Raw genomic sequence first — 117310 nt, forward strand, 5'->3', positions numbered from 1 at the left:
GGTCACAGAATCATAGATTCATAGAATGTTAGAGCTGAAAGGGACCTTGCAGGTCATCTAGTCCAACCCCCTGCACTCTGCAGGAGCATAGCCGAAAGACAGCCCTACAACATACCCGAAAGATGGTCATCCAGCCTCTGCTTGAAAACGTCCAGCGAAGGAGCATCCGCCGTCTCCCGAGGCAGTCCCTTCCTATCTCGCCCTGACCTAGCCGCAGTGATCCATGCAATGGTCACCTCCAGACCAGACTACTGTAACTTGCTCTACACAGGGGTACCCTTGAGACTGACCCGGAAACTCCAACCGGTCCAGAATGCAACAGTGCGTATTCTTACGGGACCCCCATTGAGAGCCAATATTCAACTGGAGCTCCGCCAGCTGCACTGGCTCCAGGCCGAATACCAGATCAGGTTCAAGGTCTGCGACCAGCATATCTGTGGGACCGCCTCTCCTGGCATATCCCCCAAAGAGCATTACACTCAATCAGGGGTCATTTTGTAGAAAAAGAGGTGCAGGAGCTCATTAACATAACTCATTAGCATGACTTATTTGCATATGCCATACCCCTGACATTACTGGAAGTGTGTCAGAAGGCAACACCCACCGCTCAGGCTCCACTGGACTGTTTTGGATTGCTAGCTATTGGGGGGGGGACGTGCAGATCCGCCCTCACAGAGGAGGGAGAGCTTGTACCTGAATAAAACTTGGTCTTAAAGGTGCCACTGGACTGTTTTGGACTGGGGGGTCGGGTGGGGGGCTCTGCAGCTTACCTGGCTGCTTCCTGCTATGACTGAGGGCTGCTGAGAGCAGGGGGTGGGGCTTGTTGCATGTGCCCACCCCCTGGGCTCTTTACTGCCGGAGCTCTGCTCCTGTGCGCTCCTGCAGGAAATGACCCCTGCACTCAATGGATAACAACTTACTGGTGATCCCTGCCCTGAAAAGTATCCGGCTGTCCTCAGCCAGAGCCAGGGCCTTTTTTGGCCCTGCCCCCGGCCTGGTGGAACTGTCTGCCAAATGACATCCGGGCCCTGGGGGATCTGATGCAGTTTCTCAGGGCCTGTAAGACAGAGATGTTCCGCCAGGCCTACGGCTGAGGACAGCAACAGTCCCCATCTGGGCTGGCCCCCATCCCTTCCTTTCTTCCATCCCTTCCCGTTCTTTAGTCTCTGTTTACCATTCTGTATGATATTTATTCTCCCCTGGATAAGGGGCACCACGTCGTGCTTCCCTTTTTATGTACTAATGCACCAGTTGCCATTAGTATTGCAAGGTCTGTTTTAATAATATTAAAGTTCTGAGTATTGTTTATTGTTTATTGGCCACACCCAACAGCAGAAACTCATTAGCATATTAGGCCACACCCATGACAGCACAGCTCATTAGCATACTACGCCGTACCCCCATGTTACCAGAAGTGTGGTCATCCAGCCACACCCACCTTTTGCTTCTTATTCTGTTTACCTTGTTTGTTGTCAAAACCCAGGGCCTTTTTTTGTAGCAGGAACTCCTTTGCATGTTAGGCCACACACCCCTAATGTAGCCAATCCTAATGAGTTTCTGCTGTTGGGAGTGGCCTATTATGCTAATGAGTTCCTGCTGGGCGTGGCCAACTCAGGAGCCAGCCGGAACTCCGTTCCTGTGCGTTCCTGCCCCAAAATAGCCCTGCGTTTATTTGAATATTGTTGTCACCCACTCTGAGCCCTGTTGTACCGGGGAGGGAGGGCTAGTTAGTGGCTATCAAGATGCTTTTGGGAAGCAGATGTTCCACCACTGATTCACGGCCCCACCCCACATTGAGCCATGGCCCCTCAGCATTATTTATTTATTTATTTATTTATTCATTCATTCATTCACATTTTTACCCCGCCCTCCCGGCCGAAGCCGGCTCAGGGCGGCTTACATTTACCTGTGGCGATGTTGTTGTCATTGTTCAGTCGCACAGTTGAGTCCGACCAGGGCTCTTTTTGTAGAAAAAGCCCAGCAGGAACTCATTAGCATAATAGGCCACACCCAACCGCAGAAACTTATTACCCTATTAGGCCAAACCCCTGACAGCACAGCTCATTAGCACATTAGGCCACACCCCCATGTTACCAGAAGTGTGCTCATCCAGCCAAACCCACCTTTTGCTTCTTATTCTGTTTACCTTGTTTGTTGTCAAAACCCAGGGCCTTTTTTTGTAGCAGGAACTCCTTTGCATGTTAGGCCACACACCCCTAATGTAGCCAATCCTAATGAGTTCCCGCTGTTGGGTGTGGCCGATTATGCTAATGAGTTCCTGCTGGGCGTGGCCAACTCAGGAGCCAGCTGAAACTCCGTTCCTGTGCGTTCCTGCCCCAAAATAGCCCTGGTTTATTTGAATATTGTTGTCACCCACTCTGAGCCCTGTTGTACCGGGGAGGGAGGGCTAGTTAGTGGCTATCAAGATGCTTTTGGGAAGCAGATGTTCCACCACTGATTCACGGCCCCACCCCACATTGAGCCATGGCCCCTCAGCATTATTTATTTATTTATTTATTTATTTATTCTTATATTTATACCCCGCCCACCCTGTAAACAGGCTCTGGGCAGCTTACAGAAGACGGCAGAGTGTGCCAAATTAGCATAAAACCATAAAACATTAAAATAATATAAAATATTCTTAACATTACAACAATAGCATTAAAGTGCTCTCAGTATTAAAATAGATGGTGTGGATTTCCATTCCGGCAATTTTCTGATCTTACGGACCAGTCCTATGGTCCAGATATTAAATGGTGTAGTCCATAGTGGGCCAGTCCCGTATTCCAGATGTTCAATAGAATAGTTGGTGGTAACTGTGGCGGCGGCAGCTCCTATTTGAAAGCCTGGCAAAAGAGCTCCGTCTAGCAGGCCCTGCGGAACTGTACAAGGTCCTGCAGGGCCCTGATCTCCTCCGGGAGCTCGTTCCACCAGTAAGGAGCCACCACCAAAAACGCCCTGGCCCTGATGACGGCGAGCCTCGCATCCTTGGGGCCTGGAATAGTGAATTAATGAAACTGCCCTATACTGAATCAGACCCTTTGGTCCACCACTGTCAGTACTGTCTACTCAGACTGGCAGCAGCTCTCCATGGTCTCAGGCTGAGGTCTTTCCCATCACCTACTGCCTGGTCTTTTTCACTGGAGATGCCAGGGATTGAACCTGGGACCTTCTGCATGCGAAGCAGATCTTCAGCCACTGAGCTACAGCTGGTTCCCAGAAAATATGTGCATGTAATGCTGCCTTATACTGAATCACATCCCCTTCTTTTTAGCTGGGATCTTCTGCATGCTTGCCGCTCCTAGTCTTTTGGGTTACCGTTTCCAATGCAGAAGATTTTTGATCAGCCCTTGTCGCATGGCGTGGCAGGGGCAACAACCCCATGGGCAAGTTTGCTGGCTGTATTGCTCTTTGACCTGGCGTTCAATGTGAGTAACATGAGAGCTGTTGGAGGCTTAGAAATGGAAGGCACACAGATTCATAGGCGTAATCTTCGTGGGGGCGGCGGGGCGTCAGCCCCCGCCGAAATTTTCAGGAAGGTGCTCAGCCTCCCCCGGGAGCCACCCTTGCTCCTAGCAAAGCAATGCCTCTGGCCCATCCCCAGCCCCCCCCCCCGGGAAATTGGAAAGTCTACACCCTTGGTTAGCATCGCAGACTGCAGTGTGTCAGCCACATCCACATCAAAGCTGGGGGGGGAGGAATACCAGTGGGGTGGCAGGAGTGAAGAGACAAGCTGGTTAGAGAGTGAAGTCCTCCACAGAACAGCTGAGACATCCTTGCAGCCTCCTTGGAAACAACTGAAGTTTGCAGAGCTGGAAGTTTTAAACACTGGGGGTGGGGGGTTTTGCCGTCAAGTTGCAGCCGATTTATAGCAACCCCATAGGGTTTTCAAGGCAAGGGACATTCAGAGGTGGTTTTGCCGTTGCCTGCCTCTGCGTAGCCACCCTGGACTTTCTTGGTGGTCTCCCATCCAAGTACTAACCAGGGCCGACCCTGCTTAGCTTCCAAGCTCTGATGAGGACTAAAGATTGTCATGCTGTGCTGCAAAGCTGAATCCCATCCCTATAATGAGGATGGAGTCTGTGGAGACCTGCCTTCATTGGCCTGGCCAACCCATGCAGGAGAATGACGTAGCCGAAGCCTGGGGTGATAGGGCTGCAAGTGGAGGACACCCTTTCAGAATGTTCCCACCACCCTGCAGCTAGAAACCTAGCACCTCAGGATCAAGGTTCTCCGTCACCTCTCTCCATGATGTGCTAAGGTTCTTCTTGCAGGGAGTACCAGTTGCCCTGCCACGAATCTCAGTCATCAGGATAGCTTCATTGATCACATCGTGACGCTGCCTTAAGTGGATTCAGAGCATGATCCTCCTACACTGACCAGTGGCTGCACATCTTAATACTGGCATGTGATATATCTAGAATGAGAGGAAATTGACTTTTGGTCTCTTTTCATGCCAACAAGCAGTTGGTTTTCTTCCACACTTGGGGGGGGGGGGCTCAGCTCAGATTCACTCATCTGCCATCAATCCGTCTCCCTCGGTCAGACTTTGAGGAAAGTTCATGCGTACACCATCACACGAAAGCACCTTGTGATGAATGAGATCCTTGGTCCATCAAGGTCAGTGTTGTCTACTGTGACTGGCAGCAGCCCTCTGGGGTCTCTTTCACATCCCCTACTGCCTGATCCTTTTTAAATTGGAGGTGCCAGGAATTAAACTTGAGATCTCTGCTACCGGTTGCTCAAACGGAAAGAAAGGGGGCTGCTATTGCCTTCATTCCTCACTTTGCCGGCTTCTCAGAGCTCAGCAAGAGAAAAGCAAAAAAAAATACTGCAAAGCGTGCTAACAAAATTGTAAAAATGACTTAAGAAGTGTGTAGTGATCAGTAAGAACTTCTTCCAACATCAAAACTCATCAAGATGTGTCCTCATTGGTTCACAGATATTCCATACGGATTCATCAGTTTTCCCAAACAGGAGTTGTACTCCTTCCTAATACTCAGAGCATATTCAAAAATGCGGGCTGTTCAACCTTGATGAATCCGTATGGAATATCTGTGAACCAATGAGGACACATCTTGATGAGTTTTGATGTTGGAAGAAGTTCTTACGAAACGGAAGAGTGACTCTGGAGAATTTTGTCACATCATTTGAAACAACACAAAGCAATTTGTTGTATTATTGTAATTGTAATTCTGTATTTTTGTATTTACTGACCCCTTGAAGGAAATCACCTGAATGCATTAACCAATGATTGTGAGTAAATAGACTTCAGTTTCCCAGGCTTTCTCTCCACTGGCTTTCTTCCAGGTTCCCTCCCAGGTCAGGCTAAACAATAGTACACAAGGTAAAGGCATTAACCCTATAATGACTGGATTTAGACCTTGCAACACACACATTTCCAACATTTTTTTCCTTTCAAAGGGACCTGTGGCTACAGCAAATGCAAAGAGAGAAAGGGCAGCCTCACTTTGCATGCAGGCTAAGTGGGAAAGTAGGACAGCAAGATGAGGTCACTCAGCTCCTCCTCCGTGGTGCTGACCTTTGGCTCATCCCTACCAAAGGCACTCAGCTTATGTTTCCTGTCCCCAGCTCTCTTGGTCTGCTGCCCATGATCCCAGCCTTGACACCTGTTCTGTCCAGAAGACTGAGGTTTTCATGGTATTAGCTTACAAGTCAAAGCTGCCTTCATCAGATACAAATAGGAATGGAGGTCCCCGAGTCTCGCTTGTATCTGATGAAGGGAGCGTTGATTCTCCGAAGCTCGTACCCCCCCCAAAAAATCTTGTTGGTCTCTAAGGTGCCGCTGGACTCGAATCTAGCTCCTTTGCTTTTGATAATGCATCGAAATTGCCCAATGAACCAAGCTTGCTAAATGGTCAGCAGTGAAGACTGAAGCTTCCTGGCTGACAGAGTTCACCGTACAGTCTCGCAAATCCTTCACTCGTCACCCTACAGATGATGACATTTTTGGATAGGAAGAGGTCGAACAAAACAATGCCGTTTGGAAGCTTAAGGTGTGGAAGGACAGATGGGAATCCACGAGGGAAATGAAAGATGAAAGAGGGGGTGGTAATAACAGAGGAAAGTCACAGATGGCTTTTGAACAAAATTTGAGTCTGGTACAATCCTCCCTCTAAGCTGTGGAGTCTTGTGAGCAAAAATCCTACTTTGCGAGTGACTGGCATTAAAGTTGTGAGCGAGCAATTGGACTACTGCATCAATTAGTTTGCTCTGCAGCCATCCTTCCTGAGCTAAGACAAAAATGCGTGAGCTGGAGGCTAAAAAACCGTGAGCTAGCTCACACTAACTCAGCTTACAGGGAACACTGGTCTGGTAGCACCTTCAAGATGATATAAGCAGGGGTCATTTCATAGAAAAAGAGGTGCAGGAGCTCATTAGCATTACTCATCAGCGTAACTTATTTGCATATGCCACACCCCCTGACATCACCGGAAGTGTGTCAGAAGGCAACACCCACCGCTCAGGCTCCACTGGACGGTTTTGGATTGCTAGCTATTGGGGGGGGGACGTGCAAATCCATCCTCGCAGGAGGGAGAGCTTGTACCTGAATAAAACTTGGTCTTAAAGGTGCCACTGGACTGTTTTGGACGGGGGGGCAGGGGGGCTCTGCAGCTTACCTGGCTGCTTCTTGCTCTGACTGAGGGCTGCTGGGAGCAGGGGATGGGGCTTGTTGCATGTGCCCGCCCCCTGGGCTCTTTACTGCCGGAGCTCCGCTCCTGTGCGCTCTCGCAGGAAATGACCCCTGGGTATAAGCTTCAAGGATCTGAAGAAGTGTGCGTGCACATGGAAAGCGTATACCTTGAAGAAAACTTTGTCAGTCTTAACGGTGCTCTTGGACTCAGATTTTGTTCTGCTGCTTCAGACCAACACGGCTGCCCACCTGAATCTATCCAAATGGCTTTTGTCCACTTTTAGAAATTCTCCTTTTGAGAAATGGGTGTGGCTGATTTCTCCCCTTGTGTGTGCAACCTTCCTTCAGGAAAATGGCGAGTGGCAACCGGGGACGGGGGCTTTTCTGCAGTGGCACCACAGCTCTCCTCTGAGCCATCTGGTTGGCACCAGGTCTTTTAAGTTTTAGGTGCCCAGTGAAAACCTTTGTATTGGCCCAGGAATTTTGCTGATTATGTCCCCTTCTTCCTTCTGTGTCCCTGGTGTTTAGAACATTTTAATGATTACTTGGCAGAGTGCAGCGGGGAAAACTGTCCCACAAGGCTGAGGACCCCAAACATAATAGTTTATTTTGGGTTACTGGACAAACGGAGGATCCATCTGCCCCAACTTTCACCTGCCAGGAACTGGTTCACAGAGTCAGATAGAAAACTGATTTCCCTAAATAATGATTCAGCCTTTGTGGCTACTAATGAATTACTCATTACTAAATATTACATACTAAACTATATAAATCATTTATTACCATATTGGCCCATGTACTAAACATACACAATGTTTTTTTGGATCGGGGAGGGGGAATGGCCCCAAGACTATACGTTGGCCTGGAGCACCTCTCTGCAGTCCCGTTGACTAGTGCTAACCTGTTTTAATTGCTGTTTGCTTTCTTGATGCTGCTAAATCATCTTTACTTTGATGGACTAGGGTTGCCATCCCCCCCAATGGGGGTGGGGTCTCCCTGATTTTGGGGGGCCCAATTTGCTGCCAGCCAGCTGGCCAGTGGGGGGAGCCCTGCCCCTGAAGAGCCCTGCCATGCCTGTCGTGCCCAGTGCAATGACGTCACTGCACCGGGCACGTCACACGGGGGACGCTCTAGCATTTGGCTAAAAACTCTATGGTGACCATAGAGTCTATGTTCTAAACACCAGGGACACAGAAGGAAGAAGGGAACATATGGTGAGCATAGAGTTTTTAGCCGAATGCTAGAGCGTCCCCTTCATGACGTGCCAAGCGCGATGACGTCACTTCCGGAACGCCAGAACACCCAGGAGAGCAGAACGCTCCCGCCAGCAGAAGGTAATGACCTGGCAACCCTATGACAGACCCACCAATAGCCAAATTGAATCACTTTAACATGCATTTATATGCTATCGTTACTGATAATCTGGAGATCTTCCCAGCTTTCCTATGCCATTTCACTCAATTCCCTTCTGCCTTTTCCCACATGGCTCTTGGGGTGTGTGTCAAGGAACCCTCCTCCTCTCTGTTGCATGCAGAAGTGCAGAAAAACTGGCAGGATCCAACCCAATCTGTCTGCTATTTTTTATCGGTTGTCATGTACTATTGTCTATTTGACTCTCTTGCTTACTCATAAGTCTCTCTTACTTTTGCCCAGCAAGTACGGTTTTACTGGAAGATGAAACGGCGACAGGAGACAGTGACGGCTCAGGACCACCTACTCCAGTAAGTGTCCTTCTGGGATGATTTATGAATGACATTTCTCTGACATGCATCACAGGATGTGTGAGAGGAGTTTATGGGATGACATGGGCTTCTCTGTATGAAACCAGCCTAAACCAGGTGGTAGGAAGAAGAAGCTAGGTTCATCATTGTCCACTTTCTGCCTTTCCCAGTTATTGCATGTCGTACAGTTTTTGCATGCAGTTGATAAAGTTTTTCATTTCTATATCTGGTATGTGTATAATATATAATGCTCGTTTATTGACACACAGTGGAAAGTGTGTACATTTTATGGGAATACCGGGGGGGCGGGGTCAGAAAGCGACAGCAAATATCCAGTTCACTCACAGGGAAAGCAGAATCAAAGGAGGGGTTTTCACATTAAACTGCGTGAACACCCTGTTCTGCAGAGAAGACCCAGCAAACATGAGAAATGTTCAATCATCTCCCACCCAAATGTGGCGCATACTTCAAACCATGCACCACTTTTCTTTGTTATCAGAACTTCTCTGCTACCCATTCTGGTAAGACTTTTGTTTCCATACCCATGGGATTTCTGTGGACGAATGAGGACATGGCTTTGCTTTAGGCGGAGTTCGTTAAAAAGGAAATAGGCCTTACCTTTATTTCTCTGTTTGTTCCTATTTTGTTTCCATATTAATGGGATTTCTGCGAATGAATGAGGACATGGTTTTGCTTTAGGCGGAGTTTGTTAAAAAGGAAATGGGCCTTACCTTTATTTCTCTGTTTGTTCCTCCTATCTGTGCAACCCCTCCACATCTGTAGTTGCCTACAAAACTACAGGACACATCAGACACTGTCGCCTTTGAAGAACTGATGACCACAGAAAGTGCTGTGTCACCTAGTGAAGATAGCGATAACTCAACAAAGCCAGAAGTCCCTGAAAGTTCTGAAGGTACAAGGGGGAGAGTCTGTTTTCCTTTTATTCTACCTGCCATTCTGTTCACCCATCACATTTCTATACTTCCTCCAAGGCGCATGGGGTGAGGTGTGCTTCCATTCCCAGATGGGGTGACCCCGTTCCCTGCCCCACAATAACACCATAAAATAATTGAGACTGAGACAGAAAAACAGGCCAAGTCTCCCCTGTCTTGTACTTAGCCACACTAATCTGTGCTGCAGTAACCTCGAGACTTGACTACTGAAACACACTCCACATGGGGCATTTGTTGTTGTTCAGTCGTACAGTCGAGTCCGACTCTTCGCGACCCCATGGACCAGCTCCCACCAGGCCCTCCTGTCTTCCGCCGTCCTCTGAAGTTGGCTCAATTTCATGTTCGTTGCATCGATGACACTGCGCTCGGCCTTCCTTATAGTCCAACTCTCGCAGCCATACATGACTACTGGGAATACCATTGCTTTGACCATGCGGACTTTTGTTGGCAGGATGATGTCTCTACTTTTTATCATGCTGTTTAGGTATCCCTTGAAGTAAACATGGAAGCATCAACACAGTAGCTAGACTACTGGCCAGGGGTGAAGTGTCCTGAAATATCACACAATGTTTTAAGATCGCAACCTTGGTAGCCAATGTGCTTCCATGATTGAGTCAAGTTATTCACATCTTGGGACCTTCAGATCTGCAGGAACCACTCCCACTCATATGTTCCCACAAGGCAGCTCTGATCATCAGACCCAGGACTATCAGAGCTAGCAGGGTGTAGTGGTTAAGAGCAGCATTCCCTAATCTGGAGAACAGGATTTGATTCTCCACTCCTCCACATGAAGCCTGCTGGGTGACCTTCGGCCAGTCCCAGTTCTCTCAGAACTCTCTAAACCCCAACTACCTCACAATGCGCCTGTTATGGGGAGAGAAAGGGAAGGCAATTGTAAGCCGCTTTGAAACTCCTTAAGCCAGAGAGGAAAGTGGGATATAAAAACCGACTCTTCTTCTTCATCATCAGTAGTTTCACCACTTAGGTCACTAAGAACCCGTCATGAACCCAAGATCATGGTTTCTTGCAGGGGTCATTTTGTAGAAAAAGAGGTGCAGGAGCTCATTAGCATAGCTTATTAGCGTAACTTATTTGCATATGCCACACCCCCTGACATCACCGGAAGTGTGTCAGAAGGCAACACCCACCGCTCAGGCTCTACTGGACTGTTTTGGATTGCTAGCTATGGGGGAGGGACGTGCAGATCTGCCCTCACAGAGGAGGGAGAGCTTGTACCTGAATAAAACTTAGTCTTAAAGGTGCCACTGGACTGTTTTGGACCAGGGGGTTGGGGGGAGCTCTGCAACTTACCTGGCTGCTTCTTGCTCTGACTGAGGGCTGCTGGGAGCAGGGGGTGGGACTTGTTGCATGTGCCCGGCCCCTGGGCTCTTTACTGCCAGAGCTCCGCTCCTATGCGCTCCTGCAGGAAATGACCCCTGGTTTCTTGGACTCTGCCCCTGTTCTGAAGAACAGGCTTCCAAGGACACGAGGAATGCTCCAGTCTTAGAGGCTCTGAGCTTCTCCTAGACGTGGAGGGGCTGTAGTTTGCCTGCCTTTACTCACATTTCCTGGGTTGTATTTGTTTTCCAAATCGACCCAATGAGCCTATGCGTATCTTAAATAAATAAATGTAACTCAGGGTCACCAAGGAGCCACATGGCCCAAACAGAGACTTGAACCCTGGTCTCCCAACTCAAAATTCAACAGCCCTGTGTACCAAACTGGTCCACGATGCTCAGCCTTTCGTTCGGACATATAATCTTGATCTCGGTTACTGGCAGATCGCAAATTGCCACTCGCAGAGCTAATACGATGACGACGTATCGGTTGACATCCCAAATTAGCCTCCCAGCCAAAGAGGCATCCCGTAAAGTCTTCACTGGCCTCATTGGTGCTTCCCTGATTCCGTCCCGACCCAGCCAGTTCAGGCCAAAGGAACCAATGAGAGCGAGGCGCTTGTCTGAAATGACTCCAGAGGGATGGTACCGAGTGATTAAGTGGCTTTCTTAGGTTACCGTAATCCTTATTTGACCCTCTAGGCATGCTAATGAGCTTCTGCTCTCTCGTGTAACCAGAGGAGGGTGGCATCACGTCCTCTTTCCTGATGAAGCAGAGGTCCTCTCCGCAGTCCCTGGGAAACCGCCACGTCGAGGTCGCTTCCTGCCGAGTCACTGCTGACTAATTACCGCCATGAGACAGCACAGCTTGCAAGTGCAATGGCTACCACGGCAGCCATAAGAACACTACCACAACCACGGGGGGGGGGTGTCTCAAAATGTCCCCAGTGATGGTTGCCATCCTCACGGTGGAGCCTGGACATCTCCTGTTATTGTCACTCCAGGAAATAGAGATCAGTTCCGACAGAGGAGTTGGCTGCTTTGGAGGGTGGACTCTATGGCATTGTACCCAGGGCCGGCTCACTCACTAGGTGAACTAGGCGATCGCCTAGAGTGGGCCAGCCCTTAGGGGCGCCAAACTGCACCTGGCCCACTATTGCACCTATTTATATTTTTCATTCTTCCTAAAATGGATTTATTTTTTAAAATTGGTGGGCACACGAGGGGGGGGGGCGCCAGAAAGGATCCTCACCTAGGGTACAAAATAAGCTAGGGCCGGCCCTGATTGTACCCAGCTGAGGTCCCTCGCCTCCCCAAACCTCACCCTCTCCAGGCACCATCCCCAAGATCTCTGGGTATTTCCCAACTTGGAACTGGCAACCCTACCCGCCTCCGGGTCTTGAATAAGGACCTTGGTCTCTTCTTTCACTATAGTTACTAATGCCTCAGCATGACCCAACTTCTACAGATGTACTTTCATGGGGTCTCTGTACTGCCCTACTGAATTTGCTTCACAAGTCTCACACTGCATTTTCCATAATTAGGCTTTCTATCAATCCTGCCTCGCACGTCTATCAGCAGTTGGCAATGATTCTGACCCAGTCTGAATGGGCAGATTATTCCTTACTTGGTCCTGTATGCTGGCCGCTCCTTGTAACTTCTCACTGCTACCCAACCTTTTTCTGTAGCTTGGTAATATATACCTTCGGTGGCTTTCAAAGGATACTATGGTACTATAGCCCCACTGAGGTCTCAGGGAGAGCGTTATGACTCACAAAAACTTATGTCGGAATGAATTTTGTTCACCTTGGAGGTGCAACTGAGCTCCTGTTTAATTTTGCTGCACTACTGAATTGTTACACTGCAGCTTACCTAGATAACGCCCAAGATGATGTTTGGTGTGGTGGTTAAGTGCACGGACTCTAATCTGGGAGAACCGGGTTTGATTCCCCACTCCTCCACTTGCACCTGGCTGGATGACCTTGGGCAAGCCATAGTTCTGCACAGCTGTTCTTGAAAAAGGGCAGTTTCTGTCAAAGCTCTCTCAGCCCCACCTACCTCACAGGGTGTCTGTTGTGGGGAGGGGAAGGGAAAGGAGTTTATAAGCTGCTCTGAGACTCCTTCGGGTAGTGAAGGGCGGGGTATAAATCCAATCTCCTCCTCAGCCCCACCTACCTCCCAGGGTGTCTGTTGTGGGGAGGGGAAGGAGTTTGTAAGCCGCTCTGAGACTCCTTTGGGTAGTGAAGGGTGGGGTATACATCCAATTTCTTCTTCTTCTTTTTCTTCAGTCCATCCTATCTGAGGCCTGAACCGCACCTCACATTTTAGGCATGACCACCTTGGCGGCTTGCAGCCATCTATAATAACCGTGTGCCGTCAAGTTGCAGCCAACTCACAAAGACCCCAGGTGTTTCCAAACCAGAGGTGGTTTGCCATTGCCCGGCTCTGCATAGCAACCCTGGACCAATGCTCATGCTATCTGCCCCGCCTTACACATACAGACATGCACACCCTCTCGTACACAAATTCACCCCTTTTCTGCAGTCGGTGAGTCAAGATTATAGGGAGCCAGAGAACTGCTACTGCAGTGCCTCCGGGGTGGGAGGGGGGCCCCAAGTGGTCCCTGAGGCCTCTGTGACATGGCAGGGGCTTCAGTGGTGACCTCTGATATCTTGGTGGAGAGGTGCCCGCGGAACCAGGACATGACTCTCTAGTTTCAGCATGACTTTCTTGCTTGGCATCCTGTCAGGTCCAACTGACCTTGGGGTTCGCTTCAGTAGGTACGTTTGTAGCTAGCCAGCAGACAGGAAACTCTCAGCACACAGCAAATATCTTTAAAAGGCTTATTTCATTGAATTGAATAAAAACATTCAAACACTCAGGATGTATGCAGTGCAGAAATCATCCAACCTATCAGCAGTTGGCAGTAAAACATTTGAATGCGAAGGTACGTTGGCAATTCTAAAAAGGGAAGCTACAGCTTCTTCTATGACAAGTCCTCATAGACAGTTCAGTAGCGAATCACCATAGAACAGAACCCAGTTCCATCTCCGGAGGCAGCTTATCAACTGATGTCCAAGGATATTCTGGTGCAGTGTTCCCTCTAAGCTGAGTTAGTGCGAGCCAGCGCACAGTTTTTTAGCCTCTGGCTCACACATTTTTGTCTTCGCTCAGGAAGGAGGTCTCCAGAGCAAACTGATGGATGCAGTAGCCAAATCTCTCGCTCACAACTTTCATGCCAGTAGCTCACAAAGTAGAATGTTTGCTCACAAGACTCCACAGCTTAGAGGGAACATTGCTCTGGTGCCTCCTGAAAGGTTAATCAGCATCTAACGACCTGGGCTACTGCCACTCCCTTGAGATAACCAAGCCTTGCAGCTGCCGGCAATTACCCCCACCCAGGGGTCATTTCCTGCAGGAGCGCACATCCCCCCCCTCCAATAGCTAGCAATCCAAAACAGACCAGTGGAGCGGTGGGTGTTGCCTTCTGACACACTTCCGGTGATGTCAGGGGGTATGGCATATGCAAATAGGTTATGCTAATGAGTTATTCTAATGAGCTCCTGCACCTCTTTTTTTACAAAATGACCCCTGCCCCCACCAGGCTACCTTCCTCCTCCAAGGATGGATCCTGTCAAACTCATGGCCCCCTTCCAATCATCGGGGCTCAGCAAATTATAGGCTCGTTCAGCCCTCATCCCTTACACATCCCTCCCATAAAGAAAGCGATTGTCTCTGGAGGCCAGGGACTGGCAGGCAACAAAACAGGTAGCTGGGAGGCAGGGCTGCCAACTTTCGGTTGGGATATGCCTGGAGATTTAGGGACTGGAGCCTGGGGTGGGGAGGTTGGGGGGGGAGAGCTCAGCAGGGCACAATGTCGTAGAGTCCACCCTCCAAAGTAGCCATTTTCTCCAAGGGAACTGAGCTCTATTGTCTGGGAATCAGTTGTTGCAGCAGGAGATTTTCGGGTTGCAAACCTCCAGGTGGCACCTGGAGATCTCCCGCTATTACAGTTGATCGCCAGGTGACCAAGATCAGCTTCCCCTGGAGAAAAATGGCTGCTTTGGAGGGTGGACTCTACGGCATCATACCCTGCTGAAGTCCCTCCCTTCCCCCAAACCTCGTCTTCCCCAGGCTCCACCCTCAAACTCTCCAAGTATTTCCCAACTCAGAGTTGGCAACCCTAGGAGATCTCCAGGCCCCACCTGGAGGCTGGCAACCCTACTGGGAACTGTGTATGTACATAATAAGAACTTCAGAAGAACCCTGCTGTATCAGGCCAATGGTCCATCTAGTCCAGCATCCCATCTCAGTGGCCAACCAGTTCCTCTGGAGAGCCAACAACAGGGCACAGAGGCCGAGGCCAAGGCCTTCCCCTGATGTTTCCTCCTGGCTCTGAGACTCAGAGGTTTAGTGCCTCGGAATGTGGAGGTTCCCCTTAGTCACAATGGCTAGCAGCCATTGATAGACTTATCATAAGAATATAATCTGGATCAGATCATAAAAACATAATCTGGATGAGAACATAATCTGGATCAGTCCAGCATCCTGTCTCACACAATGGCCAACCAGTTCTTCTGGAGGACCAACGACAGGGCACAGAGGCCGAGGTCTTTCCCTGATGTTGCCTCCTGGCTCTGGGATTCAGAGGTTGACTGCCCCTGAATGTGGAGGTTCCCCTCAGTCACCATGGCTAGGAGCCACTGATAGATCAAATGATGTCAAATGATTATCCTATTTTACTACTGTCATATATTCCCGAAGCCAAGTTGGCCACTGTGTAAGGGGCAGCTGACCGTATGGCATTATGGCCGGCTGAGGTCCCGTTCATCCTCAGACCCATCCTGCAGATCTTCAGGAATTTCCCTACCCAGAGTGGGGGAACCTTGCAGAACACAGTATCTTGGGACATAAAGCAGCAGGAAGTTCCGCTTTAAAAATCACCTCTGCCTCCCCTTTCAGAGCAGATCCATCTTTAAAGAAAAGGGTCTATAATTGCCACACCGAGCGTGACCCAGATACCGTAATGGCTGTCTCCGGTGATCCTGCATGTACATGTTCCTGACGCATGCCTGCTATATCCCAAGCTTTCGGGGTCTTTATAGGATATGGGCCAGGGAGATTAATCCCGGCCTGATCCAAACGCAGGTGAAATCCAGTCCAAGTTAAAAGTCAGCATCAGGAACACCAGGCGAGGAGGCCGGCTGGCCTCCAGAAAGTGGTGAGGTCAGGCACTTGTTAAGGCCCACCGAAGCTGCCTGGCAAAGAGGCTGCTGACCAGACCGTTCTCGTTTTGCGTGGGGCACCCGAGAAGGTCAGAGGCAGCCTGAAAGAATTCTCGCCTCTTGCAAGCTCGGAGGACAGGCAAGGTGTCTCGCCGACTTTGCAAGGCAAACGGGAACCCAGTCCCCGAAAGAACAGCAACCAAAGTGCTGGACGCAGTGGAAAGAACTCCCCGTGAAACAGAAAGTTAAGCTTCTACCGTTAAAAAGCAAACAGTAAGAACAACAAAAGGTTCTCTGCAGCAGAACTGGTAGCCTCAGCTTCCTGCTTCTATTTGTTGGGGCAGTCAGATAGAGGAAGCCCAGCTAACCCCCGGCGGTGTCTCATTCCAGTGAAGGTCAGCCCAGAAAGGAAGCTCACCTTTGTTCAGCGAGTCCTTGAATGGGTGATCTCCACAGAGCTGCCAAACTCCAGGTGGTGGAAGTCCAAACAAAACCTCCGTGACAAAAATAACAAAGAGTCAATACATATGTATGCAAAATTTACTAGAATAATTGTAATACAATGAATTAGTTGGTTTCATTGTGAAGACCTTGGGTTCTGATATCAGAGAGTCAGGGCTATTTTTGGGCAGGAACGCACAGGAACGGAGTTCCGGCTGGCTCCCGAGTTGGCCACGCCCAGCAGGAACTCATTAGCATAATAGGCCACACCCAACAGCAGAAACTCATTAGGATTGGCTACATTAGGGGGTGTGGCCTAACATGCAAAGGAGTTCCTGCTACAAAAAAAGCCCTGAGTTTTGACAACAAAGTAAACAGAATAAGAAGCAAAAGGTGGGTGTGGCTGGATGAGCACACTTCTGGTAACATGGGGGTGTGGCCAAATAGGCTAATGAGCGATGTTGTCAGGAGTGTGGCCTAATATGCTAATGAGTTTCTGCTGTTGGGTGTGGCCTATTATGCTAATGAGTTCCTGCTAGGCTTTGTCTACAAAAAAAGCCCTGCAGAGAGTCAACATGGGATGTTTATTTCAAGAGTTGATAAGTGGAAATTGATCAGAACTACAGACTCAGATTAAGGAATCCTGGCGAAACGGATGTTTTTATTGCGCAAAATCCATTGCTTGGGAGCGATAAAAGAAGAGAGTTTCCCACAGCATTATTTTTATAGTAAACAATTGCGCATATATATTTATTGACTCTTCATTATTTTTGTCACGGATGTTTTGTTTGGGCTCCCATCTCCTCCCGTGGTCTCTCACTTTTGGCTTCGACCTTAATCTCCCGGTGGTGGCTGCAGATCTCCTGGGATTACAACTGATCTCCAGGAGACAGAGATCACTTCAACTGGAGAAAATGGATGCTTTGGAAGGTGGACTCTATGGCATTAGACCCCACCCTCCTCAGACTCCACCCTCAAAATCTACAGGTATTTCCCAACCCGGAGCTGGCCACCCTAGTGATCTGAAATGGCAAGTCATCCAGGGAATTATGGTTGCCAACCTCCTGGTGGGACCTGGAGATCTCCTGGAATTACAACCCATCTCCACACGCCAGAGTTCAGTTCCCCTGGAGGAAATCACTGCTTTGGAGAGTTGACTTCATGGCAGTACGTAGCCTCTCCCACTTCCTCCTGGGGAATGGTGCAAGGAGGAAACGGTTCGCCTCCACCCCATCCTGACCCAGCACCATGGCCCCGATTCAAACCGCGTGGCTGCTTCAGGAGACGTTGTAAGATTTTCTCCCAACACCTAGCCGTCGATCTCCTCCGTGTTGCCTAGCTCTGTTGTTCTCAATGTACCACCATAGCAACCACTCAACTTGGCTGCCTTCTGGCTCTCTTTAGATGGTCTGGAAACAGCGACGCTGGTTGGGATCATCGTTGGGATCGTCGTCGCAATCGGTGTGGTCACCGGGATCATCATCACAGTCGCAAAGAAAATGTCGGGCAGGTACTCGTAAGTACGACCCAAGGCAGCTGTCACACCGACCAGGAGACAGGCCTGAGGTGGACCGGCTGCAGGTTTTTATGTGACTTAGGGCACAGGGTTCAGGGGTCCCTCCATCCCTGATCCCTTCTCTCTAGGGTTCCCAACTTACTGGTGGAACCTGAAGATCTCCTGTTGACCGACTTTCAGGTTACAGAGATCAGTTCTCCTGGAGGGAGGATTCTATGGGATTATATCATGCTTCCTTCCTTCCACAATCACCACCGTCCACAGGCTCCACCCCCAAATCTCAGGTTGTTTCCCAAACTGGATTTGGCATCCCCGCTTCTCCCCCATTTATTGGGCAATTGTTCCACCAGTTGTAACTCTGGAGGGGTGGACTTACCAGCAGAAAAGGGCAGAGGCCTCGTTGCCAGCGTCGCACAGGAAATGACGCCATCACGCCACTGACGCTCTGTATTTGGACGAAGACTCTATGCTAAAATCAGCTTCTACTACAGGGTTTTTGCCCAAATGCTGGATTGTCACCCGGAAGTCACTGACGTGATGATGTCATTTCCTGTGCAACACAGGCAATGTGGTCTAGTTTTCTTCTTTCTACTGGTAACTCCCCCTGCCAGCCAGCTGATTGACAGATGGGGGGGCAGGGACCCCCACCTCCACTGGGGGTCTGGCAACCCTAATTCCCCCCCTGCTCTCAATGTATCACTGTTTTCCCCATCTGTAGCTCTATTTGCCCCCACCTCCACAGCAACCCTGTTTTACCAACTGTAGTTCTGTTCTCCCCACTACTTTCCGCATTGCCCCTTTACCACTCGTAACCCCAATGCTGCAGGGAGCTGAGGCTGGTTTTCTCACACTTCTTTAACCTTCTGTAGACAGCCTATTTCAAGTAAAGTGAAGCAGATTTCATCCAACCAACTCCTCCTCCATCTCTTTCCCCAGGCCCTAAAGATCGACAAAGAACAAAATAAAATCAGAAGATCGCTTTCCCCTTTCTGAGCATCTCTCCTCATGTATAGACCATGGAAGATGACCCGTGGAAACAGTGGATGTGGACTTGCTGGCCCACGGAGATCCGACACAATTTCCTGGAGGGATGCTTTGCTTGCCAAAAAATGAAAAGTTGCTCACCTAAAATAGCTATAAAGGGAATGGGAAAGTTTGCAAAGTTAGGAACTTTAAAAAAAAAAAAATGGGAGGAAATTATTTCTACCGTGCCATTGGTAGGTGATCCAAATAGCTTGCCAGGGACAGTTTATGGAATTCCCGGAGTAGAATGACTTCCCATCCTGTATCATTCTGTGTGGGTTTTTTTAAAAAAATATGGTTTGGATCCGGCCAGCTGTTTCCCTCACTCCTTACTGTAGTCCCCATCCCCATGCAAGTCCCATGATAGTATAGCAGTATTCCCGGGGTTTCAAGGGGGTCCCATCTTCCCATAGAAAAGCTGGCTGGATCCAGCCCTATGGATATCTTGTGATATAATACAGATCCTTGCTGCTCATCTGGGAGGGTGCAAGGGGAGTTTAAAACAGCTGTGTATATCCTGAACTTAGGAAACTTTGAATGTCTGAAGCTGAGATTCTACAAGACAAATAAATGATGCAAAAATGCTTGGTGGTTGATGAATACTGGGTTCAAGATGCCTTGCAGTGAACAGCTCTACTTTATTAAGTGATTCCAGGAACAAGACTGAAGACTCCAGGGCAACTGCCCTGTTTAAGTAGCATGTAAAAACCACACTCGAACACACCACACTCCCAACGATAGGCTATTTGCATAACATTGTCTCATCACTGGTTACCTGAGCCAGGGCTCTTTTTGTAGAAAAAGCCCAGCAGGAACTCATTAGCATAATAGGCCACACCCAACACCAGAAACTCATTAGTATATTAGGCCACACCCCTGCTAGCACAGCTCATTAGCACATTAGGCCTCACCCCCACGTTACCAGAAGTGTGGTCATCCAGCCACACCCACTTTTTGCTTCTTATTCTGTTTACCTTGTTTGTTGTCAAAAGCCAGGGCTTTTTTTGTAGCAGGAACTCCTTTGCATGTTAGGTCACACACCCCTAATGTAGCCAATCCTAATGAGTTTCTGCTGTTGGGTGTGGCCTATTATGCTAATGAGTTCCTGCTGGGCGTGGCCAACTCGGGAGCCAGCCAGAACTCCGTTCCTGTGTGTTCCTGCCCCAAAATAGCCCTGGTTACCTCTATTTGCATAACACTGCCTTCTCATTGGTTACCTAGAATCCTGGTGGTCTATTGTTCCAGAGCTTCAAGCTCAGCCCGTCTGTTATGGACAGACCTGGGAGATTCCAGCCCAATACATAACAGCGGTACATAATTTGTTCTGCTTTTAAGATTGTTTTTTTCAAAGAATATCAAGGTGTTTGGAGAAATATTGGGGGTGGGGATGGGAGACAATGGAAATTGGACTTCCTTCAGCATCTTCCAGGGTTTATATATGGAGGAGCGGGTTTCCCCAGCACCACTATTTCCTTATTCCAAGCAAATGTTCTGACTACTCATCACTCCTTTTGGCTCCCAGTTAGAACCAGCAGATTTAGAGTATGCACAGAACGCTGCTGCTTTCTCTGCCTCTGGTTCACTGGTGTCGCTTTCCTCCTCTTCATACAAACTCTGCAGCAGCAGCAACAACAAAAAGCCATTCCGGTGCCACGGTCTTTACTCTTGCATGGAGATTCTTCTCTGTATTTATTTATTTATTTATTTATTTATTGCATTTGCATCCCGCCCTCCCCGCGAACGGGTTCAGGGCGGCTCACATTTATTGGCAGCACATGCCAAATCAGCATAAAACATTTAAAAAGGAGTTAAAACAATCATACCATAAACAATTAACAAAGTGCTCGCAATAGTGGTCATTCCTTCAGTAAATTAAAGGTGGCGTGCTATAAAATGTAATACTGAAAACCCAATTCAGTGGTATTCCAGTGTCCCACATTGCTATGGCTCCATCTCCATGCAGGGCCAACCCACTACCACAGATGTTACTAGTAGTAATGGTTGGTGGTAGTGGTGGGTGGCTCCTAGTTGAAGGCCTGGTGGAAGAGCTCCGTCTTACAGGCCCTGCAGAACTATGAGGTCCTGCAGGGCCCTGATCTCTTCTGGGAGCTCATTCCACCAGTAAGGAGCCGCCACAGAAAAGGCCCTGGCCTTAGTAACAGGGAGCCTGGTATCCTTAGGGCCTGAAATAATCAGTCGATGTTGTGAGCCCGACCGTAGTGCTCTCTGGGGTATATATGGGGAAAGGCGGTCCTTCAGGTATGCCAGACCCTGGCCATATAGGGCTTTAAAGGTGAGTACCAGCACCTTGAAGCTAATTCGGTATGCTATTGGCAGCCAGTGCAGTGCCTTCAGCACCGGCCAGATGTGCTCCCATCTAGGGAGGCCCATCAAGAGCCTGGCTGCGGCATTCTGCACTAGCTGTAGCTTCCGGATTTGCGACAAGGGCAGCCCCATGTAGAGAGCGTTACAGTAGTCTAAGTAGTTTGAAGTGTTTGTAGCTGCGAACAAGCCCCGCCTCGCTAAGCTACCATGCCAGAGAGATCTTGGTCGAATCATACCCATGATGGCATCAAGATTGCTTTGATACTGTGGCCAGGGCCGGCTCACTCACTAGGCGAACTAGGCGAATGCCTAGAGCGGGACGGCCCGTAGGGGCACCAAACTGCACCCGGCCCCGTACTCTGGGAGTTTCTTGATTATTTGTGTTTTTCATTCTTCCTAAAATGCATTTATTTTTGAAAATTGGTGTGCGCACGGGGGGGGGGGCAGAAAGGATCCTCGCTTAGGGTGCAAAATAAGCTGGAGCCGGCCCTGACTGTGGCTGTAGAGTAGCCATTCTCCAGGTGAGGGCTGGAGATCTCCCAGAATTACAACTGGTCTCCAGACTACATAGATTGCTTCTTATTTATTGGTTTACTTAAAACCGTTGTTCCACTTCTCCTTGAGAAAATGGCTGCTTTCGAAAGTGACTGTATGGCGTTCTACCCTACCAAGGCCCCTCGCCTCCCTAAACCCCACCCTCCCAGGCTCCACCCTCAAATCTCCAGATATTTCCAAACCCAGAGTTGGCCATCCCATGTGGGCAGAGGGAAGGCAGAAGCGATGACTACAACAACAAAAAGAATGCCCCAATGGAGGTGCCATAGCGGAAAGGCTCCATTGACCCTCTGGCACTGTCGGGCTCCGCCCTCTTTGGTGTCTGCATGGGGTTGGACCTCCAGATGGAGCCTGGAGATCTCCCAGAATTTCATCTGATCTCCACATGACAGAGCTCAGAGAAGAAGAGGAGGAGGAGGAGGAGGAGATTGGATTTATACCCCACCCTTCACTTGGAGTCTCAGAGCAGCTCACAAACTCCTTTCCCTTCCCCTCCCCACAACAGACACCCTGTGAGGTAGGTGGGGCCGCGAGAGCTCTGACAGAAACTGCTCTTTTTCAAGAACACCTCTGTCAGAACTATGGCTTGCCCAAGATCATCCAGCAGCTGCGAGTGGAGGAGCGTGGAATCAAACCCGGTTCTCCCAGATTAGAGTCCGCACACTTAACCACTACACCAAACTGGAGGAAGTGGCTGCTCTGGTCTGGAAGATGCATTGTGTGGGATTACACCCTGCTGAGGCTCCTCCCCAAAGCCCACCTTTCACAGGCTCCTCCCCGCAAATCTCCAGGAATTTCCCAACGCAGAGCTGGCGACTGTATGTCTGAGCCTTCATTATGTGCTGTCACACAGGCAGCAATGAGGACTAGAACCTGTTCTTTTAAAAACAAGCAAGCAAAAAATATATATGGTTCCCCATAGCCAATTCTTTAAATTCACAGAAATCAAGAGTTCACCCAGCCTTGCTTTCAGAGCCCTAGAGTTAGGACTGGTGAAACAATCATGTGGCTGAACTGGGAAAAGATAATACCACTTCAACAATCCATTATGTATTGATTTATTTTGCCATCAAGTCGCACTCAATTTACGGTGATCCAGTAGGGTTTTCAAGGCAAGAGACGAACATAAATGGTTTGCTATTGCCTGCCTCTGCATAGCAACCCTTGACTCCCATGGTGGTCTCCCATCCAAGTACTAGGGCCAACACTGCTTAGCTTCCAAGATTTGATTTGATTGGTCCGTTGTTGTTCAGTCGCACAGTCAAGTCCGACTCTTCGCAACCCCATGGACCAGATCACGCCAGGCCCTCCTGTCTTCCGCCGTCCTTTGAAGTTTGCTCAATTTCATGTTTGTTGCATCTATGACACTGTCTAACCATCTCATCCTTTGCCGTCCCCGTCTTCTTTGACCTTCAATCTTTCCCAGCATCAGGGTCTTCTCCAGTGAGTGCTCCCTTCTCATTTGGTGACCAAAGTATTTGAGCTTCAGTTTCATTATCTGGCCTTCCAGGGAACAATCAGGGTTGATTTCTTTTAGGATTGACTGTACATCAACATATTTGAACGGCACACAGAATTATGTGTCATGTAGGGCCATGCATTTCCCACCCCACATCCCAAGCAAAGAGTGGAATGGACTAGAACAATTCTACCAGCTAGCAATCAGTGCTCCCTCTAAGATGTGGAGTCTTGTGAGCAAAAATTCTACTTTGTGAGCTATTAGGCATTAAAGTTGTGAGCCAGCGATTTGGCCACTGCATAAATTATGTTGCTCTGGAGGTATCCTCCCTGAGCTAAGACAAAAATGTGTGAGCCGGAGGCTAAAAAACTGTGAGCTAGCTCACACTCACTCAGCTTACACTGCTACCAACCTGTCTCGCCTCCTGCAAAGACTGGCAAGGACTGTGATAGGAATCATCACATAACAGGTCCCTGGAGTGGGCTCATGTCGGAGGAACTGCCTTGATCTGTCATCAGACAAGAGCTGTGCTTTGGAAACAATGTCCTGGATGGAACCGACAATGACAGGCGTTTGCTTCCCTTTTCGATATGACATTAACTGAACTTCCGTTCTCAGGCATTTCCTCTCCTCTGGGCAATGGCCATGTCCTTCAAGCACCTGACTTGACGTTTTTGTCTCTGAGTCTCAGTGCCACGCTGACACTTATGGAGGGTTCATGGTGTGTCGGTAAATTGGCTTAGAAAGACGCTAACTCTCCATATAAGGAGTGTCGAACTCATTTGTTATGAGGGCCAGATCTGACATAAATGAGACCTTGTTGGGCCGGGCTCCGCCAGGTAGCAGAGATATAAACTTTATAAAGGACACAAATACAAAGGGGTTTTTTTTTTAACTTAAAATCATACTTAAAACATTAGCACTCTTGCAATATTTTGTTTGTTTAACAGTGTCTGATAACTGACACCTCTCACTCTGAATGATTGAATCAAAATGTCTGTGCTGTTGCAATCTTGAGTATGCTGTTCAGGTGTGTATCTGTGAGCTGCAAACCTATGATGACGCAGCAGCAGCAGAACTGGAAGAAGCAGCAGAAGACAGCCAGTTCCACTGCGTGCCTGACAGAAGCCCTCGGGGGCCTAATCCGGCCCCCGGGCCACATGTTTGACACCCCTGCTCCATAGGATCTAACCATAATTCTGTCTTGTAAATAGAATTGGGTGAAGAAGCACTGAACTGGAGAGGGGTCAAACAAGTACAAAAAAATCCAATTTTTTTTTAAAAAGCAATGTGGTTGGGTTTTGAATGTGCCCAACGTTTCACTTCAGCCCTCGAGTTTCAGAGGTGTGCAACACAAACCAAAGGGCTGTGGTAACAAGCTCTGATGTTTGAATTACCCCCTTTGTACGTGTGTCCCATGTTCACAAAGCCGTTGATGCCTCAGGAAAGCCGGCCTTGCACTGCTGTCTGTGTGTCCCTTTGTCTGGGCTTTGTGGATTCAGGCACCCAACCAAACCCACAGCCCTCTGAACAGCAATGGCAAACCAGCAGTTGTGCAGGGAGACAAAGGTCCCCATTCAGTGTGTGGATTTCCTCATGCCGAAGGAAGTTGGATTTCTAGCGCCTGGTAACGGTTACATTTGTAGCCGGCCACAAAATTTCTGGAACTTCGTAGACTGCAGACTTCTTCGAGTGTGCGGTGCAAGAGGAACAAGAACTCTTCTCTTGTTTGTAGCCCAAGTAGGGATGAAATACAGGTATCGACTATCAGCATGAAGCATCAAGTGATCAAGTGATAGGCCTGTATATCTGATCCATCTTTAGGGTTGCTGACTCTGCACTGGGAAATTCCTAGAGGTCTGCGGGGTGCCAACTCCAGACTGAGAAATTCCTGGAGGTTTGGGAGTGGATTAAATACCTAAAGGTTTTAAAAAACCCATAAACATACAGGCCAAACCAGGGCTATTTTGGGGCAGGAACGCACAGGAATGGAGTTCCGGCTGGCTCCCGAGTTGGCCACGCCCAGCAGGAACTCATTAGCATAATAGGCCACACCCAACAGCAGAAACTCATTAGGATTGGCTACTTTAGGGGTGTGTGGCCTAACATGCAAAGGAATTCCTGCTACAAAAAAGCCCTGGGTTTTGACAACAAACAAGGTAAACAGAATAAGAAGCAAAAGGTGGGTGTGGCTGGATAACCACACTTCTGGTAACATGTGGGTGTGGCCTAATGTGCTAATGAGCTGTGCTGTCGGGTGTGGCCCAATATGCTAATGAGTTCCTGCTGTTGGTTGTGGCCTATTATGCTAATGAGTTCCTGCTGGGCTCTTTCTACAAAAAGAGCCCTGGGCCAAACAATACTGTTAAGTCTATTTCAGAATTAACAGATAGCAGATGTTCGATATTTTTAAATTGACAAACAGTATTGTATGCTCATATAACCTTTAGGTACCTATTTCAATTTGGTTGGGGTTAAGGGTTTCCCCTCCCCCTTTTCATTTTTAGAACAGTACTAGACAGACAGGCAGGCAGGCAGGCAAATAAACTTGTGCATAGAAGTAGTCCCCCCCCCCTCCCACTTCTGCCTTCTGATTGTGCTTATAAACTGGGCTGATATTCACCAGGAGTTTTCCACTGGTGAAAATCACTTCTCTTATACACAGAGTCCCAACTACACGAAGGAGATTGCATGTTACAAAAAGTGTTCTCCATTTACTAAGCGAGCCATCTATGCAAAAACATATCACATTTATTGTAAAACCAGCAGAGATCCTGAGCAGGTTGGCATAGCAGAATGCCCAGATCTAATTAGACAGGCACCGTCAGTAAATCAATTAAGTGGCCACAGCAGGCATAAGGAGATTTCTCACTAGATCTTATCCTGATTGCAATGTAGAAGCTTTCTAGCTATTGATGCATAAATTTCCTCACCTTGATTTGCAGTTGGGTTCAGCAAACCAAGCCATTTCCCATGATTATAAGAACAACGGATGACCAGAGCAAATAATGGCTGGCTACCACTACCAACATGTATACCTAGAATAAATTGTATTTGTTGGTTTATGATTACTTATATGCCACCTTTCTAGTCTGAGACCTGCCTAGGGTGATTGATACTTGGTATAACTACAATTGTAAAAGTCACTTTAAGAAGAGATTTAAAAACTAATAGCTTTAAATCCCTGCCCTAACCTGGATGGCCCAGGCTAGCACAATCTTGTCAGATCTCGGATACTAAGCAGGGTCAGCTCGGATTAGTACTTGAATGGGAGACCACCAAGGAAGTCCAGGGTTGCTGTGCAGAGGCAGGCAATGGCAAACCACCTCTGTTCGTCTCTTGCCTTGCAAACCCTACGGGGTTGCCATAACCTGGCTCTAACTTGACGGCACTTTCCTCCACCAACAGCATTAAATCTATAATTCAAAACACTTTTCAAAGTAAAACTGGAAGACCTGTAGTGCGGGCGCCCAAATGTTATTCATAGGGTAAAAAGGTAAAGGTTCCTTTGCTCGAAAGCCAGTCGAGTCCGACTCTAGGGTTGCGGTGCTCATCTCCGTTTCAAAGCTGAAGAGCCAGCGCTGTCCGAAGACATTTCCATGGTCATGTGGCCGGCATGACTAAACACCAAGGCGCACGGAACGCTGTTACCTTCCCACCGAAGTGGTCCCTGTTTATCTACTTGCAATTTCTTGCTTTCAACTGCTAGGAACTGGAACTAGAGACGGGAGCTCACTCCATCATGCGGCACCCGGGTCTTGAACTGCTGAACTACTGACCTTCCACAGCCTGCAGTTCAGCGTCTTAACCACTTGAGCCACCGTTCCAAAGATTTGATGTGGCTATTGAGAAAGAGGGTGTATACCAGGCATATCTTGGCCATAGTGGGTTCCCATAGGGCCTCCCTGGATGACCTCAGAGAGTAGGCTAGTATGTATGGGAGGAGATGGTCCCTTAGGACACTGGGCCTAGGGTTACCAGTTGTGGGTTGGGAAATACCTGGAGATCTTGAGGTCAGAGCTTGGAGAGGGCAGAGGAAGGGCCTGAGCAGGATAGAATGCCATAGAGTCCACCCTCCAGAGCAGCCATTTTCTCCAGGGGAACTAATCTTGGTCATCTGGAGATCGATTGTAATTGTGGGAGATCTGCAGGTGCCACCTGGAGGTTGGCAACCCTGTCAGTCTCCCAAGCTGACCAGGATCCCAGATCCATTCGGAATTTCACCTGCATGAGCTCTGTTCAATGAACAGTGATGTACAAAGGAGGAAAGGGCCCTTAACAGTGAAACCCTACATAGAGTTACTCATGTCTAAGCAGATTGATTTTAATGGGTTTAGGCTGGAGTAACTCTGCACAGGATTGTCCTGATTATCAGATAGTTTTGAATTGAAAAAGGCGCCATTACTACGTCAGAGAGGAGTGCCCCGAAGGCACAGCTGTTTCCAACGCAAGGCCGGTTCCTAAGAGGTCATTTTAGGACAAAACTAAGCATCCCTTTCAGTGTATTTGCACACCACTATGAACCAGAATAAATATTTGATTGGGCCCCAAACTCCCAAAATAGCATACATCCAGGTAAGCAGCCTGAATGGTCATTTGTAAGAGATTTTCTGTTTCTTAAAAATAAATAGAATTGGTTGAATATTTAAGGTCTGTTTGCCCAGGAAGAATCTTGAAGGACAGACCTAGTAAGAATTTATACTTTGGCACAGCATTAACTTCATTTTTTGTTAAAGGAACAGTAAACACTGGTATGCTAAAAAAAGAAACGTGGTTAGGAGGGGTTGTGGCTCAGTGGTAGAGTATCTGTTTGGTATGCAGAAAGTCCCAGGTTCAATATCTGGCATCTCCAGTTAACAGTTCAGGTAGCAGGTGATGTAAAAGACCTTTGCCTGAGACCCTGGAGAGTCGCCGCCAGTCTGACTCGGTATAAGGCAGCTTCATGGGTGTATCTGTCACATGGATGTGCACTTCACACATCTGACGAAGTGAGCTCGGACTCATGTATGCTTGTACCCAACTAGATTTTGCTGAGTTGATTCTTTAGGTGGCTTACACATACAGTTTGGTGTAGTGCCAGTTTGGACTCTAATCTGGGAGAACGGGGTTTGATTCCCCACTCCTGCACTTGCACCTGGCTGGATGACCTTGGACATTCCATAGCTCTGATAAGAGCTGTTCTTGAAAAAGAGCAGTTTCTGTCAGAGCTCTCTCAGCCCCGTGAAGGGCTGGGTATAAATCCAATCTCTTCTTCTTCTTCTTCTTACAGTACAAATACAATAAATGCGATAAAACAATTAAAAGAATATAAAACCCATGGTAATCAACTGATAAGAAATAAAACAACACTTTTTTTTAAAAAAGCCTCAGCAGACTCAACAATATCCATTAAATTAAAGCTGGGGCATAACGTAACTGGGAACCAGCAAATTGGTAGCAATGAAAATAAAATACATTAAAACCCAGTGGAATTGGTGTTGTTTGGACTCGTTAGAATCTCTGCAGCTGGGTTTTGGACTGTTTCAAGCTTCTGGTTGCTCTTGCGAGCCACATGTGGTATAGCGGTTAGAGTACTGGACTGGGTTATCAGAGACCCAGGTCTGAATCTTCACTCTGTCATGGAAGCTCATTGAGTGAACTTGGGCCAGTCACATAATCTCAGCTGAACCTACCTCACAGGGCTATTGTGAAGATAAAACGGAGAAGAGGGGAACAATGTAAACTGTTTTGAGTCCCCATGGGGGACAAAGATGTGGTGTAAATGAAGCAAATAAATAAATTGAAGGGCAGCCACAGGTAGAATCTGATATAACAAAATATAACTGATATTGTAGAGAGCCAGCGTGGCGTAGTGGTTAAGAGCGGCGGACTCTAATCTGGAGGATCAGGTTAGATTCCATGAAGCCAGCTAAACTACCTTGGTCAGTCACAGCTCTTTCAGAGCTCTCTCAGCCCAAAAAATAAGCCTAGCTCAACACCTGAAAGAGCTAGAACTTCATGCTGCCAGACTATCTTAGGATCTCCTGGCTATACGACACACAATGCCATACCATAATTATTATTACTGATATTATGCTTTTTCATCTTTAAAAAAAGTTTTTTATCGTTTGTATAATCTTACTGGCTTTTAAAAACTTTTATCCAGAAGCCTCCTTGGGCTGCAATTAGTGGCAAGTTAAAATAGAAGGGCTTCTGTAAATATTCATATTACTTTGGAGTAATTTGGTTTGGAGGGATTGCAGAAACAGGGGTTAGCTAGCTGTAGTGGACATTTGATATGACTAAGGCAGAATGAGTGATGATACTTCGCTAAGGTAGGGTGCAAAGCTTTTTTTTTCTCTGGCTCTGGCAACGGGAAGGATGCAGATGTTACCTTATAAACAGGATGTTTTATCAACAGCATTCTGGCGCCAGCTAGTGGCAAGAACAAGTGGAAACCTCTTAGGAACCAAGAAGGACATAAAATTTAAGGGTATAGGGATGGGCAGAGGTCACCCACTTCCTGATCCGAAGCGCATTTATCATTTACTTTGACTCCATGCTCTGCATGGTATTATAAACTCATGGGATGGGTCCCTCTTTTGTTGTTGTGGTTGTTTTACATAGCACCTTAGGTGCCGTTTCAGGTGAAAAGTTATTTCAGAAAATCAGTGATTATACAGAACTGTTAACAGACTTACACATTCAGCCATGCACCAAACAGTATGAAAGCTGCCAATCAAACTATTCCCTTACTGTGCAAGCTGTAAACATGTCAAACAGCCTCCCATGTTGTACTTGCTTACAAAAGAGGTTGACAAGCAAGCAAGTATTGGAGTGCACAGGGGCAGGAACGCACAGGAACGAAGTTCCGGCTGGCTCCCGAGTTGGCCACGCCCAGCAGGAACTTATTAGCATAGTAGGCCCCACCCAACAGCAGAAACTCATTAGGACTGGCTACATTAGGGGTGTGTGGTCTAACATGCAAAGGGTTCCTGCTACAAAAAAAGCCCTGGGTTTTGACAACAAACAAGGTAAACAGAATAAGAAGCAAAAGGTGGGCGTGGCTGCCCTTGCTATTGAAAGAAGTCGGACATGACTGAATGGCTAACAACAACAAAACTTGACTTTGGTCATTTGCCATTGGCTTGGGATATATGTCCAGGCAGAAATCCCACAAATTCACATTTCCCAATGGCTAACAACAACAAAAACTTGACTTTGGTCATTTGCCATTGGCTTGGGATACATGTCCAGGCAGAAATCCCACAAATTCACATTTCCCAAGTACCTGCTCCCTAAAGAAGTTGTACCATAAAAACAAGAGTGCTCCCCAGAGCTACAGAGAGATTTTCAACTTCAAAACAATAAATGTTACTGTGTCAGTTGAATTGGGCTTGTTTAATCTAAACCATGAGGAGCTGCGGTGGCTCAAGTGGTTAAGACACTGAACTGCAGGCTGTGGAAGGTCGGCAGTTCAGCAGTTCGAGACCCGGTGAAACGGAGATGAGCACCGCAACCCTAGAGTCGGATTCGACTAGCTTTCGAGCAAGGGAACCTTTACCTTTAATCTAAACCATGGGTCCCCACGCCCGCTGACACCTTTCCTGACTCTTGCCATGTGTTTTTAGGAAATGGGCAAGGCCATGTGGGGCTTCTGCTGAGCAGGGCTTCTGATTGGCTGTACAGGTTTCAAAGAGCCGTTTCAGCAGTAGCTGCCACCACAGCCTTGAGGAGTTACTCACTCCCTAACTCTTTGCAGTTGACGCCATCTTCTGTGGCAGCCATTTAGTGGCTGTGCCCATCACCCTGTGTCAGAATTTCAAAGGTGCCCCAAGGTGGTCAGCTCCTGATTCTCCTCAGATTATACCCCATGAACACATGCAGCTGTTTTATACTGAATCAGACCCTTGGTTTGTCAAGGTTAGTATTCTCTTCTCCAGGGGTCCCCACCGCATTGCCTCTGGGCAACATCCAATGCTCCCTCTAAGCTGTGGAGTCCTGTGAGCAAAAATTCTTCTTTGTGAGTTACTGGCATTAAAGTTGTGAGCCAGCCTTGAGGAGTTACTCACTCCCTAACTCTTTGCAGTTGACGCCATCTTCTGTGGCAGCCATTTAGTGGCTGTGCCCATCACCCTGTGTCAGAATTTCAAAGGTGCCCCAAGGTGGTCAGCTCCTGATTCTCCTCAGATTATACCCCGTGAACGCATGCAGCTGTTTTACACTGAATCAGACCCTTCTCTTCTCCAGGGGTCCCCACCGCATTGCCTCTGTCCAATGCTCTCTCGAAGCTGTGGAGTCCTGTGAGCAAAAATTCTGCTTTGTGAGTTACTGGCATTAAAGTTGTGAGCCAGCGATTTGGCTACTGCATAAATCAGTTTGTTCTGGACCCATCCTTCCTGAGCTAAGTCAAACATCTGAGAGTTTGAGGCTAAAAAACCTGTGACGCAAGCTTTAAAAAGGTTGGGACCCCGGGTCTACTCAGATTGGCAGTGGCTCTTCAGGCATGTGATCAGAGAGAGCTTTCACCTCACTTACTGCCTGCTCTTTTCACCTAGAGATGCTGGCACTTGAACATGGGACCTTCCGCATGCCAAGAAGATTGTCTACTACTGGGCCGCTGCCCTTCCTGACTATATTTACATAGCAGGAGTCAACCACTGTAAGGCAAGTTTTAAACAAGAATAGATTTAAGCCCAAAAGCACCCTGGAGATCAACAAGATTTTGGGGGGTATAAGATTTCAAGAGTCAAAGCTCCTCCCTATCTTGTTGGTCCCTAAGGTGCTATTGGACTCCAATCTAGATAGAGGAGGGGGCTTTGACTCTCGAAATCTTATACCCCCTAAAATCTTATTGAGTCCCTAAGGTGCTGTTAGACTCCAAGCTAAATACAGGAGAGAGCTTTGACTCTGGAAATCTTACACACACACCCCAAAAAATCTTATTGGGTCCTGTTGGAGTCCAGCTCTGACTCTCAAAAATTTACATGCCAAAAAATCCTGTCCTATTAGCTGCTGTAGATTTTCCGGGTTGTATGGCCATGGTCTTGGCATTGTAGGACCTGACGTTTCGCCAGTAGCTGTGACTGGCATCCTCAGAGGTATAACACAGAAAGACGGAGTACTCCCTGTGCCAAGGTGTCGATCCTGTCCTATGAAGTAAGGAACTAACTGGTCACCCATCAAATTTCACCGGACTCTGAACGCATGAACCAGGGATCCCAGCTCTGGCTCTCTCTCTTTTTCTTTTGAGCCTTGGTTAGGTCTTTTCTTTTCAAATCTGTTTAGACTTTTCACTTTTCTCTTATGACGACGTAAAATTCAGTTGGGTGGCCATGTTGGTCTGAAGCAGCAGAACAAAGTTGGAGTCCAGTGGCCAACAAAGTTTTTATTCAGTGTTGTAGGACTAGGGTTGCCAGCCTCCAGGTGGGGCCTGGGGACCTCCCGCTTGTACAACTGATCTCCAGCTGACAAGAGATCAACCCCCCTGGAGAAAATGGCTGCTGTGAAGGGTGGAACTTGTGGCGCTGTACCCTCCTGAGGAGGCTCCTCCCCTCCCCAAACCCCGCCCTCTCCCGGATCCCCCCCCAAAGTCTCCAGGTATTTCCCAACCCAGACTTGGCAACCCTTCTGCGCAGGGGTTGGTTGGTTTGACCGTTTCGATTATATTGTCAAACGTTAATATTTTAGACATTGTTAATTTTTTTTTAAAAAAAATGTTAATAAAAACAAATCTTATTTTAAACGGGGACTGCTCGGCTGGCCGCCTCAGCGAGGACTAGAGCCGTCAGCGCGGGCGCGCGCCTCTGGCCGTTGCGGGCGTGGAGAGCAGAACTTTGGCGCGTTTTTTCCCCCAGACGGGGGGAGGGGGGCCGGCGGCGTGGGTCGGAACCTCACCAGATGCTTCGCGCCCCCCCCCCCCCCCCGGAAAAAAAAAACCGAGGGAAAACAAAAACTTCTTCTGAGGAGGCGTGAGTTTCGCAAGGCCGGAGCGGACTGAGAAAAAGAGACTATAAACACCAGCGGCGCCCCGTCAGGCGGAGAGGCTGGGCGCCCCCTCTCCATCCCCCTCCCCTCCTTCTCTCTCTCTCTCTCTCTCCCCCCTCTCCCTTCCTTCGCCCCCTCCCGGCGGCGAAAGCGTCACTTCCGAGGCTGGAGACAAAATGGCGTCGGGAGGGGGCCGGCGGGGCCTGCTTGGCCCGGAGGACTGAGCCGGCTCGGGCGGGAGGGAGTCGCGAAGAGCAGGTAAAGGCAGTCTTGCGGGGACCCCCCCCCCAATAACATTCTCTCATCTCCCCCCACCCGAGTCTATTTATCACCCCCTTGATACGAGGGATGGAAGGGGGGTGGGTGGGAGGCAGTCTCTTTTCTTTCCTCCCTTCTCAATTCGGGGTGGGTGTGGGTGGGATGAATCGGGGGCGGGGGTGCACGCAAAAATGGACGGGCGTATGTGGATAGTTCAGCCCCCCCTTTTTTGAGGGGGGGAAAGCGGGCCTAGAAAGGAAAGGACCCCCACCCGTGTTCAGAGCAGGTGGAGAGGGTGCAGGTGTGCATTGGGGGGAGTGGCACTGAATGGGAGCCCACCACTGCCGTTTGGGCGGCCAGAGGGAGGGGTGCATGGATGGGGACCCCACCCCACCCCAGGATCGGGTGGAGTGACTGTGGTTGGAGTCCCGCTGCAGTCGGAGGGGGAGTGTCAGAGGCGTGCGTGCAACAATGAGTGCGTAGGGAGGTGTTTTATCCCAAGGGATGTGCCATGGGATGGCTTGGATTGGGGTTCGTCTATGGTGGTGGTGGTGGTGGTGGGGTTAGACAGAAGGGTGGATAAATCGAACGGGGGAGTATTTCATCCCAAGGAGAGTAAGAATGGCTTTGATTGGGAACTCGTTCCATTAGGCACATGAGAGGCATGCAGGCAGAAAGGGGGTGGGGAGTTAGAGGTGTCTCATCTGAGGGATGTGTGTGTGTAGAATGGCCTTGACTGGAACCTCATTCTAGTTGTAGGGGGCACGTGCATTAGTGGACAAAAGAAGGGACCCCCGTTCCTGAAAGCTGGATGGTTGATGCTTGAAGGGGGGGGGGAGAGAATGGTTGTATCTGCTGTTGTGGTAACAATGGTGCGGATGCGGGGAAGGGGGATAAAAAGACAATTCTTCAGGCAGATCTTTTGTAGGGGGAGTAGGCAGGGACTTCAAGACTGAGTTGATTTCCAGATTTTCTGCCCCCAGCCCCTTTTTGTTCAGAGATAGGCCTTAACTCCTCGCACATCTTAGCTCCTTAAGAACATGAGGGGGATGCCTCTGAATTGGGATTCGCTTCTGAAATGTAGCTGTAAACTGGAGTCTGGGGAAGTTGACTGTGTATGTTTACATTGTTGACACACATGGGAGAGGGGAAATCTTTTTGGAGCAATGGGGCAATGGTTAGCTGAAATGGGTAGTGCCTTTTATGTATGATACTGGAAGCACCTATAAAAATGTCTTCCCCTGAGTTTTGTGTAAATCTAATGCACGTTTCAGCCAGTGTGAGTATTTCATTCAAATTACATGCAATGGAAATGTGATTTTTTAAAAAGTGGCCAAAAATGCTGCAGATGTACTTTGGGTTCTGTACCTGAGTATTAAAAGCCCATTTTAAAAATCTACAACCGTTCCAGTTGTCTGCGGTGTTCCCTCTAAGCTGAGTTAGTGTGAGCTAGCTCACAGTTCTTTAGCCTCTGACTCACACATTTTTGTCGTAGCTCAGGAAGGAAGGCTCCAGAACAAACTAATTCATGCAGCAGCCAGATCGCTTGCTCACAACTTTAATGCCAGTAGCTCACAAAGTAGAATTTTTGCTCACAAGACTCCCCAGCTTAGAGGGAACATTGGTTGTCTGCTCCCCAATATCCCTAGAAATCTGGATGCAAAGGGCTCTGGAGATATAGCTTCTCTAAAATGGATGGATCCACAATGAAATTAATAATTAAGCCTTGGAACATCCCTCTTTCCCACTGGACATAGTTTGAGAGTGCTTCCAATTTCGTGCTTTCGAAGATTTAAGAGCACTGGAAATTATGATCTGACAAAATCTATTTGTACTAACAGCCCTAAGGTGTTGACTTTCTTGGGTCTGTTTTGGCAGGACAAGGAAGAGAAAAAAGAAATCAGGGCATAATATTTGGCATCTGATGCACTTTGAATGCTGAAGACCTACAGTTTCAAGGTTTTTTAGACAGAGAGGTGCTTCCCCTACCCTCATCCCACACGCAAGGAGATTGCTTGCGCTGTAAAACAGTAACTCTTCTTGTCCACCTTTCCAACCACACTGGGATCTCACTGCAAGTGTATAAATGGGGATGTGTGTGAAATGATGATATCTTGGATATGTCAAAACTGATGCATGTGATTTGGAGCTGGAACTAGAGACAGGAGCTCACCCTGTCTTGCGGCACCCGGGTCTTGAACCGCTGAACTACTGACCTTCCACAGCCTGCAGTTCAGCGTCTTAACCACTTGAGCCACCGCAGCTCCTTACTTGGTTATAAATCAGCATGTTTCAACAATTAGATCTACCAGTTAGTAAGGCTACATCTTTTGTTTGTGAAATAGCTGAAGTACAGATTGGAAATCAAATTTAAATAATTATTGAAACCAAGGTATTTTATTAACAGTTTGCAGTCCAGTATTTATTTACTGAGAAATCTCACTGAACAAAGTGAGATTTGCTTCCAAGTAAAATGCATTGGGTTTGAGCCTTAAATTCAGTCCCCACACATACACTCTCAGAAAGGCAGTTGTCTTAATATCAAGTTTCTCTTTCTTGTATTGCACACTAAGGATCAAATGTGTTCTCACAGCTTTCATTTGTACTACCACTTGCAGTTCTGTGTAATTTGAATGTTTACATATGTTTACACAAACAAAAGCTGATGCAATATTATCACAATCAGAATGTTTGTAACATGTTCTCTCACCCTCCCACCTTTTTTTTTGATGCATGCTTGTAGCAGAAGCTGGGATTCTAATCTGGTTTAGTCATTGAGACTGAATCCTAAAAGCACTTTCTGGGACTAAGCCCCCCTTTTAAAAAAGGAACTTACTTCTGAGTAGAACTGCCTAGGTTTGCACGCACACAACCCCAATTGAGTAAAATACACAAATAATGCTGAAATAATGTTAAAATCCCAAGCACAGTATTATCTGGAGTTTTTTACTTTATTTAAATGAACAGTGCTACTGATATTCTGCATTGAAAAAAGACTTTATGCTTGTTTTATCTAAAGTGGAGTTAAACTGTAAAGAAGCAACTTGCCCATCCTAGAGCTTGCACATACTTAATCTACTCATTTGCCCTGGACAAGAAATTGGTGGTTTAGTCAGTCCATATTATGGTCCATATCAGACCATTGTCTGCTAATGGTTTATTTGATCTAGGATGCTCTTCTTAGTATGAAAGGTGGGCCAGTTCAGAAGGTCTGCCCTCAGAGACTGATGGATCTAGTTGGCTTCCAGAAAGCTCCGGGAGATTGTCCAGAGACTTGGTGGCAGAGTTGCCTCCTGAACGAGACTGTTGTTTGCCTGTTATTGAAGGAGTTATTGCTGGGTAAGGATGATCTGGCTAACTTCAGATCTGTACCAGATCTTCCTTTGACGGGCAGGTAGATTTGAGCATGTGAAGAAAGAACAGCATCAGGCATTTCTGACTTAATGCTTCTTCAGAACTAGATGTGGGACAGAGTCTGCTTGGGTAGGCCTGGTAGATTATTAGATGGATTTCCTCTTTTTTTCTTGTTACATCTTTCTGCTGCATTTGACGTGGTCAGTCACAGTATATATTTGGACCATCTGTAGCATCTTAGTTGGAGACTCTGAAGTGTCCCTTCAGTGATTTAAGTTCTTCATAATGGGTAAAACTGCAGGGCAAAAGGTGGCACGCAAATGCCATAAGTTATTTAAATAATTAAATTTTTGGTCATCCCTCTCTCCATCAAATAAGTTCAGTTGGAGCAAGAAAAAGTGCTCTTCTCTATGGTAGTTCCTTACCTTTGCAACTATCTTCCAGAGGAGATTAGCAAGGCTGCTTTTCTTCTGCAGTTTTGGAGGGGCTGGTTAAGATGTTCTTATTCAGATCAGCCTATGATCAGTTAGTCATTGAATATTAGGGAAACTGTTTTGGGATTTGGGCTAATCATTAAGAAAAGCAGACAGTTTTAAGTCTGGGCTGACTATCATTGTTGGCTTTATCCTTCGGTATAATTCTAAGTTTTAACTTGCAGTAACAATTTTGTTTGTTTGAAAAATTAAACAAGGGGGTCTATTAGTACTTCTAGTAAACTGATAAAAATAAATATACCTTTTCACATCTGTTCCCAGCTGTAAGTTTAGCTCTGTGCTCCATTAAGAAGGAACTGGGCAGAAGCCATAGAGAAGACATGTATGGTTTTGAAGAGAAATGCATCCTGACTAAGGGAGTAATTGCTTTGCTGAATGCATGTTGATGCAGCGTTCCCTGTCTACTAACCATGGCTAGGAGTTTCCCATTGTGAATTTCCAGTAATGTTCTCCCAATGATGGGCTCATCAATAAGAGCACATCATGTCCTCTTATTGTCATTTACCAGAGTTAGAAAGATAACCAGAGTTTGAAACCGGGGTTTGAAAACATTAAATGAGGAAACTTGGATAGTTGGAGTATGGATGGAGATGCAACACTGTACCTTGTTTAAAGGAAACCATAGGACACTGGGAATGTTTCATCTGTACTGTACCACCAGAATATGATGCCTGTCAAGTTCATAATTCGAGAGATAACATTTATTGAACCAAATAGTAGCTTTGCTGGCTGGGAGGGTTTTTTCTCAAATTGCATCTCAATAGATGCTGGTTAATAGTTTTTAACTCCCTTGCCCCACCACCTTTAGACCTTTCTTCTTTGTGTTAATTTTGGTTATGTTCAGGGTGAGAAGCCTAATTTTATTCTCTGGCTCATGCACTACCTCTCATCACAGGCTGGGTTGAGACTGCGATTGAAGACCTTTTTGATGAAGTCTGCAGTCTAGCTGTGTTTTCTGAATTTAAATGTGCAGACATTTCAGCAAATTGGGATTTCGTCCCCCCCCCCCCCCCACACACACACACATAAAGCAGGTTTCTAAATGGAACTTGGGTGAGCGGAAGTACTTCAGAATAAGCCAGGTTTGATCTTGTGCCAAGCAAACCAGAGTGTACTTGGGTGCTCTGAATGCAGCCTTTAAATCATTGGTCCTTGCTTATGTAACTGTCTGCTCTTTTCTTTCAGACCCCGCAGTCTTTTATTCCTCCAAGGAAGTGATATTATCCATCTAGGCAAATACTGTTTTGTTTATCAGAACTCCTGTTACGCTGGAGCCCCATTGATTTGCATTCAGGAATGTTGTATGATTGGGTCAAACAGTTACCTCTACATAGTGAATATTGTAAAAGCAGGTGATACGTATATGGGTTCTATAGTTCTCGGGGGAAAATTATTTGGATGCTTGATCATATGAGGATCATGGTAGCAGGGGGTAGAAAATAAGACCTTCAGTGAAGCTGAAGCTTTGTCTAATGTGATGAGAAATTCTTAGCATAGCCCAGGTTCTGACAATCCCATCTTTATTGATTTCAAAACCCACAGAGCTTATTCAATACTCTTTGTCAATAATGAACCAGCAGAGGAAGGACAGAATGAATCTAGATACCTCTTCACATGCCTGAAGTCAGTTCCCTGTTCATTTTGTATGGAAGAATACTAGAATGTACCGAGATTCATCTATGGGAGTTAGGTTAGATTTTTAAAGTTGCCTCAGTTTTGATAAGGCAAGGCAAAAGAGATAGAAAGAAGACAACGAACCAGTTCTGAAGTCCTCTGCTGGATCAAGCCAGTTAATCTTTCTGTTTATATTTGACAGATGGATTTCTTAAATTCTCTGGGGAATTTCTGAAAGTTGAATTTCGGTTGTAATGAAGAAATCTGTATAACGTTCTGCCTTTTCTGGCTTTCAAAGCAGTGCTTTTGGGCATTATGGCTGAAATCTTGGCTTAATCTGATTCTTGTTTCCTTTTGCACACCAATCTTGACATGGGTGAAGCTTGCATTTTGAGTGCACCTGGTGGATCTAGAATTTTTAGTTTGTGTGAGCTATGCAAAGTAAAACTTGCCCTATGGTTCTGTTGGCATTGGTGATGGTGGGAATTTTATCCCTTCTCATTTGAAGCACTGTATTCTTTTGGTAAAGCCATGTTGAGAATGGAAATTTGTTTAGTATTGTCAGCTGGAGCACATGTTGAACGTTGCTGTACTCTTAACCTTTCAGAGGTGGAGAGAGGGTGGGCACAGATGTAGGAGGTAACCGCTTGGAGAGTCTTTGTTGTCCTGGCAGGTGTTCTGGCCAATCTTGCCATGTTTCTGTGCTTGATCAGAACTACAGATAAATAGCATGGTCTAGTCTACATATTACACAGCCATAGAAACATAACGGGCTAGATTGTCTCCATTTACATCCACAACAACTGCCGTAGTGGGCATCTTATATAGTGCAGATGTTTGTGTTGTAATGAGAAGGAGACCAAAAATAAGGCCAAATTTCATAGAACTCATGAGGTAGATTCCTGAGGTAGAAAGCAAGGGACTTCCCATTCTAGGTGGCCTGTGTTAGAAAAGAATGCGGATACCACATGCATGTTGAAAACTGCATGTGAGAAGTGCATAAAAAGAGCACTGCTGGAGCAGACCAATAGTCTGTCTAATCCAGCATCCTGTCTCACAGCCTGCTGGAGCAGACCTATCTAATCCAGACTATCTAATCCAGCATCCTGTCTCACAGGGTGGCAAACCAGTTGACAACAGGACATAGAGGCCGAGGCCTTCCCCTGATGTTGCCTCCTGGCTCTGGGATTCAGAGGCTTAGTGCCTCTGAATGTGGAAGTCCTCCTCAGTCACCATGGCTAGATAAGAACATAAGAAGTCTAGACCACACCCATGGCAGTCTTCACCATTGGGCAGAGCAGTGGTAGCTGCCTAAGACCATTGGTCTGCTTTTGTCTACTCTGACTGGCAGTGGCCCTCTGGAGTAGGGACCCCCAACCTTTTCTAGCTTGTGAGCACCTTTGTAATGTTGAGAGTGTGTGGAGAGCACCACCCCAAAATGGCTGCCCCAGGAGGTGGAGGTAAACCTCAAATCGTTGTTGCAGGAAGCAGAGTCAAATGCAATAGCTCCCTCCTTTGCAAAAGAATTGCAGAAGTGGAATGAAAAGAAATGTAGGAAATCCCGAGGGGAGAGAGACGAAGGGAGAAAGAGATTGGGAAATTTTTAAAAAAGAAGGAATCCCTAGGCAGGAAGAAGAAGAGAAGGGGGCATAAAAACACAGCCTGAATGGGCAATGGAACCACATACTGACTAAGAAAAGCCCAGTTGCTTACCAGTCCTCCCAATTCTTCAGCCGCTGCAGCTGCCATTGCAGCTGTGGGAAACCCTATCATTTGAATCAGGGCAGCCAGTAACAAATCATGCCTTATAATGTCTCTGTCCACTTTCTGAAAAGCTCAGTGGGTGCCAGGGGAAGTACTGGTGGGCACCGTGGCTCAATGGGCAGCACACTAGGGAATCCTCCTCCAGAGTGAGGTAGAGGTCATTCACTTCACCTATTACCTGATCCTTTTAACTGGAGGTGCCGGGGATTGAACCTGAGACCTCCTGTATGTGAAGCAAACACTCTACCACTGGGTATGATCCTCCCCAAAGTGTCAGAGTAGAGGTTTTTTTCTTCACCTTTTAAAAATTAAGTGGATCAGACCAGTGGTCCATCTAGTCCAGCATCCTGTCTTACACAGTGGCCAACCAGTTCCTCTGGAGGGCCAACAACAGGGCATAGAGGCTGATACCTTCCTTTGATTTAGGCTATGGTAACTCATTGCTTGGTGAATTATTGCCCATATTCATCCCTTCTTAATTTCTCAGGTGGCAGGATCTACTTTCAGCCATGGAATATATTCCAAATGCTAGGATGCACTGGGCAGAACAGAATACTTATGCTCCACATTCAGGGTCAGTAACTGCTGTGACAATTCACAGTGGAATTGAGAGCGTGCATCTCTGAGAGCAGAGGTTGTACTATTTGTGCAGTGCTCAGAGCCATGTTGCCTTTTCCCATGGGAAAATGTCATTTAAACATATTAAGGTGCCACATTACAGCTGGGCAGATATTATCGAACAATCTTATTTTGAGTTTGAAGTTTATTGCCTCCAAGTATGAGAAATTGGAGTCTTGTGGCATGAAAATGTAAAAGCATATAACAAACGTGACTTCTAAAAAATCAACTTGATATTTAAGTGTGTTGTACGATACCTACATTTCAAAAAGGATTTGTTTTATTTATTTTATTGACACATTTGTGGGGTTAGCAAGCCTTACATCTATTTTAAAGATATTTAAATAGGGTTGGCTGTTTGGTTAGTCATTTGCTTGGTCAAATACAATCACTTTTTTTCCTTAAAGCATTCATTTTATTAGAATAAAAATATTTGTTTATTAGAAATACATGTATGCTGTCTTTTCTACAGTCCATGGCAGGTCAAGATGGGATAAAGATATGTTGATGGTTGCCAAGTTTGGCATGTGTGGTAATTACAAATACAGATTAGTTGCTTGTAGTGAAAGAATGACATTACCTTCCATAATTAGAATAAATGGTTATAACAGGTTGCTTGTAGTGAAAGAATTACATTACATTCCATAATTAGAATAAATGGTTATAACAGTTTTAGCTATGTCTTTTCTGAATGAGAACGAGCCACTTAAACGGTCATTCTCTTCTGCATTGACAGTTTCAAAACCAGAAACAAAATAAAACAAAGCAAAGGGCAATTTTTTTTTTAAGACCCCACATTGTTTTTAAAGACAGGTGTGCCTACTGGGTAGCACACCAACTCTTCTGCTTTGTATATAGTTTTGATTACAGGAGGTGGCCAGAAGAAGTCTTGCTGGGTGGCCAGGTTGGTCCCTGATGGCTGCAGGGTGTGGGGGCCAGCGACCCTCAGTCCTGCCCTTGCTAAGAAATGGCTCACAAATGAAATTTGAAAAAGAAAATTAGCTGTCGCCCATACTGTGGCATTAAAAAAAAAATTAGGGACTATTCCACAATATTTGATCATAGTAAAATAAGAGTGGTCACTTGGCCACAGTTGAACAATTAATTGACCAGCCTGCCAACCCTATAAAAATGCTATGTGAAAAGCCTAAATTTGTTCAGCCTGATCCTAGTGTAGCTGGAGTCTGATTTTTTCCATTAGTCAGTAGGTTGTTTTCAGACAGGGAAGGAAAGATCTTCCTCAGCCCTTGAGAACTGTCAATTTGACAATAGCTTCAAACCACTTATAATCCTATAGGGAGGTTCATATTACAATTTTCTGTTTTTCTTTTTAGGGTTCATGTAATCACAGGACTTTCTTTGTTGTATGTATCTTTTCAGAACACAACAGGATTCCAGAATGAATCAGGTGAGTCTAAATGCAAAGACTTTCTCAAAAGTAAATTTTTATGGTATTAGAATGGTTATACACTCATTCTACCCCAGCAGAAATCAAAAGAGTTAGTCCTCTCGATTTGGCATGTTCAACATTTCTCTCTTTCTGGCTGTATCAAAAATGTATAGCTCAGTTTTATTAAGATTATTTTTGTAAGGTGGCTTTTTTGTGTGAATGAATGCTAATCTGATTGTAGGATAATTTCACCACCACCTCCATGAAAAACATTAGTTAGTTTGTTAATAGAACATGAATTAACCGTTACATTTGCATTCCACGTTTTTATTATTTCTTTATGGGAATGAAGTTGTCTTGCCTGGGGTTCCTGAAGAGCACTGATGAGACAGAGATCTGCTTTAGCTCCAGCAAGGTTGCTGCATCCTGCGCCCTCCCACCATGCTTCATGACCGCGCCCCCAGGCCATTCATAAAAAGCGACTTGTAGAAAGGCTTGGTTTTGGTTTTTGCAGGGTCAGCTCCATCATCACAACTTAAGACAAAATGTATGGAAAAATAGATCTCAGCATTTCTCAACCAAAATTGTGACTGGACCATTGGTTGTCTAGTCTTAAATTCTTGTGTGTTTGTGAGAATTTTCTTTTAATCAAAGCCCAATTTTATGTATGTTTACCTGGAAGTAACTACCACTGATTGCAATGGAAGTTTGCTCCCCAAGTCTGGTAGCACCTGAGATACCAACAAGATTGTTCAGGTATGAGCTTTTGAGATTCAGAGCTTCTTTTGTTAGAAAGCTTATACCCTGAAAATCTTGTTGGACTTTAAGGTGCTACTGGTCTTGAACTTAACTACCCTTTGAAGCTATCCCAAAATAATTGTGTGTGAGATTTCAGCTGCGTTTTATTCTGAATTTACTTGCAGTTGAAATTTGGGCAGAGATGTCTGTTTGGGAAGTGGAACATGTTTGCTTTTCTGTATACAACAGCAGGACCCTGAATGAGGGATAGATATGTACTTTCTTCTAGAGGAGTCAAGCCCTTCTAATTTTAAATATTCCTGTTTCTTCAAAAGGAGTAAAGTCCTTGTCGAAAGGGGGCTTGGGTCATGGATCACAGCCAAGCCTTTTTATCTGGTCCACATTTTGTTTCTGGACTGTATCTCTTCTCAGCTGCACCTAAGAATATGGAAAGAGGTTTGCTGGATCAGTGCAGTGGTCCATCTAGTCCATGGCTGCCCTGCAGGGCCAATAAATGGGGCACAGAGGCTAAGGCCTTCCCCTGATACAGTCTGCTAGTATTCAGAAGTTTACTGCCTCTGAATATGGAAGTGCACTTTAGTCATCATGGCTAGAAGCTATTGATACCCTTCATGAACCTGTCCAACCACCTTCTAAAGCCATCCATGCTTGTGGCAATCACTATGTCCACTGATTGTGAATTCCATAATTTAATTACTCATTGAATAAAGAAGTATTTATTTTTGTCTGTCCTGAACCTATTGCCCATCCAGTTGATTGGGAACCCCCGAACTGTAGTATTATGGTATAGAGTTTTGACTATTTTGGTTGTGGTAGTGTTGCATTTTCACAGCATTCCAACTGCCATCTTTATAAATAGAGGTTCTTGCCCCAAATAAAATTTGTTGTTGTTGCTGTATTTGCTGTCTAGAATGTGTTTGTGCAAGTGCTACATGATTGTGTGATGTGGCCTGCAAATGAGTGTTGCTGATCTTTTTGCCCCTGTGCAATTTTGTGCATTTTGATTAAAAAAGAATTCTTTGTGGGCTGTTCACTCCCTTTTTCCTGTGCATGTACCTATCACAGGCTCTCAGTGCAGGGTGGTTATATTCAACTTCAGAATCCTCCTGGCCCTCTTCTGGGAATCTTCCTTACGAGTAGCACCTCCTGCTTTCAGTGGCTCAGTTAGCACAGTTTGGATACTATCAGCTTCCAAAGCCATGAGAACGTGGCTTCTTTTCCTATGTAAGAGGCAAATTGTACCACCAGAGGCTATTAAATGGAGTTGCGTTAATAACATTCTGCCATTTTGTAAATATCTATAAGAACTTTCTTTAGTCAAAAAGCAGCTAATACATCTGTAAAATAAAAATGATAGCCATGCCAGTACCTCATCCTAGTTGTAAATTTGGATGCTTTGCAAATTAACCAACTGGGACAAATGGCAAGGACAGGTAGGGTCATACAGGGTTGGGGGTGGAAATTGCCACAGGAAGTTGTGCCTGTTTCCCCCCCCCCCCCCCAATTCTTGATAGTCACAAAATCTGTCCCAGACTGTTGGATGTTATTTGTTCTTGCAAAGAACATAAATGCCCCCTGAGGGACGGACTCTTATTGTTGTCTTCCAAATCATGACAAGTGGGGAAAGCAAATACAATTCTTTCAAAATAGGGCCCTGATGAACAGGAGCAGTGTAGCGTGTTAATCCTTTGCAGGTTTTGTACCTGCTGTCTTCTCCTGCCAACAGTCATGCAGACTAAGATTGGACAGGCCTCGGATCAACAATGGTTGACTTCTTGGTGGCATTAAAAAAATGTGTTAAATTTACAGAGCAAAAGTGCATAGCATGTTCAGCATTAAGGCCTCTGTGCCAGCTTGAAAGAAGAATTGCTTGTCTGGGTTCCGCTGCAGCTAGTTCAGTGTTCCATTGAAGCCTCTGGATAGCGCACAAATGCTTATGTTAACAATACTTTACCTGTTTTGTTTGTCCTCAGTATCTGGTGGGGGAAAGTGCCATCAAGTCACAACTGGCATGGAAACCCCCATAGGGTTTTCAGGGCAAGAGACATTCAGAGGTGGTTTGCCATCACCTGCCTCTTCATCGCAGCCCTGGACTTACTCATTAGTCTCCCGTCCAAATACTAATTAGGGCCAGCTCTGCTTAGTTTCCACAATCTGATGAGATCGGGACAACCTGGCCCATCCTGGCCCATCACCTGGCTTCTCAGTATCTACTGCCTGTGATTAACAGAGGCTGCACTGGGGTTTATTAGGACTCCTAACTATTGCTAGACTTCCCCCTCCTTGAATTTGTCTACCTCCCACTTTCTTTAAAGTCATGTTAGGGCCAGGGCACATGTTCTCATTTCTCTGCTTCTTGCCTCTAAAATGGAAATGAGGCTAGCAGCAGCAGCAGTCTCTCGTCCCATGAGCCAGTCCACCAGCTAAGTGTGGCATCTCTTAGCCAAATCAAAAATAGTGAACGGTCAGAGATGTCCAAAGCAGTGTTTGTCACTGGTTGCATCAGGTGTTGGATGGGAAGTTGTCTCCGCTTTGGCTTAAGAATCCTAGCAACTAGAAGTGCCAGGCAGTTTGCAAGAAATTGGCCAGTGTTGAACCATGCTCGGCCTTCCCTCCATTCCATGTGTGGGCTGTAGGAGTTTTTTTCTCACAGCTGTGTATATTGATTGTAAGATTACTGCTGAGGTCCTGAGGCATGTGAGTTTTTGTTACTGTAACCCCTCCCCCCCCAAAAAAAAACCCACTGTAGTTTTATGGACAGAGGTTTGGCCGGGTATTTCAAATGCATATATGGTTCCCTACCACAGCAGTTCATCAGCTCTATCTCTCCTTTCCTGTCTGTTTATTCCATCATCATTTTGATTTCAGTCTGCTTTTGGGCCTGGTTCATACGTGCAGGAGAGGGAGAGGTGGCAAGCTGCTGGCACCTCTGACGGCTGGAGGAAGGTCATTTTGGCAGGGAGAAATGCCCCCCCTCCGGTGTTTAAAAGCTCCCTGTAAATAGAAAGCCAGCACAGCAGGCAAAGAGTAGAATTAGCTGTACTAGTTTTCTGCTTGTATGGAGAAAGATGCATGCAAAGGAACAATTTAAGGAGGAAATCCACCATCTGTATTCTGAAGTGGTATGGCCCATTCTACCACCTCCTTCTCCTTTACATGTGAACCAGGCATTGGAGTCCCTCCTCTGGACCATTCCTCCTTCCCTCCCTTTGTCGTGTACTCCTATTACCCTTGCGTCTCTTCCTTTCCTCTGCACTGTCACTCCTGCTGCTGCTTCTCCTCCTCCCCTGAGCCCCTTCTTGTCTGCTTTGCTCTTCTCTAGTATTGGAGGAGCTCAGCGTGTGTCAAGTCAGAACTCTTCTCCCTGCCCTCTCTCTTCTGTGACATTTAGGGCTATACCACCAACTAGATGATGCTGGAAGCATCCTCCTTACTCTTTCTCAAAAATATTTGGGACATTATGTTATACAGAGACGTTATTTTTTTTAAAAAAAACAAACAGACCAGAAACTTCTCCAAACTTCAGAATCAACTCTGTTGTTTTTTGTTTGTTCTTCTTTTTTTTCTTCTTGCAGCGCCTTTGTTGACAAGTGGTATTGCCAGGTCTGTATACAATCTGTCTTTGATGCCTGATGCATCTTTCAAGCGTCCTGCCTCTCTTTGCTTTTTAACTGCCAGCTTAGAACTCAACTATTACCTTCTCCCAAAAGTATGAAAAGGGGGCTTCTGAAATCAGCATCTTATTCCACACCATTCTTGAAGGAGGTCTGGGAATGGCTTATTTAAACATGGTGCAATTTGTCTGCAACATAAAGAAAAACAAGTATTGAATTGGATTTTGTTTTAGATCATTTTAATGTAGTTCTTTTTTTAAAAAGGACAGAAAATATTTTAATGCACATAGTATCACATGCTTAATTTTGGCAGGAAAATTTGAAGGGAGGTAGATGCGGGGGGTGTCTTTTGGAGATTTTTTATGTAGTTACTGAAATGTCAGTGTATTTAATCTGCTACATTTCAGGTGACTTTAAGATTGTGTGGAAGACAAGTTGCATGTTGTCTTGTGACAGATTTTGGGGACAAAGAGGGTGGGGCAGGGAATTCAGTCACCCACAAACTGTCTTAACGTTTACTGTCATCTTAACTTCATCCCTTGCATTCAGCTACTACTAACGTTCCTTAAAAATACTCTTGAGAAACTAATATTGCTGAGGCACATTTCAGTCATATCTTCAGGGACGTGGTCAAGGTGATCATGCTTGGAATGACAAGGAATCTGTATATTCAAAGGTATTCTTTGCCACGTTTTAGCCATCTTGCTCTCAGAGAGGCTATCGGCAACAATATAAAACAAGTCAGAAAAAAAAGGTAAAGTTAAAATATATTTAGGGATAAGGTCATTGGGCTAGGGTTGGGAATATTCAGGTTCAAACTTCCCCCTAGCCATGCTGATGTTGGGCCAGTCACTCAGTTGGATCCAAAATAAAATGGCAGTTTCCCCCCTTACTTTTGCAGACACTGCCCTCCCCACAACATCAGCTTTCAAGAAGAGGCTGGATATTTGTCAAGAGATGCTTTAGGCTGGTCCTGCATTGGACAGGGGATTGGACTAGATGGTCTGTATGGCTCCTTCCAACTCTGTGATTCTATGATCATTCCTCTGGAGAACAATGGGCTGCAGTGCGGGGGGGGGGGAGTGGAGTTAGGAAACCTCCATCCTGCCATTGGAGAACTTAGTCTGGATTCAACCTACCATCTCAGCGTAGCAAAACTGTTGCGAGGGGAGGGGAGACTCATGTATACCGCTTTGAGATCCTTGGAGGAAGGATGGAATAAAAACATAATAAAATAATACCACATGTTCAAACCAAACCGGTATCAACAGATGAAGATAAAAAGATTGGCCCACTGTGGGGGGGGGGGGCACCGCCGGCAGAATCTAATAAAGCAGCTAAGTCAAAAATTTCAAAAATGCAAAATACCAGTTATAATGATCAGGTTCCTGATACAATGTTGAGCAGTGGAAGTTCTGGAAATGAGGAGCCACTACTGAGAAGGCACTGTCTTTGGCAAGTGCCCTTCTCACCTCCAAAGGTTCACAAAAAAGAGGGGTGGTACCCAGAGGTGGACCTCAGCCTACATTTACGGACAGGTTTGTGTTCACGCCTTTAAGTGCCTTGGTTATAGACCATTTAGGGCTTTAAGGCATTTTAAATTATGCATAGAAGTAAATAGTCCAGAGATTAATTTGTTTTCCTTAGGATTTTTGTGCTCATTGAAGTCTGGAGAAACATGTTGCAATGCTGTGTAGTTTTTAGAAGGTTCTTCTTGCATTGGTTCCTTGTTCCTGTCCCTGGGAGGTACTGGGAGGTTGGCCAGTGACCAGCCTGAGTGTCTGAAGTTTTGTTCTTTGGTTGTGTATGCACTGCATTATGCTGTTTGGCTCACTCGCTTAATTCACTGAAACATAGCACAGGGAGCTGATGTGCAACTGATGTGCAACAGCCATACCCTCATCTATCTTATGTGAGTGTGTGCATTTGAAGGTGGCTGGGGGAGGAGAGTATGGAACCTCTTGAGCTAAAGGAGTGGTCTAAATGGCTTTGAGGCTCTCTTCTCGCCCCTGAGTCTATGTTGCTTCAGATGTAACACCAAGCCCTGAATTGACGCTGCCTGATTAAGTGCTGTGCTCCCTTTCTCCTCTCTTCTCCATACATTCAGAATTATTTACTGACTGATTTAGCACAAATTTTAGCTGACTGAAGGATTACCCTGGCAAACTATGATCAGCGCTTCCCCTCCAAAGCAGAGTTGCAGACCATGGATTGAAGCTCGTTTGTGTTCCTAGTTTGTAGGGTTCCCACGCTTGCCAGCTGATAGCCTGTTATTTGATCGAATAGTATCTGAAGCCCAGAATGCCATTCTGCAGGTGGCATCTTTCCTTTTTTATTTCTATACGTCATCATTTGCTAGGCCATGGATGATGGCTATGTGCCCCTCTAGCCATGAACCATCAGAGGCAAACTTCGCAGCACGGCAAAATGGCCCTGTGCCTCCTGTAACTGCAGGCATCTTCAGAGAGGATGAGAATTGGCTTGCTATGTGCTTAGCACAGCTGCCTTTAAAATTAAATTTTTTGATTTTTTTTAAAATGTTGCTGTTATTCCTATTTCAGTGTTAATTTCATTGTTTCTTTAAATTTTGAAACTGTAGTCTGACCTTTGTATGTTCTGGGCTAAAAGGCAAAAAAGGTTTGCTCTTTGAATCATTCACGTTGATCTGATCTATGTTGTTAATAGAATAATTCATTTGGATTTTTATAAAGTTAATGTCAATGTTTCACAAGAACAGTTAGCTGATTTGTCTTTTGCCAGTGCAAACCTGTTGATGATTAAACTATTTTTCTCTCTCGTTAATGCCTAACCAGTATTTAACAGGTCAGAGGAACAAATCATTTGGGTTTTTTTTTTTTCCATTTAAATGGTTAACTTCTGATGGTTTGCAGGGATTGCACAAGCCATAGTTTGATCGGGCTCATTCACATGGTGCCAAACCATGTCTTAACCAGCACTGAATCTCTGGAAACTGGAGGAACCTTGTTTTTCTATACGACAGCTTCTTGATTATGACATGTATTATGTCCTTAAAATCCTTCAAATTGTTCCTGAGCATAGGCAGTGCAGAATGCCTGAGGGCCAGTTCTCGTAGTCTGTTGATGCCTGGGTGTGGATATTGGAGTACAAAACATGTGGCATACCGACTAAGTGATGAAGGATGCACATATGCTTCAAATGCTGGTTTTCCCTTTGAAATGCACAGAAGGAGGCACATGGTTGTTTCCAAGGAATGCATCTGATAGGATTCATCTGCTGAGATATAGAGACTCTGGCCCTGAGTATTTCCTTGATGGGCCATTGCCTGGAAACCATATGTTGACTGCTCTGAGCTGGTGGGAGCAAGAAATATGTATAAAAATAATACTGCACATTTTAAGAGGACAAGCCACAGCAGCAATATTAATTTACCCCAATAATGCCCTTCTTTATTCTTTATAAAGAAGGGCATTGGGCATGTGTTGTGTGCGACACCATTGATCATAGTCTTCATGAGTTTCTTTTAATGAAACAAAAGGCAAGTTCAGTGGTAGCAGGTAGCTTTACCTGTATGGGTTTTCTGACTCTTTAGTAAAATTGGAATCTCTTGTGTACATAGTTTTGTGGTGGACTTTTATAAAGGGTTGTCCTTTGTTTCCCAGAGCAGTTCCAGTAGGGCTCTCTAGTATCCAATGGGCAGATGTTCGCAAGGATTAGCGTATCTGACTGGAGCACCTCTGTGCTCTCCCATCTCCACTGGTGCACACAAGGGGCTAAAAGGGAAAGGTGAGGATTTCTCTGAACTTGCAGTGGGTTTATGGAGAAGGTGAAGAGCAACAGGAGAGACTCTTGCTGTTTCATCTTTTCTAAACTGCCCAAATAAGCCTTCAGGGGAGAGTTTGTGTACATGGCATGGTGGCATTCTTGACAGAAGACTGGGGATGCTTTGCCCCTGGCATGCTGGCACCTGACTCTGCAGACTCCTGCAGAATGGTCAGTCTGTAATTATAACTTCCATTTCTGAACATTCAGATAGGAATGTGTGTAGCTCACCTCTTCTAGCAACATTGGCATACATTTTTTGGTTTTCTTTAAAAAGATGCAGAAAACAGCATTCAAAGATTGGGATGGGATGTGGGAGAGCAGGTATATACTCAACGCGAGACAGACCTAGAAGACGCTCGGCCAAAGCGACAGTTGAGTTGCTGGAATAGGCTTCCCACAATTTGTTCTGATTAGTTGGTTGGCCATTGCTATTATCACAGAAAGGACATCCAAGGAAGCCCCTCAATGAGTATTTACAGGAGGTTGTATTAGGCTATGCCCACAGTTGCCTAATATTGTCTAAACAGTTGGAGTGATTGTGTATTTATTTGGGTGGGTAACATCATTTGTAATACATACAATCAGAGTTTAACATTTAAAATGCAAAGCAATATATGTTGTTCTTTTGTTTGGAAGGGAAAGCTCTGGGACATCAAGCTGTTTTCTTCGCATCCAGGATGATGGCAGGCATTGTACACTACAATCTGACAAAGGGAACTTTGACTCTCAAAAGTTTAGACCCCAGGAATGTTGTTGATCTGTAAGGTGCTACCGGACTTGAATCTAGCTATTGTACTCTGCAAGTGTCTTTCCTCATCGGCTTTTAAAATAATCTCTGTATTTTATCTCACAGCAGAAGTTGTTTACCTTCTTGCTTACTGTATGTATTAGTTCTCCAGAGTATGTCAGTGGGCTTCCCCCCCCCCCCAAGTATTTTTTTTCTGGAGGGTATTCCTAGCATAAGTTAAGTTAGCATGGTTAAGACGCTGAACTGCAGACTGGAAAGGTTGGTAGTTCGACAGTTTGAGACCTGAGTGCCGGGTGACAGAGTGAGCTCCCGTCTCTGGCCCCAGCTCCTGCCAACCTAGCAGTTTGAAAGCAAGAAATTGCAAGTAGATAAATAGGTACCACTTCGGTGGGAAGGTAACAGCTTTCCGTGCGCCTTGGCGTCTAGTCATGCTGGCCACATGGCCATGGAAACGTCTTTGGACAGCACTGACTCTTCGGCTTGGAAACGGAGATGAGCACTGCATCCCTAGAGTTGGATTCGACTGACTTCCAAGCAAGGGAAACCTTTACCGTTTATTCCTAGCATATGATATGTTTGTAAGTGGTGTTAATGTGGGCTGAAATGCCAAGCTTAATTCCCTGGGATCGTCTTCTGTGTAAGCAATGCTGAAATGAATGGGACCTTCCGCCTCTGCACTTTCACAAGCCCCATTCTTTGCAGCAAGGCTTGCTCAAGTGATGTTTCTGGCTGAGAGTGAAAACCCTGGGCAGGGTCCAGCATCTGCTTCTTGGCCCCCTTGCTTTAGGCTGCCGGTTGAAATGGCTGTTGTAATAATGCAGCTGTGTGAAGAGTGCTTCACCAAGGGCAAGGAAGAATCTGTGTTTTCCTGTTATAAGAACTCTGCAAAAGTTAACTTCTTCCACACACTCAAGCCTGGCCTGAGAATTCTGATCATATCTCTGCATGCTTTTCAGCCATGACGTGCTCTATACAGCAATCTGAATTTTCTGGAATTCTTTTGTTATTGCTGCAGATTGATTAGAACTGGTTTTCTGTTGTGGAAAATGACTCCATATATCCATCCAGAATGCATAAATAACATCTACCTCATTTGGGACAGATCGTTATACGTTTGACACATGCATACCCCCAAGCTCAGGAGCTGCCCTGTCCTCAAAAAAATGAGTGAATAAAATCTTGATGGGTCTCTGATGGGGGGACTTGGGGGACTCCACAGCTATGCAGAAAAATAGAGGACTTTGTACACCAAAAGAGAAATGGAGAAAACACACAGCCAATGAGGACTGAAAATGCTTCAAGAGGTCCGGAATGTTAAAAACAGCTGAGTATTGAGTGAAGGCAGGAAATTGGAAGGGGAGAAATCGGTCCCTGACAGTTTTGAGAACTCTAGAAGGGGACTCTTTTTTTGTGGGGGGTCCAAATTGTAATCTCTGCCTCCCCCAGTTTTGATTCCTTACAGATCCCCAATTTGTTAATTCCTGGTGGGCAAAGTACACTGGCTCCAGAGAGCAAGGCTGTTGAGAGGTGCCTGTGATAATGTGTGACAGAATTTCTTTTCTGAGAATGCACTGCTCAGTAAAGTTGGGGAGAGACCTAATGAATGGATTCAATACCAATCAAATTGTGCAGCTGTGAGTTCAACTCTTTTGAAATAGAATCAGGTGGGCAGCCATGTTGGTCTGAAGCAGAAGGACGAAGTTTGAGTCCAGTGGCACCTTTAAGACCAACAAAGTTTTATTCAAGGTATTTTGTGCATACAAAAGCTTATACCTTGAATAAAACTTTGTTGGTCTTAAAGGTGCCACTGGACTCAAACTTTTAAAAAGTAAGTTAGCAGACTACACTGGCATGTTGTGCACAGTTCTTTGGGTGTCTCAAAATGGGCACATTCTTGCTTCCTTAGTTTGTCCCTGTACCCCAGTCTCAAAACAGTGGGAGGGAAGGGTTTGTTACTGAGTTATCCCATCTTGAAATATTTACCAGTGTTTCAGTACAAACAGTTTCTATGTTAAGCTTTGAGTCTGACAGTGAACTGCATTTGAGTGTGTTTTATTGACTTTGTTTCCCTAATTGGATATTTCAGCTTAATTATATTTGTTTATTGGGAAAAAAATAAACATACATGATGAGATGAGTTAGTAACATGGTGTGCTTTTAAAAAAAGAACAGTGTTTTCTAATTATAGATGTAGATTGACTTATGTTCTCAAAAACATTTTTAATGCAGAATTACCTACAAAAGCCATATCAGTCTTGACTGCTGGTGGCCCGGCCTGTCTAACTCACACTGACAGGACTCCCAAGAGAGCTACAATCCATTCCTTGGCCACCTTCCCTGTCATAACAGCTGAGGTTTCGGCCTACAAATCTAGAAGAAGGCTATTGTGAAACTATTTTGGTGTCCATCCAGTTGGAAAATAGCTTTCCTTGGGCCACAATCAAACTGGCAATACATTGCTATTTTGGAGAGCAGTGGTTCTAAGGTAGCTCATGCTAACTGTAGTGTTTTGTTTTGTTTTTCGCTGCTTGGTGGTGGAAAGTGCCTTGAAGTCACAGCCACGTTATGGTAACCCCATAGAGTTTTCGAGGCAAGAGACATTCAGAGGTCGTTTGCCATTGCCTCTGCATAGCAACCCTGGACTTCCTTGGTGGTCTCCCTTACAAATACTAACCAGGGCTGATCCTGCTTAGTTTCCGAGGTCTGATGAGATCAGGTTAGCCTGGGCCATCCAAGTTAGTGTTTTGGCAGCTTAGCCTTTCTGTAAAAGGCTTGCTGGGTGAGAAAAGACAGTGTTGCCCCTTATGTGATGTTCAGTTAGGATGCTTTCCGGTTCCTCCCCCCGTCAGAATTCCCTACAGAACGCACTAGGGGTGTGCATTCAGTATATGATGGGTCCCTGCCAAAGGAGCTTGGAGTCTAAATGCTGACAGTGAAAGAGCAGAATCATGCAGAGGGAATAAAAAGTAACGGAGGGGTATGTGTCAGAATATGCACAACTGCTACAGAGGCTGAGGTTATGGAAAACCTAGAATAAAACCATGATGTGGACCCGTCATAATCCTTTTGTCGCAGGATCCTTGTTAGCAAAGGGGACAAGAACTGGAAAGCAAGCACACCATAATGAGGGATAGATACTTAAACAATGGGGATATCCTCCTCTTTGTGTCCATACTTGCCTTTGAAAATGGAAGCTAGTCTTGACGGACAAAACTCCTATAGAACTAACTGGGAGAACATGGAAAATCTTAGGGAGGGTAAACAGTTTGGAAATTGCATCCCTCAGAATCTTTCCCTCTAGGATTCTCTACGTCCCCCCTCAAAACCTATGTCCTCACCAACCTCTTTTCCCCTCTGACAGCTCCTCTCAACAGCCCATCCCTATTTTCCTTCCCTCTTTTGGTTAATGTACTGACATATTTTTCTGCCTACCTGAGGAATCCCCCAAGTAAGCAGAGAGATCTGCCATGTCTATAGATGGCCCCAGCGTGTAGCTTACATTGTCCATGCAGGAGTCAGTTTACTTTTAACAGTGATAGGATTAAACCCATTTGTCTTAGTGACTGTCATAACATCTGTTTGGAACAAGTTCCCCAAGTAGACTGTGAATATTTTGAGGGTTATCATATATAAGCTGTGTGTAATAATTTCATGCAGACTTCAAATTCAGAAGTTTTTAATAACAATGAGTGTTTATGTGAGCTTGAAATGCCAATGATGGCTGCTTGCTTTTATGTTATTTTGGGATTTTCATGTCATGTGCATGGATCACTGAATTCTGTTGCAGGTGCATGAGCTCTCGTCAATAATTCTTTTTTGTTTGTTTGTAGATCTCAACAGAGCCTGCACTATCAGTTGAGACGTTGGCTGATGTACCTGATCACGTGCTCAAAGGACTTCCTGAGGAAGTGAAGCTTCTTCCCTCTGCTGTTGACAAGACACGGCTCGGTAAGCATATCTAAAAGCAACTGGTGTGCGGAGAGGTTCGTGGGACTGGATATGTTGAGGTGACGGGGATTGAGGACAGTGAATAGAGGAAATATATTTTGAGGACTCTTTAGATTCAGAAAAGCAAGAGGGGGAAACTCTCTGTCCCTTAAGACAAGAACTGGTGAAAGAGAACTGTAAGAAGACAGATGCAGGTAAGTTGGGAAGCAGTTCCTCATCCTGAGAGAACTTGCAGAATCTTCTTCCTCTGAAGGCTTTGAGGGAAAGTTGAGAGGGCATTTATTGAAATGTAGTATCTTATTCAGGCCAAATGTTGTCTACCCTTGATCTAGGTTCAATAGCACTGACCAGATCCAGCTACATTTAGCTCAGCTGACTGTTGCACATGGCAGTCAAAACCCTGGTCACGATGGTTTATGTAACAGTACATTTCACTGAGATCTGAGCAGGTGAATGAGGCACAGAGTTACCTGGTAGTGTGCTGTGCTTTTGGCAAAGCTACCCGTGTGGGGAAGTTGGAAAGCTGTTCTGAATCTAGTTCTGCATTTCATTTAAAGAGGAACACACAAACAAATATGCATAGCTGTAAACTTTCAAACCCATTCCTGGCACCTAAGCAACTTGCATCTTGAAAGACATATCCTCCCCGGAGGTGGGGAAAGCATTCTAGGCAACAAGCCACGTAGAAAGTTTCTTGCAGTTGGTTAGAGGGCGATAGCACATAACCCATGGAGACCCAGGTGGGACAAGATGGGGAGAGGTTTGACCCCGAAGTGAGCCAGAAACACGTTGCTCTGGACTTTTCAAGATTTTGATCCAGTCCCGTGTTTTCAGAAGCTGGCAGAGGCAATTCAACTCCTCAGTAGCATCCCTCTAGTCTATTTAGGCAGCTTTTACTGAGTGTTCAGCTTAAGGAGCCGCGCTATATTTGTGGTTCGTGGCGTCTTCTGATTCAAACACACTCACCCAACAAGCCTTCTAAATGTTTTCTTCTTATAAATGTTGCTTCTCAGTTATGTCAAAAGTGGAAGTTCATTTCCAAGTGCGTGCTTCTGTTCTCAACTCCATGTCGCAGACAAAATGACGTTTACCCTTTCTCCTGTTCTTCCTTACATTACCTTAAACCAGAGAGAGTAACAGGGCACAATGAGTCCCAAGATCTGGGCTGAGGGTGCATGATACAGCAACACTGCTGAGGCTAAGCGGGTCTGTGTCTTGACAGTGCCTGAATGGGAAGCTTCCTGGGGCATGTGGAGCACCCTGACTAAAACTCCAAGGAAATCCAGGGTTGCCACCCAGAGGCAGACACTGGCGAACCGCTTCTGAATGTCTCTTGCCTTGAAAGCCCTACAGGGTGACCATAACTCAGCTGTGTCGAGACAGCACTTATTTCTTACATGCCTAACGCCACCTGTGCTCATCTCTGCAAAGTCTTGAAGTGTGAAAACCGCCTGGGTTTGCGGAGGCTAATTGGAGTTTTTGGTTTGACCTTCAGGTGTCTGGGCAACAAAGCCAATTTTCAAAGGCAGAAAGTTTGGACCTTTTGTTGGTGACAAGAAGAAAAGATCTCAAGTTAAGAGCAATGTGTACATGTGGGAGGTAAGAACTGATGAAAAGGGTGTTTCCAGCGAGGAAGCTGTATGCGGGAATGCTTCATTCTGTGTAAATGCTGATTTGAGTCATTTGTATTTTGTCCTACTTTCTGGCTCCCAAAGAGCCCCTAGAACAGCTTTCAATAACCGTAAAATGTATACATAAAATCATAAAACATGTGAAGCAGTATGAAAATACATCATCATTAGCTGGGAACGTTTGTCACTGGAAATAACCCTGCTTCATTCAGAGCTCCAGAACAAGGCTGTGTGCTACTTTTGGAATGGCAAAGCTGTTGCAGTAATATTGTAATTAGCTGCAGGCGCATCAGACGCATTGCTCTGAAAGAATGATGAGCAGTGGTTCACATAACACTGGGGTCGCTCCAGTTGTGTAGCAAGTTTTGCAGATGCACAAAAATAAAACGGGAGGTATTTTTAAAAACCATCTGTGATCCTAAAACATCAGGCACACTTATTTTTAAAAAGTGTTTTGTAAGCCTAATCAACATGCTAATGCTGCAAGGTTCTGTGTCTTATCTGTGTAATGCCAATCCCATAAAGGTTTCCATGGGTGAAAAAAAACTATTGGGGGTGGGAATCAACTCCCTAGTAGTAGTGTAGTAGCCCGTGGAACAGTACAAACACAACACATGCACCTGTTACAGAGAGGTGGGCTATCCTCTCGCTCAGTTAGAAGAGATTGGATTTATACCCCACCCTTCACTCACAGTCTCAGAGTGGCTTACAAACTCCTTTCCCTTCCCCTCCCCACAACAGACACCCTGTGAGGTAGGTGGGGCTGAGAGAGCTGTTTCCAGAACTGTCCTTGAGAGAACAGCTCTGACAGAACTATGGCTTGCCCAAGGTCAATCCAGCAGGTGCAAGTGGAGTGGGGAATCAAACCCGATTCTCCCAGATTAGAGTCCGCACACTTAACCCCTGCATCAAACTGGCTCTTTTAGAGCTCAAGGGGAATAAGACATACCCACCCTTCTTTTCTGCACTCTGCACATTTATCCGGTGCTAGGTGTAGGGGTTGTTCAGCTACTGACGTTTCTCTGTATTGTGATTGGGAGAAACATGTTAAACCATGAGGCAAGCAGGTCTCCTGCTCTGAGACTTTCCTGGCTTTCCACTGCTTTGCTTAACCTATGTGAGGTGTTTTGTCCTTGCCATCCTCAGCAGCAAGAGTGAAGATGGGGATCATTGAAGCAAGGTGCTTGTCAGGCTTTTCAGAAGTCTAGTGCTGTTTGCATACTCCTCTGTTTTAGGTGTCAGCTCTGGCTGTTGTTGAGCAGAAGTCCCCCTTTCTAAAGTCCCTCCTTAGCAAGAAGGTCAGGAGTAAGGACTGCATGTCTGCCCCTCCACCCGGGGCACACCTAGAAGCATACCAGATCTTGCCTGGTATCATCGTAGGCACCTTCAAATGGAAGCAGTCATCGACAATAAAAGTCCCTATTGGTTCTCTTAAAAAAATTAATTCCATTGCTTCATGATAAGTAATTTGTTTAGGTAATTAGTGTAAGTATTAAAGTATCATAAGCCTCCAACTTGTTGTTGAATACTGTAAGTTTGAATCAAATCAATGCTGTGGTTAAATCTTTTAATCAAATATTTAATCCTGCTAAGGAATCAACCTGGAGGAAGTTGACAGATTGTTTGCATCGGTGCGCCCAACCACATGCAACCTTGATCCGTGCCCCTCCTGGCTCATTAAAGCGGGTCACGAGGGGTTGCGAGGTGCTCTCAGGGAAATTATCAACGTGTCCCTCTTGGAGGGACGGTTCCCGGGGGCACTCAAGGATGCAATGGTCCGCCCTCTCTTGAAAAAAACCTTCTCTGGACCCGGCCAAATTGGCCAACTATCGGCTGGTGTCCAACTTGCCCTATTTGGACAAACTTATTGAGAGGGCGGTGGTGGTACAGCTGCAGGCCTTTCTGGATGATGCTTCCGTCCTAGATCCCTTCCAGTCCGGCTTCCGCCCAGGGCATGGAACAGAGACAGTACTGGTCGCTCTTACTGATGACCTCCGAAGGCATCTGGATCGAGGCGGTGTGGCGGCGCTGTTGTTGTTAGATCTGTCGGCCGCGTTTGATATGGTTGACCACCAGCTGCTGACCCACCACCTCACCAGCGTGGGGATTCAGGGGCTCGCCCTTCAGTGGCTTGCCTCTTTTCTCCGAGGTCGGGGACAAAGGGTGGTGATAGGGGAATAGCAGTCCCAGAGATACCCTCTTGAGTGTGGGGTGCCTCAAGGGGCAGTTCTTTCCCCGATGTTGTTCAGCATCTACATGCGCTCCCTTGCCCAGACTGCCCGGAGGTATGGGCTTGGGTGTCATCAATATGCAGATGACACCCAGCTCTATCTGATGTTGGGCGGCCAGTCGGGTTCCAGTCCAGAGGATCTGCACCGGGCATTGCAGGCCGTGGCTGGTTGGCTCCGACTGAGCCGGCTGAAGCTAAACCCGGCGAAGACGGAGGTCCTGGGCCTGAGTCGGGGTGGCCTGGGGTTGGGGCTCCCTCTCCCGATCTTCGATGGGGTGCCTTTGGTGCCAGCGCCGGAGGTTAGGAGTTTAGGAGTGCTCCTGGACTCCTCGCTAACTATGGAGGCCCAGGTGGCAGCCACTGCCAAGTCAGCTTTTTTCCATCTTCGGCTGGCTCGGCAGTTGGTTTCCTTTCTCGACCGCAGTGACTTGGCCACAGTAATCCATGCGACAGTCACCCCGAGGTTAAACTACTGTAACGCTCTCTACATGGGGCTGCCTTTGTCACAAATCCGGAAGCTGCAGCTGGTGCAGAATGCTGCGGCCAGGCTTTTGATGGGTCTTTCTAACCGGGACCACATCCATCCTGTGCTGAAAGTACTGCACTGACTGCCGATTGCATACCGGATTCGCTTCAAAGTGCTGGTTCTTACCTTTAAAGCCCTATATGGCCGGGGTCCAACATACCTAAGGGACTGCCTTTCCCCATATGTTCCCCTGTGGGCACTACGGTCAGGGACACAACATCTCCTGTTGATGCCAGGCCCCAAGGAGGCCAGGCTGGCTGCTACCAGGGCCAGAGCCTTTTCGGTGGCGGCTCCTACCTGGTGGAACAAGCTCCCGGAGGAGATCTGGGCCTGCGGGACCTTGTGCAGTTCCGCAGGGCCTGTAAGACGGAGCCACCACTACTGTACCATCGTTATGTTACCACCAGTACTATCTGGCCCTGGGAAGTATTACGTGGAACTGATAGCACTGATTGGATGTACCATCTTTGTGACGTCATCTTTATGGAAGATCAGTCTGGAACATCTAGAGCACTTAATTTGTTGTAACATTGTAGTAATGATTTTATATGGTTTTAACTTGTTTTATGTGTTGGCTTATGCCTACTTGTGAGCCACCCTGAGCCCGCGTTGCGGGGAGGGTGGGCTATAAATTGAATTTATCAATAAATAAATATAAATAACTAAGTCAGGGGCTACTTCCAAGAAAATATTCATACGGGCTCAGCTGTTGTTGCTTCCATGTGGGATTTTTACTCTGTTTTGGCATCCAAAATGAAGGGATTTTTAAAAATCTCTTTACGTTCTCTGGACGCGGCCAAATTGGCCAACTATTGGCTGGTGTCCAACTTGCCCTCTTATTTCCCCCCCCTGTCTTGCTCTGATGTTTCCCAAACCTGACTTGATACGAACTTTTTGGAATGATTGCATTCAAAGCATGCTTTCATGCCACATGGAGAAGAAGGTTCACATTTTTAAAGGTCCCACCCACTTTGGAGCCATTTTCCTTGCCTCAGCCACCTGCAGTTACCATCCCCCCCCCAATGGGATACACAGTTGGGGGCCTTTTAAAAAATCTACATCAGAACAGCTAGATATGAGTCTGGTAGAACCTTAGAGACCGACAAGATTTTCAGACTATGAGCTTTCGAGAGTCAAAGCTCCCTTCCTCCGATAGCATTATAGCATTTTAAAAACATGTTCAGACTTTGCTTTCCCCTCTCCCAAAAGGTTTTTAGTAAGTTGTAAGCATACAAAATATGAATAGAATTAGGTAGCCCAACAAAAATATCCTTTTGTTTAGTTTATGAGGTTTAAGTCAAGACTACACTCTGCTACAAATCCCACTGTGTGACCTTGGGGCGGCCGCCAGTTTCTCTCTCTCTCTCTCTCTCTCCCCCCCCCACCTACCTCACAGGGTGATTGTTCAGATAAATGGTGGGAGTTCAGATAAATGTGGACCATATGCACCACCCTGAGCTCCTTGGAGGAAGGGCAGGTTAATCTAAGAAAGTTCCTTCTGCTGATGTGGGACGAATGACTGCGGTAAACACAGTGACAGGACCGGTACTGTGGGATTTTAAAAATATAAATGGCAAGCTCTGGGACACGCAAGATTTATTTAAATAGCTTATATTTAGCACTCAGCGCATCCGAACCTCAAAGAAGTCTGGCCTGTGTATTGTTAGTCCTGTACAGTATTCCATAAGCAGAAGCTTTCTTTTCTGTTGACGCATCAAAATAACTCAAGTGAATATAACCTTGTACACTATAGCAAGATATTGTACTCTCTCGTGATTAGTAACTTTGGTTCTCTTCTCTTCCCCACAACCCTCCAAGGTCTACTACCCAAACTTGGGATGGATGTGTGTTGATGCTACAGATCCCAAGAAGGGAAACTGGCTCCGGTATGTAAACTGGGCGCTTTCCGGAAAGGAGCAGAATCTCTTCCCTTTGGAGATCAACAGAACCATTTACTACAAAACCTTAAAGGTAGCCATGCTTCTGTGTCCAGGTTGTTGAATTCCTGTTCTTTCCTGTTGGCTTGCCATAAAAAGTTGTTTTGGATTTGATCAGGAAGGGGGAAACAACCTAACTGGTGTGAAAGTTCATGTTTGAAATCTTGAGTCTTGGGTGTCTGTGCAAATGAAGCTCCCAAGCCTATCTTCAACAGCAGCCTGTGTAAAAGTGCACTGCAGTTGCCTAGTGGGAGTTCTAGATGACAGTCTCAGTATCCTGCTCTAAGAAGAAAGTCGGGATGGCTTATCACTCAAAGCGGATGGATAGAAAGTTGGTACTGTTGCCATTTGAAAATCAAGTAGCACGGTACAGAGTTGTCTGGCTTCTTCATTAGGGTAAATGTGGTACTATCCAAAGCCAGCATTCCCATTCCTCACGCATTTAGATATACCACCCATCACTATACCACCTGTCACCACTTAGCTTACATTGTGCTCCTGGTTGCTCCAGTTTAAAAGGATTTTGTGGGAAGTTCGGAACTGACATAGCTGCTCTCCTCCTCAAACTCGGCGGTCTTAGTTCATCCATTAGAAAGCTAAAGCTTTTTCTGTCATGGTTTATGCTTAGAAAGGAAATGGGTGTAGCAAAATCAGTGTCCTCTAAGAGGCCCAGGAAATGTGCAGTGCCCAAGAACAGCAGGTTGGAAGTGGTGCTACAATCCCCAAGGTCTGTACTAACCTGAGAGCTCACACTTAAGGATGGGAGATGTTTTTGGCCTCCTTTAATACCACAGGAACTGCACTCTCCGCTCACACTGTATTTAACACAGCAGTTACCAGAGGGCCTTGTTTCTTGCAGGTAGGTAGAAACAGCCAGCCAGGAAGGGCAAGGATCAAGTGATCATGAGGGAAGCTTCAACTCTCCAAGGGTGCTTGTAATCCAGAACACAAGTGAATTCATCCTTTTGAAGAGCTGTTAGAACTGTCGAAACAAACAGAAGTGATTTGTTTTTGCTTTGCAAAAACGTCTTTCTGAAATTGTCACAATGAGCTGTCAGTGACATCTCTCCAGTGGCGGGGCTTGAATAAAAAAGCCCTTATATGATCTGTGAATCCTCTGCTAGAAGGTGTTGTGGGGATAGAGTTAATTGGGGAAAGAAATCTCTTAACTGTCTCAGAGTAGGCTTTCAAGTGAGCTTTCAGCTACAGTAGGTTGTACTTAGCCTGAGCTTTCTACCACTTCAGCTGCCTGCCCATAGCTCCTCTTATATCTGGCTTTGCTACCTGGTCAGAGGGCAGGTAGGATCAATTGCATCAGTGGTCCAGGACTGCTGTTTAATTCCATATGTCCACTAAATCAAAGGCAGGAAGACTTACAAAATGAGCTCATGTTTCTTCAGGATCGTCTCAGATGCCTACAGTGGTAATTAGTATCCATTTTAATTGATCTTTCACCAGTGTAGTGGTTATGTCCCTCTGCATCATGTGGCTTAACCACTAATGATCATTCTGATCCCTTCAGTATGCCAGAAGACCACTTGTTTGGGTTTTTTTTGGGGGGGGGAATTGGTTTATTTAACAAATTGTTGTTTTGGCCAAAATTATCCAGGTCATTTGAAAGCTATTTTTGCCCTTTTGTGGTTGCCGTGGCTTGTGTTTGTTTCACAATAAATTTGTCTCCCCTTCCCAGTACTAATTACTGGCTCAAGTATATCCTGAAGATAAAAGGGTGGGTTTTGGGGGGGTTTTGGCCATTGCATCGGCTAGGATAACTTTCTAGTTAAGTGGAGGCCTGCACTACCTCAACAGAGGGTATTTCTGTCTTTAATTTAGGCAGGGAAAGATAAATAGAACCTCAGGAATATTTGTTGCCTGTTTCACACAAAATGAGGCACTACACCTGTGCAGAAATCAGAACCATGACATATATTGGGCCTTAGCTGTCTATGTCCTAGTTTGAAGAAGGGATTGATCTCTCATTTTTCTGTGGATTGGCCACATATTTTCTACTGGAGAGAGAACCTTGGGTTCCTCTCAGTGCTTGGTTGATTGGCCTGCAACTGAGTGTAGAGCTGGATTACACATCCTAGGGGTTGCCTTGAAATTGTTGAAGGTCCACTGCCAAAGCTAGGAAGATTCGCAGAACGAAGCCCACCTACCTTCCAGAGCAACTAAACCTACAGGATTAATTAGCAGCAATTTTAATCGAACCTTCAGCAGCTGGTTCTCTGGCCTGAGACTTCTCGGATCCCCAAGCTGCACAGAATGAGCGGGAGTCTATTAAGGAAAGCCCTGGAAGGGCCAGATTCTGTTGACTCCCCTTCAAGGCCACTGACAGTAGGGACTATGGGCACAGTATTCCAGGAGTCTGGGCTGCTCTCAGGTCTCAAGGACCCAGGTAAGGTGCTGCTGAGGGTAATAGCGGCATACCTGTTCTAATGGTGCATGGATGTGCCCTTGGAATGAGTGTGTGGGGGAAACAGAGAGGTTCGTTGTCTTGGGGGCCTGTGGTGGCAACCCTGGTTCGCTTCTCATCTGAAAATAATTGGGAAGTGATGCTTGCTGGGACGAAACAAACTTCATGTACTCACCAGTTGGTCAATATGGAATGTGAAAGAGATTCTCAGGGCGCTGGTGGATTTCCCTTTGGCAAAGATTTGAACTGCCAGTGGAAGCAGGGTCTCTTTACTGCTGTGGCCTCAAAGCTGTTTAATACCCTCCCTCTGAAACTCAGGAATCGTACCTGTTTGCTTGCAATCTAAAAAACTTTCTTTTGTGTCTGGTCTTTTAGGTTGCCCTCTAGAAGGATTGTTCGTGATTGGCTTATATATGTTGGTTTTCTGTTTCTGTTACGGTTTTCTCTTTGTCATTTGGCTGCATGGGAAAGCAGCATGCAATTTTATTTTATGAGAAGTTTGTAGGCAATGCTGAACAAAATTTCTGAAGCAATAGCAGGTGGGATTTCTAGTGGTTGGGGATTGGGCTTTGATATTCCATGCAAAACCTGAGCATATGCTGATACAGTCACAGACGCTTCATACCAAGCTGGACTGTTGGTTTTATTGTGCGCTATGATCTGCAGTGACTCTCCTGGATCCCAGGCCAAGAAGGGTCTTTTCCTGTCACCCGTTCAGTGAGGTCCTTTAAAGTGAAAGTAGCAGGGAACGAAGCTGGGATCTTACATGCACAAAGCATTTTTTAGCCACTGAACCGGGCTTGCTTTACACCTGTCTATCTTGAATCCAGGCCTGATCTCATACATGATGTAGATGTGAGACTCTTATTTTAGAGTGGATTACAATTAAGTAAAATGAACAGCAACTTAAAAAAAAAAATCAAACCTTTGTCAAATAACAGAAGATGTGCAGGGGAAAATGGGGAAAGAAAGGAATCCGCATGAATGAAAAATCCATATTTGCTGCAGAACTTGGCAGAAAACTAATGTATATCAAACACTTTTTGATGTAAGGCAGCTTATGCCTAATATCTGAAGGAGGCCAAAAAAGACGGTGGGGTGGAGAACAAAGTATATATCTATTGTTGCAGGAGGCTTATATTGATCCCCACCCACCAACCCCCGGCTTTCTACCAGGTCACCATATGTTAGTTACGACTTGATGGCACTTTCCACCAAAAGCCAGGCTTTGAGTTTGTGTACTCTGGTGCGCAGGTGGAGGAGGATCTATGCAGAGAAGAGGCTTTTCTATCACATTTTTATCCGACCCTTCCTCCCCACAGCTCATCTTGGCATATGTGTTTCTCCCTCCCTCTGTTTTATCCTCAAAATATTAGAAAATATTTATTTATATGTTAGAGGGGGTTTTTAAGTCAACACTCACCCATAGAACATAAAAACAAATAACAAATATAAAACATTGAGATTAAAATATTAAACTATTTTTTTTGAATAAGTGTTTTTTATTTTGAACAATATATACAACAGTACATTCATAACATATATTGACGCTATGCAATAATCAACTTTCTCAACCCTTATATTAAAAATATAACAGATCTTTGTAATAAGAGTTGTTTGGAATCACTTCTTCTTCTGCTAGATAGTTCACCACTGGGATCAGCTAGATCAGACTGTGAAAGGTTGGCTGCCCCAAGCTCACCTTGTGAGCTCACCTCATGGTTGGGTGGAGATTTGAACCTGAGTATTCCCATTCCCAGTCAAGCACTCTGACCACCGTTGTGCCCCAGTTCTCAGCCTTCCCCTGAGGCAGGACTGAAGAGTTGCTGGGCAAAGTAGAGTGATGCGCTTGGTCATGTTCACTGTCTGCCTGCATCAGTGGTGGGTCTGAAATGTGGTGGTATAAGGTCTAAAATTCATAAGGGACTTAGTTGAGCTTTCAGGGTAGTGAGTTTCTGCTTCTCTTTGAAAACCTCTCCCCTTAGTTCGTTGATGGTGATGTCATAATCCTGTGACATCCATGCAACCATTTTCCAGTCTGGCCTTCTCTCTAGCTAGTGAAAGAACTATATTTTCATAGTTGTAAGAAGAAGGAGGAGGAGGAGGAGATGAGGGGGAAAGGGAGGAGGAGGAGGAGGAGGAGGAGATTGAATTTATACCCCGCCCTTCACTCAGAGCGGTTTACAAACTCCTTTCCCTTCCCCTCCCCACAACAGACACCCTGTGAGGTAGGTGGGGCTGAGAGCTCTTTCCAGAACTGTCCTTGAGAGAACAACTCTGACAAAACTATGGCTTGCCCAAGGTCATCCAGCTGCTGCAAGTGGAGAAGTGAGGAATCAAACCCGGTTCTCCCAGATTAGAGTCTGCGCACTTAACCACTACACTAAACTTAGGAGGCATGTTAAAAATCTCAAATGAATTTATCTCAGGTTCCTTATGCCAATGTTGTGTAGTGAATAGAGCATCGCACTAGGATCTGGGAGACCCAGTTTCGATTCCCCACTCTGCCATGGAAGCTTGCTGGGTGACCTTGGGCCAGTCACACACTCTTAGCCTAACCTGTCTCCCAGGGCAGTTGTCATGAGGATAAAACAGAGGGGGTGAGAATGATGTAAACTGCTTTGGGACCCTGTTGGGAAAGAAGGTGGGGTATAGTTGAAGTAAATAATAAATAATTTGGATGTAAGTAAATGCTTTGTCCTCCCCTTTTCCATCTGCAGAGCACATTGTTTACAGAGTTTAAAACGTTTCACAAATTCATTGCTATCTTCATGACAGCTGTATATTTTATTTATTACTTCTTACTGTTTTTGCAGCCAGAGTCATAAACAGCAAATGACAGCTGTATAAGATTAAGCCACCGTTGTTATCCCTGTATTGTGGCTGGTGGGCTGAGAAGCTTAACAGTGATCATTCAGAGAGATTGCGGGTTTGCGTGTAGCATAATCTGTTTTACCAGGTTTTTATTCTGCCTTTCGTCCAAGGAGCTTCGGGTCCTCTTTCTTAGCCTGCAGGGTCGGTGAGGCTGAGAGGGTGATTGGCATTAAATCAGTTTCATGGCAGTGTGAGGGTCTGAACCCGGCTATCGATGGTTCTCTTCCGACGCCCTAGCTACTACACCACACTGGTGCACAAGGGGCATGTATTTGCCAAACAGACTTAAAAAGCAATGCAGACCTTGATAAATAATATTTGCTTAGTTTCCGCCTTGTAAAAAAAAAATTCGGGGCTGAAGGAAAACAAGTATGTAAACTATACTTGGAGATGACAGTCGTCAACACTAAGCACAGTCCCATTTTGCTGTTAAGAAGCTCACCCAGTTATTAGTAATCTGTGTTAATTATATTTTTGTTTTCCTTCCCTCCTCTGCCTTCCCCAAATGGGTCGTTGTCGGCCGTTCACCTGCAGGTTGGGAAAAGCTTTTTGTGCTGACTAAGTTGGGAGACAGCAAAGTTGCATCTTTATAAATGTGCAAGTCACGGTTCCTGCTGCTGTGTAAACGCAGTCCTCCTTCCACCAGAGGGGCCTGTCACAATTTTCTTTTCCTCCCCGTCTGGCTCAGCCTCTCTGTGACGCTGCAGCAGGGCTGAATCGGCTTGCCCCAGCCTCGAAGGGTTAAAGAGTCCTTCCTGTTTGGCCAGGCAGGCAGTTAGGAAATCTGTTCTCAGTGCAGAGTACAGCTGTTTGTAATCCGCACGGCAAGCTCCACGCCCTCTGGCCCCGAGCCTGCTTCGCTGCCTCTTGCTAACAACGACCCGCTTGATTGGTGTCCTGTCGTCTCCCTTTCTTTCATTCCTCCAGCCAATTGAGCCTGGCGAAGAGCTGCTGGTGTGGTACAATGGGGAAGACAACCCGGAGATAGCAGCTGCTATTGAAGAAGAGAGGGCCAGCAACCGAAACAAGAGGAACTCTCCAAAAGCAAAGAAAGGTAAAGAACTTTTGGTCTCTCTCCTCCAGTGAAGGGGATGGAGCGGGGAACCAGACGTCTTTGAGAGTGACATGATGAAATGTACAAACTTCTTTCCCTCCTCCCCTAGTTCCTGCTTGTGAGATTAAAAAGTCACTCTTAATGCTTTCCACAAGGAGTGTCGGACCGGCAAGTATGTCCGGCTCTGCCTGACCTTTTCCAGACCCGCCTGCCTGCTTGCTCAGTTTAGTTTTCAGTTAAAGGAACATGTTCTCCTTTTCCATCTCCTCCCCCCCCCCCGCCCTTCCCTTCTCTCGTGTCACACAGTTGGATCATCTTTCTCTGTAATTTAGGGGGGACGGGACAGGAGGGAGTTCCCATTCCTTGTCGGTCTGTAGCTTTGGAACAAAAAGTTAGTTAAACTAAGGAGTTTGACTTGTTTTATGAGATTTTGCATTCATTTCTATTTAAAGAACTTTAACTGGTCCCTGTTCATCAGTTTTGAAAAAACGGAGCAATGTATGTTTGCAGCTCCCTGAAATGTGCCTGCACTCTGCTTGATGTCATTTGTTTTATGGAATTTTGTGTTAAGCATATGGACTCTACAGATAATAAAGTGTATTTGACAGTTTGAAGCCCGCAAACCCCTTATGTTGCTATACTAGCATTGGGGTGTTTCGCATGAACTATCATGAACCCAGGTGGCTAATGGCATCCCTCTGTTTTGGAGAATTTGGACATGTTGAATTCAGACAGGTTGTGGGGGTTGGAGCTTATTTCTGCGTGATGTTGAAATTTGGGGGATGACTCATCAGGCACAGGCTTTCAGCCTTCTTATGGCAGTATGGTTGCAGCACTGCTGGAAGGCTGGGGCTTGTGCTTTAATTTTATATGCCTTGATACAGTTGGGGTGTCAGTGAACAAGCAGGGAGCTGATCTGCAAAATGTGCCCACTGTCATTTATTCTAAAGGTTAAATCAGGAAAATATGTTGGGGGGTGGGGCTCCCCATGTATGCATGTTAAAAGCATATTGTAGCTTATGGGTTCCATGTTTTGAAAGAGTTTTGACTGAAACAAAGGCAAAAAGGCAAAAAGAAAGGGAGCCTTCCTCCTACCCACAAAATGAAATATGTTGGAGTTTTGGGTTTTTTTAAAAAAAAACAACTAATAAAAGACTTTAACATTTGGCCTTTCCTGTTCTAGTATAACCAGTTCTGTGACTTACTGTTAGCAGATTGACTTGAATTGGAAGTTCTGGCACTTGCAATAGTAACAATCATCAAGCATTTTAGTATTTTTAAAAGCATTTCACGTAGTTGTAGTTAACTTTGATTACTTCTTTATACCTTTGTGTGCTTGTTTTTTGTTTTTGTTTGTCCTGCATGTGGTTGAAAAGAGTCCCAATAAGTTAGTTTTCACTTCGATCAGATCGACCTTTCAGAAGCCATCTATGTCCCAGTGAACGCAGTGCCTGGTATTTTGGTTACTGGTGAAAGGCTAGGTAAATCCAACAAGAGAGGATGTTGTAGGAAGAAAAGGCTCAGGCTGAGACCTTTTGTGCGCTTACTTAGAAGTAATCCCATTGAATGTATGAATCTCTCTCATGCCTCGCCAAGACCCTTGGTGCGTCTAACCGGATTAACATCCACTCTGAGTGGCAGCAGCTGTGCAGAGTCTCGGGCCCAGAAATTTCTTTCCCAGCCATACTTGGATGTTCTTTAACTCAAGATGCCAGTGGTCAAACCTGGGACCTTCGGCACCCAAAACTTGTGCTCTGCCTAGGAGGAACAGCCCTTCAACCGTGGAACTTCCTTCCATACAGAATAAATATGAGCGCACATCTGGAGATGGGGCAGCAAAATAACCAACCCCTGTTGATTTCTGGCAAGCTGCATTTGTTAGCTGTCTTAAGCAAAACCAGGCAGAATAATAATACTTCAGAATATCGGAGGGAAATGGTTGCATGATTACACATATCTCTGTAAGTTCCTGTTCTAGTTTTTTTGGGGGGGGGGGACACATGAAAGTTTTCCAGTGAAAACTGAAATTCACAGTAAGATGATGTTAATGCCTGGCACATAACCAGGTGTGCTTTCAACACTAAATTATTCTTAATGCTTACATAAATGGAAGAAAAACCAGGTGCTAGGTGAAAAGATTTGTTGGCATTTTCTCGATCCACCTACACGTTTCCAGGCTTCGTCAGGGGATTTTCTAATAGAGTTCCACCTTGAGCAATTTTTCAGTTCAGTCTAGAAAACTTCAATAAATCTTTTCACCTTGCGCCTGGTTTTTCTTTCTTCCTGCCTACTGGTGCGACCATTGTTTCTCCAGCTTACATAAATGACCAGTGATCAAGCAAATCAGTTTTGGCTTACATGGATAACTGTTGTAAATGCAGGAGATTTCTCACTTATCGTTGCCAGTTTATTGCCACTTCCCTCGCTAAAGGATCAGCACAGCTACTGGCTACAGGGGTCCTGGTGCCCTTAGGGTTTCTCATATATGTCACATGGGCGATTCCAGCAATATCTATATGGTTTTGCATGTAAATGTATAACTAGCAGAGTGCTGTCTGGGGCCAGGGCTTGCCATAGCAAGGGACGATTGGGCACAAACTCTGTTCCGCATTCTCTGTATCAGATCATCACCACTGTTGGTTTCCTGGTGCTGATGTGCATTTTTAACCTGCTGCACGGGCAGGATCTGAGTGAGGAAAACAGCTGAATGCTTCAGCTCAGGCACCAAAATGCCCCCTCCCCCTTCATCATTTAGTACTTGAAGAGTTTCTAATAATCTAAAGAATTAGGGGCACTTTAAGCTTAAATTTGGGGTGTTTGTAGATTATAATAGGATACAAATTTAGGCCAGCTGCAAAAGTTATAGCTAATGACAGAAATTGAAATCCTACACACACACACACACACATAACACAGATTTCAGAAAAATCAAAATGGTGTTCTGAGGCTGCATCTCATAGAAGAATTTTATTCTTTCATGTAAAATTTCATGCTGTGGATTGTACAGGAATTTGTATCCCTCCATGATAAAATACATGCCAGTTAACATATCAAAGAAGACATCCCCTAAACCAGAAAAGGCTGAGACCAAATCCCATGAAACTAAAGGCCTAGGTTAGTTGTAAGTAACATATATTGCTTTCAATTGGACATTCACTTCAGTCCTATTCATGCATTCTTAGCAGTGAGCCCTACTGGGCTTACTCCTGAATATGTGCACAATATGTGCACAAAAGACAGCAGATTATGTAACAAATTGGGATATGTTGGTGGGCACCAAAATGGGATTTCAAAGCACAATTAGTACAGATTGTGGGTTGTTGTAATATCTGGATTCACAGGCCACAATTGTTGGCTTATTGCCACCCCTGGTATCTGCCTGATCACAGGACAGTATGGACTGATATTGATTCGCTTCATTAATTCCCTGCCTTTCTCTCCAACAGGGAGCCAAAGCAGGCTATGTTGTTCTCTTCTTCTCCATTTTATTCTTACAACAACCCTCTGAGGAAGGTTAGGCTAAGAGCATGTGACTGGCTCAAGGTCACCGGCAGACTTCAGGGAGGGACAGTAGCTCAGTGGTGAAGAGTCTGCTTGGCATGAGGAAGGTCCCAGGTTCAATCCCCAGCATCTCCAGTTAAAAGGCTCAGGTAGTAGGTGATGTGAAATCCCTCTCTGCCTGAGACCCTGGAGAGCTGCTGCCTGTCTGAATAGGCGGTACTGAACTTGATGGACTGGTGGTCTGATTTAGTATAAGGTAGCTTCCTGTGTTCATGTCCAAGTGGGGATTCAACCCTGTGTCCATCAGATCCTAGTCTGACACTGTAACCACTGCACCACACTGTAGAAGAGAAGATGTCATCTAAATACATGTATGTTCACTTATTTTTTTCTTCTTCATGATTTCTGCACACACGCATCTTTGCCTGTGCACATGGGGGACCTTTTAAAGGTACTCAATTGGTACCAAGGTCCCCTCCCCCAGAGGTAGGGGATCGGAAGCCACCCCACTCAGTTCCTTTGACCACCACAGTAGCATCAGTGGGAGTTGTATTTCCCTATGAAAGGCCTTTGTTCTTTATCTGTTCTGCTGTTATTCTCTACCTATTTTGCTCTTTTCTTTTTTTTAACCAGGCTCCCCAGCCCTTCTTTAGGCCAGCAGGTTTTGTGGCACAGAGTCCTACTCTCAAAAAGTAGCAGTAAATGACCAGTCTCCCACAGAATTGATCCATGCATCGTTGCCAGTGCAGTTTTCCTGCCAGCTTGAGAGTTTTCTTCTTCTTTTCGGACACCAGGTACCCTAACAGGATGACCCCCATGCTTCATCTCAGGGCTTCCCCCAAAATGGTATTCCTGTCCCTTGTGGTTGCTCTCAGTCCCTCAGGTTGCCCTGAGTCTCAGCAGTAGCAAAATGAACTGCAGATTGGGTCTTATGTGACTGAATGCTGCTTTGTCATAAAGGACCCCTTTCTGTAGAAAACTTCTATGTCAAGGAGATGGGCTGCAACCTAGCTTTTTGTCTGACATACTAGCTTTCTCCCTGCAGGGTGTTTTGGGGGGAAATCTGAGTTGATACACTGTAGACATAGGAGAGCGTCTTATGCCCTTTAGCTAATTGTGGCAACATGTGGGGTAGTCTGTCTGTTTCTGACAAGTGTGCATATGCTCCCTCTTAGTCCTGAAGGGCCTGGGGGGTGTTTGCACATTTGGCCCTTAGGTCATCCCTGAGCTGCTGTTTCCCTGCTGCAAAGAATAGCACAATCAAGCCTTCTAATCTGTGCATCCCCAATTTCAGAGAGGCAACTGTGAGCCAGGAGGGGACAGCAAAGGCATCTTGCATGGAAAAAATTGCTGGAGAAGTGGGGGGGGGGGGGCTGCTGCAGAACCTTCAAGAAATGGTTGTTTCAAGGAGCACCTGTTCCCACGTGCACCTGACTCTAAGCCACCAGCTGAGACTCTTCTCTGTGCATGCTCATGTATTCCAAAGTGAGAGCTAACAGAGCGAAGGCTGTTCCTGTCACAGTTGTCGCTTTATAGACTCCGACTCCTCCTCAACGCACAGCTATCCATGTGACGCCTGATTTTTCAGGTTATACAGGTTAAATTTTTGTTTGTTTGTTTTCTTGTCTTGTTTAATTTTTACAGGCATTTGGCTCCCCCTCCTCTTGGGCACTGTATCTTAATTTTGTTTAAACTTTGCTTTACGAGAGGTTGGGGGGGTAGATTCTGAAATGCTCCTAGGTTGTCTGCGAATGTAATGCTATTTTTTTTTATTCCTAACGATGTGCTGATTTAAAATTTTTTATTTATCTTGAAAAATATTGGTTGCCTGGCGCTGAGGGGTAGAACAGTCTACCTCTTGCGGTCCGCCCGGGGGAAGAAAATACCATTTGTGGACAGTGTGGCTGCAGCTTTCCCACTCTGCATCCTCAAGGGGATAGATGCCCACATGGGCCTCCTCCTTGTCACCCCTTTCTAGCATGGGGGTCCCCTATTTCTGCTTTTCCCAGAGCATTTGGACATGATTCTTGTATGGTGACACGTTTGTGTGTGGGCGCGGGCTTTAAACTAGCAATCTGGTCCAAGTCAAGAAGCAGCTTGGTATTGCCGAAAATGTTGGATTGGTTCTCATGAACGGTTTCCAGTCACCCAAATTGGGGCCCAGTGGATCAGGAGTGAGCTTTTGCTCTCAGGGTTCTGCCCCCTTTTCCTCCATCCTCTCACGTATCAATAGTGTTGCCAGCTCCAGGTTAGGAAGTACCTGAAGATTTTGGAGGTGGAGCCTGAGGAGGGCAGGATTTGGGGGGAGGGGACATCAATGGGGTACAATGTCATAGAGTCCGCCTTCCAAAGTGGCCATTTTCTCCTGGTGAGCTGATCTCTGTGATCAGTTGTTATCCCCAGAGATCTCCAGCCATGACCTGGAGGTTGGCGACCCTATGTGTCGGCTTCTTTAGCACAATCCGTAGTTTGCCTCCATGAGTTTGCAGCCCCAGATTGGAGGACGAACACAAGCCACGGTTTGCCGAATTGGGTGTAATGGCAAGCTATTCTTTGCATTAAAGCTGTAGTTTCCATTTCTGTTTGTAATCCCCTTTGCCTGTTCGTTGGGAGGGTATACCTTTTCTAAAGTAAGAAGGCACTGAGGTCGCTTAGGATGCTGTAAAGATAATAGTAGACCATTTCGTTTTCTCACTGCTGCTTCCTTTAAATCTGCTGCATCCAAGTTTTACAATTTTTAAGTGAATATTTGTGGCTTTTAGTTTTGTTTTTGTTTTTTCCCCCCTACATTGAATATATATTTTAGTATCGACTGCCTTGGGTTCTCTTGGGAATCGGAGAGCATGTTATGAATCATCAAAATAAATAAAAACAAAGTAATTCTGAGCACGAGGGGGAGGGAGGCAGCCTGCAGGGAGGCCTGGCTTCTTCCCTATCCTCCAGATTTCCATGATTAGACCCATTTGCTCATGAACTGTGAGCCGTTGTCAGTCCCTGATCACTGTTGTTGCTCACACAGCTGGCAGCAACTGCCTTGTTGCAGTTCTCTGCCTGACTGTAGTGAGAGGCTGAAAACAGAAAGATCCCCCCCCCCGCTCGCTCTAATAGGCGTGCTTTGAGACTAACAGGTGCAGAGGTAAATTTGTCAAGCTGCACATATTCTGTAGTTGGACTCTCAAGATGTTGAAGGGCTTATGTAACCCGCTTGGAATTTTTCCGTAAACCTTCCGGCAAGAGCGTTTCTGCTCAGTCTACTGTTAAATTTTCACGGCAGCTTCCAGCCTTCACTGCTGAGAAGTGGGCCCAAGACCAAAAGGATAGTATGGCGGTTTCTATGCACCTTGAAGGGGTCCAGTGGGTTTTGCATTTCTCAAACAGCAGCCTTGTGTGTCCTGAGGGAAACTGGCTTTTGAAATTCAGGGACGGTTTCACAGCTTTGGCGAAGGGGAAATAACACATACAAGTCCATAGGCACAGTTTTATTGGATCTAAGCCAGTCTTTTTTTCAACTTGTATTTGCTTCTGACAATTCCTGTTTGGGGAGGACTCCATAGCCAAACATATTCCGAAGGTGTTGCATATTGAGTTGGGAGTATAATTAAATTCTAGGAATTTTGGAACAAGTTGACAGTAGTGCCTTAACAGAGAAGGCTTTTGATTGGCTACCGAATTGGAAAAGTGGGCTGGCGTCATCATGTTGTGTGGTTTGGGCTTTACTCCTGCTTTTTTGCTACAGACCTGGCAGTTTTTCTCCCCAGGCATACAAGTTTCTGGTTTTGTTTAGCACTTCTTCTTGGCAGTGAACCCCCCTCTGGCATGAATGACGTCACCTTTCTGGGTGTCCTGTGGGAAGCGCTGCTGTATAGCACAACCCCCAAGATCAAGCTGTTTCCAAAGTTTGTGTTTGGCATCAGTATATTTCTGGGATGCTAGCCCGCCTCACGATGATCACAGAGTATGACTTTTAGAAATTCACTAATGAGTCCTCCTCTTCCTGGTTTCACAGTGGGTAACCTGATGGGTCTCTGAAGCTTTGACACCATTGGGAGCAGTATTGTTCCATAAGTGGCTGTCATGCACCACTCAAAGCACATGTCATCTTGGATTAGAAACCTGCCCCATCCTCCAGGTCATGGAGTGCCACAAGCAGGTTCTTGGCACTTTGATGTTGGTTGTAGAAAGGTTGCAAGAGCGCAAAAGAGATAGTTAGGTTGCTAATATAGCACTCATAGTAAGTAAGGATCCTTCCAGCATCCCCTGTAAGATAGGCACTCTGGATCAGGGGTCATTTCATAGAAAAAGAGCTAGGGGAACTCATTAGCATAACTCATTAGCATATGCCACACCCCCTGACATCACCGGAAGTGTGTCATAAGGCCACACACCCCGCCCCCAATGGTCCCGGCCGCCACCGCCGGCCTTGCAGCTCCATGCCGAGCTCCGCGAAGGCCCTCCCTGGCCCCAGGCAGGCAGGGGTGGGGAGAGGCAGGGAGGAAGCAACTTACCCTCCCTCTTCTCCTGCCTCCTCCTGGCTGAATGAGGGCCGGAAGCGGGGCAGCCGGAAGCGGGGGGCGGGGCTTCGTCATGTGCCCCGCCCCCCGTACCTCACCCGGGGGAACTGCGATCCCCCACGATCCCCCCGAAATGACCTCTGCTCTGGATCCCATTTTCCAAAAGAGGGAATCGAAGCCCTTGACTAACTTCCTGGGTCATTGAACTATCCCTGGGACCACCCTAACTCTATATAATCTATTTTAAACTCTGTTTTTTTTAAAGAAGACCCCCCAACCCACTCCATTGGGTGAAGTGAGAAGGGGTCTTCCCCTTCATAAGGTTTCTGTAACCACAGGCCACGCAGCAGTTCTCTTTTCCTTTCCTCCAGTGATCTTCTGCTCTGTCGACATGCACATACTCATTTGGTGTTCTGTCTTTTTTTTTTCATTTTTATTCTTTTTATCACTGTTCTCATTCCACTTCCCTTGTGTTTCATTCCTGTATCTTTCTTGTTTAGACCAACTGGAGGAGCCAGCTGCCAGTAGCAGGCATGTAGGAGCCTTCAGTAACCTGATGGTAAGTGCACTTGTGTGCTTATATCAGGCTTCCTACCAGGTTTGTAGATGTGGCTTTAGCCAACGGTGGACTTCCGGTGGATGGGAATCATACTCAGGAGGACATGCAGTTCCCTGTTTTAAGAACAATGTAGGAAGAGGTCTGCTTAGGTTAGACCAAAAAGTCCTTCTGTTTCTCACAGAGGCCAGCCAATTGCCCAGAATGCCAAGAAGCAGGGCACATAAGTCAGATCTCCCACACACACACACACACACACACACTGTTGCAATGTCTCAGAATTTGGTATTGAGAAGTACGCTGACTCTTAAAATATGGAGGTATCGGTGGTACTAGCTGTTGATAGACCATGCCTAATCGTTCTTTGAAAGGCACCTGTACTAATGGCAGTGAACTCCAGAACCTGGTCTCTAAACCACGGCTGCTAAGGAATGCTGGGAAGTTGAACTTAACATCTGAATAGCAAAACTGAGGAGAAAACCTGGGTGGAAAACTCCTCTGGATGGTCTGTTGCTGTATCCTGACCTGCTAATTTCCTGGCATGTTACCAAGTTTTGTTCCATCATAGACACAGAACATGGACTAGGAAGAGCACCAGAAATGGTTATTAGCTAAGCAGCAGAGAGAAAAGTCTTAGGAAATAAACTCTTAAAAAGAAAAAGAAAAAAAGCCTAGAGCAGATCTTTGTACAATCTTCCCCTGGGTCTTCTAGGAGATACACGACCTACACTGCAGCGGTTGGGGACCTCCAGTAGCTTGTAAGCAAGCTACCTGTTGCAGTTCCCTGCTCCAGAAATTGAAGTTTTAAAAAAGTAATCCAAATTTTGCTAAATACAAGCACATTTACCTGCCTTTGTACAATTTAACCCAGTTGTATTATTGCACTTCCCCATGACAAAATTTGGAAACCATTAGTGTAGTGTTTCCAGCCGTCAGTCATACCTGTTGGTGTGTCCAAGTTCCAGTCTTGCCAAAATGGTGAGATTTGCCCAGGAATAAGCTTAACAGTTCTTTCAAGGTGCTCTGGCGCGTGCAAGAATTTTTGTTCGTGCAAACTGTCTGGAAGAAGGATAGAAAGTACCAAAGCAGAGGACGCATATAAAGCTTTGGCTGTTTCCACTTGCTTTTCAGCCACTGTTCCAGTGGATCTAGAGTTACATTTGCGCTCAAGTTGTCATCCTGGCTGTTTTTAGTAAGCGTCAGAGCAGCTGCTGGCTGAATCACCTCTTCCTGGGTAATTCAGTGTTAAGGTCACAAAAGCCTAATTCCAGAGCTGGTGTTTGAAATTGCAGAGCTGCTTAGGAACCTCTTCAGTTCTCTTGAGGCTTTTCAAACCTACATAATTGTTTGTTCACAAGGCTAACAAGTGAAAAACCCTGTTCCGAGGCAAAGGAAAACAGATCAGAGGCCTGGCGACGAGTTGCAAATAAAGACAGCTGCCCTCTGAAAAGCAACCCACATTAAGTGATGAGAAATAGGGAAAATCTTAGGTGTAGATACAGAATCGGGGAGAGGCAGGAGGGTGCGACTGGCTCACCGAGAGCTATAGATCTCACTCACTGGACGAGCTGATGTACTTTCCTACCTTCACAAGTAAATCTCAACCCTTTTTCTGCTGCAGCTGTCTATGCTGTCATGGTCCCCTTCACCCAGATCCAGCCGAGCCCCCATTCCTGGTAGGCTTTCTGTAGAACTTGTTGCTGGTTTCCTTCTGCCCAGACCTGCTCAGCTCCTCTTGCTTTTCACGCCTGTTTGCGTATCCCTTCTTTGTCCATACTAATTCCCAGTTTGTGTCTCCTTTAGAAACTGTTGCTAACTGCATTGCTCCAGACCCAAAACCAAATGAATTCTGCTAACAGATATAGTCTTTAGGGACAAGCTTCCTCTGTGGGATAATGTGCCAACCACTGTGAAATGTTGGGAGCCTCGTGTTTCTCAGGAGTGGGTGCCGGTTCCTACTGAGGAACTTTTTGGAGTACGTCTGTTGTCCTTCGTATAGCTGTAGGAGCCTTCAAGCAGTCTCTTAAAGAGAAGGATGCATGCTTTGATTGTCTTAGAGTCCAGTTGAGCTACTTAAAGCTCAGCTTTCACTACCACGATAGTGTGCTATGCAGTTGGTGTGCCTGCAGTGTATTTCCCTTAACATATTTTCCTAACACAAAACCAGTTTGGTGTATTGGTTAAGATTGTGGACTCTAATCTGGGAGAACCGGGTCTGATTCCCCACTCCTCCACTTGCACCTGGCTGGATGACCTTGGGCAAGCCTAGCTCTGATAAGAGCTGTTCTTGAAAAAGAGCAGTTTCTGTCAGAGCTCTCTCAGCCCCACCTACCTCACAGGGTGTCTGTTGTGGGGAGGGGAAGGGGAAGGAGTTTGTAAGCCGCTCTGAGGCTCCTTTGGGTAGTGAAGGGTGGGGTATAAATCCAATCTCCTCCTCCTCCTCCTCCTGGGATGCTGTCCTGGATGGCCGCAGGCATCAGTGTTTGCATGTGGGGGGTGCAGACAATAATAGATTTCTGGTGAATTGTATCTCTCCCGTTACCTGTGAATCTTTTCTCTCTCTCTTTGAGTATGTCTAGTCCCTCCCAGTTAGCAGCTGTTACAGATCAACTCTTGTTTTGTACTGCCACCTTTGGGTTTCAGGAACCATAATGAACTTAACAGTAGGGAAAAGGAGAGAAATGCCTAGTGGTTCCACCCTTAACATTTTGAATTTCATTTCTTCTTTTTAACCTACTGCATAATAGCCATTAGCTACCTTTCATTTCATGTAGCCTAACGTGGCAACACGGCAGTCGGGAGTGGGGCGCAAGTGCCCCCACCATGTACAACGCACAGAGGAGCTGTGAAGGGCAAATGTGCAAACATCTTCCCCAAACAGAGGATGAGGAATGGAGGAGATGATAGAGAGGGGCTGTGGCTCAGTGAACGAGCGCATGTGTTCTGCATCCGAGCATCCCAGGTTTTATTGCTGGCGTCTCTAGTTAAAGAATCTCAGGTCATTCAGTGCTGGGGAAAGAACTTCTGTCTGAAACTCGGAGGGCTGCTGCTACTTAGCGTCAGCAGTACTGAGCTCAACAGGCTGGTGGTATCGTGTTTTAAGGTAGCTGGATGTGTTCATATACAAGGCAAGGCAATGGGTTGGTGCAGGCCATTTCTGGGGAATCACTTAAAACTGGAAAATTACAGGTAGCTATTTTGGTCTGTTAAAAAAGAATCAGGAAGGGGATTCAGTGGTAGAGCATCTGCTTGACATTGAGAAGATTCCAGGTTTGGGTCCTCGGCATCACTGGTTAAAAGGACGTGAAAGACCTCAACCTTAGACCCTGGAGAGCCACTGCCGCTCTGAGCAAACAATACTGACATCGATGAATCGATGGTCTGATTTCAGTATAAGGCTGCTTTGTGTGGCCAGTCCCAAAGTGATCTTTATGATTACCAACAAAAACATCAAAAGGAAGGACAGCTTTCAAGTTCATCATAGCCATAACGCTTCTCGGGGATGTATGTTAAGCAAAGAAACGAAGGCAGGAGAACGTTTGTGGGCACAGTGGATGAGAAGTGTGAGATATTCAGGGTGTCTCATCTCTGTGGTGTTCAAAGTGGTTCTGGCCTTTCCCACAAAGGCTTTGGATCAGAAAATGAGATGCCAGACGTCCGTGTCCTGCGCTGTACAGTTTGGGTGACTTTGGGACTGTGCTTTTCATATGCAATAAACTAGCTGATTTCTTCCTTCCCGCTTCTGCTCATCTTTGGTTCTGTTGAGAGAGTAAATCTTGTAGCACTATGTAAGCCAAGGTACATTGGGTTATTCCTTTGTGCTTTGGTTCCAGGGGGCCAATGGAGAAGAAGGCAACTTTGAATGAAAGGAGAGAGAGAGACAGCCCCCCCCCCCTCTGGAAATCCTTTATTCTCATTCTTGTTTTATTTTATTCTTAATAAAATACTCCATAAAGCTGGAATATGGAATCCTTTATTGGATTTATGTATTCATAAATACCCCACCTTATACCCCCAGCTTTCTCCTCAGTGGGGACCCAAAGCAGCTTACATTGTTCTCCTCTGTTTTACCCTCACAGTAGGTTAGGCTGAGAGTGTGTGATGGGCCCAAGTTCACCCAGCAGGATTCCATGGCAGAGTGGGGATTCGAACCTAGGTCTCCTAGGCCAACCACTATACAACACTCTCTCTCCTTGATCCTGAGGGAACTCCCAAATAGAATGTTTACCAGGGCATTTTCTGGCAAAAAACCAGCTTCGCTCTAGGTGAGCTCCGGGAAACAAAATTGCTCATAGAGATCCAGAGGAATGGCCTTGTTAGTCTGCTGCAACCAAAGTAGCAGCACCTTGTGGCACCTTAAAGCCATAGTGTAATGATTAGAGTACTGAAGTAGGACCCAGATTCAAATCACTCTGCTGTGGCAGCTTGCCTGATGACGGTGGGCTGGTCTCTCTAAACCTGACCTGTCTCGCAGGATAGTTGTTGCAGTGATGCAATGGAGAGCAATGTTGTTAGCCACATTGGGTCCTTAGTGGGCTATAAATATCTAAATTAATTAATGGTTAACAAGAACATGCCACAAGACTCATTGTTATTTTGTCCATACATTGCGATAATGTGGGGTGCCCCTGCTCAGGGCTGCGAGAGCTAGATTGTGTTCTCTTCTGGTACTCCCAACTGTGGAATGCCCTCCACAAACAATAACCTGGTCCCTGCTGTAAAAGACATCAAGCATCAGCCGAAAACTTTTACTTATTTAATCTTTGGCATCTTATAATTGCAAAAGGTTTTGAATTTTTTTCCCCTTAGTGCTGCATTGCCGTTTATTCCAGATTTGTATTTTAATCTGGCCTTATCTTATTATTTTGTACTGCTTGTAGTCTTTGCAAGGCACCTTGCTGTCCAGTGTGATACAATGGGTGGTGTCTAGATCATTTTAAAATTAATACTGATTAAGTTAGAGCCTGGCGCAAAGGGTCTACAGTGGCCCACCCTAATGAGGAAGAGAGTGGCTTCCTTATTCAGCTGCTTTCGAATCAAACTGGGGATGTTCTCTTCTGCTGTAGTCTCCCCCCACCCCTTCGCACTTTGGAGTATTTTGTACAGAGGACTCGGAAATTATTTTTCATTGTGGGGCAGTTTAGAAACTCCTATTGAGAGGTTATCAAGGACATGGTCTAGCTGTCGATGCAAGAAGCATCAAGAAGAGGAAAACAATAGTTGCTACAACTTTGCTTTAAAAATCAAGTCAGTTGGACCACATCTGTAACTTGCCAAACTACGAGATAGTTGATGTCAGTGCAGCATTGAAGAAGCCATCAGTCTGGCAGCCATTCCTCTCATGTCAAATCGGCAGGAGCATAAAATATGTTGAACAAGGGAGGAAATCACAGAGGCAGAACCAGGACATGGCAGTGTTAGCCCAGGATCTTGAGAGATCCATTTTTTTCTCCATTGCTGTAGTAGTTTGAGATCCAGTTTCCCTTATCTGGTCACATAGCTGGAACAAAAATTTTTTCCCTGTCTCAATTTCTTCCAATGCAAAACAGATTGTGCTGCCCGGAGTAATTCTAATTAAGTGTCTTCATCCAGTTCTGCCTAAAGAAGACTTGCATTGATTGCGCAATGAAAATAATTCACACAGTGCAAATATGTTTATGAGAACTTGCCTAGTCGACATGATTTCTCACATTATGACAACTTCTGTAGTTGTAATATGTAGAGTCTGTGTTGCGCCTTTCGGCGTTTTGATTTCTCTGTAATCTGTACAAGAACCTGGTAACCATTACAGTAGATGTGCAAAATTAATTTATGCTCACCCACAGAGACTCATGGATCCAATTGGATTCCAAAATGCTCTGTGGGATCCAATGCCTTCTGCTGGATCCAATGCCTTCTGGGGCCTCATTGGATGAGCTGATAGAGGACTGGAACTCCCGTCTCTCTGAAGCCATCAATGAGGTTGCCTCCCCATGTCCTCTGTGTTCTTGCCGTAGACTGTCCCCCAGTATACTGCAGAACTCGGGGATGAAACGAGAACTCAGACAACTTGAGCAAGTTTGGCAGTGAGCTCACGATGAAGATACAAGAGCATATTATAGGACACTTATGAAATCCTATGAGGTGGCGGTGAAGGCTGCAAAGAAGAGATAAAATGATAAAAAGGAACGGATAAAAGGAAGTACTTCATCACTCAAGAGTGATTAACTCATGGAATTCACTGCCACAGGAGGTGGTGGCAGCTACAAGCATGGACAGGTTCAAGAGGGAATTGGATAACATATGTAGCAGAGGTCAATGGCTATTAGCCACAAGGTGTAGATAGGAAGTCTCAGTCTGAGGCAAGTGATGCTCTGTATTCTTGGTGCTTGGGAGGGCTACTAGTGTCCTGACCCCACTGGTGGACCTCCTGACGGCACTGGTATTTCTGGCCACTGTGTGACACAGAATGTTGGACTGGATGGGCCTTTGGCCTGATCCAGCATTGGCTTCTCTTATGCTCTTATATCCACTAGCTCACGCCCAGCACAATTGTTTAGGGTAACTGGAGGGGAACCATAATACTAGGAATTTGACCATTAACTGTGAGGCATTCACAAGCTTTTTTGAGGACAAAGTCCTGTCGCTCCACCATGTCCTAACTGCCAGTATTAATGCGGTATGTGAACTGGAGGCCCATTGGCCGCCTTTGGCTTCAGTTTTTGATACCTTCAGCCTGCTCTCCTCTGCTGATGCTGAAAGGATCCTGGGTGCTTTTAGGCAAACCCCGTGCCTCCTAGATCTGTGTCCCTCTGGGTTGTGAAAGCTAGTGATGAGAGGATACGGGGCCTGCTGATGGACATTGTCAATTTGTCCCTGGAAACAGGGGACTATCCAGAGGGTCTCAAGAAGGCTGTGGTCATACCGTTTCGAATTTATCATTTCCGGATAAGGTAATTGAGGTAGTTGAGAGAGTGGTAGCCAAGTAGCTCCAGGGTTTCCTAAATGACACATCAGCATTGGATCCATTCAAGTCCACCTTCCGCCCCAGCCACGGGATGAAAACAGTGTTGATCACCCTGACAGACGATCTCCACAGACAGCTGGATCAAGGCAGGTCGGTGCTGCTGCTACTGTTATATCTCACAGCAGCATTCAATATGGTCGACTGTGATCTTTTGACCCACCACCTCGCCGACGTGGGAGTTCATGGGGTGGCCCTTCAGTAGCTTACCTCATTTCTCCATGGCCAGAGGTAGAGGGTGGTGCTGGGAGAGAATCTGTCCTCTAGTATGCTGATGACACCCAGCTATATCTGTTATTGGGCAGCCACCCGGATGCTGCCCTGCAAGATTTGGCTGTGGGTTTGGAGGCCGTGGTGGGGTAGTTAAAAATAGCAGGCTGAGACCGAATCCTATCAAGATGACCTTGTGGCTAATAGCCATTGACCTCTGCTACATATGTTATCCAATTCCCTCTTGAACCTGTCCATGCTTGTAGCTGCCACCACCTCCTGTGGCAGTGAATTTCTTGCCGTGCCCTGACCTAGCCACGGTAATCCATGTAACGGTCACCTCCAGGCTAGACCACTGCAATTTGCTCTACGCTGGCCTGCCCTTGAGGCTGACCCAGAAGCTTCAGCTGATCCAGAAGGCAGCAGCGCAGGTCCTGACAGGAACATCAGGGACAGCACACATACAGGCTGTGCCATGCCAGCTCCACTGACTTCCAGTAGAAGTCTGAGTCAAGTTCAAGGTTTTGGCGTTGACCTTTAAGGCCTTGAGCAGTCAGGGACCAACGTATCTGCAGGACCATCTCCTCTGGTATGTCCCCGGGAGAGCATTGCACTCCTCAGATAGCAATCAGCTGGTGGTCCCCAGCCCCAAAGATTTCCAGCTGTCCTTGGCCAGGGCTTTTTCAGTCCTGGCCCTCTCTGTCGAATACCTCGAGGGGTATCTCATGCATTTCCACTGGGCCTGTAAGGCAGAGATGTTCCGCCAGGTGTTTGGTTGAGGACAGCAATGGTTTTCACCCTGGCTGGCACCTTCTTCTGCTCTCCAGGTCAGTCATCGCTCTTCCTACCCTGCCCACATGTTAGCTGGGCAGTCGGGAATGGGGACTAATTTCAGTTCACCATCTGGAGTTTTAACTTTATTTATTGGTACTGCTGTATTTTAATTGTTACAGTTTTTATGTTTTTATTGACTGTTGTACACCACCCTGAGCCCTGTAGTAGCAGAGATGGGCAATTCAAAAATGTAATAAATAATGATATTAATGCCTCTTTAGTGTGGAGTTGTGCTCCCCTTAACTTAGGCTTGCATTGTATGCTTGTACTTTTGGATCCAGTGCTGCTTGCACATGTCAAAAGTGGCAGTGACGGCTAGACTTGCTCTTTTCTCCCTCTGGTTTGCTAGCTCTGCCCTTTCCCCCACTGCAAAGGATCTGGCCATTGTTCTCATGTCTTGGTGACATCCAAATTCCCTTGTGTAACGTACCCTGCATGGGGTTGCCTTTGAAAGTGCCTTGAAACTGCAGCTGGCCCAGGATGCAGCTGCCTGTATGTTAACAAGGACATTATGTTCGGAGCATATAACTCTGATTTTGTGACAACTTGACTGCCCCTCAAGTTGGTTTAGGGGTCTACTTAAAAAAAACCCAGACCTATATGGGACCAGTGGTGCAATGTAAACAGAGTTCATTGGGTCTGCTTAGGATTGCACTGCAGGATATTTTAAAGGCCATCCTATTAACTACCTATGGACCAAGGGCATTCTTTTGAGGCCTTGCTTTGTATTCAGTGGCTCCAGAGTAGAACACATGTTTTGCATGAAGAAGATGCCAGGTTCAATCCCAGGCATCTCCAGGTATTGGAAAAGACCTTTGTCTGCCCACGGTTCTGCAAAGTTGCTACCAGACAAAGTAAAGAATACTGACCTAGATGGGCCAATGGATTGGCGTTGAATGAGGCAGCTTTGTAGGGTCATACAAACAAAAAACCTACACGGACTTGCTGGGGGGGGTGCTTCATTTTTCACACTACTTCCTGTTTCTCTCTTCCTGGGAGCCCCTGTGTCCTCTCCCCTTTCCCTGCTTTCTTCTTTCCTTTCCACTCTCCAACCTTCCTTTCCCCACCCCAGTCTTCAGTTTTATTATTTATTCATTTCCAACACACCTTTTCTCCCCAGTGGGGAGCCAGTGCAGCTTATGTCATTCTCTTCTCCCCCGTTTTATCTTCACAACAACCCTGTGAGGTAGATTAGACTGCGTGAGTGATGCAAGGTCACCCAGCAAGCTTCTTTGGCAGAGTGGGTTTTGAACTTGGATCTCCTAGACTGACGCTCTAACCACTACACCGCACTGTCTGTAAGCTTCCCCTGGCAGCATCTCTCTGGGAAAAGTCTGGTCAAGTTTAAAAAGTCATGTAGTAGCAAGTTGTTCAGGTGAGTTGTGGGGTGGCTAATGCTGGGCCCAGCCAAGTTGCATAAATTGTGTGGAGGGAGCTGCTGGACCCAAGCAAGGTGTATGGCATCAAGTTGTAGCCACTGCTGCAACTGGGTGAGTTGCAGAAATTGCATGGAAGCAAGTCATTCAGTGGTGGTTGTTGGACCTGGACCTGGTAAGTCCTCCCTTCACGGCAGGAGGGAGGGGAGCAGGGGTGGACTGGGAGGCGAAAAGAGCCCTGGAATGGGCCCTCCCCTTTTATTTACAGAAACCAAGGTTTAAAGGCTGGCAATATTGTTGTGATTTCCTAGCAACAACCCACAATGGACACTGAGATCTCAGAGGGCATTCATTTCTTAAGGTACAAACATTACTTCTGTTATTTGTAGTTAACCCTCCAGTAGGTGTTTGTGTGTGTGTTTAAGATTTAAGATTTTTCTGCGAACCTGAGGCTTTTTTCAGGTTCATAGGAAGATCTGCCTTATGTGTTCCCAGCTCCAGTTTCTGGATTTCAGTATTCACCAATGGGGCAGTGTTGAGAATTAGATATATTGAACATGACGTTTCTGCTCCTTTAGGGGCATGAGGCCGGGCTTTTTTGATAGTGACATGAAGACTGGAATTCCCTTCCCAGAGAATCGTGTTTTGCATCATCCCGACTTTCAGATGTGAAAATGGTACCTTTTCAGAGAACATTTAAGGCTTAAGACATTGGATATATGGGTTTGGGGGCATTGCAGGCCAGCAGCGAGCACGCCCGGACGTGCGCTCGGTCCAGGCTCGGGGAAGTCACAGGCAGCCGAGAGAAGACCTACGCCAGGAGGACATCGCCGCCGGACTAGGAAGATCTTCCGCAGATAACAACAACAACGAAAGACGCGCTAGAGAGGGTGCCTGTTAGGCTAGTCACCTCCCCAATGTATGTGTGTGGCCCTAGGTAAGGATTGATTGTATTTGAATATAGCCGCTCAGAGCCCTTAGGGGGTGAGCGGTATACAAATTGAAGGATAAATAAATAAATTGCTGGTTCTGTGAGTTGCTGCTGGTTCTGTAATATTGTCTGCTCCTTTTATCTGTCTGACTTGCTGCAAGTACCTGTTGTGAGTATTTGCCGGTAATCAGACTTTCCTAAAGCAAGTTACTGATGCAGGCACTGAGTAATGCACAGATACTTAATTGGGGCAGGAAGGTTAACATTTGTGAAGAAGGATATCCTTCCTGGAAACTACTCACCATTTCTATGTTGCTTTTCTGTTTCAGGTGTTCCAATCTATTTCAGATCCTTTTGTAGTGAAAATGTAGAACGGGGGTCTAGTTTGCTTTTTGTTTTTTATTCATAAACAGAGTCAAATTTAATGAGGCTGGAGTTCTGCATCAAGTGATTCTTCACTGTCTGTTTTCTTCTGTCTCACCCACCCCTATTTTTTTAAGTTTCAGTACCTGTATTTGTCTAACAGTTGTAGATCCACAGTTGTAGATCCCACTCCAGAATCCTTCACTCCTGATCTAGTTCAGAAAGAGGTTCAGGTCACATACTTTGGAGTCAAGTTCACTTCTTCCTGGTATAATAATAGAAAAAAATGTGACCTGCCCTAAGACCTTGGGGCAGATAATGCTTTGGGGGTTGGGTCAAATGAGCAAGCAGGCTGTGTGACACAAAGTTCATTTTTTAAATTGATTTAGGGGGTACTTTTTGGAATATTCAGTACAGTAATGGATTCAAATATTTTTATTTATTTAAAGTTACTTCTTATTGTCATTGGTTGTTTATTGCAAAAGAAAATCAACGGTGAGGGGCACTTTGTAAAAAAAATAGGGGAAAATAAAGACACAGAAATGTATTCTGTCACGGGAAAGACTTAAGCAAAATGAATTATTTCAGAGGTGAGGTAGATTGCAATCTGAGGCAGGTGGTGGTGGAACTCCTGCCTCATACATGTTCAGGTAGAACTTACTTTGATGGGTCTTTAGTGCCTGCTAGAAACAGTTCCTAGGCAATGGCCTCTAATAGGATCTGTACCCTCACCTGGATAGCCCAAACCAACCTGATCTTGTCAGATCTCAGAAGTTAAGTAGGGTCGGCCCAGGTCAGTATTTAGATGGGAGACCACCAACACAGTCCAGAGCTGTTACACAGAGGCAGGCAATGGTAAACCACCTCTGTTCACCACTTGCCTTGAAAACCCCGCAGAATAGCTGTAAGTCAGCTGCAGCTTGATGGCGCTTTCCACCGCCAGTGTTTAATGGCCCTGACCTGGATGGCCCAGGCTAGCCCAGTTTCATCAGATCTTGGAAGCTAAGTAGGGTTGGCCCTGGTCAGTATTTGGATGGGAGACCACCAAGGAAGTCCAGTATTGCTACACAGAGACAGGCAGTGGCAAACCACCTCTGAACGTGTCTGACCTTGAAAACCTCACAGGGTTGCCATAAGTCGGCTGCAACTTGACAGCACGGGGGGCTGCTGATTTCTTTTTCAATTCTTCTATTGTTTTTCAGCATTTTATTTTATTTTGAGGTTACAATGCCCTGAGGACTGTGGCTAGAGGACAGAATATAAGTATTTTAAATAGTTGTTTTTTTAAATCTAAACTGCTATGGAGAAGACAATGTTGGGGGTACTAAATATGCACAAACAAGTAGCTACAGGCAAAGAATGAAGGCATAGTGAGCTTTATTTTATGTGCCAGTTTTCCAGAGTCCTGCTCGACTTTTATGTACCAGGCAAAAATATTTTGTATATTCCTAGGTCTTCTGTTGAATTCCCTTCCTCGCTAAACCTTTACACCTTAGTCTCTTGTTGTTAATCTCTCCCACCCACCCATTTTTCCATTTATTTAAGGTAACTAAAAACAACAACAGTAAAGCGTTAAAAGTGAATTTCCTTTTATGTTGTTTTTGTATTCTTTGCTCAGGGAAGAAAAAATCCCACGAGGCAAAAAACAAAGGAAAGAAAGCCACAGACAAAAACCAGAAGACTGTTTTGGATATTACTTCTGCAGATATGAGAGACCCTAAAGAAGGTAAGAATTGTTAAACATGTGTTCTGTGCAATGTTCCCTCCAAGCTGTGGAGTCTTGTGAGCAAAAATTCAACTTTGTGAGCTGCTGGCATTAAAGTTGTGAGCGATCTATTTGGCTACTGGATAAATTAGTTTGCTCTGGAGCCATCCTTCCTGAGCTAAGACAAAAAAAGTGTGAGCCAGAGGCTAAAAAACTGTGAGCTAGCTCACACTAACTCAGCTTAGAGGGAACACTGGTTCTGTGTATTTAGTTAAATTCTGTCAAAAGTTAACTATTTAGAATAAGATTCTGAGGGGGCTAAGAAACAATCCAGTGCCAACCATGGCCATTTTAGTCAGTAAATATAACCCAATAAAATATAGTTTTACCACTTGTATCTTAAAATTGGGGGGGGGGGGAGCAGGGTCCCTGGGGTATGTCAGATTTTTGAAGGGGGGGGGAGAGAAAAGAATCCTTCACATTATATTTAAAGAATGTTCTCTAAATGTATTTGTTCTCCTTTTCCTTTTCTAAACAAAAAAAAAAATCAGGCCATAAACAGGAAGATACAAGCCCTTCTGTTTCAGCCGTGCTTTCACTGGAACAGACTGCTGTGATCCAGGAGATGGTAAATCAAGACACACTTCCAAACTTGGTCATCTCCAGTCCTGTCAGTGAGCCCCATACAATGACAGAAGAGGAACAAGAAGCAATAGTATGTGAATCAGAAGTTCTGGAGGAGAGAGAAGAGCTTGAGGAAGTGGAGGGAGAGGAAGATGAAGATGATGAGGAAGAAGAAGAGGAAGAGGAGGAGCAGCCAGAGGAGGAGGAGGAGGAAGAAGAAGAAGAAGATGATGTAAATTTGCCTAAAGAAATCCCTGAGATGGAGACCATGTCTTTGTGTGAAGACAGACTCGAATCTGTGGAAGAGCAGAGCAGCATATCTGAAGAATCTCCAGAAAGCTCCCCCAAGAAAAAGCCCATGGTGAAATTTTCCAAAGTCCAGGAGGAATCCAACGGCAGTATCCAGGGAACGTTTATGTACCCTTGTCAACACTGTGAAAGAAAATTCACAACAAAGCAAGGACTCGAACGCCACATGCACATACACATATCAGCCATTAGTCATGCTTTCAAATGCCGCTATTGTGGCAAAGCCTTTGGCACACAGATCAACCGGCGAAGGCATGAGCGACGTCATGAGGCTGGGCCAAGAAGGAAGTCATTCCCAACACTTGGTTCAGCTCTGATTTCTGATGGTGGTGCTAAAAGCCAAGTGATTGCAGAAGATGGTGGTGTAAAAGAGGAAATTAACACCAAGCAAGACTTGACGTCCTTGGATAACAGTAAAATGTCTCAAGAAACATCAAACTCCGTTCTTCTTGAAGAGATCAGGGAACCCAAAGAAATGCACCCATGCAAATATTGTAGGAAGGTTTTTGGAACCCATACTAATATGCGCAGGCACCAGCGGCGGGTTCATGAGCGTCATCTGATCCCCAAAGGTGTCCGAAGAAAACCAGAAGAGCCACAAGTTCCAGCAGAACAAAGCCAGCAAGCTCAGAATGTGTATGTAGCCAGCACAGATCTCGAGGAGGAGACAGAGGCTGATGATGTATACATTATGGATGTTTCCAGCAATATATCTGAAAATCTCAATTACTATATTGATGGTAAGATCCAGTCCAACAGTAGCACAAGCAATTGTGAAGTGATCGAGGTGGAATCCAGCTCTGCAGAACTCTATGGAATAAACTGTTTACTCAGTCCCGTGACGGTGGAAATCTCCTCAAGCGTGAAGGCTACGCAAACCCATCTGACCGATGTACCAAAAGAGTCTCCAGTCGGTAGTAACAGTGAGCCTAAAAAGAGGAGGACCACAAGTCCCCCTCTCCTCTCGAAGATAAAAACGGAAATGGATCCTGAGCCAATAACGTCACTCTGCTCAATAACAATTCCTCTTACCATATCAACAGCTGACAGCTTGTCTTTTCCCAAAGAGAAAAGTATTTACTTATCATCAAAGCTGAAGCAACTTCTCCAGACTCAGGACAGTAGTAAGGTAGCTCCGTCGCCTCCATCATCATCGTCAACAGAAATCCCCAAGTTGGGACTTCCGGCTGCATCTCCACCTCTTCTGCCCACAGCTTCAAGCAGGTTCAAAAGGAGAACCAGTTCCCCTCCCAGTTCTCCACAGCACAGTCCATCTCTACGGGACTATGGCAAAGTGGGTGAGGGGAAATCCCTTTGGAATGATGCAGTACTAGGATCAAAAATGCCCAAGGTAGAAAGTCATAGCAATTCTCCTGCATGGAGTTTGTCAGGTAGAGATGAAAAGGAGACCATGAGCCCTCTTTGTTTAGAAGAATATAAAGCATCGAAAGACTGGACAGCCAATCCTCCCTTTGGCAATGTGTGCAACCAGCAGCCTTTGGATTTATCCAGCAGCGTCAAGCAAAGATCAAATTCCAAGAACAGGGCCCAGGTTCCTTGGGAGTCAGTGTTAGATCTCAGCGTACATAAAAAGCCTTCTGCTGATGCTGAACCCAAGGACAGCAAGGAGGTTAATGTGATACAGCCAACATGTAGTAGCGTTAAGAAGAAGCCAACCACATCCATGTTACAGAAAGTTTTGCTGAACGAATACAATGGGACTGATTCGGCCTCAGAACATTCAGCGGCTGAAAAGAATGCAAGCCAGAGTGTAGGCAAATCCACCGAAGTTCATCCAGAGCCTGAGCTTCATGCTGCAGTCCATGTGCCAGCTTCTGAGTTGGGATCTGGTAGCCCTTCCCCTGAGAAATCTGTACCTCCAGCAGCTACTGTCTCTTCATGTCAGCTTCCTCCTCTCCTGACCCCAACAAATTCTCCTTCCCCACCACCCTGCCCCCCTATGTTAAAGGTTCCCACTCCACCCCCTCCTCTGCTTCCTACTGTCCCATCACCACTTGCGGAAGAACATGTTAGTGTCACTCCTAGTTCATGTCCCTCTCCCCTGTCCAATGCTACTGCTCTCAGTCCCCTCTCCCGATCCTTTCTCCTACGGTCTCAGCATCACCAGTTCCCTCTGTAGAACCTCTTAGCTGTGGTTCACCAGGCCCTCCCAATCTCTCCTCATCATCCTCTTCTTCCTCCTTTTCATCCTCTTCCTCCTCCCCTTCTTCTTCCTCTTCTTCTTCTCCTTCTCCACCTCCCCTGTTTGCGGTTTCTTCAGTCCTTTCCCCTGGTGATAACACAGAAAACTCAGTCCCCATCATGTCATTTAAACAAGAAGACATGGACAACGAGCTTCAAAAGCCCAGGGAAGACTCACACAGTTCCAACGAAACAGATCTCATTCAGGAAACATTTAACAAGAACTTTGTGTGCAATGTCTGTGAGTCTCCCTTCCTTTCCATTAAAGATCTAACTAAACATCTCTCCATTCATGCTGAGGATTGGCCCTTCAAATGTGAATTCTGCGTACAGCTTTTTAGGGATAAAACAGACTTGTCCGAACATCGTTTCTTGCTCCACGGAGTTGGGAACATTTTTGTTTGCTCCATCTGCAAGAAGGAGTTTGCCTTTTTATGCAATTTGCAACAGCACCAACGAGATCTACACCCCGACAAAGAATGCACCCACCATGAATTTGAAAGTGGGACTCTACGGCCGCAAAACTTTACAGACCCTAGTAAGGCCAACATTGAACATATGCAGAGCCTGCCAGATGAATCCGCTGAACCAACTAAGGAGGAGGAGGAAGACGAAGAACTCAATGACTCTTCCGAAGAGCTGTATACCACCATCAAAGTAATGGCTGCAGGGGTCAAGTCTAAAGATCCTGATGTCCGTATGGGACTCAATCAGCACTACCCAAGTTTTAAGCCCCCTCCATTCCAATATCACCACCGCAATCCTAATGGGATTGGAGTTACTGCCACCAACTTCACCACTCATAATATCCCGCAAACTTTCACCACTGCCATCCGCTGCACAAAGTGTGGGAAAAGCGTGGACAACATGCCTGAATTGCACAAACATATCTTAGCGTGTGCTTCTGCCAGTGACAAGAAACGGTATACACCTAAAAAGAATCCTGTGCCATTAAAACAGACAGTACGCCCCAAAAATGGGGTTGTCCTTCCGGGTCCTGCAAGCAACTCTTTCAGGCGCATGGGACAGCCCAAGAAACTCAATTTCAGTGTTGAAATGAGCAGGATGTCCTCTAACAAACTTAAAATAAGCGCACTGAAGAAGAAGAACCAACTGGTCCAGAAAGCAATATTGCAGAAAAAGAAGTCTCAGCAGAAGGCAGAGCTGAGGAACAGCACGGTAGAGTCCAGCACTCACATCTGCCCCTATTGCAACAGAGAATTCACGTACATTGGAAGTTTGAACAAGCACGCTTCCTATAGCTGTCCCAAGAAACCCATTTCCCCACCTTCTAAAAAGAACACTAAAAAGAAGAGTGCCGTTTCCTCTCCTGGCAGCGACAAAAGTGGAAACCAGCGACGACGGACAGCAGATGCCGAGATCAAAATGCAAAACACACAGGCTCACTTGGGCAAGACCAGAGCTCGGAGCTCTGGACCCATGCCCATTCAGCTGCCCTCGGCAACCTTCAGACTGAAGCAAAATGTCAAATTCATGCCACCCATTCGATCCAAAAAGCTGGGCGTGGACACCCAGGACTGCCAGCCCCGTGAGAGTGGCCAAAGCAACTCCAGCGGAGGGCAAAAGACCGAAGGGGATCTCGAAAAACAGTTCCTCCGGACTCTCGAGCAAAGCATCCCGCAAACTGCATGTCCGAATACAACGGAACAAAGTGTCCCTGGCCAGCAAGTCGTCATCCAGCAAAAAAAAGCCTGATCGGTTTAGCGTGAAGTCGAGAGAGAGGACTGGAGGCCCCGTCACCCGGAGCCTGCAGCAGGCAACCAGTGCTGATTCCCCAGAAAGCAAGAAGGAAGAAACTAGCACAAAGCAGGAGTTAAAAGATTTCAGGTGAGCTTTTCTGCTGATATTGGCACAGTTGCTTCTGGCTTTAAAAATAGGTTGCCAGTCAGAAGAGTGAGCTTTGTAGCTGGAGTGGAGATGGTGTCAGGGAGTGGGATGGCATGGCTGGGCACACACCAAGGGCCACAACCTAGCAGAGGGTCCACCCCCAACTGGAGACACACTGGGTCAGTCTTCTTCCATTTCCCCCATCGGAGAAGCACCTGGAGACAGCAGAGGAAAAAGAGGGTCGTATTTTGTTTCTTCTTCTGATCACCCTCCCAACTGGTTCCTTCACCACTGCATTGATACTTTCTTGATCTAAAAAGGGGTTCGGAGGTGACCATGACACATTTTCCAGGAGAGCTGCAGTGTGAAAGGAAAAAGGAGTTGGGGGTGGGGGGGGGTGCATTGTAGGGACCCATTTAAACCTACAGGTTGCCCTGTTTGCAGGAGATCAGAACAACTGTATTAAGAAACACAGACCAGCTGCCGATTCCCTTTTCAGCCTTTAAAGTTCAGATGATTTGGAAATACTGCACAAAAAAAAGAGCAGGTGAGCTCAGGACAACATGTAAGAGTTTTTTAGGAACAGAGCTCGATTCAGACCTTACAGTGGGGTGCCTGGCTGCTGCATCCCCTCCCTCCAATGTCTTCACTGATGGTAGTTCGAAGCAGGAGGGGGAGAAGGTCCCTGTATGAGGTTGATTTGCTGAGCCACTACTTCCTCTCAGCCCTTCCACTCAGATACAAGAAACTGCTTTATCAGATCTGTGGGCCCCCTAGTCCAGGGGTCTCTCCAACTTTTTGAACCTGCAGGCACCTTTGGAATTCAGACACAGGCAGTGGGCACTACTACAAAACGGCTGCCATATTAGGCAGAGCCAACCATAACATGTCGGGGAGGGAGGTTATACATAACTAGGGGTGGTCAACAACCAGGAAAATGGAGGTTCGGGATTTTTCATGAACCTCCAGTGAACTCCTCCATTGCACGAACTGGTTTGGAGAGTTTGGCCCACCTGGAAACAAGTTCCAAAGGCATTTAAATGCCTTCAGAGCCCACCTTTGAGTTGGGCTGGCCCAACTGAGCTCTGATAGTGAGCTCCAAAGACTTTTATAGGGCTTTGGACCTCACTTCTGGATGGGCTGGGCTCTGAAGGACTATAAAAACCTTTGGAGCTCACTCTGGGCTGGCCTGACGCAGAGGTGGGGGTCCAAAGGCATTTAAATGCCTTCGGAGCTCACGTGGGTTGGGCCACAGGGTGGTGTTTAATGTCTTCAGAGCTCATTTCTGGTCGGGCTCTGAAGGTATTTAAATGCCTTTGGAGCCTCCCCAAACCTCACGAAACTCCATGGAGGTTTGTGGGAGGCATGTTCTCCCAGACACCTGGTTTGGGGAACCCTGAACCAGCCTGGTCTGTGCTCAAACCAGGGTTCGTTTGTGGGTTCGTGCCCATCCCTACACATAACAGTAATAGTAGCATTTCTAACATTTCAGGCAGAAGTCCTGCTTAACAGCACACTTTTTAAAATGAACATATTGTTCATTCTTCTTGCTTACACAAAGTTTACCGAGTGAACATCCTTGTACTGTGGTGGCAGCTACTGCTGAAACAATTGTTTTTTTTTTTAATTTGCACTGACAATCAGACCTCCAGTGGCCAGTCAGAATCCTTGCTGGACAAAAAGCCCCACCCACTTTCTAAAAACGTTGGGCAGGTGCCAGGAAAGGGGTCTGTGAGTGCCATGGCACCCCGTGGGCACCACATTGTTGACCCCTGCTATAGTCCATTAAGCCTTGTTCTTAGGGGAGGGAACCAAAACAGAACTCCAGATGCACCTTTAAGACAAAGATCATTTATTTCAGCATGTGCTTTAGAGCTCACTTCCTTAGATGCAATGAAAGACAGAAAATCATTTCCCTCATTTTAATGCAGAAAATTACAGGAGGAGAGGAGGAACTTTTGTTTATCTTCACTGCAAGACAGAGAGGCTAGAACCTTTGACCTCTGTCATCATCCATTACATACAAAGACAGTTTTAAGTCTAAATTGAAGAACCACACCGGATTTATGATACCTGGCCTTTCTTTGCTCAACTCTCCCCCCCCCCCCCCCCCTTTCTGCGTACAAATGAGGAAAATGCTTTTCTTTCTTCCATTGCATCTGAGGAAGTGAGCTCTAACTCATAAAACCTCATGCTGTAATAAATGCTGTTAGTCTTTAAGGAGCTGCTGGACTTCTGGTTTTTATTTGTTGCAAAAGATACACATGACTATCCATCTGGAATTGTCTTAGGGGAGGGCCCATGTAGGGTTGCCAACTCCAGATTGAGATCGTCCTGAAGGTTTGGGGGTGGAGCCTGGGGAGGGTAGGATTTGAGAAGGGAAAGGACTTCAGTGGGGTGTCATGCCTCAGAGTTCACCATGTAAAGCAACCATTTTTCCCAGGGGAATTGTTCTCAGTCGTATGGAGAGCAGTTGTAATTCTGGGAGATCTCCAGTCCCCCACCTGGTGGTTGGCAACCCATACGTCGATAGTTCACTGTCAGAGCATTTGTTTTTTGTGCATCAGTCCCTGTCATCTCCAGTTTAAAACATCCCCACATTGGAAACCGCTGAGACCTGTTAGAGCCACAGCAAGTCAGAATTGATAGCACTGCATTCAACAGACTCAGCAGGGTGGCCACGGCACCTGCCAGCACCTTTTCTGGAACCCTTCAAGTGTTTTTATGAAGTTAATGTTACTTTGGCAGCAGCTGCCACCACAACACGAGTATCGGCACTGTGTTAAGAACATAACATAAGAACATAAGAGAAGGCAGTGTTGGATCAGGCCAATCGCCCATCCAGTCCAACACTCTGTGTCACACAGTGGCCAGAAATACCAGGTGCCGTCAGGAGGTCCAGCAGTGGGGCTGTTACTGAAGTAATGCCGGGGCAATCATTTTGTGGATGGCTCCGCCTCCTGCAGCAGTCATTTTGTGGCGGCCTTTTTTTTTGCTGCACCCACCATGCTGTGTCAGAATTCCAAATCCACCCACAGGCTTCAAACCCCTGTGACTGACAGTGTGACTCAAACCCCTTCACTCCCTCTCTTTTTTTTTTTTTAAAGTCCTTTGTATTTCACATACAGCCAACTGGTCTGATTTTGGTTCAGTTTTGCCAATATTCTGGTTTGGTTTCTTGCCTTTCAGGAACCTTCTGTAGCAGCAAACCAGACCTTCGAAAGGAAGTTCCTAAGCAGCGAAGCCGGAGGCGTTCCACGCTCTCCTTCAGCGGGCCAGCACTGCGGCCACAGCAGCCAAATCAAGCCAGGATTGAAAGAAATGGCCAGAGCTGACCACTCCCTCCCCCCGAGGCAGCAAGACTGCTCATGCCAGAGCTGGGTCCGGCCAGGCTAAAGGAATACTTGGCTGCAGAGAGAGAGAGAGAGAAAGAGAGAGAGAGCGGGTACATGGTGTCTTTTCCCCCCTCCCCCCTTTCTGAATTATTTCTGTTAAGGAAGGTGCAGCGAGTGAAACTGAACCCTGCCACAGAATTCATAGCTCGTGCTTGCACTTCTTTGTTTTCTTTTTTCTGATGGAAGTGCATGGAAAAGAATGAGAAATGGTATAACCCAGAAGTATGCAAAACCGGCTCCTTCTCTCCTTGGTATAGTCCAGGACAACACATTAACTGCACTAAAAAAAATGGGTTGTGTTTTTTTGGGGGGGTTGCACATTGAGTCCCTGCAAACCATTTTTTTTTAACCACAAGAAGGTTTATGCAGAGGAAACCTCCTCCTCTTCAAACTCTTCTGGTGAGCGCCAGGGTGGAGTTAGGCTGGGTACCAAACCGGGATATTGCTGTCGCTTTCCCCCGAGGATGCCAGGAGGGGCAGGGTGGGTGGGGAGAGATATTATCGTAGCCTGACTTAATGGGCCTCCATTTCTGAAATCTCTAAAGGCAGACATTGTCCTACAGGTTATTTGTTTAAGGAACTGTTCACCATTTAAAACGTGTATAGCACAATGAGACTACACAGATGAAATGACGGTTGAATTGGCGGATGTATCTGTACCTAATAACTTAAGAGCTACAATTTTTTTCCCCCTAGTCGGTAAGCAAGATTTACTTTCTGGAAATTAATAGTTTTTCATACACCTTTTTTTTTTTTGAGGGAACTAGACATCAATCCAGTCAGTGGGGTGGGGGGGGAAGCAGCTAGTTTTTATTTGTTCTCCCCCCCTTCCCCCCACCATTTTTACTTTATCATATTTTATTTGTTCTTGACTTTAAAAAAAAGTAATCTACCTCTTAAAATTTGTAGTTTTTAATATTGTTTGGTGAATTCGTGCCACTTTAACACCCATCCCTTTCACTATCATTCCCTAGGGTGTTTTTTTTTCTCCTGTTTTTTTTTTTTTTTAATGGTTACTTTTTTCCGGTTCATGGGGACTCTTATGTCAAACTATTGTATAAAGCATTTGTAGCAAGTTTGAAAAAAATAATAAAATATTTAAAATTATTTAAGTTGCTCTGGACACTTCAATTGTATTATACATTATTTACATTTTTCATTCATTTGAGGCGGAGGGGGGGCTACCTTTTGGGGTGGGAAGTGGGGGCGGGGTGTTAACCTGGACGTTTGTCCCTGTATTGCAGATTGCTGTTGACTGTAGTTTGTTGGAGAGTGACTCCTGAAAGGCTCTTTTACTGAAAACATTAAAATTTCCAGTTTGCCATATAAAAGGGGGTTGTCGTTGCTTTTAAATGCTGGCATCGTTGGAGATAACTTAAAATGCAGGTAGGCAGGGCAAGTGTGTCTCTTAAAAAGCCTGCACCCTGGGGAAAACCCCATTGTGTATTTTTAAAGGTGGGGAGGGGCTATTGTTTTACAAACACATAATGACCACCTAGATTTTGAGATTACATGAGGCATTTTCTATACCTGTAACCAATAAAATATTCTTCTTTAAGCTGTGGGGGGACTTGCCTTTTTATGCCTAAAAACTGACTACTGTTAGATGGCTTGAAAATCTTTGGTGGATATGTCTATCTCTGACCTTGCACAAGCCATAGTTCTGTCAGAGCTGTTCTAGAATGAGCTCTCTCAGCCCCACCTACCTCACAGGGTGCCTGTTATGGGGAGGGGAAGGGAAAGGAGTTTGGTTCTAGGGGGTCATCAAGAAGGGAAAGCTGTTTTTATTACCTACTTGTTTGTTTTCTGCAGGCATCTAAACTAGTCGGTGTTTGAAACAGGTTGCTGGTGTCAGTTTGCGTTCTCTGTTGCAGCAATATAATAACTTATATATGTACTGGTCTAAGTTTCATCTATGTAATCTCAGGGGTTTTTTTAATAAACAGGCCCATAAAGGACCGTGACATTGTTTCTACAACCACAGATGCAGAATTGTAAACTTGTGATAGCTACCCAAGGAATTGGGGATGGAAAAGTGAAATTTGAATGGGGGAATTCTGTAATACACTTCTCTGTCTGCCGGACACGTTATCCGTCGTGCAGGAGAAGTTGTTTAGAAAACCCCTTCTCTGCAGCTCCTCGTGGAGTGGGCATGCAATGGCAAGATGAGATTTGTTGCTGTGTAACATGACAGGCGAGGATCAAGCAGCAATTGGGGTGGAGTGTGGGAACGGAAGTTGTGAATGGGCATTCCGATGCAAAGGTATATGAACAGAATGATTTTGCTTTTAGTTATTTGATAGGCTGATGACTGTAAGACTGAACCAAACTGGGACAAAGATTTTGCAAAATAATAATAAAAACCATGCCCCATGTTTTGGCAGTTGTTTTGGAAGCCTTGCAAAATAAGACAAACATTCACAACGTTCATAGTGACATCAGAGGCATCACTCTGAGGCTTGCGGATGTCTTGGAGAAAAATCCTGTTGGCTACATGTCATCAGGAAAGCCTCTTTAGAATGAGGCCATCACTTTGGCTTCGTGATGTAGTCATGATTGGCTACTTGCAGAGGTGGCCTTTTGTTGCCTTATGTGTTGCTTCACTGGCTGGGACCACCTTGGAAAGAAGGGACTGATTTGAGGGGGGGGGATTCCAGAAAGAAGCAACTTGAAACAGGTGGCAAACCATATCCTGAAAAAGGTACACAAGGTGGGTCTTCGTTGTGCATAGAACACCAATAACACATACGGTGTCAAACGCAGTCCGACAAACTTCCTGTTCTCCATTACATTTTCTCTACTTTTTGGGCAATGATGAAACTTCAGTGCATCCTCAGTTGCTAATATGAAGATGCAATTCTTTGCTTTAGGCAACACTGGGAAGCTGTGAAAAGGGGGTTTGTCCAAGGAGACGCATGTGAACACATGAAATGGCCGTATACTGAGTGAGACCGTTGCTCCCTCTAGCTCAGTACTTTAGCTTTACACGTTCCTGGGCAGAAGGTATGTGAGCATTAGATGAAAATAGTTGGCAGATAGCTACCCTAATAAAAATAAGCAAGGGAAAGGATGGATTATGTTTACTGTCCGTGTCCCCTTCTATAAAAGGACTGGAGATCTTTTCCTAGTTTGAATGGTAACACTTCATATCACACATTCAGTGTCTGGCCCATAGACATATTTTGCCATCCTTGCAGCCCCTCTCTAAGGTAGGATGCTGTAATATTGCACCCGTATCCCGCTGGTTTCCAGTGGAGGCCATTCAGGAATTCAAGTGCGAGACAGCGAATGAATGGTATTCACATGGCTTGAGACCAGCAGGTCATTCCTCTCCAATGAACCTGCCTGTGTACCAAGATCTGCTATTGAAGCCTTGCTTGGGGCTCCCCCGCCTGTTGGAAGTTGGGCGGTTGGCTACCGGAGATGGACTTTTTAGTTGTGGCAGGCACCCTAATTCTTCCTAAATGGATTTTTGTTCCTGTAACCACATTACCTTTTAGGTCTGGTGATGAAGGCTTTCGCATGCACGGCCGTTAACTTTCTGTAAAACCTGCTGCGGGATTTCTTAAGTCTTTCGTGGCTGTCACTTTTAATGGTTTTTAAGTGTTGCTTTTTAACTTTTAATTGTTGTGACACATTTCTCATGCCATGTGTGTGGAAACGTGCAGTACAGGTGCTATCCTTCCCTTCAAGGAGCGCAGGAGTTCTCCTTTTCCTCATTTTATCCTCACAACCATCTGGGGAGGGAGTCTTAAGCGGAGAGAGAGGAACTAGTCAGAGGTTATGCAGTGAGCTGTGGAGAGCAAAGACTAGAACCTGGGTCTCCCAGATCCATTCTCTAAGCAATATACTAAAATGGTCTTAAAATTAAATATACATGCAAAAGGAAAGGTCTGTTAAGAGTTACAGGCCTTGATGGTCAGAGGAATGTAGAACTCTGTGAGGGCATACAGCTGTTCTTATGCCCTGCTTCTCTCTGACTGGCCTCTTGGAAACAGGAAACTGGCGTCCTTTCCGCATTTGCCTGCCACTCCGGATCTTTTCAACATTCAGGTCAAGGCCGTTTAAGTCCACGGCAGAACAGCATCCGAATAACCCGGGTCAACAGCAGACTGAAACCGGGCTGACCTCTGAAGGGAGGGAATGTAATGTGGAATGAGGAAGAAACTCCGAACAAAAAGAAGGTTGAACTCTATTGTTGTCAGTGGAAGAGACAGGCGGGGAGCATGCTGCATTAAAAAGAAGGTTGAGTTGGATTTTATTGCAGAATTGCTTGGAGGACACTGCGATTAAAAGGAGCTTGCAGAACGGGCCTGGACTTCACAGGCCCCTTGCTTTCACCCAGCAAGGTTGTTCTTATGGGGCAAGACTGCCACCTTGTGGGGAAATCACATTTGTTTTGTCCAAGCCACACTGTCACTCCACCTTTTGAGCTGGGAATCTATTTGTTTGAATGAACAGCGCTGGGGGGGGGGACATCCCTAAAGCTTTGATTTCTAAATAAAATTGATGACGCCAAATTTGTGTTAATATAGACTAATCTTTTCTCAAATACCTGCCACGCTTCCTAAAGGTAAAGGTTTCTCTTGCTCGAAAGCTAGTCAAATCCGACTCTAGGAGGAGGTGCTCATCTCCGTTTCCAAGCTGAAGAGCCAACGCTGTCCGAAGACATTTCCGTGGTCATGTGGCCGGCATGACTACACACCGAAGCATGCAGAACACTGTTACCTTCCCACCAAAGCGGTACCTATTTATCTACTTGCAATTTCTTGCTTTCGAACTGCTAGGTTGGCCACACCCTATCTGTTCACAAACGTGTCCTTCATTTTCCACCCGACGTGGTGTATAGGCAAGAAATCTTGTAGAAAGAGACAGGAAAAATACACTAAATATTTTGATGAGGACATTCCTCATGAGAAGGAGAGGGCAGTGGCCATGAGGAAATGGAGGGCCCCGATTCATCTCACCCTCACGGCGGCCACTTCCCTGCTCCCATGGCCCGACAGGATTGTGTTGTTAGAGTGGAAGTGACGTCGCAGTGGCCTGCCTGGTTCTCCTCCCTCTGTCTTCACAACAACCCTGTGAGGTGGTTGAGGCTTTGAGATAATAACCGGTTCAAGGTCATTCGGTGAGTGTCGCAGTGAGCAGGGATATGAATCTGGATTTCCCCCGGTTTAGTCCAGCCCACTACCCACACTGGCTCCAGGACAACATTTTGGAAGGGCTTAAAGGTTAGCAGTTCCTTTTGGTGGCCTTCACACCCTGCAGGAAAACTGCACAGATCAAATTATTGGCTCCGTGCTTCATAAAGAGCTCCAGCCCAAAATGCTTCACCAGCCTTTGCAAGCATCATTTGAACACAGAGGCCTTGGGAAGCAAGTGGGCTCGACCCAGAAGGTTTTGCTTTAACACTGCTTCTGTCCAAGGGCTTGTCTTTTAACGCTGTGTGGTGTTTTTTTTAACTGGCAGCTGCCTTCAGCAGGGCTCTGATGAGGCAGAAGAGAAATATTCTGAACCAATAAAGTGCTGTCTTTTGCAACAGCAGGCTCGTTTCTCTGCAAAAGGAAGAATTAATTGGAGAGCGTTAGTCAACAGAGGTCCCTCTGGCAAGGCTGGCATGAAGAACAGGTAGGGGGGTGTCAAAGATGGTGGGCCTCAAGGAGAGATATCTGCTGAGGTCCTCCAAGTGGCAGAGGGCCCAGCCAAGACATTGGGTCCATTTCCCAACAGACACAGCAGAGGGGAAGCTTCTTCAGACGCAGAGCAGTCATGGGATCATAGACTTGGGAAGGTACTTAGTGGTCACTGAGTCCAACCCCCTGCAATGTAAAACTGGGACATTCCTGTCTGTTCAGCCTCTGCTTAACCAGTTTGAGAGCCAGTTTGGTGTAGTGGTTAAGTGTGCAGACTCTAATCTGGGAGAGCCAGGTTTGATTCCCCACTCCTCCACTTGCAGCTGCTGGATGACCTTGGGCAAGCCATAGTTCTGGTCAGAGCTGTTCTTGAAAGAGCAGTTCTCGAGAGAGCTCTCTCAGCCCCACCTACTTCACAGGGTGTCTGTTGTGGGGAGGGGAAGGGAAAGGAGTTTGTAAGCCGCTCTGAGACTCCGAGTGAAGGGCAGGGTATAAATCCAATCTCCTCCTCCTCCTCCACTTCTTCTTCTAGAATTCCAGTGTGGACCTCCAGAGCCCCACCCTGCTTAGCAATTGCATCCCATGGTTGGATTGCCAGGAGGCAGTTTCTCCAAACATCCAACCAAAACCCATCCTCCTCTAACTGAAGCTTGTTAGATTGTAATCTTGCCTTCTGAAGTAGCAGAGATCAACTCTTGGCCAAGTTGCATGGGACAGCCCTGTAGGGACTGGATGCTATCCTGTCCCAGACTTCTCTAGGTTTAAACAACCTCAGGTCCTTCAACCTTTCCTCATAGGGACTGAGGGAGGGGCTGTGACTCAGTGGAAGAGCCTCTGCTTGGTATGCAAAAGGTTTTAGGTTCAATCCCTGGCATCTCCAGTTGAAAGGACCAAGCAGGAGGTGATGTGAAAGACCTCTGCCTGCGACCCTGGAGAGCTGCTGGCAGTCTGAGTAGACAAGACAGACTGTGATCATTGTGGGGAGGAGCTGTGGTTCAGTGGTAGAGCATCTGCTTGGCATGCAGGAGGTCCCAGGTTCAATCCCCGGCATCTCCAGTTGAAAGGACCAGGCAGCAAGTGATGTGAAAGACCTCTGCCTGAGACCCTGGAGAGCTGCTGCCAGTCTGAGTAGACAAGACAGACTGTAATCATTGTGGGGAGGAGCTGTGGCTCAGTGGCAGAGCATCTGCTTGGCATGCAGGAGGTCCCAGGTTCAATCCCCGGCATCTCCTGTTGAAAGGACCAGGCAGCAGGTGATGGGAAAGACCTCTGCCTGCGACCCTGGAGAGCCGCTGCCAGTCTGAGTAGACAAGACAGACTGTGATCATTGTGGGGAGGAGCTGTGGCTCAGTGGCAGAGCATCTGCTTGGCATGCAGGAGGTCCCAGGTTCAATCCCTGGCATCTCCAATTGACAGGACCAGGCAGCAGGTGATGGGAAAGACCTCTGCCTGAGACCCTGGAGAGCCGCTGCCAGTCTGAGTACACACAGTACTGACCTTGATGGACCCATGGTCTGGTTGAGTATAAGGCAGTTTCATGTGTGTATGTGGGTGACTTCCAGATTCACCAGCCATTTCAGCTGCCCTCTGAACCAGTCCAAGATTTGTCTACTGCGCTGCGGCACCCAGATCCGGAGACAGTATTCCAAGTCAGGTCTGGCTAGCACACAACGGAGTAGAGCCATCGCTTCTCATGCCTGGGGTACTTAGCTACTGTGAAAGCAGCCAAAAATCGCATTAGCCTTTTCGACAGCCACATCACGTTGCTGACTCACATTTGGCTCACGATCGCCTGATGGGCGTGAGTCAGCAAAGTGAGGTGGCTGCAAAGCCATCTAATGTGGCGGAGAGGGGCGGTGGGTCTTTCTCATTTGGCCCGAGGGTCCTTGCAACGAGACAGTGCTACTTTTTTGCTCCGAAGCCCGCCACCAACCAGGGTGTCTAAAAAAAGGATGAGCCCGTTGTGTTCCATGGCTTCTACAATGCAAGGGAGGGGAAGAGGCTGGCTGCAGGGAAGAATATAAAGCCCCGTGTTTGGGAGATATGGCAGCTGTTGCCGAAAGGCCTAGGAACACTCTGTGCTCAGGGCCCATCCACAGGTCACAGACAGACTCATCCGTCCTCAGTCATGTCATTGGTCTGCTAAAGTCAGCATTGCCTCTCTGCTCTCATAAGCAGTGGTTCTCCAAGGCATCAGGAAGCAGTCTTTCATATTAACTATTTGCCTGATAATTTTTTAACTGGAGAAGGTGCCAGTGGTTGAATCTAGGGCCTTCTGTGTGCAAAACAGGTGACCTAGCAACAGAAGAGCCCTGGTGGACCAGACTGGTGGTCCATCTAGTCTAGCAAAGTATGGCCTCCAGACACTGCAAGGGACCAGTGTTCCCTCTGAGCTGAGTTAGTGTCAGCTAGCTCACAGTTTTTGAGCCTCCGGCTCACACATTTTTGTCTTAGCTCAGGGAGGATGTGGCTCCAGAGCAAACTAATTTATGCAGTAGCCAAATCACTTGCTCCCAACTTTAATGCCAGTAGCTTACAAAGTAGAATTTCTGCTCACAAGACTCCACAGCATAGAGGGAGCATTGCAAGGGACACGTCTGGCTGGCAGATAAAAGACCAGTAGTCCGGGCTAGCCATCAAGAATCCTTTCACTGACCATGCACAGAAACAGAACTGTGATCAATCCCCATGCATTGTAGGGTTGGGAAATTCCTGAAAATTTGGCGGAAGACAGGGCTTGGGGCGGAGAGAGACCTCAGTGGGGTATAATACCATAGAGTCCAGCCTCTGAAGCAGCCATTTCCTCCAGGCAAACTGATCCCTGTAGCCCCAAGGTCAGTTGTCATAATTCTGGGAGATCTCCAGGCCCCACCTGGAGCTTGGCAACCCTGATATGTTAAGCAAACCATCTGCAATGGGCTTCTATGTGCGTCCCATTCTTTTTGCCGATCAGGAGTGCAGCCAGACCTGAGCAGAAGCTTGCCCAGGTCTGAACAAATGATTGGCTGAACAAATGGGTGTCACCACTGGGTGGGACCAATAGCCCCTGGCCGGCCCCTCAGTGCCCATCCCACCAGTCTATTGGAGTGGCATGGTGCATGCAATATCAGAATTCTATTTAAAACATTTGTTAGCTACCTTGCTAACATAATGCTAATATAAATAAGACATAAAAACAAGAATTACAAAACCCATAAAAGTCACAGTTTAAAAACTCCAGTGAAGACCACCAATGATAATAGAAGTAGAGGAACATCAGGCATGCTAAAGGAAGGTGAGATAGCTGTGCGACCGTCTGCAGCACCTTTCTGTGAGCCTTGTCTACTTGGATGTCTAGCAGTGGGAGGCCTGCCTGGTCAGCTTTAGAAACAGATGGGGAATGTTGTTTAGTGGAAAGCCCGCTGGAGATGGGCAAAATTGTCTAGATTGGGTCCAGGGCTTAGCATGAATGGAAAGTATCAGCACCAAGTTACAACAGCCAAAGAAACTTAAGAACATAAGAAGAGCCCTGCTGGATCAGACCAGTAGTTCATCTAGTCCAGCATCCTGTCTCACACATAGGCCAAAGCCTTCCCCTGATCTTGCCTCCTGGCTCTGGGATTCAGAGAATTAGTGCCTCTGAACATGGAGTTTCCCCTCAGCCACCATGGCTAGTAGCCACTGATAGACCTATCCTCCATGAATTGATCTAATCCCCTTTTAAAGCTGTTTATTCCTGTGGCCATCACCACATCCTCTGGCAGTGAATTCCACATTTTAATTTCTGTGTTTGTACGGCTGCCAGTGTTCCCTCCAAGATGAGTTAGTGTGAGCCGGCTCACAGCTTTTTAGCCTCCGGCTCACACATTTTTGTCTCCGCTCAGGAAGGATGGCTCCAGAGCAAACCAATTACTGCAGTTAGCCCAATCACTCGCTTACAACTTTAATGCCAGTAGCTCAGAAAGTAGAATTTTTGCTCACAAGACTCCACAGCGTAGAGGGAACATTGGCTGCTACTGCTGCAAATGTGCAGGGCAGCTTCTAAAGCTTTGGATCATACTGGGAGCTTCTAACAGCTCTCCCACCTAACTCGTTCCTCTGCTTTGCAAATGATTTGGAGAGGTGAACGCTAAAAATCCCTGCTCAGTCCCCTTCAGAGTTGGACCCATCACTAGAGTCTGCACTGAAGCACCCAAGTAGTGCCCATGGTTGAAAAAGATTCCGTACGCTTACAGACTAATGTAGTAAATCAATAGCTCCTCTCTCTGCTGAAGGCTACCCAGACGGCTTCCACGTAAATTCTACCATCGAAAACCCATTCAAAAACAGTCAGTAAAAATAACAATCAGCAGTAAAAACAGATGGTTAAAAATGAAACGGCCTTGTCCGCTGCGAACCACAATAAAACAAAACCCACAAGAGATGACACACAACTAAATGAAGAAGAGGAGGAGGAGATTGGATGTATACCCCGCCCTTCACTACCCAATGGAGTCTCAGAGCAGCTTACAAACTCCTTTCCCTTCCCCTCCCCTGTGAGGTAGGTGGGGCTGAAAGAGCTCTGACAGAAACTGCTCTTTTTCAAGAACAGCTGTGCCAGAGCTATGGCTTGCCCAAGGTCATCCAGCAGGTGCAAGTGGAGGAGTGGGGAATCAAACCCCGTTCTCCCAGATTAGTCTGTGCACTTAACCACTACACCAAACTGACATTCTCTTAGCCTGGCACCTAATGCTAAACCCATCATTTGCCAGGTGATGAGCTGTGGGAGTGAGCTGCCAACTCTGGTTTGGGAAATTCCCAGAAGATTTGGGGCGGAGCCTGGGGAGGGGAGGGACCTCATCTGGGATGTGATGTCATAGAGTCTGCCCTCTGAAGCTGCCATTTCCTCCAGGGGAGCGGATCTCTGTAGGCTGGAGATCATTCCAGGAGAACTCCAGGCCCCACCTGGAGGCTGCTGTCCCTATCTGCTGATTGTTTGCCAAGGAAGTGGAGGAGAGGAGTGAGCAGTGATAGACCCTCTGATTGGGGGAAGGGGAGATGATTCTGAATTTCACTTCAGCCTGTTGTTGATAAGGAAACAAATCGTTCTCAGTGGATTGCTTCGAAGGCCTTCCTGGAAACGCGGCTCGGATTAGTTAGCAAAACTCTTTTAATCATCCCTCAAACTCCTTCCAGTGTTATATTGAGGTTAACTGGTGAGGTTAGTCCGGTCACTGTTAGTTAGCAGAGAGCTTAAATAAAGCTACAGACGCAGGAGCGTCACTCTACCAGGTTACTCAACTTACAAAGCTACACAGAGCCACATTGCAAGTTTAGAAGAGAACTAACTTCTCTCTTTATTTGAGAAGTACACTTTGGAGAGGAAAGAGGAGAGATTGACAGATTACTAACTTACTGGCTAAAGGATGGAGGCGGATGGCGAGAGTCCCGTCTGCCTCATGGTGCCGAGAGAGGACCGCATGTCCTGCTCTTGGTTTTGTGCAGGCAGAGAGCAAGTCGTCTTTCAGAGTGAGAGAGAAGCAGGAAGGGGAAATTGGTCCCTGAGATCACAATCTACATATCAAAGAGGACAGTGGCAGAACAGTAGCTACAGGAAGAAAGGTCAGTGTGCCTATCTAGCCATCTAGCCTCTCTTGCCACTCAGTCTGGAGGTCTGAGGCAGGAGACATCACGTCTGGAACTTCCAACATGTTCCAGCTCAGCCTCCCGTCTGCTTTCTGGTAAAAGCAAAAAGAGATTTGAGGGGTTTAAAAGAACAGTGGTGACAAATGTGGAATCACTCCCGGCCCCCCTGTTTAGAGCCAAAGTCCTTTTTCGGTTGATCTTATCTGGGGCAACGTTTTAACATTCGCCCTTCTTCCCTGTTCTGTGAACCAGGCCTCAAGTGCGACTCTTGTGTAAAGGGCTGGGGCGGGGGGACGACTTCCTCCCGTGTGACCCTCCTGCCCTTGCCTCTGTCCTTCTTTCTTTCTCCTCTTCTGGCCTCCCTGAGAAATGCAGATGGGCAGCAGGAACAAAAAGTGCAGAGACTAACCCCGTCATCTCGCGGCTGGCACTTCCATCTGTTTCCAGGAGAGCGTTGGGTTTTTTTTAATGCATTGCCGAGCGAAGTGGGACAGGAAGGTGCGGGGGGGGGGGAGAACACTGCAGCAGACTCAGAGGCAACGTAATTTAATGATGCTCACAGGCTCCTCCTGTTTCTCTCTGCTCGGAGAAGGAGAGAGAGGGGGAGAGATGTGAAGTGGAAGCACTAAGCAGGGACCAGTGCCAAAAAAGCAGGCCAGAACGTTCTGTCGGTGCAAGGCTTCGGACTATGGAATCATGCTGCTGCTGAACTGAGATGCGACTTGGGCCTGAAAAGCAAGAGGGCACCCAGTAGGTAGGTGACTCGAGGGGGTGACGGTGGCAGCGCTGGGCATCCTATTGCTTTGATCTGGCTCCATCGCAGCTTGTTGGCCATCCTCAAGGAAGCTTTTGCTTTGTCAACAGTTCCCGGAGTCCTGGACGGCAGAAAGAGTGATAGAGCAATCTTGGTGTCTTGCGAGGGCCGAGCAGAACGCAACCACCCTTGCGGCGGGGTGGCCACAGATGCATCCAAACCCATGGTTGAAATGAAGGTGGCGTCCTGACATCGAATGGGGGATAGTCTTTAGATCTTTGCAAAACTATTCTCTCAAGGCTGTTCTCTCAAAGGGAGGCAGTTCAAGCATCGCCCCAAGAAAGGAGCTAGTGCCACTTGGAGAGGGACATACCCTTTCCAAGTAACGGCTGCGAGAGAGAACAGACACCCGATTTGCTTCCAACTGAGTGGGCCCGAGACCTGGGACTGGTGGCCACAGAGGAAGAAAGCATCTCCGAGACACGAGATGTCCCACTGAGGCAAGAAGGAACCTCAGTGCTGCCAGCATTCCTCAGACAAAAGTCCACCAAGCTGTCTCCCTGCTCCCATTTTGTTGGTGCTTTCCAAGTGGACGAGAGGAAACGGCTTTACAGCTTGGTGCTGTGCACATGACTAAGCCAGGAGGCCCTTGTCAGAACCATGGAAACTTCATCTGTGACCTCCAGTCCCGAAGCAGGACCAGCTGTGACCTTCTCGCAGGTTTTTGGGCGGCAGTGCCAGCTTCTAGAGGCAGGTAAGTGGAGGCCTGGCCAACCTGCAGAAACACACCGTTTGGGGGGGGCGGCAGGATAGGGAGGGCAACCAGTAGAGCAGTGTGTGTTCCCTTGGGTGCACCCAGCATCCTTTGCAACACTGCAAGAGATGATGGAACCACACCTCTCCGATCATGGGGTGTGGCTGTTTGTGGAAGGGTGAGGCAACATGTTTCGAGATGGCCCTGAATGGGAGGGCTGGAGAAAGAGCAGATCCTTTTCCTATATATGTCTTGAATGTCAAGGGCTGTGGCTCAGTGGGAGAGCATCTGCTTTGCGTGCAGAAGGTCCCAGGTTCAATCCCCAGCATTTCCATTCATTTGAAAGGGTCAGATGCAACGTGAGCTGAAAGACTTCCTCCTGAGACCTTGGAGAGCTGCTGCCAGTCCGAGCAGACAGTACTGACCTTAGGGTTGCCAGCCTCCAGGTGTGGCCTGGAGATCTCCCGTCATTACGACATCTTCGGGTGACAGAGATCAGTTCCCCTGGAGGAAACGGCTGCTTTAGAAGGTAGATTTTATGGCATTATATACCCTATTGAAGTCCCTCCCCTCCCCAAACCCCGCCCTCCTCAGGCTCCACCCCCAAAATCTCCAGGTATTTCTCAACCTGCAGCTGACAACTCTGACCTCGATAGACTGATGGTCTGGTTTAAGGCAACTCCGTGTCAAGTGCTGGACACTGTTGCACACTGTAATTCTAGGTCATTATCTTCTCTGGCAACAGGAGAGTAGAATGAATTTCAGCGATGTTCACAAAATGTGCCAACTGCTCACCTTCCATCCGCCATATTAGCCAGTAGCTAAGTGAATGCAGACCTTGCTGTAAAATGGATGGCACTTTGCTGAGGGCCCGTTCTCAAAATCGAGTAGCAGGCATGACATTTGGGTAAGATAGATGGATTTTTAAAATGATTTGTGCAATACTGACTTCATTTATATCCCTCTTCCTTTTGGCATGGATCTCAAAGCGGCATCAGTAGGATGCTCCGGTCCGGGCCTGCTCATTGTCAGCCAAATCGCTGTCTCTGGTCCCTTTCCATTCCTGGTTTGTTCGTTTGCTTGTTTGTTTTTCCCATCAAGTAACAGCTGACTTAAGAGGACCCCAGACGGTTTTCAAGGCAAGAGACATTCAGGGGTGGTTTTCCATTGCCTGCCTCTGTGTAGCAAGCCTGGACTTATAAGCTGTTCTTATAAGCATAGACAGCTTCAATAGGGGACTGGATAAACATCTGGAGCAGAGGTCCAACAGTGGCCATTAGCCACAAGGTATAGATGGAACACTATGTCTGCAGCAGTGATGCTCTGTGTTCTTGGATTCTGGGGGGCAGCAGTGGGAGGGCTTCTGGAGTTCTGGCCCCACTGGTGGGCCTCCTGATGGCACCTGGGTGTTGGCCACTGTGTGACAGAGTGTTGGACTGGATGGGCCATCGGCCTGATCCAACATGGCTTCTCTTATGTTCTTATGGACTTCCTTAGTGATCTCCCATCCAAGTACTAACCAGGGCTGACCCTGCTTAGCTTCCAGGATCTCATGAGATCGGGCCAGCCTAGGCTACCCAGGTCAGGGCTCCCATTCTGTGCTGCATCTTACATAATCACCTATTTGTGCTATTTGTGTGTGTGTGTACTCCTGGAAGTCATGGTTGACTTCTGTTGACCACTAGTGGGGCTTGGACATTTCAGAGAGTGGATGACTATTGCCTGCCTCTGTGTCCCAGCCCTGGTATTCCTTGGAGTCCTGCAGAAGACAGCCAGTTCCACTGCGGGCCTGATAGAAGCCCTCCGGGGGCCTCATCCGGCCCCCGGCTCGCATGTTTGACACCCCTGAGGTAGACAGTTGAGAGGGAGAGCAATTCCTGCCCATCTGTGTTGCTCTCATTCTGAATTGACTGATCCTTTTGGAATACTTCCCCCCCCCCCCTATCAGAAAGGGGAGCATTTTTCATTCTGTCAAAAAAAAATTCCTATGTGAAAACACCTCCCTTGTTCAGCCCTTACCGAGACACATAAAGGTCTGCGGGGATGGTTAGAGAGCAGATGGGCCAGCTGCCAAATAGCCAGTTAGGATCTAAAATGCTGAGATGAGAAAATGCCCTGTGGGAATTGCATGTAAGGTAAAGGTAAAGGTTCCCTTGCTCGAAAGCCAGTCGAATCCGACTCTAGGGTTGTGGTGCTCATCTCAGTTTCAAAGCCGAAGAGCCAGCGCTGTCCGAAGACGTTTCTGTGGTCATGTGGCCGGCATGACTAAACACCAAGGCGCACGGAACGCTGTTACCTTCCCACCGAAGTGGTACCTATTTATCTACTTGCAATTTCTTGCTTTCGAACTGCTAGGTTGGCAGGAGCTGGAACTAGAGATGGGAGCTCACTCCATCATGCGGCACCCGGGTCTCGAACTGCTGAACTACCGACCTTCCATAGCCTGAAGTTCAGCATCTTAACCACTTGAGCCACTGCAGCTCCAGATTACAGAGATATAAAAAATGCAATAGAGCTGGGTTGCACAATTAGGGAAGACGAAAATAAAGACCGTATAATGCATCCGATCAACAATGTGGTATGAAGAAAGAAAAAGTGCACACAATTTTCACGGACAATTAAAATTACAACCTGTTACCGCTCTTAAAAGTTCTGTCCTGTATAACCCTGCCTTATTGCATCCCTGTTTTTACCATGCCCTTCCAGTGATGTGCCCTTTTATTGCGTCTAAATCTCTATTGTCCATCAACATTTCCTTTTCCCACGTTCTGTTAACAGAATGCTCCATCTAGCTATATTATACGAAGTAACCATCTATCACTTAGCAAGGTGCATTTCAACCAAAAACTATAATATTTGGTCTGCAGAAAATTCCTGTGAGTCCCAGTGTTCCCTCTAAGCTGAGTGAGTGTGAGCTAAGTCACAGTTTTTTAGCCTCCGGCTCACACATTTTTGTCTTCGGCTCAGGAAGGATGGCTCCAGAGCAAACTAGTTTACGCAGTAGCTGAATTGCTTATTCACATCTTTAATGCCAGTCGCTCACAAAGTAGAAGTTTTGCTCACAAGACTCCACAGCTTAGAGGGGGCATGACCCATGGGGGAACCTGACCCCGCCCATAACTGCTTTGCCTTGGAAAGGACCAGTCCAGTCAAAATCACTTCCAGTGACCTGCCAGTAGCTCAGCACTGCACGACTGGAACAGGAAGGGCTGTGTATTTTTTGCCACTGTTATGTATCTAAGGGAGGGGGGAAGGCCATGCCTGTGGCAAAGGATTGCTTCCATCAGCAAAACAGAGTCAGCCATGCTGCGCAGCTCTGGAAAGGAGGAAGGTCTTCCATATGCAGGGGAATTGATGCTGGAGAGGGAGGAGCAGGGAAAGGCTGAAATCATCCAGGGCACCTTGATCCCTCACATCTTGTGCCCAGTGCTCCCTCTAAGCTGTGGAGTCTTGTGAGCAAAAGTTCTGCTTTGTGAGCTACTGGCATTAAACTTGCGAGTGAGCAATTTGGCTGCTGCATCAATGAGTTTGCTCTGGAGCCCTCCTTCCTGAGCGAAGACAAAAAATGTGTGAGCCGGAGGCTAAAAAATGGTGAGCTAGCTCACACTGACTCAGCTTAGAGGGAACACTGCTCTGGAGCCATCCTTCCTGAGCTAAGACAAAAATGTGTGAGCTGGGGGCTAAACACCTGTGAGCTAGCTCACATTAACTCAGCTTAGAGGGAACACTGCTGACATCCCATCCCACGCACCTGGAGCCTTTCGGGGACAGCAGTGCATTTGCTTGTATTGAGATTTATTTATTTATATCCTGCTTTTCTCCCCAGTCGGGACTCAAAGCAGCTTAGGAAATCGTTCTCCCTGCCTCCATTCTCTCACAATGACAACCCTGTGAGGTGGGCCAGGCTGAGGGTTTGTGATGGGCCCAAGGTCACCCGGCAAACTTCCATGCTAGGAGTGGGAATTTGAACCCAAGTCTCCCAGAATCCTAGTCCACTACTCTGTCCTCTATGCTGCACCAACTGGAGTTCTTTGTTTCGACCTGAGCAGAAATAACACTGACAAACTGTTCAAGATGGAAAGGGGGGAAAACCCAGATAATTATCTTGGGTCCTTTTTACAAGGGAGCTGTACTGGATGGCAGCAGTGTTGGTCAGTCCAAGGTCAGAAGAGTAGAGAGTAAGCAAAGCAAGGTCATTCAGTCTGAGGTCAGAGGATCAGAGATCTAGGAGTCAGGCAAGGCAGTGGCAGCAGGTCAGAATCCAACATACGCATTGTGTCCACGCCTAACAGTCTCTCTTGACTTGTTTTTATAGCCCCATGCCTAAGGGTCATGCTTGCAGCCAGCTGCTCAGAAGTAATCCTACAACTACCCATTTTTGTCATCGGCAAGCAGCTGGTGTTGGGCCAGGAGGCGTGTATTCTGCCTTCTTGTCTGTAGTTCTGTTCTCAGCCTCTGTCTGTAGTGCTCTAAGGGTGTAGGAGATTCTGGTGGGCTGGAAACAGCTAACTGAGGTTCATCTGCTGAATCAGGGCTGGAGGGTGTCTGTGGCTCTGTACCAGCTGTTGGCTGTGAATCCTGACAAGCCTGCAGCTCATTCTCTTGCTGGTCAAATTCTGTTAATTTGAGGCTGGCTACATGGGGCTCCTCTTCTCCTGAGGAGTCCTTGCTATTGCTAAGTGTTGGGGAAATGAGGGGCGCAGGAACCTTTTCATGCATCTCCCATGCCCACGGTGTTCATTTTGGGGAGGGAGAGAAGCTGGCTTCCCAATTGCCTCAAGAGAGAGAGAGTTGTTCCAAACCAAAACTCAACTGATCCCATTATACTCTTAAGTCAGAACACATTTTTGTAGCATTTCAATGCTCAACAAGGAACACATTTTTGTAGCATTTCAATGCTCAACAAGGAACACATTTTTGTAGCATTTCAATGCTCAACAAGGAACACATTTTTGTAGCATTTCAATGCTCAACAAGGAACACATTTTTGTAGCATTTCAATGCTCAACAAGGAACACATTTTTGTAGCATTTCAATGCTCAACAAGGAACACATTTTTGTAGCATTTCAATGCTCAACAAGGAATACCTCAACACAACCCCAGTACATAAATAGTGCACTTAAAGTTCTATAAAAAATATACTTAGTTGCTCTGTCAAGACCCATAAGGGAAGGGTGGTTGGCCAGAACAACATGGAACAAAACTAAATCCAGGCATCAAGTACCCTTTCCCAACCACAGAGGCTAATGTAACTGTCAGTCAAGTCCGTGACGAGGGTTTGACAAACATCTGTGACATACATGGCAAAGCTCAGCCTATTTTTTTCTATCTCTGGGGTCAGGGAGGTCAAGTAAAACTGGGTTAAGCTAGGTTGACTCAGAGAGTCCCAGGAAGCTAGGTTCAGATACTCTGTCTGTTTAGGATTTGATAATGTATAAACATTCCAAAAGGCAAAAATCACGTAAAGCAAGAGGCATGTACAGAGTTATCTGCACCCAAAGGCCACAGCACTTAGCAGAGTCCTGAAGCCTCCTGGGAAACAGAACCACAGATTCAACTATGGAGGCTAATTGCTATCGAAATTAAAGTGTCATAGGTGTACCAGAGGTTTAGCAGAGAGCTGAGGCTCAATCCAGCCCTAATTCCGCGACACTGAGCCCGGGCTGACCCACGACAAGAGCTCTTATTCCAAACCCGCAAACCCATATTTGTCTACACACAGAACATTCTGTGCCTGTAATAAATTACCTATGAGGGAATGACCAGATCAGGCTAATTTTATTTAAATCTGTGACGTACATGGCAAAGCTCAGCCTATTTTTTTTTATCTCTGAGGTCAGGGAGGTCAAGTAAAACTGGGTTAAGCTAGGTTGACTCAGAGAGTCCCAGAAAGCTAGGTTCAGATACTCTGTCTGTTTAGAATTTGATAATGTATAAACATTCCAAAAGGCAAAAATCACGTAAAGCAAAAGGCATGTACAGAGTTATCTGCACCCAAAGGCCACAGCACTTAGCAGAGTCCTGAAGCCTCCTGGGAAACAGAACCACAGATTCAACTATGGAGGCTAATTGCTATCGAAATTAAAGTGTCATAGGTGTACCAGAGGTTTAGCAGAGAGCTGAGACTCAATCCAGCCCTAATTCCGCGACACTGAGCCCTGGCTGACCCACGACAAGAGCTCTTGCTCCAAACCCGCAAATCCATATTTGTCTACACAAGAATAAATTACCTATGAGAGAATGACCAGATCAGGCTAATTTTATTTATGTTCTTTGTGGTCGAACATTTCAGGTAAATGATGGTGGATGCTTCTTCGTCTCAAGATGATATTTTATTCCCTCAGTATTAAAAAGATTGCAGTTACAGAAAAGCCAACGTTCCTGATTTCTTACTTACATATTCATAAGCAGTTTTAGGGTTTTGATTTCCAATCCTTGGTTTTGCAGATTTGCTTGTTTGAACTAATCTCCAGGCAATAGAGATCAGTTCCCCTAGAGAAAATAGCTGCTTTGGAGGGTAGACTCTATGGAATTATACCCCACTGAGGGTCCCTGTCCTCTCTCCAAACCCCTGACCTCCCCAGGTTCCACCCTCAAAATCTCCAGGTAGTTCCCAACCCAGAGTTGTCAACCCCATTTATGCATCTCGGAAAGTTGTTATACATAATGCATACTGAGTTGATGCATGCCTTGTGTGTCATGTGTTGAATGTGTTTAACTCTCTGTCGAGTGAGACCCGGACCCAGGGGTCATTTCCTGCAGGAGCGCACAGGAGCGGAGCTCCGGCAGTAAAGAGCCCAGGGGGCGGGCACATGCAACAAGCCCCACCCCCTGCTCCCAGCAGCCTTCTGTCGGAGCAAGAAGCAGCCAGGTAAGCTGCAGAGCCCCCCGCCCCCCCTCCAAAACAGTCCAGTGGCACCTTTAAGACCAAGTTTTATTCCGGTACAAGCTCTCCCTCCTCTGCGAGGACAGATCTGCACGTCCCCG

General features: G+C 46.4%; 3 protein-coding genes across 4 annotated transcripts in view; all 3 read left to right on the forward strand.

The window, feature by feature from the left end:
• Positions 1-19021, forward strand: part of PDPN (podoplanin) — a 25213-nt gene extending 6192 nt beyond the window's left edge. Inside the window, exons 2-5 of one of the 2 annotated variants that reach the window (XM_015406331.1) lie at positions 8309-8376; positions 9160-9289; positions 17737-17848; positions 18785-19021. In XM_015406331.1, coding sequence (XP_015261817.1) covers positions 8309-8376; positions 9160-9289; positions 17737-17848; positions 18785-18791 — 317 coding nt within the window. In that variant the 3' untranslated portion in view covers positions 18792-19021. The remainder of the gene's footprint in view (positions 1-8308; positions 8377-9159; positions 9290-17736; positions 17849-18784) is intronic. The other variant, XM_015406333.1, reaches the window with a different exon arrangement.
• A 14340-nt stretch (positions 19022-33361) lies between these two features.
• On the forward strand, positions 33362-98315 carry PRDM2 (PR domain containing 2, with ZNF domain). Its single transcript, XM_015406335.1, is given in 11 exon segments — positions 33362-33434; positions 42613-42686; positions 55424-55541; positions 57037-57140; positions 61747-61899; positions 68083-68209; positions 89113-89220; positions 89751-92212; positions 92215-93866; positions 93868-94182; positions 97372-98315. Coding segments are annotated over 10 exon segments (5094 nt in total). The 5' UTR covers positions 33362-33434; positions 42613-42644; the 3' UTR covers positions 97385-98315.
• Positions 98316-110228: 11913 nt separating this feature from the next.
• KAZN (kazrin, periplakin interacting protein) overlaps positions 110229-117310 on the forward strand; it is a gene marked incomplete at its 3' end in the record, with an annotated part of 63405 nt that continues 56323 nt past the window's right edge. The window contains exon 1 of the mRNA XM_015406330.1: positions 110229-110322. Within this exon, the coding sequence (XP_015261816.1) occupies positions 110229-110322 (94 nt within the window). The remainder of the gene's footprint in view (positions 110323-117310) is intronic.

Source organism: Gekko japonicus, unplaced genomic scaffold (assembly GCF_001447785.1).
Source record: "Gekko japonicus isolate JY-2015 unplaced genomic scaffold, Gekko_japonicus_V1.1 scaffold2114, whole genome shotgun sequence".
Lineage (NCBI taxonomy): Eukaryota > Metazoa > Chordata > Lepidosauria > Squamata > Gekkonidae > Gekko > Gekko japonicus.